At 42.3% G+C, this 143,285-nt stretch overlaps 5 protein-coding genes and 1 pseudogene across 6 annotated transcripts; 1 reads left to right on the top strand and 5 right to left on the bottom strand.

The window, feature by feature from the left end:
* Nucleotides 1–19,557: 19,557 nt before the first annotated feature.
* On the top strand, nt 19,558–20,331 carry LOC123743123 (interferon-inducible GTPase 1-like; annotated as a pseudogene).
* A 736-nt stretch (nt 20,332–21,067) lies between these two features.
* LOC106605169 (sialoadhesin) lies at nt 21,068–33,406 on the bottom strand. The gene is made up of 9 exons (XM_014200547.3): nt 33,331–33,406; nt 32,747–32,898; nt 32,211–32,579; nt 23,738–24,058; nt 23,365–23,628; nt 22,938–23,234; nt 22,638–22,761; nt 22,341–22,422; nt 21,068–22,195 (listed from the first exon to the last, which is right to left on the bottom strand). The coding sequence occupies exons 2-9, from the start codon at nt 32,805–32,807 to the stop codon at nt 21,800–21,802; spliced, it is 1,914 nt and encodes a 637-aa protein (XP_014056022.2). The 5' UTR covers nt 32,808–32,898; nt 33,331–33,406; the 3' UTR covers nt 21,068–21,799.
* A 3,377-nt stretch (nt 33,407–36,783) lies between these two features.
* Nucleotides 36,784–79,610, bottom strand: LOC123743122 (sialic acid-binding Ig-like lectin 5). The gene is made up of 8 exons (XM_082975292.1): nt 78,911–79,610; nt 78,203–78,523; nt 77,832–78,092; nt 77,450–77,731; nt 77,131–77,257; nt 76,850–76,931; nt 76,358–76,721; nt 36,784–37,229 (listed from the first exon to the last, which is right to left on the bottom strand). The coding sequence occupies exons 1-8, from the start codon at nt 79,134–79,136 to the stop codon at nt 37,216–37,218; spliced, it is 1,677 nt and encodes a 558-aa protein (XP_082831418.1). The 5' UTR covers nt 79,137–79,610; the 3' UTR covers nt 36,784–37,215.
* Nucleotides 79,611–87,233: 7,623 nt separating this feature from the next.
* LOC106605239 (sialic acid-binding Ig-like lectin 5) lies at nt 87,234–92,258 on the bottom strand. The gene is made up of 9 exons (XM_014200672.3): nt 92,191–92,258; nt 91,575–91,735; nt 91,032–91,427; nt 90,325–90,645; nt 89,954–90,214; nt 89,572–89,853; nt 89,253–89,379; nt 88,972–89,053; nt 87,234–88,843 (listed from the first exon to the last, which is right to left on the bottom strand). The coding sequence occupies exons 2-9, from the start codon at nt 91,633–91,635 to the stop codon at nt 88,472–88,474; spliced, it is 1,902 nt and encodes a 633-aa protein (XP_014056147.3). The 5' UTR covers nt 91,636–91,735; nt 92,191–92,258; the 3' UTR covers nt 87,234–88,471.
* Nucleotides 92,259–101,517: 9,259 nt separating this feature from the next.
* On the bottom strand, nt 101,518–107,648 carry LOC106605191 (uncharacterized). 2 transcript variants are annotated; one of them, XM_045718396.2, is made up of 9 exons: nt 107,589–107,648; nt 106,973–107,133; nt 104,989–105,387; nt 104,282–104,591; nt 103,911–104,171; nt 103,529–103,810; nt 103,216–103,342; nt 102,935–103,016; nt 101,518–102,806 (listed from the first exon to the last, which is right to left on the bottom strand). In XM_045718396.2, the coding sequence occupies exons 6-9, from the start codon at nt 103,758–103,760 to the stop codon at nt 102,432–102,434; spliced, it is 816 nt and encodes a 271-aa protein (XP_045574352.2). In that variant the 5' UTR covers nt 103,761–103,810; nt 103,911–104,171; nt 104,282–104,591; nt 104,989–105,387; nt 106,973–107,133; nt 107,589–107,648; the 3' UTR covers nt 101,518–102,431. The 2 variants fall into 2 exon arrangements, with proteins under 2 accessions (XP_045574352.2, XP_082831419.1); XM_082975293.1 differs by having other exon boundaries at nt 103,529–104,171; nt 104,989–105,384.
* Nucleotides 107,649–136,002: 28,354 nt separating this feature from the next.
* Nucleotides 136,003–138,456, bottom strand: LOC145879528 (uncharacterized). Its single transcript, XM_082975294.1, has 4 exons — nt 138,262–138,456; nt 138,026–138,152; nt 137,745–137,826; nt 136,003–137,616 (listed from the first exon to the last, which is right to left on the bottom strand). The coding sequence occupies exons 2-4, from the start codon at nt 138,124–138,126 to the stop codon at nt 137,245–137,247; spliced, it is 555 nt and encodes a 184-aa protein (XP_082831420.1). The 5' UTR covers nt 138,127–138,152; nt 138,262–138,456; the 3' UTR covers nt 136,003–137,244.
* Between the last annotated feature and the right edge of the window lie 4,829 nt (nt 138,457–143,285).

A 143,285-nucleotide genomic window follows, 5' to 3' on the forward strand; every position in this document is an offset into this window, starting at 1 on the left:
TCCTTGAATGAATACGCTATTGTCCTGTTTGAATATTATTGCATTTCTACGTAAAAAATACCATAACGATAGATTTTAAACAGCGTTTGACATGCTTCTAAGTACGGTAATGGAACATTTTGACTTTTTGTGTCTCGAATTGTGCTCACGCATCATGCTTTTGGATAGTGACATGAACGCACGAACAAAATGGAGGTATTTGGACATAAATATGGATTATTTCGAACAAAAACAACATTGCTTGTGGAAGTAGCAGTCCTGGGACTGCATTCTGACGAAGATCAGCAAAGGTAAGACAATATTTATATTACTAATTCTGAGTTTAGGTTGCCCCGAACTTGGCGGGTGTCTGTATAGCTCGCTGTGATGGCAAGCTATGTACTCAGAATATTGAAAAATGTGCTTTCTCCGTAAAGCTATTTTAAAATCTGACACAGTGGTTGCATAAAGGAGTACTGTATCTATAATTCTTAAAATAATTGTTATGTATTTTGTCAATGTTTATGATGAGTATTTTTGTAAATTCACCGGAAGTTTTTGGTGGGAAATACATTTTCTGAACATCATGCGCCAATGTAAAATGCTGTTTTTGGATATAAATATGAACTTTATCGAACAAAACATACATGTATTGTGTAACATAATGTCCTAGGATTGTCATCTGATGAAGATCGTCAAAGGTTAGTGCTTCATTTAGCTGTGTTTTGGGTTTTTGTGACATATCTCCTTGCTCGGAAAATGGCTGTGTGGTTATTTTTGTACTCTCCTAACATAATCTAATGTTTTGCTTTCACTGTAAAGCCTTTTTGAAATTGGACAATGTGGTTGGATTAACGAGAAGTTTATCTTTAAAATGGTGTAAAATAGTTGATTGTTTGAGAAAATGTAATTGTGGTTTTTTTGTTGTTTTGTATTTCGCGCCCTGCTATTCCATTGGCTGTTGGCTAGGGGTTCCGCTGGCGGAACGTCTGTCCTCAACAGGTTAAGAGCGTGGGCCAGTAACCGAAAGTTTGCTGGTTAGAATTCCCGAGCCAGCAAAGTGGAAAAAATCTGCGAGATTGGGTTAAATGAGGAAGACACATTTTGGTTGAATGCATTCAGTTGTGCTACTGACTAGGTACTCACTTTATTATCAATATTAGAGGCTACTGGGTTGTATTCAATATATTTTGTGATGGTTTTATACCACAATCTTTAACGTATACAGACATATCAGACCCACTTTGGAAGAGTGATGATTCCTCTTTCACCGTTACATTATGTTGACCTAATAACAAGAAGACATGGTAATAATGCAACTGAGCACAGCCTGAAATGGAAGAAATTGGTGACAACAATGCCTGATACTTTATCAATAATATGTAAACTGTCAGATGAATTTCAGTGTCAGTTTGTGTAATTGTAATGGAAGTGCATCTGGTCATACATCAACATAATTGTACATTTCTCTAAAAACAATATCACTGTAAAAGCCATGATGTCTTCTTCTTCTTCAACTCAGTTTCCCATTCAATTTTTATTGTGTTTATCCAAACCGGTTAGTGCGTGTTCACAGAGTTTGGCCAAAGCTTACAACACTCTTTGGCCCTATTTTAGTTCCTTTTCACACTTTGAGACTGTGCTAAAGTGCAAAGGCCTTGCTATATTTGTTAGGAGGGGTTTTACCTCTCCTAAATACTTACATGTCACTTGGAACACTAGTCACTTTAATAATGCCGCTTGAATAATGTTTACATACTGTATCTTGCATTTCTCATCTCATATGTATATACTGTAATCTATACTATCTACTGTATATCTGTCTATGCCGCACTGACATTGCTCGTCCATATATTTATAAATTCTCAATTCCATTCCTTTACTTAGATTTGTGTGTATTAGGTATTTGTTGTGAATTTGTTAGATATTTCGCTACACCCACAAAAACATCTGCTAAACCCGTGTGACAAATACAATTTCATTTGATTTGAAAGTCCATCATCAGCATGCACCATACTACACACATTCACAAAGTTGGTACCTAAACTAAAAGCCTTCTAGAGTTATTTTAGCCATTGTAAGTCATAGTCAAATTGATTGGAATTGAACTGAGATTGAGGGTAAAACTAAGTGGGTAAACAACTAAGTAAAACATTCTCAACTGTTGTGATAAAACAAGGTTTTTCTGCACAAATATAAGTACATAAGCATTGTGGAAGCCTGCACATTGCTTGGTTAAACTCTTTATTGTATCCCAAAAATATCCGCTATCACAACCATGGTGTCAAATGTGTTGTACATCAGTTGTACAACCTGAGTGTGTACAGGTCCAAAGATATCTGTTGAGTCAGATATGAGTGACTATGAGTAAAGACCCACCAGCACCATAAATGGCTGAATTTATGTATGCTCTACCAATGACTTTTGGTTTGCTTTTTGTTGTTTTTGTAATACTTTGAGATGCACTAAAAACTGAGCTGTTAAAATGGAACGCAAGAACTGACCAATGTGAACCATATCCGCAACTATTTAATCGAAATATGAACTGCCCTCATGCATTAGTGCAAAGACTGAAAAAACAATTATACCAAGGGCCTGAATGTCAATGCAATATTTTAGGTTACTTTATGCTGACTTTAGCATCATCTACAACTGTGGCTAATTGTGCTGATATTAAAACTTGTTAGGGATAGGGTCTAGTTTCCTGAATTTCCGCCTAACTGTCGTGCCCAAAGTAAACTGCCTTTTACTCAGGCCCAGAAGCCAGGATAGGCAAATAATTGGTAGCATTGGATAGAAAACACTTTGAAGTTTCTAGAACTGGTAAAATAATGTCTGAGACTATAACAGAATTGATACAATTCCAACTGGAATTCTTTTTTTTAGGTCCCAAGCTCTTATAATGGAAACCTATTGTTCCGATGTAAATCTGTCTCCCAGATTGCAATTCCAAATGGCTTCCACTAGATGTCAACAGTCTTTATTCAAGGTTTCAGGCTTGTTTTTTGAAAAACAAGCAAGAATTTTGAATTTTGGTTAGGAGAGCACCGGTACAATATCAGTCTTTTGGTGCGCTTTTTGGGATATAAAGAAGGGTTTTTTCTAACAAAACGACCATTCATGTTGTAGCTGGGACCCTTGGGATTGCAAACAGAGGAAGGTCTTCAAAAGTAAGTGATTTATTTAATCGCAATTTGTGACGTTATGAAGCCTGTGCTGGTTGAAATATATGTTGATGTGGGGCCTCATCCTCAGACAATCGCATGGTATGCTTTCGCCGGAAAGCCTATTGTAAATCGGACAACGCAGTTAGATTAACAAGAATTTAAGCTTTTAAATGATACAAGATACTTGTATGTTCATGAATATTTAATATTACGATTATTTATTTGAATTGCACGCCCTCCAATTTCACGGGATGTTGTCGGTTGGTGTCCCGCTAGCGGGACGCCTATTCCTAGTGTTGTACTGTGCAACAGTTTGTTGTCTCACCACAAAATTACGTAGTGAAAAGGGGGAACAAAATACAGATACTGACTCTCAACTCTGGCCTCTACAGATGTTTTTACATTTCTCGCAACCTGTAATGACAGACAGTAATTAGATACTGTATATCTGTGATCTGTAAATGTGCTCACAAGTATCAAAGAAGAATATCTGAACAGAGATACCTAAGTGAGACAGGCAGAGAGCTGGTGCACAGTAGAGAGTGGTAAGTTGATTCATAACAATTTAAACAAGAGTCATTTATCAGCATATTATGAAGTGATTCATTGTTTGTGCATATGGTTAGCTGTTTACGGAAACAAATGGTATATTCTCTATTACAGCATAGATTTGTGTCTCATAAATATTGATTCCTTATGTCCTGTGATAACAGAAGAAGCTGGTTGAGATCTGCACCGTATCTATCTTCTGGGTCATAACAGCAAGCTGTAGTCAGTGCATTGGTACAGTATAATACTGTATGACATGTAACATGTTTTGGAATAAGATTATTCTCTTTGTAAGCTTTGGCTGGTCAAATGTAAATTTATTACAATACATTTTTTTAATAGAGCCTCGTGAGACAGGTACAAACTTCTCCCTTACAGTGACCCAAGATGTTACAGTAGAGCCTGGGCGGTGCATTCCAATATCATGTAAATTCAAGTACCCAGGCAACATTACTGATTACGTACGCAGAGTCTGGTTCAAAGGAGAACCACTTACACCTAAACTCAGCAAAAAAGTAACGTCCCTTTTTTCAGGACCCTGTCTTTTAAAGATATTTTGTAAAAATCCAAATAACTTCCCAGATCTTCATTGTAAAGGGTTTAAACACTGTTTCCCATGCTTGTTCAATGAACCATAAACAATTAACAAACATGCACCTTTGTAACGGTCGTTAAGACACTAACAGCTTACAGACGGTAGGCAATTAAGGTCACAGTTGTGAAAACTTAGGACACGAAAGAGGCCTTTCTACTGACTCTGAAAAACACCAAAAGAAAGATGCCCAGGGTCCCTACTCATCTGCGTGAATGTGCCTTAGACATGCTGCAAGGAGGCATGAGGACTGCAGATGTCGCCAGGGCAATAAATTGCAATGTACTGTGAGACGCCTAAGACAGTGCTACTGGGAGACAGGACGGACAGCTGATCATCCTCGCAGTGGCAGACCACGTGTAGCAACACCTGCACAGGATCGGTACATCCGAACATCACACCTGCGGGACAGGTACAGGATGGCAACAACAACTGCCCGAGTTACACCAGGAACGCACAATCCCTCCATCAGTGCTCAGCCTGTCCGCAATAGGCTGAGAGAGGGTGGACTGAGGGCTTGTAGGCCTGTTGTAAGGCAGGTCCTCACCAGACATCACCGGCAACAATGTCGCCTATGTGCACAAACCCACAGTTGCTGGACCAGACAGGACTAACAAAAAGTGCTCCTCACTGACAAGTTGCGGTTTAGTCTCACCAGGGGTGATGGTCGGATTCGCGTTTATCGTCAAAGGAATGAGCGTTACACCGAGGACTGTACTCTGGAGCTGGATCGATTTGGAGGTGGAGGTGGTTTGGGGAGGTGTTTTGGGGAGGTGTGTCACAGCATCATCGTACTGAGCTTGTTGTCATTGCAGGCAATCTCAACGCTGTGCGTTATAGGGAGGACATCCTCCTCCTTCATGTGGTACCCTTCCTGCAGGCTCATCCTGACATGACCCTGTAGCATGACAATGCCACCAGCCATACTGCTCGTTCTGTGCATGATTTCCTGCAAGACAGTGTTCTGCCATGGCCAGCGAAGAGCCCGGATCTCAATCCCATTGAGCACATCTGGGACCTGTTGGATCGGAGGGTGAGGGCTAGGGCCATTCCCCCCAGAAATGTCCAGGAAGAAGAGAAGGGTAACATCTCACAGCAAGGTCTGGCAAATCTGGTGCAGTCCATGAGGAGGAGATGCACTGCAGTACTTAATGCAGCTGATGGCCACACTAGATACTGACTGTTACTTTTGATTTTGACCCCCCCTTTGTTCAGGGACACATTATTCCATTTCTGTTAGTCATATGTCTGTGGAACTTGTTCAGTTTATGTCTCAGTTGTTGAATCTTATTATGTCCATTCAAATATTTAAGGTCATGAGTTTATCATTCCTTGAATGTAAATACATGCTTCTTTTTAAACCCCTTTTTTTTTCCTTCAAATTGTTTCTGCCCACATTTAAACATATTACAATTACTATTTTTAAATGTATTTTGTTCATAGAAAAAAGTAATTGAGTATTTTCATCTGTGTGTAAACCTACAGCTTGTGACCTAACATCTTGCCTCACACACACACACACCCACAACCTTGGGGAGAGCCTGATATTTCATTAAAGGTAAATTACATTTTCTTATAAAACCCTTTATTTCTTAAAAAACATTTAAACATATTACTATTATTAAAGTTTACTATGCAATATTAAACTATACCTCTGTTTTTTTTACTAAACCTTTATATAAATCCTACATATTTTTATCACACATACTACATTTTAATACCTATTAAATGTTTATATGTATATTTATTTTGTTGTTGGAAAAACTGTTTTTTAAATGTATTTGTTTTCGAAAGAACACCTTGGGGCCTGGCAGACACCCTCATGCACATACACTCAACCTTTGAGGGAAAGACATAGGTCCAGAGGAATGGAGACAAAGAGAGCCTGAGATTTCATTAAAGGTAAATGACATTTTAAATCCCTTTATTTCTTCAAAAGTGTTACTACCAACATTTAAACATATTACTATTATTAAAAATTACTATGCAATATTAAACTATACCTGTTTTATTTTTTTTACTAAACCATATATAATACATATTTTTATCACACATTACTACAAAATATATATTTAAAATGTATAATTATTTGTAATTGTTGGAAAGGCAGTTTATTTTCATTTTTTTATTATTATTTTCTTATAAAACAAGGGTTCTCTCTCTCTCTCTGCTTGTAACCCCACAGCTTGTAACCTGACACCAGGCCTCACACACACACCCCAAGGGGGGCGAGAGACAGAGAGAGAGACAGCGATTTCATGCATTGAAGGTAAATCACAATACACTTAGAATTGGTCTAGGAGACATGTTTTCTGTAGTTGTATGTGGTTTATCTGTGTTAGACTTGTCATAGGCCATGTTCTGTTATAATCTCCACCCGGCACAGCCAGAAGAGGACTGGCCACCCCTCATAGCCTGGTTTCTTCCTAGGTTTGGGCCTTTCTAGGGAGTTTTTCCTAGCCACCGAGCTTCTACACCTGCATTGCTTGCTGTTTGGGGTTTTAGGCTGGGTTTCTGTACAGCACTTTGACATATCAGCTGATGTAAGAAGGGCTATATAAATACATTTGATTTGATTTAGATAAATAAAATAAAAATGTGGCTTTGCAGTTATGTCAAATGGAGTGTCTCCATCTAGTGGTTGTTTGTAGGAATATGATCAAGAAAAGATAGATCTTAATTATGTCAACAGAATAAATTGTTATTGAACTGGATTAGTTCTATAGAAAATATCTACTGTTGTCTACTGTCATACCATCTGTATAATTACTGTCAAATACAATTTGTTTTAATAGACATCCAACTTCTGACACCATGTATTACAGAGGAGGCTGGTAGGAGGAACTATAGGAGGACATGATCATTGTAATGGCTGGAATGCAATTAATGGAACAGAGTCATACACCTGGTTTCCATATGTTTGATACCGTTCCATCCCTTCCTTTCCAGTCATTACAATGAGCCCGTCCTCCTATAGCTCCGCCCACCAGCCTCCTCTGATGTATTAATAAGTAGACTGGACACCATAGTGTTAGCTTTAGGAACGTCTTTACCAAGATAAAACCATATTTTGATACAGAGCATTATGGGTACTGTAGTATATCATGCTACAAGACAGTTAAAACATATTTTATTTTAAACATAATTTATAAATTCTTTGAACAAATTTTAGGTAACAAACAACTAAAATACACACAACCATCAAAAGTAAGGTAGTGCCTCAATATAGGGTTAAGGTTATAATCAAAATGCAAAAACATGAAAGGACAGAGGAGAAAAACGAGAAATGGTTTGACCTTTCTCTCCAAACCACGTCTTTGTCACTTTCCCCATGATAACACAAAAACAGAATAACTTCAAAAGTAATATTACATTAACTTCCATAAACATTTACAAGACAAACAAAAAAAATACTTGTTTCTATGTGCAACTAGCAACAAATCATATTAAACATTTACAACCACCAGGTATCGGGTGACACAGGGCTGGAAAATAAAGCATTACCAAAACTATTACCTACAGTAGTTTCAGTATAACAAAGTCTCTGTATCATCATAAAACATTCAAACTGCAATCAGCTCATGAGCAAACAACACCAACACTATAAACTACAGCAGTTGCATTTGAACAAAAGTCCCAGCATCCTCATAAAATATTCAATTTGGATTAAAAAAAAATGTGAAAACACCACATGGGTGAATAATAGAAGCCATAGTGCTGTGTGCTATCCCCAACTTTTTCTAGCCAAATTGCTCTGTCACTCTCTACCCATAATAGCCTTGACTTTGGAGTAAAGCACTGTATCCTCATCTGTCTCTTGTACTGGCTTACCGTCCTCTTGCTACTCGTTCTTCCTCATCATCTCTTCCCCTTCCTCCCCTTCCACCTCTTCTTCCGCCTCCATCACGCCATTGCCCTCCCCCTCATTCTTCTTCTCTCGTTTGATTTCAGTGTAGTCTGACTCTGTGTTGGTGGTCTTCTCTGCCTCCTCAGGAGTCTTCTTCTTCAGCAGGGAGTAGTTGATGCTGTCGTAGTCCACTTCTTTTGGTTCTTCCCCTGTGGCAGTGTCCCGCAGCACTGGTCTAGGGCCCTCCATTTTCAGCTCCCTCCCTCAGCTCCACATGCAGAGGTGTCTGTTTGCCCCCCACAGCCTGTCCTGCATCTGTCTATGGAGTACATTACAGAAATAATTTTGTTAGGAGTATTTTGTTAGCTTGGTGACCCCAGACCTGTTTGTATTGTCTTGTAAACTCCTATTGGCATGTCAATGCTAACTAAATGTTGGTAAAACTGAATAAAGAAGGAAACTGATACTGCACCTGTTGGTCTTCACATGCCACCATCTCCAGGTTCATTAAAGGGTTTTTGGAGTCTGGGGTCCTCTCTTTGCATCTAAGGAAAATATTACAAATGAAATGACTCAACAACTTTATTTTGGAGGGGTTACTAAGTACATCCATTACAATATGGTGAATTGCATTGGCACTTTTGACAATTAATCTGATGTTCTTGATAGTAAATATAAATATGTCAGTAAGACAATCTGCAATTGATTTTTAAAACAACATACTCAGTTAACACTAACTGTACTTCAGTAACAGAATGCATGTACTTTTTATATTTCCCTGTCAAACACAGGAAGATACAACAGATGGTGGCTGAGAAGGCTGCACCAATCACAAATGCAGTAATCAGTGGTGGGTCCGACAGCAAAGCCAAGATTTCTTTAGATACTTCCTCTATAAAGAGAACACATGTATGATTTCAGAAGTGGCTCACAATACTTAGTATCCTCTGAAGAAAAAAACATTTTCTCAATCAAAGCATGTAAATCCTCTACTGTATGCTGCATTCATATTGGGTGGGGCTGTGGCTCTCTAACTTATATCTTCACATCCTTGCTTTTCTTGTTTATCTTTTTAGGTGACTTGCGGCTTCTCTCTCACTCTGCCACTTCCTTTACGCTGAAGACAACGTGGAGGTCATAAAATGTACAGTAGTTACGTGCGACATTCAATTTCAGTGTCTTCTTGGTTGCGATGATTGCAAAAATCAGAAACTTTCTGTCCAAAAATGATGCAGAAAAATTAATCCATGCTTTTGTTACTTCTAGGCTGGACTACTGCAATGCTCTACTTTCCGGCTACCCGGATAAAGCACTAAACAAACTTCAGTTAGTGCTAAATACGGCTGCTAGAATCCTGACTAGAACCCCCAAATTTGATCATATTACTCCAGTGCTAGCCTCCCTACACTGGCTTCCTGTTAAGGCAAGGGCTGATTTCAAGGTTTTACTGCTAACCTACAAAGCATTACATGGGCTTGCTCCTACCTATCTTTCCGATTTGGTCCTGCCGTACATACCTACACGTACGCTACGGTCACAAGACGCAGGCCTCCTAATTGTCCATAGAATTTCTAAGCAAACGGCTGGAGGTAGGGCTTTCTCCTATAGAGCTCCATTTTTATGAAATGGTCTGCCTACCCATGTGAGAGACGCAGACTCGGTCTCAACCTTTAAGTCTTTACTGAAGACTTATCTCTTCAGTAGGTCCTATGATTAAGTATAGTCTGGCCCAGGAGTGTGAAGGTGAACGGAAAGGCTGGAGCAATGAACCGCCCTTGCTGTCTCTGCCTTGCCGGTTCCCCTCTCTCCACTGGGATTCTCTGCCTCTAACCCTATTACAGGGGCTGAGTCACTGGCTTACTGGTGTTCTTCCATGCCGTCCATGGGAGGGGTGCGTCACTTGAGTGGGTTGAGTCACTGATGTGGTCTTCCTGTCTGGGTTGGCGCGCCCCCCCCCTCTTGGGTTGTGCCGTGGCGGAGATCTTTGTGGGCTATACTCGGCCTTGTCTTAGGACGGTAAGTTGGTGGTTGGAGACATCCCTCTAGTGGTGTGGGGGCTGTGCTTTGGCAAAGTGGGTGGGGTTATATCCTGCCTGTTTGTCCCTGTCCGGGGGTATCATCAGATGGGGCCACAGTGTCTTCTGATCCCTCCTGTCTCAGTAGTTTATGTGTCGGGGGGCTAGGGTCAGTCTGTTACATCTGGAGTATTTCTCTTGTCTTATCCGGTGTCCTGTGTGAATTTAAATATGCTCTCTCTAATTCTCTCTTTCTTTCTTTCTCTCTTTCTTTCTTTCTCTCAGAGGACCTGAGCCCTAGGACCATGCCTCAGGACTACCTGGCATGATGACTCCTTGCTGTCCCCAGTCCACCTGGCCGTGCTGCTGTTCCAGTTTCAACTGTTCTGCCTGCGGCTATGGAACCCTGACCTGTTCACCGGACGTGCTTGTTGCACCCTCGACAACTACTATGATTATTATTATTTGACCATGCTGGTCATTTATGAACATTTTAACATCTTGACCATGTTCTGTTATAATATCCACCCGGCACAGCCAGAAGAGGACTGGCCACCCCTCATAGCCTGGTTCCTAGTTTTTCCTAGCCACCATGCTTCTTTCACATGGATTGCTTGCTGTTTGGGGTTTTAGGCTGGGTTTCTGTACAGCACTTTGAGATATCAGCTGATGTACGAATGGCTATATAAATACATTTGATTTGATTTGATGATGCCATTGAAGGTCACCAGACATGTGACCATGGTGTCGTGGTGCATATGGGGTAAGGGTGAAATTTGAGAAGTGGGTTGTTGTGACGCAAGTCAGTTCCTCTTTCTCCTGTATGGTTGTGTTTTCTCTGAGCTCATCTATGTTGTCTCCTGTCCCTCTCCTTGTCCATGTGATGTGAGGAGGAGTTCCAGAGCAGATCCCTGGGGCGATGCAGGTCAGAGTGGCTGGTTCTCCCTCTGTTAGAGCAGGAGTAAACACGGAGGCCTCTTGTCTGTGTACCAGACATCAGATAAACATAATCAGACGCAGTGTGACATTATACTAACTACGCTACCCCTGTTAAACTTCTCCAAATAAAGCCCACAAAATTCCACCGTTGTTTAGAAAAAAACTTTGGAAAAGGAGACTTGGGGAGGGGAATCTTGAAATGTATGAATTGGAGATATGCATCTGTATGTTGCAGTCAGTGTACAAAATAACTGACAGCAATAGTCACGCTGTACCTGTCGCTGTGATTTTAATTTTCTCTGGGTATGTAAATGGTCCTCCTTTCATTCTGAGTTGATACTCTCCAGTGTCATTCTCTCTGACATCATTGATGATCACACTACAATTCTTCTTTGTCAGGTCTGTCTCCAGTAGAGACACTCTGTTTTTACCCTCCTGAGCTTTAGAGGGATCTTTGGAATGGAAAATGATGTGTTTATCCTTATCACAGTTGCCATTTGTAGGGCATTTGTACCATGTTGCTGCGGTAGGCTTGACACTATCAGGGTGATTGAAAGTACATGAAATAACATTCACTACAGTCACTACAGTTATTTTTTCTGGAATGAAGGTGATTCTGTATGTGTTTGCAGCTGCTGCTGGAGGGGCCTGTCTTGATGGAGGGAAATGAATAGTCATGAGTAATACAGGACACACTTGGATACTACTTCAGTTGTCCGTACCATTTGTGATGATACAGAATCAGTTTAGATTAAAATGAGTCTTACCATTACAACTACCACATCTGGACAAATACTAATGATTTCAATGTTAACAATACTTTAATGATAAAAGGGACCCTACTTTGACATGTTGCTCTCTCTCTCAGAGAGAAGAGTAGAGCTGCCCAGATGAGGACCCATATCCTGCCTCCACTGCCTCATCAATCAACCAAAACACCAGTGTCTGTCCTTTTTCATCTCTTTCCATGGTCACCTTGTCTGTGTCCACAGGTCTGGAGCACAGAAAGAGTATAGAATAACATGACAAACAGTGTTATACAAGCAGTGAACATTTAAAATTCACTCTCACCATGAAACACGTTTTCTGGACATTTGATAAAGAGGGAGGGGGATGGCGTTAGCACGGACCTATACAGGAAGCCGACGGACAGGAATTCACTGTTACACGGAGACAGCTTCCACACTACACCCCTAAAAAAGAGCCTCCCCATCAGCCAATACAGTCGCATACGCAATATTTGTAGTACATAGTAACTACAGTGAGGGAAAAAAGTATTTGATCCCCTGATGATTTTGTACGTTTGCCCACTGACAAAGAAATGATCAGTCTATAATTTTAATGGTAGGTTTATTTCAACAGTGAGAGACAGAATAACAACAAAAAAATCCAGAAAAACGCATGTCAAAAATGTTATAAATTGATTTGCATTTTAATGAGGGAAATAAATATTTGACCCCCTCTCAATCAGAAAGATTTCTGGCTCCCAGGTGTCTTTTATACAGTTAACGAGCTGAGATTAGGAGCACACTCTTAAAGGGAGTGCTCCTAATCTCAGTTTGTTACCTGTATAAAAGACACCTGTCCACAGAAGCAATCAATCAATCAGATTCCAAACTCTACACCATGTCCAAGACCAAAGAGCTTTCCAAGGATGTCATGGACAAGATTGAAGACCTACACAAGGCTGGAATGGGCTACAAGACCATCGCCAAGCAGCTTGGTGAGAAGGTGACAACAGTTGGTGCGATTATTCACAAATGGAAGAAACACAAAAGAACTGTCAATCTCCTTCGGCCTGGGGCTCCATGCAAGATCTCACCTCGTGGAGTTGCAATGATCATGAGAACGGTGAGGAATCAGCCCGGAACTACATGGGAGGATCTTGCCAATGATCTCAAGGCAGCTGGGACCATAGTCACCAAGAAAACAATTGGTAACACACTACGCCGTGAAGGACTGAAATCCTGCAGCGCCCGCAAGGTCCCCCTGCTCAAGAAAGCACATATACATGCCTGTCTGAAGTTTGTAAGTGAACATCTGAATGATTCAGAGGACAACTGGGTGAAAGTGTTGTGGTCAGATGAGACCAAAATGGAGCTCTTTGGCATCAACTCAACTCGCCGTGTTTGGAGGAGGAGGAGGAATGCTGCCTATGACCCCAAGAACACCATCCCCACCGTCAAACATGGAGGTGGAAACATTATGATTTGGGGGGGGTTTCTGCTAAGGGGACAGGACAACTTCACCGTATCAAAGGGACGATGGACGGGTCCATGTACCGTCAAATCTTGGGTGAGAACCTCCTTCCCTCAGCCAGGGCATTGCAAATGGGACGTGGATGGGTATTCCAGCATGACAATGACCCAAAACACACAGCCAAGGCAACAAAGGAGTGGCTCAAGAAGAAGCACATTAAGGTCCTGGAGTGGCCTAGCCAGTCTCCAGACCTTAATCCCACAGAAAATCTGTGGAGGGAACTGAAGGTTCGAGTTGCCAAATGTCAGCCTCGAAACCTTAATGACTTGGAGAAGATCTGCAAAGAGGAGTGGGACAAAATACCTCCTGAGATGTGTGCAAACCTGGTGGCCAACTACAAGAAACGTCTGACCTCTGTGATTGCCAACAAGGGTTTTGCCACCAAGTACTAAGTCATGTTTTGCAGAGGGGTCAAATACTTATTTCCCTCGTTAAAATGCAAATCAATTTATACAATTTTTGACATGCGTTTTTCTGGATTTTTTTGTTGTTATTCTGTCTCTCACTGTTCAAATTAACCTACCATTAAAATTATAGACTGATCATTTCTTTGTAAGTGGGCAAACGTACAAAGTCAGCAGGGGATCAAATACTTTTTCCCTCACTGTATGACAACAAGCCGACTGTCTGGATGAGAGTTTCAGACAGTGGGTTGCAGAGGAAGGGCTGCATGACGCAAGGGATCGTTATAAAAATATGACCAAGGATCATCTACAGATATCAGACCATATCTTACATGAATATGTCACTTTGATTTGGCATGCCTTCCAGGTCTCCTACTTGGTCATTGTGTACATACAGTTGAAGTCGGAAGTTTATATAAACCTTAGCCAAATACATTAAAACTCAGTTTTCATAATTCCTGGCATTTAATCCTAGTAAAAATTCTGTTTTTTGTCAGTTAGGATCACCACTTTATTTTAAGAATGGGAAATGTCAGAATAATAGTAGACAGAATGATTTATTTCTTCACATTCCCAGTGGGTCAGAAGTTTACATACACTCGATTAGTATTTGGTAGCACTGCCTTTAAATTGTTTAACTTGGGTCAAATGTTTTGGGTAGCCTTCCACAAGCTTCCCACAATAAGTTGGGTGAATGTTGGCCCATTCCCCCTGACAGAGCTGGTGTAAATGAGTCAGGTCTGTAGGCCTCCTTGCTCGCACATGCTTTTTCAGGTCTGCCCACAGATTTTCTACAGGATTTAGGTCAGGGCTTTGTGATGGCCACTCCAATACCTTGATTTTGTTGTCCTGAAACCATTTTGCCACAACTTCGGAAGTATAATTGGGGTCATTGTCCATTTGGAAGACCCATTTGCGACCAAGCTTTAACTTCCTGACTGATGTCTTGAGATGTTGCTTAACCTGTTATGGCTGGGGGGCAGTATTTTCACGGCCGGATAAAAAACGTACCCGATTTAATCTGATTATTACTCCTGCCCAGAAACTAGAATATGCATATAATTATTAGCTTTGGATAGAAAACACTCCAAAGTTTCTAAAACTGTTTGAATGGTGTCTGTGAGTATAACAGAACTCATTTGGCAGGCCAAGACCTGAGAAGATTCCATGCAGGAAGTGCCCTGTCTGACAATTTCTTGGCCTTCTTGATTATCTCTATCCATTACAGGGGATCTCTGCTGTTACGTGACACTTCCTACGGCTCCCATGGGCTCTCAGAAGGCGGCAAAAAGCTGAATCGTGGCTTTGCAGGCTCTGGCTGAAAAACATTAGCGCGTTTGGATAGTGGCCAGTCACAGTACTATGAAACTGAGGCGCGTGCATGAATCGACTCCATTGTTTATTTTCTCTCTCTTTGAACAAAAACCACCACTCCCGGTCGGTATATTATCGCTTTTTTACGAGAAAAATGGCATAAAAATTGATTTTAAACAGCGGTTGACATGCTTCGAAGTACGGTAATGGAATATTTAGAATTTTTTTGTCACGAAATGCGTCATGCGCATGACACTTATTTACACTTCGGATAGTGTCTTGAACGCACGAACAAAACGCTGCTATTTGGATATAACTATGGATTATTTTGAACCAAACCAACATTTGTTATTGAAGTAGCAGTCCTGGGAGTGCATTCTGACGAAGAACACCAAAGGTAATCAAACTTTTCTAATAGTAAATCGGAGTTTGGTGAAGGCTAAACTTGCTGGGTGTCTAAATAGCTAGCCCTGTGATGCCGGGCTATGTACTCAGAATATTGCAAAATGTGCTTTCACCGAAAAGCTATTCTAAAATCAGACACCTCGATTGCACAAAGGAGTTCTGTATCTATAAATCTTAAAATAATTGTTATGTTTTTTGTGAACGTTTATCGTGAGTAATTTAGTAAATTCACTGGAAGTGTTTGGTGGGAATGCTAGTTCTGAACGTCACATGCTAATGTGAAAAGCTGGTTTTTGATATAAATATGAACTTGATTGAACAAAACATGCATGTATTGTATAACATAATGTCCTAGGGTTGTGATCTGATGAAGATCATCAAAGGTTAGTGCTGCATTTAGCTGTGGTTTTGTTTTTTGTGACATTATATGCTAGCTTGAAAAATGGGTGTGTGATTATTTCTGGCTGGGTACTCTGCTGACATAATCTAATGTTTTGCTTTCGCTGTAAAGCCTTTTTGAAATCGGACAGTGTGGTTAGATAAAGGAGAGTCTTGTCTTTAAGATGCTGTAAAATAGTCATATGTTTGAAAAATGGAAGTTTTTGTATTTTTGAGGAATTTGTAATTCGCGCCACGCCTATCATTGGATATTGGAGCAGGTGTTCCGCTAGCGGAACATCTAGATGTAAGAGGTTAAACATATCCACACAATTTTCCTTCCTCATGATGCCATCTAGTTTGTGAAGTGCACCAGTCACTCCTGCAGCAAAGCACCCCCACAACATGATGCTGCCACCACCGTGCTTCACGGTTGGGATGGTGTTCTTTCTGCTTGCAAGCCTCCTACTTTTTCATCCAAACATAACCATGGTCATTATTGCCAAACAGTTCTATTTTTGTTTCATCAGACCAGAGGACCTTTCTCCAAAAAGTATGATCTTTGTCCCCATGTGCAGTTGCAAACCGTAGTCTGGCTTTTTTAATGGCGGTTTTGGAGCAGTGGCTTCTTCCTTGCTGAGCGGCCTTTCAGGTTATGTCGATATAGGACTCGTTTTACTGTGGATATAGATACTTTTGTACCTGTTTCTTCCAGAATCTTCACAAGGTCCTTTGATGTTGTTCTGGGATTGATTTGCACTTTTCACACCAAAGTACGTTCATCTCTAGGAGACAGAACGCATCTCTTTCCTGAGCGGTATGACGGTTGGGTGGTCCCATGGTGTTTATACTTGCATACTAATGTTTGTACAGATGGTACGTGGTACCTTCAGGCGTTTGGAAATTGCTCCCAAGGATGAACCAGACTTGTGGAGGTCTACAATTTTTTTTCTTAGGTCTTGGCTGATTTCTTTTGATTTTGCCATGATGTCAAGCAAAGAGGCACTGAGTTTGAAGGTAGGCCTTGAAATACATCCACAGATACACCTCCAATAGGCTAATTGACATAATTTGGTCAATCAGAAGCTTCTAAAGCCATGACATCATTTTCTGGATTTATCCAAGCTGTTTAAAGGCACAATCAACTTAGTGTATGTAAACTTCTGACCCACTGGAATTGTGAAATAGTTAATGATAAGTGAAATAATTTGTCTGTAAACAATTGTTGGAAAAATGACTTGTGTCACGCACAAAGTAGATGTCCTAACCGACTTGCCAAAACTATAGTTAGTTAATAAGACATTTGTGGAGCAGATGAAAAACAAGTTTTAATGACTCCAACCAAAGTGTATGTAAACTTACGACTTCAACTGTATATTATTCCTCAGGTTTGGACTAGAAGAAAATGAAAAACATGTCCCTTTGCCATTGTTTCCATTCAAACAAACTGTCAGTGTGAGCATCATGTGCGTGAGTATGTGCTTATACTGGATTATGGGTGACTACAGGATTAGAATGTTCCACACACACAGTACAGAGCCTGTAAATAGATCTAGCTGACACAGTCAGCACACTTCCCTTGTACTGAGGCTATAAACTCATCAAAAAATAAACAACCTCTCACTGTCAACTGCGTTTATTTTCAGCAGACCATGTGTAAATATTTGTATGAACATAACAAGATTCAACAACTGAGACATAAACTGAACAATTTCCACAGACATGTGACTAACAGAAATGGAATAATGTGTCCCTGAACAAAGGGGGGGGGGGGTCAAAATCAAAAGTAACAGTCAGTATCTGTTGTGGCCATCAGCTGCATTAAGCACTGCAGTGCATCTCCTCCTCATGGACTGCACCAGATATGCCAGTTCTTGCTGTGAGATGTTACCCCACTCTTCCACCAAGGCACCTGCAAGTTCTTGGACATTTCTGGGGGGATTGGCCCTAGCCCTCACCCTCCGATCCAACAGGTCCCAGAAGTGCTCAATGGGATTGAGATCTGGGATCTTCACTGGCCACGGCAGAACACAGGAAACCACGCACAGAACGAACAGTATGGCTGGTGTCATTGTCATGCTACAGGGTCATGTCAGGATGAGCCTGCAGGAAGGGTACCACATGAGGGAGGAGGATGTCTTCCCTGTAATGCACAGCGTCGAGATTGCCTGCAATGACAACAAGCTCAGTCCGATGATGCTGTCACACACCGCCTCAGACCATGATGGACCCTCCACCTCCAAATCAATCCCGCTCCAGAGTACAGGCCTTGGTGTAACGCTCATTTATTCGATGATAAACGTGAATCCGACCATCACCCCTGGTGATACAAAACCGTGACTCGTCAGTGAAGAGCACTTTTTGCCAGTCCTGTCTGGTCCAGCGACGGTGGGTTTGTGCCCATAGGCGACATTGTTGCCGGTGATGTCTGGTGAGGACAACAGGCCTACAAGCCCTCAGTCCAGCCTCTCCCAGCCTATTGCAAACAGTCTAAGCACTGATGGAGGGATTGTGCGTTCCTGGTGTAACTCGGGCAGTTGTTGTTGCCATCCTGTACCTGTCCCGCAGGTGTGATGTTCGGAAGTACCGATCCTGTGTAGGTGTTGTTACACGTGGTCTGCCATTGTGAGGACGATCAGCTGTCCATCCTGTCTCCCTGTAGCGCTGTCTTAGGCGTCTCACAGTACGGACATTGCAATTTATTGCCCTGGCCACATCTGCAGTCCTCATGCCTCCTTGCAGCATGCCTAAGGCACGTTCACGCAGATGAGCAGGGACCCTGGGCATCTTTTTTTTCTTTTTTCAGAGTCAGTAGAAAGGCCTCTTTTTTGTCCTAAGTTTTCATAACTTTGACCTTCATTGCCTACCGTCTGTAAGCTGTTAGTGTCTTAACGACTGTTCCACAGGTGCATGTTCATTAATTGTTTATGGTTCATTGAACAAGCATGGGAAACAGTGTTTAAACCCTTTACAATGAAGATCTGAGAAGTTATTTGGATTTTTACGAATTATCTTTGAAAGGGCTTTTCATCTAGGTCTAAGTTAAAGCATAGGCAGGTAGCCTAGCGGTTATGTGCATTGGGCCAATAACCAAAAGGTTTCTGTTTGAAATCTCGAGCTGCCAAGGTGGAAAAAATCTGCCATTAAACCCCAACAACTGAATGCTGATGATGTAGACGTTGATTAAGACAGTCCCCCCACATCTCTGAATCAGAGGGGTTGGGTTAAATGTGGAAGACACATTTCGGTTGCATGCATTCAATTGTGCAACTAACAAGGTTTGACAAGACAGTTAGTTGGATCTAAGATTGTGTGTTTGTTTACCCAATACTTACCAATTACACAATACATCCTTTGAGCAATTATGTAGTATACATTGTTATTCTGTAAAATGTTATGAATTTTGTTCAAACTGTTTTATTGTGTTCCCACTTATCCCCAAATGATTAAGCAGTAAGGTACATGTTTACCGGTCCACGTGAGCTGTGAATGTCAAAGTTTGTCCTTGCCTTCTAATCAGAGACTGATAAATACCTCTGTACTAATCTGTGTGGACCTAACAGTCAGTCAACTACATACATATATATGCCAATGAATGATCAATTGAATTGATTAATTACATGCCCAAGAAATGTAATCCTTCACGATTAAGAAGTGTGTTCCTATGTGTTGTCCTATTCTAATGACCATCCTCTCCTTTCTCACAGCCATGACGGCAGATATATCTCACAGCCTGAATCCCCTGGAGAACCTCAAAGAGTCCATTGAGAACACCAAGCTGTCGGATGTCAAAGGATGCTGTGGAGGACCTCCTGATAAGCCGGATCAACCTGGCCATGGCGGGGTACCTGGGAGTCAAAGAAGCCTGCCTTCCGTAATGCCATCCGCGGTGTGTGGTCTGAGGATTAAGGGGCCGCCCTCCCCCTCTCCCCCACCCCTCCAGAGGAGCTGGCCATCTACACAACCCCAAACGCCCAGACTTCTGCCTGAGGGACCTGCCACCCACCTCCCCAGCCTTGCCCTTTGACCCGGAAGCTTACATAGGGCGAGTCAAGTTCCTGCGGTACAACGTGGTGGTCATGGTGTTCATTCAGTCTCCAGGACAACAGCGTGGTGATGTTCCTAGAGGCCCTCTCGGTGCAGATGGTCATGGTGTACTTTGCCCTGCTGGCCTCAGAGAAGGACACAGAGAAGAGCCTGGTGGTGTGGAAGGCCCAGGGGGTTGCCCTGTCTAAGGTGTTCTTATAAGGCCCTCCTGTCTGGAGAAACTTGACTTCCCAGGACTCCTGGAGGAGATGGAAAGGGACCTTCCAGAGATCCGGCCCACGCCCTCCTCTAGGCCCTGCCCACTCTCACACCAGCGCAGCTGGTCACCCAGAAGAGGGACTGCTTCAAGGCCCAGGTGTGGGCGGTCACCTTGCTCTTTGCCGTGGTCTCTGAACCCCTTGGCAAAATGTGTAGATTTGCAGCAAACTTGCTTTAAAACTGCAACATTTCTCTAAGTCCCATAGCAAAATGTGTAGAATTGTAGGAAATTAACTCTAAAAACATTTTTTTCTCTGCAGTCAAGAAGTGTCCCTAAAATGTTGTGCTCGTAAGGTGGGGGAAACAACATTTTGCTTAGGGCCCCCAAAAGGCTAGGGCTGGCTCTGACTACATGTGTGGGTAGGCAGACCCGTGAGTTACTGCTGCCCCCCATGATCAGTTTGGACTTTTTGTGGCCCCCACCCCCATCAAAGTTGCCCATCCTTGATTTATACCATCGGTAGCCTATAATTACTGTTGAATGACATTTGTGTACATGGTAGGTTGGAAATAGCCCAAAATACACAATTTAAACATGCTTTGAACAGATTACAGAGAACAAACAACTTAAAATACACAACCATTAAAAGTGAGTTAGTGCCTCAATATAAAACAATGTTGAAATAATGCACACTTAAAATATAAAAATATTCTCATATTCGGGTTAGCTGACAATGTCACGAAAACAATATGCACCGAAGGCCGTGTATTGTCGTGATTCTGGATGGCCAGATATCTAGCAACAACGACACGAAGCTGCCATGTGGGGAATTGTAGGTGGGTCGTTTCAGCTAGTTTTATCCTGTTCTTGATACCACGTCATGTTTTGACTGATGTCACGTCTATGCTAATCTAATATCAAAAAAATGTGTTAGCTAGCAAACCAACAACTGTAACAACTTATTTGAGAGACATTGTGCAAATGTATATGTATTTTCAATAAACATTAGAGACAAGATATAGTTTACATGTTGTAAAAAATCTAAGCCAATCCAGTCTGTTGTACTCCATAGCTGTACACGTGTCTGTTTGGTTGCTAAACAACCAATCCGTCTATAGCACGCCTATAGCACTAAAAGCACAATGTACTTTTTTTCTTGATTCATTTCATTTGAGCTCTCTAGCTAGCCCAAAATGAGAATTCTTTATTACATTTTGTCAACGTTTTCTGCAGTAAATCAGTATCCTATTTACAGAAAGATGTTGGTTACAACCACACATACTACATAATATCCCCACCCACACAAATGAAAGGAAAGGGGAGAAAAACATGAAAGGGTTTGACCTCTCTACTTTTCCAAACCACATCATTGTCAGTCCTTCCTCATGGTGACAAAACAGAATCGTTTCAAAAGTAAAATGACACTTCCTTGAAAAACATTACAAAACATACCCAGAACATTCTTCTATGTACAACTAGAAAATATGATTATTTAAATTGTAGAAGCACCAGGCACATACAGTACTATCTGACACATGGCTGTAAAATAAAGCATTTACCAAAATTATTAACTACAGTAGTTTCAGTTGAACAAAAGTCCCAGTATCATCATAAAACTTTCAATCTGGATTCAGAAAATGATATAAGAATCCATGGCTGTATAATACTGTATGCTATCAGCCACTTTTTCTAGCGAAAATTGCTGTCACTCACCACCACCCATTATAGCCTTTACGTTGGAGTAAAGTGCTGTATCCTCATCTGTCTCTGCTGCCGGCTTACCGTTCTCTTTCTCCTCATCCTTCCCCATCATCATCATTCCACTCCCCTCTCCTCCATCTTCATCCCCTTCTTTCTTCTTCTCTTGTTTGATTTTGGCGTACTCTGACTCTGTTGTGGTGGTCTTCTTCTCTGCCTCCTCAGGAGTCTTCTTCTTCAGCAGGGAGTAGTTGATACTGGCGTAGTCCACTTCATTTGGTTCTTCCCTTGTGGAAGATTTTCCCGCGGCTCCACTGGTCTGGGGCCCTACGTTTTCAGCTCCCTCCCTCAGCACCACCTGCAGAGGGGTCTGTTCACCCCGCACAGCCCGTCCTGCATCCATCTAGTGGAGTAGAAAGCACTGTGTGAGGAGTCTTGTTAGCTTGGTGGTCCCAGATCTGTTTATGCTGTCTTGTAACCTCCTGTTGACATGTCAATGCTAACTGAATGTTGATAAAGCTGAATAAAGAAGGAAACTGGTACTGCACCTGTTGGTCTTCACATGCCACCATCTCCAGGTTTATGAAAGGGCTTTTGGAGTCTGAGTCCTTTGAGATCCTCTGTTTTTGTCTAAGGAAAATATTACAAATGACATTTCTCAATAACTATATTTTGGAGGGGTTAGCAAGCACTTCCATTACAATATGTTGCAAGGCATTGGTACTTTTGACAATGTATCTGATTCTCTTGACAGTAAATCTGAATTTCTAAAGACAATCTGCAATTGATTTTAAAAACAACACTCAGTTAACACTAACTGTACTTCAGTAATAGAATTCATGTACCTTTTACATTTCCCTGTGAAACACAGGAAGATACAACAGATGGTGGCTGAGAGAGCTGCACCAATCACAAATGCAGTAATCTGTTTTAGGTCCGACAGCAAAGCTCTGTCTTCCCCTTCTTTTTCTAAAAAGAGAACAACTCTATGAAATTGGCTCACATTACTTCATATCGTCTCGAAGAAAAAAATATAATTTTCAGAGTCTAAGCCTACATGTACAGAACATGCTCAATATTGCAAACTTTGGGTGGTTTTGGGAAGCGTTGACTCTCTAACCAAGTAACTTGACTTATATCTTTACCTCCTTGCTTTTCTGGGCTCTCTTTTTGCGTGACCTGCAACTTCTCTCTCACTCCTACCAACACATTTCTGCTGACACACTCCACAGTGGTGTTGTTGGTCTGGTTTCTAACAGGCAGGCTGATGGTGCTGTTCACTGAGGACCCGAACACTGATGTAGTGAGGCTGTACTTCTCTGTGTTGAGCTCCAGCAGTGGCCACTCTATTATGGGTAAGGGAACACCCTGAGCAACACACACACAGGTCATGACCTCTGCCTGGACCACACACCCAGAGCCATTGAGCATCACAGGACGATCTGGAAAAACACAGCGAAGAGAAAGGAATCAGTGACAGATTGATATTAACATCATGACAGATAAGAGCGATTCCATGTCATATCAACTTAAATGTTTCAATCAGGTTTGTACAGTGCTGTTTGTACTAACACATCACAGTTACAACAGTGGAAGCTGTCAGAGTCCTGTTGAGGTGTTGAGCTGTACACACATAATCCCCAGCAAGTTCTCTTGTCAAGTTAGAGACAACTAGAGCGGCCAGTCCAGAGTTTTTCTGTTCCAAAGCTGTTGACCCGGTATTACTCCAGTTGATATTTGATGATGATGGTGGGTAGCTGTCAACACTGCAGGTCAGATTCAGGGTGTCACCCTCTCTCACTGTGTTATTACCAGAGATATTGGGTTCCTTCACATCTAGAAAACAAAGTGCATACACAGGTAATCATGTTAATGAAATATAACTATTGAATCACAATGAAAGAATGTGTTGTGAAATTAAGGTCAGATAATGTACAGTTCTTACATGTCACATTCAATGTCAGTGTCTTCTTAGTGGTGACACTGCCATTGAAGGTCACCAGACATGTGACCTTGGTGCTGTGATCGTTAGCTGAGGGGGTAAAGGTCAAAGTTGAGAAGTGGGTTGTTGTGACGCTGGTCAGATCCTCTCTCTTTTGTATAGTGGTGTTGTCTCTGAGCTCAGTGATGTTGTCTCCTGTCCCTCTCCATGTCCATGTGATGTTAGGAGGGGTTCCAGAGCAGATCCCTGGGGCAGTGCAGGTCAGAGTAGCTGGTTCTCCCTCTGTCAGAGGAGGAGTCAACACTGAGGGCTTCTGGGTCAGAGCTGGACACAGGAAATACAAACTCAGAAGTTAAATTAACATCTGTGTACCAGACATCCGAGAAACATAATCAGATGCAGTGTTATATCATACTAACTATGCTAACCCTGTTAAACTGCTCCAAATAATGCCCCAAAAATTCCACCATTGTTTAGAAAAAACAAACTTTGAAAAGGGAGAATTGGCGAGGGGAATCTTGGCATTTGTGAATTGGAGGTACAGTGCCTTGCAAAAGTATTCACCCCCTTGGCATTTTCCTAATGTCAATATGCCTTATCTATTGCTGTTTTGGTTAGGGATTTGTCTTATTTCACTGTAGAGCCTCCAGCCCTGCTCAATATCCCTTAGCTAGCCCTTTTGTTCCACCCCCCCACACATGCGGTGACCGCACTTGGCATAAAGAGACAAAACCTCTCATCGTCATGCATGCCTAGGCTTACCTCCACTGTACTCACATATTACCATACCCTTGTCTGTACATTATGCCTTGAATCTATTCTTCTGCGCCCAAAAACCTGCTCCTACTTTTTCTCCTAGCTTCTACTTTTAAATATCCACCTTTCCAGAAACAAGTCTCTTGCCGTTGCCACTTGTTCTAGACCCCCTTCAGCCCCCAGCTGTGCCCTGGACACCACATGTGAATTGATCGCCCCCCATCTATCTTCAGAGTTCGTACTGTTAGGTGATCTAAACTGGGACATGCAGTTCCCTTTGGGCACGTCAGACAGGCGGAAATTCAAAATACTGTCCCCTAGCCCTAAGTAGTTTTAACACCTCGGCCGTCCTACAATCTAAGCTAGATGCCCTCAATCTCACACAAATTATCAACGAACCTACCAGGTACAACCCCTAAATCCGTAACCCTCTTAGATATCATCCTGACCAACTTGCCCTCTAAATACACCTCTGCTGTCTTCAACCAGGATCTCAGCAATCACTGCCTCATTGCCAGCGTACGTAATGGGTCCACGGTATAACGACCACCCCTCATCACTGTCAAACGCTCCCTAAAACACTTTTAAGTGATCAGGCCTTTCTAATCGACCTGGCCCGGGTATCCTGGAAGGATATTGACCTTATCCCGTCAGTAGAGGATACCTGGTTGCTCTTCAAAAGTGCTTTCCTCTCCATCTTAAATAAGCATACCCCATTCAAAAAAAATGTAAAATTAAGAACAGATATAGCCCTTGATTCACCCCAGACTTGACTGCCCTTGACCAGCACAAAAACATCCTGTGGCATTCTGCATTAGCATCAAATAGCCCCCGTGATATGCAACTTTTCAGGGAAGTCAGGAACCAATAAACTCAGTCAGTTAGGAAAGCTAAGGCTAGTTTTTCAAACCGAAATTTGCTTCCTGTAGCACTAATTCCAAAAAGTTTTTGGACACTGTAAAGTCCATGGAGAATAAGAGCACCTCCTCCCAGCTGCCCACTGAACTGAGGATAGGAAACACCAATAAATCGACAATAATCAATCATTTCAATAAGCATTTTTCCACGGCTGGCCATGCTTTCCACCTGGCTACCTCTACCCCTGCCAACATCTCAGCACCCCCTGTAGCAACTTGACCCCCCCCCCCCCCCCCCAATTCTCCTTCACCCAGCAAAATCTGGATCCCTACAAATCAGCTGGGCTAGACAATCTGGACCCTCTCATTCTAAAATTATCCGCCGCAATTGTTGCAACCCCTATTACAAGCCGTATCTTTCGTATCGTCTGAGATCCCCAAAGATTGGAAAGCTGACGCGGTCATCCACCTCTTCAAAGGGGGAGACACTCTAGACCCAAACTGTTATAGACCTATATCCATCCTGCCCTACCTTTCTAAAATCTTCGAAAGCCAAGTTAACAGATCCCCCGACCATTTCGAATCCCACTGTACCTTCTCCACTATGCAATCTGGTTTCCGAGCAGGTCATGGGTGCACCTCAGCCATTTACATTTACATCATTTAGCAGATGCTCTTATCCAGAGCGACTTACAAATTGATGCATTCACCTTATGATATCCAGTGGAACAACCCCTTTACAATAGTACATCTATATATTTTTGGGGGGGAGGGTAGGGGGGGTTAGAAGGATTACTTAATCCTATCCCAGGTATTCCTTAAAGATGTGGGGTTTCAGGTGTCTCCGGAAGGTGGTGATTGACTCCGCTGTCCTGGCGTTGTGAGGGAGCTTGTTCCACCATTGGGGTGCCAGAGCAGCGAACAGTTTTGACTGGGCTGAGCGGGAACTGTGCTTCCGCAGAGGTAGGGAGGCGAGCAGGCCAGAGGTGGATGAACGCAGTGCACTTCTTTGGGTGTAGGGACTGATCAGAGCCTGAAGGTACGGAGGTGCCATTCCCCTCACAGCTCCGTAGGCAAGCACCATGGTCTTGTAGCAGATGCGAGCTTCAACTGGAAGCCAGTGGAGTGTGCGGAGGAGCGGGGTGACGTGAGAGAACTTGGGAAGGTTGAGCACCATACGGGCTGCCGCGTTCTGGATGAGTTGTAGGGGTTTGATGGCACAGGCAGGGAGCCCAGCCAACAGCGAGTTGCAGTAATCCAGACGGGAGATGACAAGTGCCTGGATTAGGACCTGCGCCGCTTCCTGTGTGAGGCAGGGTCGTACTCTGCGAATGTTGTAGAGCATGAACCTACAGGATCGGGTCACCGCCTTGATGTTAGCGGAGAACAACAGGGTGTTGTCCAGGGTCACGCCAAGGCTCTTAGCACTCTGGGAGGAGGACACAATGGAGTTGTCAACCGTGATGGCGAGATCACGGAACGGGTAGTCCTTCCCCGGGAGGAAGAGCAGCTCCGTCTTGCCAACGTTCAGCTTGAGGTGGTGATCCGTCATCCACACTGATATGTCTGCCAGACATGCAAAGATGCGATTCGCCACCTGGTTATCAGAAGGGGGAAAGGAGAAGATGAATTGTGTGTTGTCTGCGTAGCAATGATAGGAGAGACCATGTGAGGATATGACAGAGCCAAGTGACTTTGTGTATAGCGAGAATAGGAGAGGGCCTAGAACTGAGCCCTAGGGGACACCAGTGGTGAGAGCACGTGGTGCGGAGACGGATTCTCGCCGTGCCACCTGGTAGGAGCGACCTATCAGGTAGGACGCAATCCAAGAGTGAGCCGCGCCGGAGATGCCCAACTCGGAGAGGGTGGAGAGGAGGATCTGATGGTTCACAGTATCAAAGGCAGCAGATAGGTCTAGAAGGATGAGAGCAGAGGAGAGAGAGTTAGCTTTAGCAGTGCGGAGAGCCTCCGTGACACAGAGAAGAGCAGTCTCAGTTGAATGACCAGTCTTGAAACCTGACTGATTTGGATCAAGAAGGTCATTCTGAGAGAGATAGCAAGAGAGCTGGCCAAGGACAACACGCTCAAGAGTTTTGGAGAGGAAAGAAAGAAGGGATACTGGTCTGTAGTTGTTGACATCGGAGGGATCGAGTGTAGGTTTTTTGAGAAGTGGTGCAACTCTCTCTCTCTTGAAGACGGAAGGGACGTAGCCAGCGGTCAAGGATGAGTTGATGAGCGAGGTGAGGTAAGGGAGAAGGTCTCCGGAAATGGTCTGGAGAAGAGAGGAGGGGATAGGGTCAAACGGGCAGGTTGTTGGGCGGCCGACCGTCACAAGTCGCAAGATTTCATCTGGAGAGAGAGGGGAGAAAGAGGTCAAAGCATAGGGTAGGGCAATGTGAGCAGGACCAGCGGTGTCGTTTGACTTAACAAACGAGGATCGGACGTCGTCAACCTTCTTTTCAAAATGGTTGACAAAGTCGTCCGCAGAGAGGGAGGGGGGGAGGAGGATTCAGGAGGGAGGAGAAGGTGGCAAAAAGCTTCCTAGGGTTAGGATAAAGTAATCCTTCTAACCCCCCCCCCCCCTAAAAGATTTAGATGCACTATTGTAAAGTGGTTGTTCCACTGGATATCATAAGGTGAATCCACCAATTTGTAAGTCGCTCTGCTAAATGACTTAAATGTAAATGTAAAAATGTTAGAGGCAGATGCTCAGCCACACTCAAGGTCCTAAACGATATCATAACCGCCATCGATAAGAGATAATACTGTGCAGCCATCTTCATTGACTGGCCAAGGCTTTCGACTCTGTCAATCAACGCATTCTTATTGGCAGACTCAACAGCCTTGGCTTCTCAAATGACTGCCTTGCCTGGTTCACCAACTTCTTCTCAGATATAGTTCAATGTGTCAAATCGGAGGGCCTGTTGTCCGGACCTCTGGAAGTCTCTATGGGGGTGCCACAGGGTTCAATTCTTGGGCACTCTTTTCTCTGTATATATCAATGATGTCGCTCTTGCTGCTGGTGATTCTCTGATCCACCTCTACACAGACAACACCATTCTGTATACATCTGGCCCTTCTTTGGACACTGTGCTAACAAACCTCCAAACGAGCTTCAATGCCATACAACACTCCTTCCGTGGCCTCCAACTGCTTTTAAATTCTAGTAAAAATAAGTGCATGCTCTTCAACCGATTGCAGCCCGCTCCCTCCCGCCCCCGCCAACTAGCATCACTACTCTGGTCGGTTCTGACATAGAATATGTGGACAACTACAAATACCTAGGTGCCTGGTTGGACTGTAAACTCTCCTTCCAGACTCACATTAAGCATCTCCAATCCAAAATTAAATCTAGAATTGGCTTCCTATTTAGCAACAAAGCCTCCTTCACTCATGCTGCCAAACATACCCTCGTAAAACTGACTATCCTACTGACTATCCTACCAATCCTTGACTTTGGCGATGTCCTTTACAAAATAGGCCCCAACACTCTACTAGGCTAACTGGATGTTGTCTATCAGTGTCATCCGTTTTGTCACTAAAGCCCCATATACTACCCACCACTGCGACCTGTATGCTCTCGTTGGCTGGCCCTCACTACACATTCGTCACCACACCCACTGGCTCCAGGTCATCTATAAGTCTTTGCTAGATAAACCCCTGTCTTATCTCAGCTCACTGGTCACGATAGCAACACCCACCCATAGCACGCGCTCCAGCAGGTATTTTGCACTGGTCATCCCCAAAGCCAACACTTCCTTTGGCCGCCTTTCCTTCCAGTTCTCTGCTGCCAATGACTGGAACAAATTACAAAAATCTCTGAAGCTGGAGTCTTATATCTCCCTCTCTAACTTTAAGCGTCAGCTATCAGAGCAGCCTACCGATCACTGTACCTGTACACAACCAATCTGTAAATAGCACACCCAACTACCTCATCCACATATTGTTATTTATCCTCTTGCTCTTTTGCACCCCAGTATCTCTACTTGCACATCATCATCTGCACATCTGTCACTCCAGTGTTAATGCTAAATTGTAATTATTTTACCTCTGTTGTCACATCCTGACCAGTAAAAGGGGTTGTTTGTTATTTTAGTTTGGTCAGGACGTGGCAGGGGGTGTTTGTTTTATGTGTTTCGGGGTTTTTTGGTTTATGTTCTATGTTAGTATATTTCTATGTTCGTTCTAGGTTTTCTATTTCTATGTTTAGTTTATTGGGTTGACCTTCAATTGGAGGCTGCTGTTCCTTGTTGCCTCTAATTGAAGGTCCTAATTAATAGGGGTGTTTTTTCATTGGGATTTGTGGGTAGTTGTTTGTCCGTATAGTCATTTGTCCTCACGGGACTGTTTGTCGTTGTTGTTTTGTTCAAGTGTTTTGTTAAGTTTCTTTAATAAACAAGAAAATGAGCATACACATTCCCGCTGCATTTTGGTCCACTCCATACGACGAACGTGACATCTGTAGCCTATTTATTACCTTACCTCCCTACTCTTCTATATTTGCACACACTATACAAATATTGTTCTATTGTGTTTTTGACTGTACGTCTGTTTATGTGTAACTCTGTTGTTTTTGTCGCACTGCTTTGCTTTATCTTGGCCAGGTCACAGTTGTAAATGAGAACTTGTTCTCAACTGGCCTACCTGGTTAAATAAAGGTGAATAAATAAAAATGCTGTGGGGATGTTTTTCATCGGCTGGGACTGGGAAACTGGTCAGAATTGAAGGAGTGATGAATGGCGCTAAAGACCTGTTTCAGTCATCCAGAGATTTTAGACTGAGACGGAGGTTCACCTTCCAGCAGGACAATGACTCTAAGCATACTGCTAAAGCAACACTCGAGTGGTTTAAGGGGAAACATTTAACTTCTCTAGGGCCGGCGGGACGAAATCGTCCCACCTACGTAACAGCCAGTGGAATCCTGTGGCGCGTTATTCAAATACCTTAGAAATGCTATTACTTCAATTTCTCAAACATATGACTATTTTACACCATTTTAAAGACAAGACTCTCGTTAATCTAACCACACTGTCCGATTTCAAAAAGGCTTTACAACGAAAGCAAAACATTAGATTATGTCAGCAGAGTACCCAGCCAGAAATAATCAGACACCCATTTTTCAAGCTAGCATATAATGTCACAAAAACCCAGAAGACAGCTAAATGCAGCACTAACCTTTGATGATCTTCATCAGATGACACACCTAGGACATTATGTTATACAATACATGCATGTTTTGTTCAATCAAGTTCATATTTATATCAAAAACCAGCATTTTACATTAGCATGTGACGTTCAGAACTAGCATACCCCCCGCAAACTTCCGGTGAATTTACTAAAAATGTACTAAATTACTCACGATAAACGTTCACAAAAATCATAACAATTATTTTAAGAATTATAGATACAGAACTCCTCTATGCACTCGATATGTCCGATTTTAAAATAGCTTTTCGGTGAAAGCACATTTTGCAATATTCTCAGTAGATAGCCCGGCATCACAGGGCTAGCTATTTAGACACCCAGCAAGTTTAGCACTCACCAAAGTCAGATTTACTATAAGAAAAATGTTATTACCTTTGGTGTTCTTCGTCAGAATGCACTCCCAGGACTTCTACTTCAATAACAAATGTTGGTTTGGTTCCAAATAATCCATAGTTATATCCAAACAGCGGCGTTTTGTTCGTGTGTTCAAGACACTATCCGAAAGGGTAAAGAAGGGTGACGAGCACGGCGCATTTCGTGACAAAAAAAATCGAAAAATTCCATTACCGTACTTCGAAGCATGTCAACCGCTGTTTAAAATCAATTTTTATGCCATTTTTTCGTAAAAAAGCGATAATATTCCGACCGGGAATCTGCGTTTAGGTAAAAAGAGGAAAGAAAATAAAGCACGGGGTCGACTCGTGCACGCGCCTAAGCCCATTGTCCTCTGATCGGCCACTTGCCAAAAGCGTAAATGTGTTTCAGCCTGGGGCTGCCTCGATATCATTCAGCTTTTTCCCGGGCTCTGAGAGCCTATGGGAGCCGTAGGAAGTGTCACGTTACAGCAAAGATCCTCAGTCTTCAATAAACAGAGACAAGAAGAACAAGATCTTGTCAGAGAGGCCACTTCCTGTAAGGAATCTTCTCAGGTTTTTGCCTGCCATATGAGTTCTGTTATACTCACAGACACCATTCAAACAGTTTTAGAAACGTTAGGGTGTTTTCTATCCAAAGCCAATTATATGCATATTCTAGTTACTGGGCAGGAGTAGTAACCAGATTAAATCGGATATGTTTTTTTATATGGCCGTGTCTATACTGCCCCCTACCCCCAACAGGTTAAATGTCTTGGAATGGCCTAGTCAAAGCCCAGACCTCAATCCAATTGAGAGTATATGGTATGACTTAACGATTGCTGTACCCCAGCAGGAACCCATCCAACTTGAAGGAGCTGGAGCAGTTTTGCCTTGAATGGGCAAAAATCCCAGTGGCTAGATGTGCCAAGCGTATAGAGACATACCCCAAGAGACTTGCAGCTGTAATTGCTGCAAAAGGTGGCTCTACAAAGTATTGACTTTGGGGGGTGAATAGTTATGGATGCTCAAGTTTTCTTTTTTTCTATCTTATTTCTTGTTTGTTTCACAAGAAAAAATATTTTGCATCTTCAAAGTGGTAGGCATGTTGTGTAAATCAAATGATACAAACCCCCCAAAAATCTATTTTGATTCTTGGTTGTAAGGCAACAAAATAGGAAAAATGCCAATGGGGGTGAATACTTTCGCAAGGCACTCTATGTTCCTGTATGTTAAAGTCAGTGTACATATTTAACAACAGTACTAGTCATGTCAAAGTAACTAACAGTAAGAGTCATGCTGTACCTGTCACTTTGATTTTCATTTTCTGTGGGTATGTATATGGTCCTCCTATCATTCTGTATCGATACTGTCCAGCATCATTCTCTCTGATGTCGTTGATGATCACACTACAGTTCCCCTTTGTCAGGTCTGTCTCTAGTAGAGACACTCTATGTCTATAACCCTCCTGAGCTTCAGAGGGATCTTCGGAGTGGAAAATTATGTTTTTATCCAGATCACATTTTCCATTTTTAGGGCACTTGAACCATATTGCAGTGGTAGGCTCTACGTTATCAGGGTGAGTGAAGGTACATGAAATAACAGCACATAGTCCCTTCTCTACGGTTTTCTCTTCTGGACTGAATGTAATTCTCCAGGGTGATGCTGCCTGTTCTGATGGAGGGAAATTAATACAGACATGAGTGATACAGAAAGCGCTTAACTTGTTCGTAACATTTGTGATGGTACAGAATGAGTTTGGATTAAAATGTGTTACCACATCTATACAGCTACTAAGGATTTCAATATTGACAATACTTTATTGATAAAAGGGACCCTACTTTCAGATGTTGCTCTCTCTGCCAGAGAGAAGAGTAGAGCTGCCCAGATGAGGACCCACATCCTGCCTCCACTGCCTCAATGAATCAACCACAACACCAGGGTCCGTCCACTTTCACCTCTTTCTCTGGTCACCTTGTCTGTTTCCACAGGTCTGGAGCACAGAAAGAGTATAAAATAACATAATAAATAATGTTATGATAATAACTACACATCCCGTTCCCAGCGGTGTAAGGAGACTACGTAGGCATTCATAACATCTGACGTGAATGTTTCTTGAAACGTTTATGATTTTTACAACCTTCTATGCAAATATTTTCAACTTTAATTTCATGCACAGAAAGAAGATGTCCTAGTAATGCTTTATTTTACCATAATTGACTGGAATTTATTTATAACCCAAATTTATTAGGCATGGACATTCATTGTAACAAATATGAGAAAGTACCAATATTTTCTACCAAGGACCAAAGAGTTACTAGTTTTGTTAAATAATTTCAAGTAATGTCCAGAGTTTTTTCTTCTCCCAAGTACTTTAACAGTTGGTTTAGCCATGTGAGAGAATAAGACTGAATCAGCACATTACCTCTCTCTCAGTGTGCTCTCTCCTCCTCCTGTGAGCCCTGTGTGAGACTCTGGTACGTGTGAACTGTCACTTCATGTCCCCAGTCTGTTACTCCTCCCTCTAACCCGGTGCTGCAGTCTAGGAAGTCCCTCTGTATTGCATATCACCCAGCTAATGTTCCCTCATTTTTTTGGGGGGCACTGAGCACATTTTGTCTCTTTTGAGCAGAAACTTGAATGTTTTGAGAATTTTGTACGTTTACAGTGAACGCTGAGGGTGTACCCTTACAGTTTTAGACAGTAGCCAATAGGCTATTGTGGCTATTTAATCATAATGTAGGCCTACCAACAAAACCAATGGAAAGAAATCCCATAACCTTTTCACATGGAAATAGCTTTTGATTTCTTTGATATAGCCTAGAGTAGCCTATATGTGGTGTTCATTGCAGGCCTACATTGCATGATACTTTTATTGTAAAAATTACATTGTGAAGGGCTTGACATGAATGAATGATTTTTTACTTGGTCTGTAACAGCATGGCCCAAATAGTAAATTGCATTGTATTGTGTTGTATGATGCAAGAAACCACTTTAGAAAATAAAATGTATTATTATTATTACCACACAGAGAATTAGACAATATAGGCTACCCCTCTGCCTATTAGCTTATTTGCATATTCAAGCTGCTCTCAAAACACAACACTGCCATTTTAATTAAGACAAGCTTTTTTCCTGACCAGCTTTTGAAAGACAGTTTGAAATGAAGCCTACACGTTTTGTGCTCTTGTAGGAAGCAGTAACTCCCCATTGCTGACCTACACTTATCTATAACTGGGCTGATATCTCGCCAACTAGCAAATAATATCAACAAATGTGCACACATGCGGCTCTGCGTTATCTGAACTGATCTTAAAAGCACATTCACTCGCCAGTGATTGAAAGACCACTCGTGGGCTACCAAGCCAATAGAATTCTACTCCATTGCGCTCTGGCTCTGACTACAACAAAATCACAGACTCAATCTTGCAAAGTTAAATTTGTTTTGGTTTGTCGCATTGAAAAGGGGCTGATATAATTAAGAAATAAGGCCCAAGGAGATGTGGTATATGGCCAATATACTACGGCTAAGGGCTGTACTTAAGCATGATAAATTGCAACGCAGAGTGCCTGGACACAGACCTTTGCCATAGTATACTGGCCATATATCACAAACCCCCGAGGTGCCTTATTGCTATTGTAAACTGGTTACCAACGTAATTAGAGCAGTAAATATAAATGTTTTGTCATACCCGTGGTATACGGTCTGATATACCACAGCTGCCAGCCAATCAGAATTCAGGGCTCGAACTACCCAGTTTATAATGTTGATTTGATCACAGAAAAATGTTTGATCTATATACTGCAAACTAATGGAGCGAACTCAGTGCAGTTCAATCATTTTCAGCCTTACTGTACTGTATATAGACCATAATCAACCCAAACCCATCAACAAACCCATCAACAAACCCATCAATCCAGACCCATCAAAGAACTTTGACTAACACTTCAATCCACATAGCTTTAATATTCAGAGTGAGTTTTATTTCACAGTTTCTATCAGAGAGGCTTCTCTGTTAAAACTTCTTAAGGTGTAGGGGGCAGTATTTTCACGGCCGGATGAAAAACGTACCCAAATTATACTGGTTACTACTCTGGCCCAGAAACTAGAATATGCATATTATTAGTAGATTTGGATAGAAAACAATCTGAAGTTTCTAAAACTGTTTGAATGATGTCTGTGAGTATAACAGAACTCATATTGCAGGCAAAAACCTGAGAAAAATCCAACCAGGAAGTGGGAGATCTGAGAATTGTAGTTCTTCTTTTGAATCCCTATCGAAACTACAGTGTCTGCGGGGTCACGTTGCACTTCCTAAGGCTTCCATTGGCTGTCAAAAGCCTTCAGAAAGTTTTTTCATCATTCTCCTGTAACCGAGCAGAGAATAGGAGCTCAGTCAATGAGTGGACTGCCTATGGACAAAGGACTTGGTGATGCGCGAGCCCGATAGCATGCCCCTCCTTCTTTTTCTTCTGGAATGAATTGTCCTGTTTGAATATTATCGCATTTTTATGTTAAAAATACCATAAAGATTGATTGTAAACAACGTTTGACATGCTTCTACTAACGGTAATGGAACATTTTGACTTTTTGTGTCTCGAATTGCGCTCACGCATCATGCTTTTGGATAGTGACATGAACGCACGAACAAAATGGAGGTATTTGGACATAAATATGGATTATTTCGAACAAAAACAACATTTCCTGTGGAAGTAGCAGTCCTGGGAGTGAATTCTGACAAAGATCAGCAAAGGTAAGAGAATATTTATATTACTAATTCTGAGTTTAGCTGACCCCAGAACTTGGCGGGTGTCTGTATAGCTTGCTTGATGGCGAGCTATGTACTCAGAATATTGAAAAATGTGCTTTCGCCGAAAAGCAATTTTCAAATCTGACACAGCGGTTGCATCAAGGAGTACTGTATCTATAATTCTTAAAATAATTGATATGTATTTTGTCAATGTTTATGATGAGTATTTTTGTAAATTGATGTGCTTATTCACCGGAAGTTTTTGGTGGGAATACATTTTCTGAACATCACGCGCCAATGTAAAATGCTGTTTTTGGATATAAATATGAACTTTATCGAACAAAACATACATGTATTGTGTAACATGATGTCCTAGGATTGTCATCTGATGAAGATCGTCAAAGGTTAGTGCTTCATTTAGCTGTGTTTTGGGTTTTTGTGACATATCTCCTTGCTTGGAAAATGGCTGTGTGGTTATTTTTGTCTATGTACTCTTCTAACATAATCTAATGTTTTGCTTTCGCTGTAAAGCCTTTTTGAAATCGGACAATGTGGTTACATTAAGGAGAAGTGTATCTTTAAAATGGTGTAAAATAGTCATATGTTTGAGAAATTGAAATTATGATATTTCTGCTGTTTTGTATTTCGCGCCATGCTATTTCACTGGCTGTTGAATAGTGTGGGACGGTCACGTCCCACTTAGCCCAGAGAAGTTAATACTCAGAAACATTATACTCATAAGACTTATTATAAGTCTTATTGTAACATTACACTAAATGTGAATAATATGGAGAATGCCTCGCATTGGATAGAGATATAGAGTGCATTCGGAAAGTATTCAGACCCCTTGACTTTCTCCACATTTTGTTACGTTACAGCCTTATTCTAAAATGGATTACATACATTTTTTCCCCTCATCAATCTACACACAATACTCCTATACTGGACACGCTAAATGTACAGTAGCCCTTATCCAGCTATCCAGTTAGCTAAACACTTATTCAAATAACTCTGTGAGAAGCAGGGTGCCGTTTTGGAAGTTTACTTGAATCACAGTGTGAAACTGCAACAAACATAAAAGTACATGTTTTCAGTTACAGTAGTATAGAGCAAATCAAATCAAATCAAATTTATTTATATAGCCCTTCGTACATCAGCTTATATCTCAAAGTGCTGTACAAAAACCCAGCCTAAAACCCCAAACAGCAAGCAAAGCATGTGAAAGAAGCACGGTGGCTAGGAAAAACTCCCTAGAAAGGCCAAAAACCTAGGAAGAAACCTAGAGAGGAACCAGGCTATGTGGGGTGACCAGTCCTCTTCTGGCTGTGCAGGGTGGATATTATAACAGAACATGGTCAAGATGTTAAAATGTTCATAAATGACCAGCATGGTCAAATAATAATAATCATAGTAGTTGTCGAGGGTGCAACAAGCACGTCCGGTGAACAGGTCAGGGTTCCATAGCCGCAGGCAGAACAGTTGAAACTGGAGCAGCAGCACGGCCAGGTGGACTGGGGACAGCAAGGAGTCATCATACCAGGTAATCCTGAGGCATGGTCCTAGGGCTCAGGTCCTCCGAGAGAAAGACAGAAAGAGAGAATTAGAGAGAGCATATTTAAATTCACACTGGACACCGGATAAGACAAGAGAAATACTCCAGATGTAACAGACTGACCCTAGCCCCCCGACACATAAACTACTGCAGCATAAATACTGGAGGCTGAGACAGGAGGGATCAGAAGACACTGTGGCCCCATCCGATGATACCCCCAGACAGGGCCAAACAGGCAGGATATAACCCCACCCACTTTGCCAAAGCACAGCCCCCACACCACTAGAGGGATGTCTCCAACCACCAACTTACCGTCCTAAGACATGGCCGAGTATAGCCCACAACGATCTCCGCCATGGCACAACCCAAGGGGGGGCGCCAACCCAGACAGGAAGACCACGTCAGTGACTCAACCCACCCCCTCCCATGGACGGCATGGAAGAACACCAGTAAGCCAGTGACTCAGCCCCTGTAAAAGGGTTAGAGGCAGAGAATCCCAGTGGAAAGAGGGGAACCGGCAAGGCAGAGACAGCAAGGGCGGTTCGTTGCTCCAGCCTTTCCGTTCACCTTCACACTCCTGGGCCAGACTATACTTAATCATAGGACCTACTGAAGAGATAAGTCTTCAGTAAAGACTTAAAGGTTTAGACTGAGTCTGCGTCTCTCACATTGGTAGGCAGACCATTCCATAGAAATGGAGCTCTATAGGAGAAAGCCCTACCTCCAGCCGTTTGCTTAGAAATTCTAGGGACAATTAGGAGGCCTGCGTCTTGTGACCGTAGCGTACGTGTAGGTATGTACGGCAGGACCAAATCGGAAAGATAGGTAGGAGCAAGCCAATGTAATGCTTTGTAGGTTAGCAGTAAAACCTTGAAATCAGCCCTTGCCTTAACAGGAAGCCAGTGTAGGGCTAGCACTGGAGTAATATGAGCAAATTTTTTGGTTCTAGTCAGGATTCTAGCAGCCGTATTTAGCACTAACTGAAGTTTGTTTAGTGCTTTATCCGGGTAGCCGGAAAGTAGAGCATTGCAGTAGTCCAGCCTAGAAGTAACATAAGCATGGATTAATTTTTCTGCGTCATTTTTGGACAGAAAGTTTCTGATTTTTGCAATGTTACGTAGATGGAAAAAAGCTGTCCTTGAAACAGTCTTGATATGTTCTTCAAAAGAGAGATCAGGGTCCAGAGTAACGCCGAGGTCCTTCACAGTTTTATTTGAGACGACTGTACAACCATCCAGATTAATTGTCAGATTCAACAGAAGATCTCTTTGTTTCTTGGGACCTAGAACAAGCATCTCTGTTTTGTCCGAGTTTAAAAGTAGAAAGTTTGCAGCCATCCACTTCTTTATGTCTGAAACACAGGCTTCTAGCGAGGGCAATTTTGGGGCTTCACCATGTTTCATTGAAATGTACAGCTGTGTGTCGTCCGCATAGCAGTGAAATTTAACATTATGTTTTCGAATGACATCCCCAAGAGGTAAAATATATTGTGAAAACAATAGTGGTCCTAAAACGGAACCTTGAGGAACACCGAAATTTACAATTGATTTGTCAGAGGACAAACCATTCACAGAGACAAACTGATATCTTTCCGACAGATAAGATCTAAACCAGGCCAGAACTTGTCCATGTAGACCAATTTGGGTTTCCAATCTCTCCAAAAGAATGTGGTGATCGATGGTATCAAAAGCAGCACTAAGATCTAGGAGCACGAGGACAGACGCAGAACCTCGGTCTGACGTCATTAAAAGGTCATTTACCACCTTCACAAGTGCAGTCTCAGTGCTATGATGGGGTCTAAAACCAGACTGAAGCGTTTTGTGTACATTGTTTGTCTTCAGGAAGGCAGTGAGTTGCTGCGCAACAGCTTTTTCTAAAAATTTTGAGAGGAATGGAAGATTCGATATAGGCCAATAGTTTTTTATAATTTCTGGGTCAAGATGTGGCTTTTTCACGAGAGGCTTTATTACTGCCACTTTTAGTGAGTTTGGTACACATCCGGTGGATAGAGAGCCGTTTATTATGTTCAACATAGGAGGGCCAAGCACAGAAAGCAGCTCTTTCAGTAGTTTAGTTGGAATAGGGTCCAGTATGCAGCTTGAGGGTTTGGAGGCCATGATTATTTTCATCATTGTGTCAAGAGATATAGTACTAAAACACTTTAGTATCTTCCTTGATCCTAGGTCCTGGCAGAGTTGTGTAGACTCAGGACAATGGAGCTTTGGAGGAATACCCAGATTTAAAGAGGAGTCTGTAATTTGCTTTCTAATGATCATGATCTTTTCCTCAAAGAAGTTCATAAATGTATTACTGCTGAAGTGAAAGCCATCCTCCATTTGCGAAGGCTGCTTTTTAGTTAGCTTTGCGACAGTATCAAAAAGAAATTTCGGATTGTTCTTATTTTCCTCAATTAAGTTGGAAAAATAGGATGATCGAGCAGCAGTGAGGGCTCTTCGATACTGCACGGTACTGTCTTTCCAAGCTAGTCGGAAGACTTCCAGTTTGGTGTGGCGCCATTTCCATTCCAATTTTCTGGAAGCTTGCTTCAGAGCTCGTGTGTTTTCTGTATACCAGGGAGCTAGTTTCTTATGACAGATGTTTTTAGTTTTTAGGGGTGCAACTGCATCTAGGGTATTGCGCAAGGTTAAATTGAGTTCCTTGGTTAGGTGGTTAACTGATTTTTGTCCTCTGACGTCCTTGGGTAGGCAGAGGCAGTCTGGAAGGGCATCAAGGAATCTTTGGGTTGTCTGAGAATTTATAGCACGACTTTTAATGCTCCTTGGTTGGGGTCTGAGCAGATTATTTGTTGCGATTGCAAACGTAATAAAATGGTGGTCCGATAGTCCAGGATTCTGAGGAAAAACATTAAGATCCACAACATTTATTCCATGGGACAAAACTAGGTCCAGAGTATGACTGTGGTAGTGAGTAGGTCCAGAGACATGTTGGACAAAACCCACTGAGTCGATGATGGCTCCGAAAGCCTTTTGGAGTGGGTCTGTGGACTTTTCCATGTGAATGTTAAAGTCACCAAGAATTTCAATATTATCTGCTATGACTACAAGATCCGATAGGAATTCAGGGAACTCAGTGAGGAACACTGCATATGGCCCAGGAGGCCTGTAAACAGTAGCTATAAAAAGTGAGTGAGTAGGCTGCATAGATTTCATGACTAGAAGCTCAAAAGACGAAAACGTCATATTTTTTTTTTTTGTAAATTGAAATTTGCTATCGTAAATGTTAGCAACACCTCCGCCTTTGCCGGATGCACGGGGGGTATGGTCACTAGTGTAACCAGGGGGTGAGGCCTCATTTAACACAGTAAATTCATCAGGCTTAAGCCATGTTTCAGTCAGGCCAATCACATCAAGATTATGATCAGTGATTAGTTCATTGACTATAACTGCCTTGGAAGTGAGGGATCTAACATTAATTAACCCAATTTTGAGATGTGAGGTATCACAATCTCTTTCAATAATGGCAGGAATGGAGGAGGTCTTTATACTAGTGAGATTGTTAAAGCGAACACCGCCATTTTTTATTTTGCCCAACCTAGATCGAGGCACAGACACGGTCTCAATGGGGAAAGCTGAGCTGACTACGCTGACTGTGCTAGTGGCAGACTCCACTAAGCTGGCAGGCTGGCTAACAGCCTGCTGCCTGGCCTGCACCCTATTTCATTGTGGAGCTAGAGGAGTTAGAGCCCTGTCTATGTTCGTAGATAAGATGAGAGCACCCCTCCAGCTAGGATGGAGTCCGTCACTCCTCAACAGGCCAGGCTTGGTCCTGTTTGTGGGTGAGTCCCAGAAAGAGGGCCAATTATCTACAAATTCTATCTTGTGGGAGGGGCAGAAAACAGTTTTCAACCAGCGATTGAGTTGTGAGACTCTGCTGTAGAGCTCATCACTCCCCCTAACTGGGAGGGGGCCAGAGACAATTAATCGATGCCGACACATCTTTCTAGCTGATTTACACGCTGAAGCTATGTTGCGCTTGGTGACCTCTGACTGTTTCATCCTAACATCGTTGGTGCCGACGTGGATAACAATATCTCTATACTCTCTACACTCGCCAGTTTTAGCTTTAGCCAGCACCGTCTTTAGATTAGCCTTAACGTCGGTAGCCCTGCCCCCTGGTAAACAGTGTATGATCGCTGGATGATTAGTTTTAAGTCTAATACTGCGGGGAATGGAGTCGCCAATGACTAGGGTTTTCAATTTGTCAGAGCTAATGGTGGGAGCCGTCGGCGTCTCAGACCCCACAACGGGAGGAGTAGAGACCAGAGAAGTCTCGGCCTCCGACTCCGACTCGCTTAATGGGGAGTACCGGTTGAAAGTTTCTGTCGGCTGAATAAGCGACACCGGTTGAGCATTCCTACAGCGTTTCCCTCCAGAAGCCATGAGAAAGTTGTCCGGCTGCGGGGACCGTGCGAGGGGGTTTATACTAACGTTACTATCTGTACTTACTGGTGGCACAGACGCTGTTTCATCCTTTCCTACACTGAAATTACCCTTGCCTAACGATTGCTTCTGAAGCTGGGCTTGCAGCACAGCTATCCTTGCCGTAAGGCGATCGTTCTCCTGTATATTATTAGTACAACGACTGCAATTAGAAGGCATCATGTTAATGTTACTTAGCTTCGGCTGTTTGAAGTCCTGACGAACCATGTCCAGATAAAACCTCCGGGGTGAAAAAGTTGAATGAAAAAAGTTGAGTGAGGGAAAAAGTAAAAATATACGGTAATGAAAAAGTAAAAAACCGTCAGGTAGCAAAGTAAGATCGGCAACAAAAGAGCACAGAATGTCTTCCACAATAACGGCACTAAATGTATGATATACGGAACAAGAATACTCAATCAAGAGCCAAATATAAAATAAAGTTACTATAATGCAAATGTATGCTTGATATTTCTCAGCTAGGTGTCCCTAGGGAGAAATAGCATTGAAGCTAATGCAGTAGCTAACTGTAGCTAACAGCTTACTCAATTATTCATCTTTTACAGAAACATGAAAATGATATGTGATAAACATTTATCTTGTGTAAATAAACAAATGTTCTTACAGACATTGCATCATACAGAGTTTATAAAGAAGGATGCTGAAGGATTGTAACTACTCTGTCACACTTGCACATCTTACACATTGCTTCACTTCTGAAACTGCTTCTTGTCACATGACACAAACAGGTAGATTCTAGACTGCTGCACTTAAACACAAACGTGTTAGATGGGGTTGAGGTCAGTGTTCTGTGCAGGCCAGACAAGTTCTTCCACACCGATCTCGACAAACCATTTCTGTATGGACCTCGCTTTGTGTACGGGGGCACACAGTCCGGGGATAGTGAGTTTCATGCTGAAACAGGAAAGGGCCTTCTCCAAACTGTTGCCACAGATTTGGAAGCACAAAATCGTCTAGAATGTCATTGTATGTTGTAGCATTAATATAGCCCAAACCATGAAATACAGCCACAGTCCATTATTCCTCCTCAACCAAACTTTATAGTTGGCACTATGCATTCGGGCAGGTAGCGTTCTCCTGGCATCAGCCAAACACAGATTTGTCCATAGGACTGCCAGCTGGTGAAGGGTGATTTATCAGTTCAGAGAACGAGTTTCCACTGCTTCAGAGTCCAATGGCGGCAAGCTTTGCACCACTCCAGCGTTGCGCATGGGGATCTTAGAATTGTGTGCAGCTGCTCGACTATGGAAACACATTTCATGAAGCTCATGACGAACAGTTCTTGTGCTGACGTTGCTTCCAGAGGCCGTTTGGAACTCGGTAGTGAGTGTTGGAACCGAGGACAGACGGTTTTTACAAGCTACGCGCTTCAGCACTCTGCGGTCCCTTCTCTGAGCTTGTGTGGCCTACTGTACTACTTCGTCTGTGAGCTTGTGTGGTCAACCACTTCAGTGCTGAGCCATTGTTGCTCCTAGAAGTTTCCGCTTCACAATAACAGCACTTACATTTGACCGGGGCAGCTCTAACAGGGCAGAAATTTGACAAACTGACTTGTTGGAAAGGTGTCATCCTATGATGGTAACACGATGAAAGTCACTGAGCTCTTCAGTATGGGCCATTCTACTGGCAGTGTTTGTCTATGGAGATTGCATGGATTTGTCCTCGATTTTATACACCTTTCAGCAATGGGTGTGGCTGAAATAGCCACTAATTTGAATTGGTGTCCACATACTTTTGTATATATAGTGTATCACTTTTCTCAAATGATAGTGTTCACGTTTGTATGCCTAGGCATTACTAATCCAGCTCCGCACAAGCAGATATCAATGGCGGATAGAGATGATCATATTATCACATTCACACGAAATATTAGAATATGAATTATGATTCTGTAATAATATCAGTGATGTAGTGGTAAAAATAAGGTGGATAATGGGTTAACTATAAACTCCATTGGGCAATCGAGATAAGATCCCTTTACTTTCATATCACATCTAAATAATTTCACAAATGCAAAATACACACTGGTTTTAACAGGTTTTTACACAATTGCAGTCGATAGTATTTTTCAGTGACAACACGTACACACAGGTATTCGGAGACACATAGATAATTAGCACAGATAGTCCACTCTGTCTTCCGTCTGATTTCTGTAAACAAGCGCTGTAACATGGAAATATGGCCGTGTGGGAACCCTAACCCTATAAATTTAACCTTTTGTTTTCCCACTGATAAACAAAAAGGTATGACATTTTAGAACTGCATGGTTAGCATTTTGATTGCATTTTAATGTAGGCCTTGGCCTATAGGGATGATAGGCCATGTGGAGATGTTAATATTGAAATATGATGAGATTAGTACAGATTTTCTCAGGGAATACCACAAGGCATTTCACTAACATTTGTCTCTGGTTGCTTCTTCTCTCTCTCTCGGTCTCCTCTGCTTCCTCCTGCATGCATTGCAGCCTGCCACAACCTCACCACTGAGCACCACATCACTGTCTGTCTCAGTAGCCTACTCTCTGTAAAGCAACGTTATTATGAGAATTTACTGTTAGCTTCTTACTTAATCCTTCTAGCTGGCCAAGCAATTCAAGCAAGAGAGCCCTTCAGCATTATTGCAATAGAAGTCCCTGCCGGCAGCTAGCCACCTGACTGATTGTAGGCCTATAAGCGACTATTTACCAGTTCTCAGAGAGTCGTTTTTTGTTTGTATGGGGTGTGATGAACATTTTTATGTTTTCTAATAACCAATTTCTGTGTTCATGCAAATGACTGATTGAACGCCTGGGAGAAATCCAGTATTATCTGCAATTTTGCAGTACTCCAAGGCATTTGTTTTGAGAACGATGTCTCAGTTTCAAGGTCTGATCTTGGAGAGAAGAAGCCTCGTACCCCAGGGGTACGCGCAATGTCGTCGGGGGTACGCCAAATAAAAATGTGATTCACATTTAAAAAAATATATATAATAATAATAATTATAATTTCTTCACATTTTCAAACAGTCCATTTATATTTTCCAACGGGGCTATACATTTGGGTGAGGTTTTTTTCTTGCCTGAGTAGCCTCGTTTCACTGGCAAAAGTAAAATTAAACCATCTAGTGTCCAGCGAAATAACAACGCAATGTCAAATACAGGTAGCCTAGTCAAATAATTTACATCCAATCACATTAACCGTTACTCTTGTGGGAATTCCATTAATGGTCGGAATGTAGCCAAACGTAGCTGCTGCTCATTCCGTTTGCTCTAAAATTGATAAATGGTTAAAAAAAAGTAAGGCCCGCGTCCATAGAGACACATACCAGCTCTACTGGTAGTACTGCTACTACCAGCAATACTACACCTGCACCTGTCGACAACACAAGTTGTTCTGCTTCCACGAGCACATGAAGTGCTAGCATCAGTAATTCTACATTTGTTGTTATCCCAGATATCATGGACACTGACAGTTGTGAATCTGATGCAGCCGAAGAGCTACTGCCCCCTTACCCGGGAAAGCACCGAACAACAGACAGGGATGTTGGACCATCAGAGAGGTGCAAATATGATGAGAACTACATTGATTTGGGGTTCACTTATATTGGGAGTAGTGCCTTTCCTCAGCCACGGTGTGTTATATGTGCAAAAGTACAAAAATCTCACAACTCGATGAAACCTTCACTCTTGCGCAGACATTTAGAAACATAACATGCCAATTTGAAAAATATGCCACGGGAGTTTTTTGAGCGAGAATTAAGACAACTTTCATAGTAAGACATGTATAAAAGCAACAGATAGCATTAATAAGAAGGGGCTAGAAGAGTCTTATATGGTGAGCTACCGAGTGGCTAGGACAGGCAAGCCCCATACTATTGTGGAGGACTTAATGCTTCCTGCTGCTGCAGATATGGCTGGGACAATGCTGGGGAAAAGGCCCAAAAAACTATACAGACAATCACTTCATCAAACAACGCATCAGTGACAGGGCTGGAGATGTTTTGAAACAATTACTGCTTCGCATACAAGCCAGTGAATTCTATGCGTTACAGCTGGATGAGTCAACAGACGTGTCGGGCCTGGCACAGCTCCTGTTATATGTCCGTTACGTTTATGGGGGGTCAATTAAGGAAGACATCCTCTTCTGCAAACCACTGGAAACCAGGAAAACAGGAGAGGATATTTATTTAAAGTACTGGACAGCTTTGTGACATCAAATGGACTTTGGTAGTCGAGATGTATTGGTTTCTGCACTGATGGCACAAAAGCCATGACAGGGAGACATAGTGGAGTGGTAACACGCGTGCAAGCAGTTGCTGACAGCTTGAAAGACGTTTTGGACACTACAGTGAAAATGGTTAACTTTGTTAATGATGAATTAATTATGAATGATGAATAAGCTAAATCATGCAGTTATGACTTGTCTGTAGTATATAAGAGAACAAACGGGACTGCCCAGGAGTAGCTCCTGATCGACATGTGTACTTGGTGCATTGAGTTGATTGGAACCTCTCCATCGCGCTGATAATAAAGGATGATTTGTTTAATATTGACTTCAGGTGTCCCTGGTGATAATTTCTACGACATGGTGTTGAATTTCCATGACAGGGGGATGTCTGTAGACAAGGCAGGAGTCGCGGGATGGTTTTAAAATGGCCTTTTTTCCATCATCTCCCAAACACACTGTCAGCAGCTTCTCCAGTTGCCTACTTGAGCCGACGCTGAGCTGGGGTTGTTCGTTTCACATCTCAGGCCCTCAGCCTATGCTGCAAGAGGGCGGATTTAGCCATTTGAGAGAGTGGTGAATGTGCTGCTAAAAATGCAAACCTGGGAGGCAAATCCGGGGAATGTAAGCAAACATATAGAACAAACCACTGTTGCTGATTCCACTCATTCTCAAAGAGGCAGGCGCAATTAGATCCCAGTCAGATATAGAATATTATACCACAGCATTGTTGAATATTAATTTCTTATTGGGTAGAAGGACGTTCTAGAATGGACATTAAAACCATATAACGGGACAGTTGGAAAAGATATCGGGACAGTTGGAAAATATATTGGGACACTGCAATCATGACGCAATATGCGCCTACACATGCAGACCGTACTTGCTACCAAGTTACAGAAAGCTAAACCAACAACCACACAAAATGAAATTGGATACATTGTAAACGCAGGTCCAATGAGGAAAAAATTATTGATTTGTTTTTGCAGATACTTATTTTTATTGGGAGCATCTAATTATCTAAAGTGGTGCGTGATGAACATTAATTTCTCTGGTCCCTATGTTGCAGTCAAGATGCAAGTGGCGCTATACTGTCAAATCCTCCCAAATGTCCGGACCTAGGTCTCCTCATATGTAGTTATGGCCCTGAATGTGTCACACCCTGATCTATTTCACCTGTCTTTGTGCTTGTCTCCACCCCCCTCCAGGTGTTGCCCATTATCCCCAGTGTACTTATACCTGTGTTCTCTGTTTGTCTGTTGCCAGTTCGTTTTGGTTCGTCAAGCCTACAAGCGTTTTTCACCGTGCTCCTGTCTGGCTCTAGTTCCTGTTTTCTAGCTTTCCCGGTTTTTGACCATTCTGCCTGCTCTGACCCCAAGCCTGCCTGTCGTTCTGTACCTTATCATACCACCCTGGAATACTGACCTCTGCCTGCCCGGAGCATGCCTGCCGTTCTGTACCTTATCATACCACCCTGGAATACTGACCTCTGCCTGCCCGGAGCATGCCTGCCATTCTGTACCTTTCAGACTCTGCTCTGGACTACTGACCTCTGCCTGTCCTTGACATGTCGTTTGCCTGCCCCCCTGTTTTTATAATAAACTTTTGTTACTTCGAAACTGTCTGCATCTGGGTCTTCTCCTGAGTCTTGACAGAATGCACCTATTATCAATGTCAGAGCTTACTGGACTGTATTCAATGTGTTTAATGATTCATTTGTACCTTATTCAAAACAAGTAACATATTTCACTCCTGAGTGGCGCAGCGGTTAAAAGCACTGCATCTCAGTGCTAGAGGTGTCACTACAGACCCTGGTTCGATTCCAGGCTGTATCACAACCGGCTGTGATTGGGAGTCCAATCGGGTGGCGCACAATTGTCCCAGCGTCGTTCGGCCGTCATTGTAAATAAGAACTTGTTCTTAATTGACTTGCCTAGTTAAATAAAGGTTCAAACATACATATCAGACCCACTTTTGAAGAGTGATGATTACTCTTTCACTGTTACATTACTGACTTGATCAAGAGAAGTCATGATAATTACACAACTGATCACAGCCGGAAGAGGAAGAAATTGCTAGCAACAATTCCTGATAAAGAATCGGTAGTGTTGCAATTTTGTCAAATGCATTTCAGTGTCATTTTGTGTAGTTGTAAAGAAAATGTGCATTTAATCATAAATCAACATATTGACAACTACTGTACATGCAGAGATTCTACAGCAGGAAAATAATCCTGCAGCAACAGCAAATGTGAATTATTGAGTGAATTGTAATTAATTGATATTTTTGTAGGGTTTGATACATTTTTCATAAGGCAAATTTGAAAGTGGAAATCGAAAATTTCAGAAGCCTTTTTAAACCTCAAATATACTACAAGTTCTACATTTCCTGCATTGCAAGTTCTATAACAGGGTGATGATGGAATTAATATCCTACATCAGTACTTACATTTAAAATCTACCCCATCTTCCCTCTAATATATGTGTTGCTGCTGAAAAGTGGTGTTAGTTTCAGGTCGAAAGAGTAGGCCTTGTGCTGCAGCAGGGACAGTATAGTGAGCTATTTTTACAATACCCATTATTATAATAGTTTCTGGATATGCCTTCCTTTTGGCTGAATTGTTGGTGGCATGAGCCACAACCTGCTGGCTACTCCTGCAAATGCCTTCCAAAGTCCCTCATCAGTACGCACAAAACTACAGATACTCACACAGTTGGTACCTAAACAAAAATGTATTTCAGCTTTTATTTCTTTCATCACATTCCCAGTGGGTCAGAAGTTTACATCCACTCAATTAGTATTTGGTAGCATTGCCTTAAAATTGTTTAACTTGGGTTAAACGTTTCGGGTAGGCTTCCGCAAGCTTCCCACAATAAGTTGGGTGACTTTTGGCCCATTCCTCCTGACAGAGCTGGTGTAACTGAGTCAGGTTTGTAGGCCTCCTTGCTTGCATACGCTTTTTCAGTTCTGCCCACACATTTTCTATAGGATTGAGGTCAGGGCTTTGTGATGGCCACTCCAATACCTTGACTTTGTTGTCCTTAAGCCATTTTGCCACAACCTTGGAAGTATGTTTGAGGTCATTGTCCATTTGGAAGATCCATTTGCGAACAAGCTTTAACTTCCTGACTGATGTCTTGAGATGTTGCTTCAATATATCCACATAATTTTCCTGCCTCATGATGCCATCTATTTTGTGAAGTGCACCAGTCCCTCCTGCAGCAAAGCACCCCCACAACATGATGCTGCCACCCCCGTGCTTCACGGTTGGGATGGTGTTCTTTGGCTTGCAAGCCTCCCCCTTTTTCCTCCAAACATAACGATGGTCATTATGGCCAAACAGTTCTATTTTTGTTTCATCAGACCAGAGGGCATTTCTTCAAAAAGTACAATCTTTTTTATGGCGGTTTTGGAGCAGTGGATTCTTCCTTGCTGAGCGGCCTTTCAGGTTATGTTGATATAGGACTCGTTTTACTGTGGATATAGATACTTTTGTACCTGTTTCCTCCAGCATCTACACAAGGTCCTCTGCTGTTGTTGTGGGATTGATTTGCACTTTTCGCACCAAAGTACGTTCATCTCTAGGAGACAGAACGCATCTCCTTCCTGAGCGGTATGACGGCTGCGTGGTCTCATGGTGTTTATACTTGCGTACTATTGTTTGTACAGATGAACGTGGTACCTTCAGGTGTTTGGAAATTGCTTCCAAGGATGAACCAGACTTGTTGAGGTCTACAATGTTTTTTCTGAGGACTTGGCTGATTTCTTTTGATTTTCCCATGATGTCAAGCAAAGAAGCACTGAGTTTGAAGGTAGGGCTTGAAATACATCCACAGGTATAACTCCAATTGACTCAAGTGATGTCAATTAGCCTATCAGTAGCTTCTAAAGCCAGGACATCATTTTCTGGAATTTTCCAAGCTGTTTTAAGGCACAGTCAACTTAGTGTATGTAAACTTCTGACCCACTGGAATTGTGATACAGTGAATTATAAGTGAAATAATTTGTCTGTAAACAATTGTTAGAAAAATGACTTGTGTCATGTACAAAGTAGATGTCCTTACCGACTTGCCAAAACTATAGTTTGTTAACAAGAAATCTGTGGAGTGGTTGAAAAACGAGTTTTAATGACTCCAACCTAAGTGTATGTAAACTTCAGACTTCAACTAACTATGTCAAATACTTTAAATCACGCTGCAGATTATAATGAGTATTACAGTATTTTTGAACAGGTCTTTTCTTGATGACAATGTTACCATATGTGTCCAAGTGAGAATAAATGTAGCCTACACCTTCTGAATTCTAATAATGTTGAATTGCAACATATTTTGTCACTGTTTCAGAACCACCAAACCATGATAATCATGTTTGTCACGTCACAACATAATCTGCATGAAAATGCTTGAAAAATGAATTGTCAATGTGATCAAACAAATTCTATTTAATTCTAACCCAGAATAAGCCTACTGTGGAGATACCCCCTCTCACAGAGAGAGGGTGGGCCACACTGACCTGCAAAGTATATGCAGTCAAACTAAATGAGCTCTGCCCGCAAAGATAAGAATATGATTTTGTTGGCATGGAGTGGAGAGGGACAGAGAGCCTAGGCATGAATTCGAGGATAATGGAGCCATCAACAGCAGAGAATGGATTCAGTGTGGCTACATTGTCTTTCACTCCTAAATCTGAACATCACAACATCAACCTCACATGTATGTGCTTCTACAGGAAGGCTAACGTTACAGTGGAGAAAACAGTGACTTTAACAGTAAAATGTACATTCACTTTTCAGAGCATTCCCTCATTATCAAAATACAGTACACTACTTATTCTTCAAGAGTCTCAGGTAAAAAAAAAGCCATATCTCATGATGTTGAGTGTAAAAAGTATTTATTTGTCTTCCCTAGACCGTCCCAAGTTCCTGAATGGCTCTGTGTGTGTGGTCCAAGCAGAGGTCCTGACCTGTGTCTGTGTCAGTCAGGGGGTTCCCTTACCATGTGATTGCTTGGCCAATGTTATGGGTCAATATTAGCTACAGTGTCATCATCTCCAGTACTGCCCAAACCGTGAACACCATGTCTGCCTCAGAATACAAGAACAGCAGCGTGGAGTGTGTCAGCAGAAATGTAGTTGGCCAGACCGAGATGGAGTTCCCCATACTACACCAAGCTCAAGGGAGCCTGACACGTAAGCACTTCAATGTGACATCCTGTGTACCTATGGGACTAGTGTTCCATTTTACAATTTGAGTGAAGAAGAATCACCAATTAATTTCTGCTCAAATTCATCTCAAATCACACAGACAATGAGGATGACATTTTCATAGAGCAAAGGTTGTGTCAAGTGCAAAATTCACCATTAATCTGGAAGTGTGATCTAATTTATTAAGAGGAAACTACTTATTATATGTTGTCTATACTCAGTTCATGCACAGTTTACTAAACTATAGTTTCATGATCACCTCTTTATAAAGCACATTGTTTAATGGTTCAGGCTAGGCCCCTTAGTTCCAGTGAAGGGAAATCTTAACGCTACAGCATCCAATGACATTCTAGACGATTCTGTCCATCCATCTTTGTGGCAACAGTTTGGGGAAGGCCCTATCCTGTTTCAGCATGTCAATGCCCCTGTGCACAAAGCGAGGTCCATACAGAAATGATTTGTGGAGATTGGTGTGGAAGAACTTGACTAGCCTGCACAGAGCCCTGACCTCAACCCCATTGAACACCTTTGGGATGAATTGGACAGTCGACTGAGAGCCAGGCCTAATCGCCCCACATCAGTGCCCGACCTCACTAATTTTCTTGTGGCTGAATAGAAGCAAGTTCCTGCAGCAATGTTCTTACATCTAGTGGAAAGCCTTCCCAGAAGAGTGGAGGCTGTTATAGCAGCAAATGGGGGACCAACTCATTATTAATGCCCATGATTTTGGTATTAGATTTTCGACGAGCAGGTGTCCACTTAGTTTTGGTCATGCAGTGTATGTCAGTTACCACATTTCCATCCACAATGTTTATGCTGGTAAAGTCATACTGTATAAAAAGAAGAACATGACATCTGTGATGGAAACAGGAAGTTCCGATACAATTTTCTAAATGCAAACAGATCATTTGCTCGTTCGACATGGTGGGATATTTTTGTGTCGGTAAAATTAATTGGAAACGCCTTTTATGTTCAAATAACCACCATCATATCGAAGTATAAACTTGGAGTCAAGCAATGATATGGTGTGTGATCCTCCACTACAACTCTGGAAACCGTGCAGTTTATTAGGCTACAAATTAAATAAATTCTGAACTTCACAGGGTAGTGAAAGTGCACGGTTATCTTGATGCTTCTTTGAAATAAATATCAAGGGTCCTATTCTGGTGAAATGATCGATGCTTGACTGCCGTTTGACAAATACAAATATTCTCGCTCTTATCCATAATAATGTCATCATGTAGACTAGTCTACCAGCACAGCCTACCCTACCAGCACAGCCTACCCTACCAGCACATCCTACCCTACCAGCACAGCCTACCCTACCAGCACAGCCTACCCGCACTGTATCTGCAAGCTGTTGGCTAGAGCGCACGTGCCAAGATCAGAGTAGGCACATTTGCTATTTAACGCAACAGTTTTTGTGACAAAACTATTGCTAGAGTTATTTGGTACATGACAACTGAAGTGAAAAAGTACATTTTGTGTGCACTACGTCATCACACACTGATTATATCTGCAGCAAGTCAGTTTGGTGGAAACGCGCACATTTTATTCCCCATGAAAATCTGTCGCCAATTGGATGGAAACCTAGCTAGTGGGGGAAAGAGTAGAGCTAAAGTTGAAGAGTGTTGGGTAAATTAAACAAAGTGTTATCATACCAATGAATCTGTATCACTTCTCATAGATATCCCAGAGTCAGAGAAGAGGGATGTTGCAGTCTTTCCCTGGATAATCGTTGGCCTGCCCCTCAGCCTTAATATGTCCCTCCTTGTCTATCTGACCAGTGCTTGGAAATGGTAAAACAACATTACAATCCCACAGTTTTATACATGGGGACATATGGCATAAGGTCCGGTGGCATGAAATGCTTGTCATTGTTATCGTTAAGCTTTTTCTATTCTGGTGGTCATAAGTTATGCAAGATAGGACTGCCTGTGCATGGTAAATTATTATCAAGGGGGAAAAAAATTGCTCCGCTTGGCTAACTGAAAGCTGCAACCAGAGACCGTAGCCTAGCAGTTAGAGAGGAGAACCAGCAACCACAGGCTTGCCATGTCCGAATTCCAGGTCCGATGGGAAAAGTCTGGTGGTGCCCTTGAGCAACCCCCCACAACAGTTGCAGGTTAGTGTTTTTGGACAAGAATCTCATTCTGGAGGCAGCTCTGCAGAGTGGTCACTAGCTGACATACCCAAAAGTCATCCAATTTAATTTTAAACCGACTTAACACTAACCTTAACCACACAGCTAACCCTAATGCTTAACCTAACCTTAAATTAAGACTATACATCTTTGCAGCTGACCAATCTAGCGAAATTCGCTCCGTTCTGCCTCCAGGGCAAGATTCATGACAATAAACATCAACCTACCGCCCAGTGTGGCAGTCCCCCCTCACCTCTCCAAAATGTTTATGTATGTATGTGTGTCTTTCGGAGGGGTGGGGTTAAAAGAGGAAGTCACATTTCGTTTGGACCTTGTGTGCAACTGACCAATAAAGTGATCTTATCTTAAAAAACAGGTTGCAACATACTGTACAGTAGCTGCTTCCTTTATGCTACTACTTTCAGTACTGCACAAATTGGCTCTAAAATCATGTCAGATAACAATGTTAGCAAAAAGGGTGAAAAGAAGTGAGCTAAAGTAGAAGATAGTTCCTACATCTCATTGGACAAGGCAGACGTGTCTCCTGAAAATGACATCATCACCCTGAATCCCCAATGACCCTCTGCTTGTGATTAAATTCTATTTTATGTTAGCGTTTGGTTCAGAGGCTTGATTTTGCTATTTTATTTCTATTGCTATACGTTTTTTGTTTTCCCCCAGAATTAATTTTGCTTTCAAACTCTTTTTCTGAATAATGTCTCAGGATTTATTCACATAAAAAAACTCAATTTGTCACATCCTGGCCAGTATATAAGGTTAATTGTTTTGTAGTTGGTCAGGGCGTGGCAGGGGGTATTTGTTTTATGTGGTTCGGGGTGGTGTGTTTGTGTAAAGGGTGTTTGATTTAGTATTTCCGGGTTTTGGTTTATGTTTAGTTAATTCTATGGTTAGTCTAGTGTGTGTGTTTCTATGTTTGGTTGATTGGGGTTGGGACTCTCAGTTGAAGGCAGGTGTTGTCTATCTGCCTTTGATTGAGAGTCCCATATATTAGGGTGTGTTTGTATGTGTTATTTGTGGGTGATTGTTCTGTGCTTAGCCGTGTGCCTAGTCAGACTGTTATTGTCGTTCGTTCGTTTTTCGTGTTTGTTATTTTGTATGTTCATTTCGAGAGTAATTAAAAATCAAGATGAGCATTCACGTACATGCTGCGTTTTGGTCCTCATTCACCGACGTCAACCGTGACACAATTATAACTGAATTATGTAGTATATTAAGTAAAAGCACATAAGGAAGCTACACGTTTTTGCTATCTTCTTCATGTTCATCTATGTTAATCAACATGTTATGTAGATAATCAATGTACCACAGTTGCAAATATTATCAAGTGAAATGGTTAAAAAAAAAGAAGCTTTGTGTGATGTAGATACTGCAAACAATGAGGGTTAGTGTGGGGGGAATAACTGTTACATACTGTGTCAATAAAGTAAAACATGGAGATACAGAATGATTTTGGGGTGTATTTTCCTTCCTGTTATGGGTATGAGAGTACAGATAACACACTATATAGATAAATTGAGCTGGTCACATTCTCTGTATACTTTATGTATTTGTTGTTAGGAACCAAAGAAAGATGGCTTTGCTTGAGGCGGGACAGACTTGTAAAATAAAGAGAATGATCAAACGTCATCATAGAGCTCTTATTGTCATTAAGTAATAACAGTGCTAATTTGCAGAAGGATTGCAGAATTCTGATCAGAATTATTGTGTCAAAGATATTTAAAAAAATCACAATAATAATAATGAATACCACAAAGTAAAGAAAGTACAAATCTGCTTTACAACACACTATGTGACAAACAAATTAGATAAGACATGAACAACGCTTCTCCATTTTGTTCCCAGGTTCAGAAAGAAATAAACCCCCCATGAGGCGTGCAAGAGAACTGACGACAGTAAGTGTTACTAACCGGATGTACATATTGCCATGTCTCAATGTTGGGTAACACATCTTGAACGCTCTGCCATTAGGTCTAGTGACTTAACCATGTCAGAACAATTACATAAAATATGTTATTAACAGTCATGACAGCTGACAAAAGCTTAACACTGTCATGGCACAAATCTTTGCTTCAGTCAGCTTATTGGCTTAGCATACAGCTAGCCAACTAATAATCATTTGTGTCATGACAGTGTAAAGGGTTGTCGGTATTTTGACATCAGTCTTCTTGACCGTTAACGATGTGTTATGTTATGACAGCGTTATGTCACCCTTATGACAGAGAAGTCAATTAAAGTGTTTTAACGCGGGTCGTCTAAACGGGACCAAGGCGCAGCGTGTAGGGTGCTCATATTAACTTGAATGAAAACACTTAAACGAAAGCAACAAAACGACAGCCAACAGTTCCGTCAGGTGAACTCACAAAACGGAAAACTACCCACAAAAACCCAGGAAGAAAAACCCCTACTTAAATATGATCTCCAATCAGAGGCAACGAGGATCAGCTGCCTCCAATTGGAGATCAACCCAAACAACCCCAACATAAAAAACTAGAACTTAAACATAGAAATAGAAAACATAGAAAACCCCAAAACACCCCCTGTCACTCCCTGACCTACTCTACTATAGAAAATGACATGGGTCAGGACGTGACAAGTGTTACCGAACCTGTATCCGACTTGCCTGTGTAAACCATTGTTGTAATAGTGAGCATGTACATACCTTAGTGTATTTACACATATGGCTGACAGCATAATAGTCATGCAGGGTATTTATTTACATAATGTATACTGGTATCCTTTTACCCATCCATATGCAGCGTATTAATATTGTATTAACAGTCATTGTTATCTAGTGTTGCCATTAGTAAGCTTACATTACATGAGTTGATAAAGTATATTTAAATAGCACAACCAACTGGTATAACAACTTCATTGTTGTGCCACTCAAATGCCTCATCTGATACAACCCTATAGGATTAGGCATCGATGTGGGAAGCGGTCTCAGGTAAAAAGTGATCTTTTGAAACAGCCACAGTGATCAGTGTTCACTGATCTTTCAGCACTGTTTACATACACACAGTCTCAACGAGATACATTTTGGCCTGCTGTGCGAGTGTTACAGTGGAGTCATGTATGCCAGATTGATCCAAAAATTGATTCTAACCTATTGGTTCCCATTTAAGGATAAGTTAACACTTCCCCCTTAGCAAAACAGAGAAATCTTCCAAAAATACTAGTAATTAAATCATTGGCAACGGCATAAATAGAACATTCTGTGTTACCCCGGCATATTTCCTCAAGAGCAAAACACAATGCAATCAGTGCTTATAATGCATAAAAACAAAACAAAAAAAAAAAATCAGGCCACTTCTTGCACAAACAGAACCTTGTGTTCGAGGCTCGACAAACCTCTGAGAGCATCCATCTTCTCTCTTTATATTAAATCTAAGAAAAAGTCATTTCTCATCAAAAGCCACTAAGTCACCGTACACATCACTATTGAACTATATGTGGGAACAGAATATGTGAGATGAAGATGACTGGCTTCAATTGGATGGGTATCAGGCCTGACGTTTGTTGAACACTGGTCAGTGTTGACAACCACTGGATCAGGAAGAGAGAAGAGATCCCTCATTTCCTCCAGATCCAGGGTCAGAAATAGAGGTATTTAAAAGTACAAAACACACCTCTTTCCCTGACACTTCGACTGGCAGCGGACACAGTGGAGAAGAACTATAATGGACAGATCTAGAACAGGAGCAGATACAAGTTAGCCTGGTATCCAAACTGAATGCGCTGCGTTACACAGGAAAATAGTGGTGAGCGCAGCGTTCAATCTGGTTTAACCAGGCTAGCTATGAGTATGATATAGGGTGACATGCAGAAGGGGAGCCCCAGAAAATGTGTTACTGTGTCCCAAGCATGATAGCAGTGCCAACAATTAATGGTGTAGAGATGGAAATAGCAACATTGAATCTAGATGATACAGTACAATACAGTAACAAACCCATTGCACCTGTTGTGATGGAATTGTTTGACTATGAACAATAGAGTAAGAGCCTGGAGACTGACAGCTGCTGATAAGAGCTTTTTACATTGTCCAATGGCCTGTGTTCCGACCCTGAAAGTAGCTACCAGCAGTCCTGGGTGGCGAGATGTGACTGGGGCTCCCCCTGGAGGCCGGGGGGTTGACTAACGGAGACGTCATTTGAGATGAGCCAGGGACGGGGGGTGATCAAATCAAATTGTATTAGACACATGTGCCGAATACAACATGTGTTGACCTTGCAGTGAAATGCTTACTTACGAGCCCCCAACCAACAATGCAGTTTAAATAAATATGGATGACGTCAGCAACTGCCCCGAGATCAATTCCAAATGAATCGCGATTCTTCCCTGCCGTCATCCCCCCCTCCCTGAGGACCCCCCATCCCTGGAGCACCCCCCTGAAACTCCAGGGCAGGGTAGTTCAGCTCTTGCCTCTCCAGGTCTGCCAAAGAGCCCACAGGTTGATAATCCCCATCTTCTCCCTGTTGAAGGTATGGAAAGAGAGAAGGCCCATTCAGAATCACAGGCTATAACAGCACAGGGCCACCAATGCCATTGACACGTCAGAACATTCAGAGTATAAAGGGATAACATGACAGACATTGAGAGAGGAGAAAGGAGGGTTAGTAGTTATTGGTGAGCAGAGGCGTAAAACAAGGAGATTGAGGCGGTTTAGCATATCCTGTTAGTATTGAGGCATCCGTGCAAGAGTAGTCGTGGAAATCAAAGGCAATAAAGCACATGGAAGACAGCAGACGACTGTGGGCCAGATCTGGTTGTTTTGTGACACATATGTGGCTCAGTTATTGCACCACAATGTGTCATATGGCCCAGATCTGGTTCGAATGTTGGAGATGCGAACTGGGGGAGGGTTGGCACTTTGCTTATGGGCCATCTCTGGCTTGAGTTGTGTGGCCCTAACAACTTCCCATAGTTATTGGGCTACTTTTGGTCTGAATGTGGGCCACATCCACCTTGCCAGGCAAGCTCTGGACATTTCATGCTATAGATCCACTTCAGGATCATAACACCAAATGGTTAACTGGTCAAAATGGTACATCGTTATATTGTAGATTAGGGCCGAATTTGGGCCATCGTAAAATGTTGCTGTCTGGGATGTGTGAGGGATGCTGTCTACCACTGAGACTTGTTGGGATTGGGGCTGGGTTGTTTAGGAACCTTACCTTGCTCTCCTCTAGAATGGAGTTAAACTTTGAGCCCAGAAGCTCTGTCTTAAGCTGTGCAAGAGTAAGGGAAGAGAAAACAGAGACAGAAGAAGGCAGAGAAGCGATGAAGCAGAAAACAGTGGTCTGGAAAGGCTATGGTGGCAGCTACTCCAGTGGTACTGGGACTCTCAAGCTAGGCCAGTAGTTGGCTGAGGAAATTTACATTTTCTCTAACATAAGAGGTTATATAGGTTAATCTCCACGGAACATACCTTAATCTACATCAAAATAGGTACATGAATTGAACGGGTGTTACGAATCCCTTTTCGCCCTGCAGTCTAGGGGGGGACGGATACGAGACCCGTAACATAAATCATGCAAATTATAATAGTGACAAGTAACAGTGAGAACAAAAAACCACAGACAACTGAAATCTACCGTCAAACACTACAGGTTTATTTTTAAACACACGGTAATGGGGGTGTGAGAAAAGGGGCTGAGCTGGACCCAAGCAAAGAAACAATAATCCAAAACACCCCTAAACTAGACTAGCCTACTTCAACAACAGCTAGCTAACTAACCAAAAATACAGTGGGTGGTCCGCCCAGTTCTAACTAGGGTACTTAGACAAAGTATTCCTACGGGTAATGTAGGCCCATGGGCATCTTGTCTTGGTACCCCCTTTTCTCACCAAACATACAAACAGTCAACACTTTAACATAAACAATACTCACAGGTGGGATGGACAAAGTGACATGTAGTTGAGAGAGAATGAGAGAAAGACAGACAGAGAGAGAGAATGAACACAAAGATTGATCTGGGAAGAGGAGCAGGTGTCTTCTGTTTGGGGACTGATTGATGACTGATTGGGGAGTGATGATTGTCACCTGTGAGGGGAGAAGGAGAGAAAAGAAATACAAATACAGGATACACACTACCTGTATCCGTAACAACGGGTATAGTATCAGCAACGGGTAAATTATTATTATCATGTTCATTATCATCATCAACATGTCTCACCACTTTCTTCCTCAGACATTGTTTGTCCTTCTTGACTGTGCTGTAGTACAACGCTGGGTTCTCCAGTTTAGAGACCAGGTCCTGCCCAGGGTTGCCATTTTCTCCGTGGGGTGGAGTTACAAGATCAGACTCGGTCTCATGGCCAATAACTCAGGGCGACACTCCAAGCCTGGGCATCCATTTTAAAACAAGGGCCTGTTTCCCAACGTAGTTAATAATCTAACATTTTATGGTTGATGGTTGTGGTCGACGTTCATGGTTGTGGTTATTGTTTCATGGGTTTAGTTGTGGTTGAGCTGGCACATTGTCTTGGAGCGACTTTCTGTAAAAGCTTTTGTCGGAAAGCTTTTGTCGGAAATTTCAATCAAATGTATTTATAAATCCCTTTTTACACCAGCCGATGTCACAATGTGCTATACAGAAACCCAGCCTAAAACCCCAAACAGCAAGCAATGCATATGTAGAAGCACGGTGGCTAGGAAAAATTCCCTAGAAAGGTGGATACCTAAGGAGAAACCTAGAGAGGAACCAGGCTCTGAGGGGTGGCCAGTCCTCTTCTGGCTGTGCCGGGTTGAGATTATAACAGTACATGCCAAGATGTTCAAACGTTCATTGATGACCAGCAGGGTCAAATAATAGTAATAATCACAGTGTTTGTAGAGGGTGCAACAGGTCAGCACCTCAGGAGTAAATGTCAGTTGGCTTTTCATAGCCGAGCATTCAGAGTTAGAGACAGCAGGTCCGGTAGAGAGACAGAGTTGAAAACAGCAGGTCCGGGACAAGGTATCACGTCCGGTGAACAGGTCAGGGTTCCATAGCCGCAGGCAGAACAGTTGCAACTGGAGCTGCAGCACGGCCAGGTGGACTGGGAACAGCAAGGAGTCAACAGGCCAAGTAGTCCTGAGGCATGCTTTAATAAACTATTGCAGCATAAATACTGTGATATATTGCTATAATTCTGAAGCATCTTAGTTAAGTTATTTTTAGCATAGCAGGCTAAGGATACAAAGCAGTATCAAAGCAGGGAAAAGAACCTGCAAACTTTCGGCTATGGTTAGACTGGCTTGCTAACCCAATCCACCAGGCAGCCATTTTGGATCTCCATCTCAGAGAATTTCAGAAATGGGACTAGGGATGGCAAATTAATTGAACTCGCTCTGGCGTTAGCATAACTTATGACTATGATTATCACGTTGTCCATCGTTCAATCATTTCCGCTAATGAATACACAGAGGTGTTTTAAAATGGATGGCTGGCTGAAGGGTTTCCTTATCGTCAATTCAAACAGGAAATTACTACCAGTAACTCGCATTGACCCCTGTCACAGTTAGTGAAGGGTGGATACTCACTTCTTGCTGTTATGGCCCACATATCTCACTGCTGCGATGATGAAGGCGATGACAGCCACTCCAACGATGGTGCCAACGATCCCTGCCATCATGTACTTCTCTAACATCGGACATGCACATCATATTGAAGACAGTGTAGAAACAGAAGATACCTTTTAGCTAGGTACTATAACGTATTTACATTCAAGATAATGCCATTGCCATATCAAGCCAATGGGGTAGCCAGTTGGTGCTCTTACTTATACAGTCAACCTAGATATCATATAAAGGTACTACACTTCCGATTTCAGTTCTATCTCTCATGCATGCTTGGCTATACAATGTTTTGCATTTTAATTGTATGCGTTTGTTTCTGTGTTTAACGATGAACCTGAACTTGTGTACTCACTCTCCTGCTGTAACTCCAGATATAAGCTCTCTGACCCGTACATGTTGCTGACGCTGCAGTGCCCAGGTTGCTCACCCTTCTCCCGTAGTTTTATCATGCCCGTGGACATGTGGCCATCCGTGTGCATGTAGTAGTTGTAGAGGCCGTCTGTGTCGTTGATGTTCTTGTCGGGGAGGTAGAACTCAATGATGGGCTCAGGGTTACCCGTAGCCAAGAAAACACACTGGACTACTTCCCTCACCACTGTGCACATGGACTCTTCCAGAAGGTCAGTTGCATCTGAAGAGAGGTATGACTGATATGTAGAGTTGGGATGGTGTAGTGTGGTGTAATATAGTGTGGTACATTACTATTAGATTTTTACCTTGTCAGCTCGGGGATTTGATCTAGCAACCTTTCGGTTACTGGCCCAACACTTTAACCACTAGGCTACCTTCCACCCCAGTGCTGCTGGCTCGTCCATCTTTGTTCTCTGCCAGGCAGCAGTACTGTCTGTCTCCCATTGTGCATGGGCTTGGTGGTGAAGGTGAGCGTGCTTGACAGTGCGGCTGTGTTGCTCTCTTCCACGTAGTCTAAGGTATAGTGGGGTTCAGGCATGTAATCTGTGTACATCCATTGGATCTCTGGGCTATTCTCTGGACAGTTGTCTGGAGGATGCTGTAGCACGCCAACGTCATCAGCAACTATCTCCACAGGGATGTCAATGTGGGCTGGTATGGGGGACAGAGAGGACATAAGTGAATGACTTAAAATAAACAAATTCACAACATTTACCTATTCTCATTCAAATTAAAATAATTATAATCACAGCTAGGGCAATCCTTTGCTGGTCCCATATCTTTTTGTGCTTGCCAACTCCTACTGTCATTGTTATGCCAAGTCAATCCAAACAGTGGCCACAGTAGTTGGCAAGACAGCACAAACAGATATGATACCAGGCGAGGGCAATCCAGACCATAAAACATACTGTTAAAAAAAGCCTCTCAGGGTCTCTCAGCGGGCTTACCCAGCACCTTGAGCTCAGAGAACTCTGGGTAGGTGTAGATGTTGGCACCGTCCAGGTCGGCACGGAAGTAGTACGTCAGGGAGTGCTCTGTACCTATATTACTGATGAGCAGGGTGCAGTTCCTTTGGTGCAGGTCCCCAATGAGCTTGGTACGCCCTTTGTAACTTTCCCGCGCAATGTCTTGAACACCACAGGTGGGAAGAGCTGGGGGTAAGGCTTGCCAAAGTACCAGACGTCGTGGATGCCGCGGTGTGGCCGCATACATGAACGTGAAGTAGATGACCACGCAGGAGTTGGTCATGGCCGAGACGTCCCTTGGAACCCAAACATTCCACTGGCCACTGACATCTGAGAGAGGGAATGAGGGAGATTGCAAATTGGAATATTGAGAGCGAAACTGTATATCAATGAACAATCTACAATACATATACAGTTTCAAACGGAATCACTGAGAAAAGATGATCAGAAAGAACAAAGAGAGAGAGAACAGAGGATGATATCATGAGGATCTCCCTGGGTGAGATGGTAAGAGCAGAGACCCTATGTGGAGGAAGCATATGTCTCACTCTCACCACTGGCAACACTTTAAGTGAGAGGGACAAGGTTGATCCAAGATGGACGCCAGCCATCCCTCAGCACTGGAACATTAGTCTGATTCCCTGCTGCCATGTGTGACAGTTGGAACCTGTGTCTACTCTGTACCCTTTTGTTTTAGTGTTGTTTGCTATAAGTTTGACACACTCAAAGTCAACTGGGTCAATGCAGTAAAACCACCAAATCAGTTTTACAGTGCAATTGCATATCTAGATTACTGCTTTTCTAGTATTACATATGTAGTCTTAATTCATTTCCGCAGTCTGAGTTATTGTGGTGTAATTGAGTAGTTATTCACACTGACAAGAGGGAATGAGAAACATAAGAGTTTTACCTTTGATGTTCAGCAACAGGGGCAGAAGCAGCTCCAAACACCAACCACATGGTGTTTGTTGAATCCTCCACCAGAGACCTCTGCAACAGACATCGGACCTCAATTACACATCAACTACTTCACACTTGACTGTTCTGTTTTGGACCAATGGAGCCCCATGCTATGTGATATATGGCAATATAATGTTATATTCAATATATAAGTAATATGTTACCTGTGGTCAACTAATGTCAGTAGCTGTGACATATAACTGAAATGGTTAATATCACTATTTTGTACATATTCTAATGAGCCTGTGTTGCTTTTATCTCAGGTAAGAATGACATATGTCAAGATGATTGTGTGTAAAAAGACAATAGACGTATCTGAGGATCACCTTGAATTGCTGAACATGGGAAAAGTAGCCAAGACAGAAAATGTCTGATTCTTCAGCTTGGTGGTGGTAGTAGTAGTAATAATGTTCACTAGAGGGCGCCCAATAAACTCCCAGACAGCTCTACAGTCCTTTGCCTCAAAAATGATTTCTTTACCCTTATCGCATTTGCCGTTCATAGGGCATTTGTACCATATTGCTGTTCTAAACTTGACGTGATCAGGGTGAGTGAAAGTACATGAAATAACAGCACATAGGCCAGTCTGTGCTGTTATTTTTTCTGGACTGAAGGTTTGCTGTATTTGTTTGCAGCTGCTGGAGCTGCTGCTGGAGGTGCCTGTCCTGATGGAGGGAATTTAATAGAGTCATGAGTAATACTTCACTTGTCTGTGTAACGATCGTCGTAAGGAGTGGACCAAAATGCAGCGAGTATATTGACCATCTTCTTATGTATTGAAGGAAAAAACACAAACAAAACAAACGACGAAAACAGTCCCGTAAGGTGCACAGACTATACAGGAAACATCCACCCACAAAACACAAGAGAAAACTAACCCAACTAAATATGGCCTCCAATTAGAGGCAACGACAACCTGCTACCTCTAATTGGAGGTCCTATCAAAACCCCAGCAGACCCCGAATGCACCTAAACAAAAACCCCTCAAAAAATAACCCCAAACTCCCGTGCTACACCCCCCACCCCCACCCCCCACCTCAATCCTCCAACTACGGAGGTGGCTCTGGCTCCGGCCTTAGTCCCCATTCTAACCTGCCCACCCCCGCTGAAGGCTCAGGGCTGTAGACCACTGCTGAAGGCTCTGGGCTTAGGTGCGTCGCTGGAGACTCAGGGCTGAGGAGCGTCGCTGGAGACTCAGGGCTGAGGAGCGTCGCTGGAGACTCAGGGCTGAGGAGCGTCGCTGGAGACTCAGGGCTGAGGAGCGTCGCTGCACAGTGACTGTACGTACAAACCCCAACCAGAAGCCATGGATTACAGGCAACATTCGCACCGAGCTAAAGGGCAGAGCTGCTGCTTTCAAGGAGCGGGACTCTAACCCGGAAGTTTATAAGAAATCCCGCCTTCCGACGAACAATCAAACAGACAAAGCTGAATACAGGACTAAGATCGAATCGTACTACTCCGGCTCTGGCACTCGTCGGATGTGGCAGGGTTTGCAAACTTTTACAGACTACAAAGGAAAGCGCAAGTGTCTTCACTGACATTTTCAACCTCTCCCTGCCTGAGTCTGTAATACCAACATGTTTCAAGCAGACTACCATAGTCCCTGTGCCCAAGAACACTAAGGTAAACTGCCTACATGACTACCAACCCGTAGCACTCACGTCTTTAGCCATGAAATGCTTTGAAAGGCTGGTCAGGGCTTACATCAACACCATTATCCCAGAAACCATAGACCCACTCCAAATTGCATACCGCACCAACAGATCCACAGATGATGCAATCTCTATTACACTACACACTGCTCTTTTCCACCTGGACAAAAGGAACACCTATGTGAGAATGCTACTCATTAACTACAGCTCAGCGTTCAACACCATAGTGCCCTCAAAGCTCATCACTAAGCTATCGATCCTGGGATTAAACACCTCCCTCTGCAACTGGATCCTGGACGTCCTGACGGGCCACCCCCAGGTGGTAAGGGTAGGTAACAACACATTCGCCATGCTTATCCTCAACACGGGGGCCCCTCAGGGGTGCGTGCTCAGTCCCCTCCTGTACTCTCTGTTCACTCATGACTTCATGGCCAGGCACAAATCCAACGCCATCATTAAGTTTGCTGATGACACAACAGTGGTAGGCCTAATCACAGACAACGATGAGACAGCCCTCCAGGACACCTACATCACCCGATGTCACAGGAGGCCAAAAAGATCATCAAGGACAACAATCACCCGAGCCACTGCCTGTTCACCACGCTAACATCCAGAAGGCGAGGTCAGTACAGGTGCATCAAAGCGGGGACTGAGAGACTGAAAAACAGCTTCTATCTCAAGGCCATCAGACTGTTAAACAGCCATCACTAACATTGAGTGGCTGCTGCCAATATACTGACTCAACTCTAGCCACTTTAATAATGGAAAAATGTATGTAATAAATGTATCACTAGCCACTTTAAACAATGCCACTTTATATAATGTTTACATACCCTACATTACTTATCTCATATGTATATACTGTACTCTATACCATCTACTGCATCTTGCCATCTTGATGTAATAAATGTATCACTAGCCACTTTAAACAATGCCACTTTATATAATGTTTACATACCCTACATTACTCATCTCATAAGTATATACTGTACTCTATACCATCTACTTCATCTTGCCTATGCCGTTCGGCCATCACTCATTCATATATTTTTATATACATATTCTTATTCATTCCTTTACACTTGTGTGTGTATAAGGTAGTTGTTGTGAAATTGTTAGGTTAGATTACTTGTTATATATTACCGCATGGTCGGAAGTAGAAGCACAAGCATTTCGCTACACTCGCATTAACATCTGCTAACCATGTGTATGTGACAAATAAAATTTGATTTGATTTTTTAGGAGGAGGTCAGAGATCTGACCGTGTGGTGCAAGGACAACAACCTCTCCCTCAACATGATCAAGACAAAAGAGATGATTTTGGACTACAGGAAAAGGAGGACCGAGCACACCCCCATTCTCATCGACGGGGCTGTAGTGGAGCAGGTTGAGAGCTTCAAGTTCCTTGGCGTCCACATCACCAACAAACTAACATGGTCCAAGTACATCAAGACAGTCGTGAATGGGGCACAACAAAACGTATTCCCCCTCAGGAGACTGAAAAGATTTGGCATGGGTCCTCAGATCCTCAAAAGGTTTTACAGCTGCACCATCAATAGAATCCTGACAGGTTGCATCACTGCCTAGTATGGCAACTGCTCGGCCTCCGACCGCAAGACTAAACACTCATCTTCGCAAAATAATAAATGCGGACCAAACTGGATTTTTTTGAGGCAGGTACTCTTCTGATAACATTTGCCGTCTTTTTGATATTATTGATCAAGTAAAGGCACAGAAGACCCCTGTCCTGCTGGCTTCACTGGATGCTGAGAAGCCGTTCGACAGGATGGAGTGGAGCTTTCTGTTTTCAGTCTTAGAAAAGTTCAATATGGGCCCAAACTTTATTAAATGGATTAAGTCCCTATACTCTCATCCAAATGCCATGGTGACTACTAATGGTCTGAATTTTTGGGGACGTGGCAAAAGACACGGATGCTCGCTGCCCCCCTCTCTACTTGTTGGGGGCGGAGCCTTTGGCAGAGTTGATAAGGAGAAATCCAAGTATTATGGGTGCTTCTGCAGGCGCCCTGCAGCACAAGATTTCGCTCTATGCGTATGATGTCTTGCGCTACATATCCAACCCTGATAAATCCCTTCCTCCATTTTAGACACAATTGCTCAGTATGGCAAGTTTTCAGGATATAAGATACATTTTAAGTAATCCACTGTTTGCCCTCTCAATCTTACACTGAACAGCTCTATGAAGACACTCTGTCTGTTCTAATGGAAGACACAGGGGTTTCAATACCTTGGGATCTTTGTAACACCAGATCTGAATTGCCTTTTCAAGGAAAATTATCTCCCACTCCTGGATCGAATCAAGAACAATCTCCAAACCTGGATCTCCCTCCCAATTAGCTTAGTCGGAAGAATCAGTGTTATCCGTATGAACATTCTCCTTAGATTGAACTATTTATTTCAGATGCTCCCATGCTAGTGTAACCGATGTGAAATGGCTAGTTAGTTAGTGGTGGTGCGCGCTAATAGCATTTCAATCAGTGACGTCACTCGCTCTGAGACTTGAAGTAGGGTTTCGCCTTGAGTTGCAAGGGCTGCGGCTTTTGTGGCGCGATGGGTAACGTTGCTTCGTGGGGTGTCAGTTGTTGATGTGTGCAAGGGTCCCTGGTTCGAGCCCGGGTTGGGGCGAAGAGAGGGACGGAACCTACACTGTTACACTATCTCCCAGTTTCCTTTTTCAAAACAACTAACCAAAGCATCACCAAATTTATATGGGGCAATAGACAAAGGGTGTTCTTGCCCTTCACTGCCTTCAATTGTACTACTGGTCTGTCCAAATTCACAACATGGTAAAATGGATCACAAACAGACAAGACTCAATATGGATTCAGATAGAAGCCCAATCCTGTGGTTCATTGCCCCTAATCTCAATTATATTTATTAATACATTTAGTGAAGTGGGCAACATAGCCTCAACCTTTCTGATTTACAGCACCCTACTAGCATGGAGGGACTGTAAGAAATACATTGGCATTTTCTCCCAAATATGCTCTCACTCACCTATAGTATGCAACCCAGACTTGCCAACTTTAATCTTTGGCATACTCTAGGGATCAGGACATTTTCAGACCTGTTTCATCAGAAAAACTCTACACTGACATCCTTTCAAGAGCTCTGCAGTGAATTCAATGTGCCAATATTAAATATCTTCAAGTTAGACACATCATTTCATCATTTACTTCCAAGGGGAGGTTTAGAGCTCAGCTGAATGAAGTTGAGACCATTCTTGCTACAGCACAATCCATCAAAGGCAAAATCTCCTACATCTATAGACTCATTTCTGAGAAAGGAGGCTCCTCCTTTACTCCTCTGAAAATAATCTTGGAAAAGGACCTTTGTCTGACTATTAGCGATGAGTTATGGGCAGATGTTTGCAACAGGGTATACTGCTCCTCTACTAATGTAAAAATGAAAGAATCTAATTATACGTTTTTGTATACATTTTATTACACCCCAGTGAGACTCCATAGAATGAATACAGACATTTATCCTGATTGTAAAAGATGTACCTCTGAAAGTGGAACCTATATGCATGTATTTTGGAGTTGTAGAGAGATTACCAGATTTTGGCAATCTATACATACTGCTGCACAGAAAATACTAGACGTACAGTTTGATATGACCCCATTTAATGCCCAGCAGGACTTTGTTCTTGATCCTGACAGAGAAAATGTGTTTATGACTATCACATACTTTGCTAAGAAATGTGTTCTCCTATTGTAGGCTTCTAATACTTCTTCTACATTTCAAATGGGGATTGACCAGATTGTTGACTTTCTTCCTCTTGAAAAGCTCACTTATGACTTGCGCAAGAGACAGCCCAGGTTTGATAGACTCTGTTTTATTATCCAGAGACTGAACATTTGCGAGAAATATACTCGGAAGCGGTGGGTGATGTGCGCGCCTCCTGAGTCAGACTAAAAGACCACTCCGAGTACCTCTCCTCCGCCGGCGTTGTTTTGGGTCGGCTTCTGGAATCAGTTCAATTGCCCTGGGGGGTTCGAACAAAGGATCCACTTCGGGAAAGTCGTATTCCTGGTCATAATTCTGGTAGTGCTGGTGAGTTACCACTGCTCTGATATCCAATAGTTCTTCCCGGCTGTATGTAATAACACAAAACAAAATCTGGGCTAACAATGTAATAAATAATACATAAAAAAACTAAATACTGCAAAGTTTCCTAAGAGCGAGAAGCGAGGTAGCCCTCTCTGTCGGCGTCATTGTATTTACTATAGATTGTGTGTTAGATATTACTTGTTAGATATTACTGCACTGTTGGAGCTAGAAACACAAGCATTTTGCTACACCCGCCATAACGTCAGCTAAACACGTGTATGTGACAAATACAATTTGATTTGACTGCCTATCTTGATATGGTCATGATTCTGCATCAAAACTCAGCATGGCAGATAATGTCTTCTCCGTTTCCCCCCCGGATCTACGTCTCATCAAGGGGAGGTGTCACAAATCAAATCAAATCAAAGTTTATTTGTCACGTGCGCCGAATACAACAGGTGTAGACCTAACAGTGAACTGCTTACTTACAGGCACAGTGCAAAAAACCAACAGTGCAAAAAAGGTATTAGGTGAATAATTGGTAAGTAAAGAAATAAAAACAACAGTAAAAAGACAGTGAAAAATAACAGTAGCGAGGCTATATACAGTAGCGAGGCTATATACAGTAGCGAGGCTATATACAGTAGCGAGGCTATAACAGTAGCGAGGCAACATACAGGCACCGGTTAGTCGGGCTGATTGAGGTAGTATGCACATGTAGATATGGTTAAAGTGACTATGAATATATGATGAACAGAGAGTAGCAGTAGCGTAAAAGAGGGGTTGGCGGGTGGTGGGTGGCGGGACACAATGCAGATAGCCTGGACAGCCAATGTGCGGGGGCACTGGTTGGTCAGGCCAATTGAGGTAGTATGTACATGAAAGTATAGTTAAAGTGACTAGGCATATATGATAAACAGAGAGTAGCAGCAGCGTAAAGAGCGGTTGCAGACACTGGGAATCTTCCATTTCAACTGCTCCTCCTCAACACTTAATGCCACCCCCATTGTGAAGTAGCGGTGTGTGGGTGAAATCACTGGGGAAGCCAAACCACCCTCAAAAAAGCCATATTACAATCTGTGTGTTGTGATAATTGAGTTGCTTGCTCTATACCCTGTTAATTCATATGCCTTGCAACTGTGACATGTAGGCCTAAAGGCCGAGACCATAAGAAGAAACAGTGGAAAATTCAACCATACCTTTGTTTTATCGGAAAACCGGAAAGCAACCTCTGTCCAGTGAAGTCCACAAAGCATATTGCATGTACTATCGTGAAAAATTACAGATTTTGTTGTGCACATGTGCTTTTTGAGCAAAATGATAGGCCTACACATGCTAACAGTTTCTGATCAGTGATAGATGAGCAAACAAATAGATGAGCAATACCACCTCCCTTATTTGCCCAGCCAGAAACCAATTAATCAAATAGCCTATAGGCCTGGAGATGGAGATTCAGCGAAACAAAATCACAAAGATTGACTCAAGTCAGTGAAGTCACAGGCTTTTGGTCGGGAGTAGGCCTAGGCTACTAAGATACTGCAAGAGAAGAGCAAAATAATCCACTTGTAAACTACATATCATGCTGGCAAAATGTTCTACTCAGTGCTAATAAATAATCCAACTGGAAAAGATGATCATGGGCATCAATGACCTTAGTTTAGCTAACATTTTCCCCAGCCTAATTGCAGCATAACCAATAGCCTATCCAAACGGAGATTCAGTGAAAACATATATATCTGATAATGATTGATGTATTAAGACTAGTCCCCACTCAGCAGCACGAAATGAACGTGGGTAGGCTATTGCTTCAAATGTAGGCTATTATAAAAATGTGATGACTTTGGAAGTTTCAGTAAGCAACAATTTGATGCCTTCAATTGCATTATCCTACTTTATAACAATATTTTCATCATTCAGTGATATCTATTCCCACAGTAAGATGGGAATGCCACCTCAGCATTACGGCTACAATTCAACCGTGTCTGAAAGTTTGAAGTGGCCGTACAGCATTTATTGTCATGCAGCCTCCACAGACTTCAGAGCTTTCATACCTCTTGTGCTTAGCAGAGCAGAGCTATTGTGAAAGAAGTTGTCAAGTGAGTTTGTGTTTCTAGAGGGTGTACCGCCTCCACCTACCGTCAACCAATCATGTCAATACGGGGCTATACAGAGCCTTCCACAAACGGTGCCCACAAACTGTTAGGGTCTACATAAACCTGTCTCAACAGCAGAGCTTTCTTTTCAGCACCATGGAGTGAATCCTTACCACCTCTACACCTGGCTATCAGCGGAGTCGTGTCTGGCAGCGAAACAGTTCATTCAGCCTCATTTACTGTTTTTTTAACATAGCTGTCACGATGTGCGCAACTGGTTGAAGGTAAGTCAGGTGCAGGAGAGCAGAGATGGGTGACAACAGGCGCACTTTATTCATGCCCAAGGAAAACAACGATAACGCCCAAAGTACACTAACGGTCCAATAAACAAAACACACGGGTCAAACACATACCCGGCGCAAACCAGCCTGATGCGAACCACACACAGTAACAAACAAACAATTCCACACAAACTTGGGGAGAACAGAGGGTAATACACATTTAGTCAGATGAGGGAATGTGAACCAGGTGTGCGGAAAACCAAGACAAAACAAATGGAAAATGAAAGGTGGAGCGGCGATGGCTAGAAGACCGGTGACGTCAACCGCCGAACGCCGCCCGAAAAAGGAGAGGGACCGACTTCGGCGGAAGTCGTGACAATAGCTGATATGGCTGACTTGCTTAAACAAATGTGGTTTCTACTGATGTACAAACTATGGCATAAGGGAACGATGAGCGGATAAGAGGAAATCTGTTATTTCAATTAAGACATTAATGAGCGAGCTAAGACCGACGTACTGAATATAACTATGTGTTCAGCACTTTTGAAATGTACAGCGACATAATTCAGAACATGGGCTGTTCTTACAGTATTCTCCCTGTACACCAAGTCAGAACTGTAGGATAAATAAAAGGGGCATAGAAGCAGACAATGAAAGCTCTTACAATATTCGATAATGACATTTCTCTAAAACAGGCTACATGTGCACCACCAAGTCAGAACAGTAGGCTAAGTAATGAGGGGAAAGGGACCAAATTATTAGTGTGAGGCACATGGGCTACTAACAGCTTACTACACAACATACACTTAGTATTACTTTCTTGGATACAGTATAGATATCTCCCTGGCATTTTACATTATTTATGCAGCAGCATACAATACATTTTTGGACTCACCCGTTTGTGCTGTGCTCACTTGAACAGGAAGGTGGCACGGTGGTCCTTGTTGGAAAATGTTGTCATCAAACTTTGTCACCAAAGTCTGGCATTCTCTGGATTTATGGGGCTTTTCAAGACAACTGGGAACTCTGAAAAAACAAAGTCGAATCATGATGTCAGTGATCTTCAAGTCGGAGCGCTAGAAAGAGGCCCGAGTTCCCGACTTGGAATATCAAGTTGGATGACCGTTCAAAATGTATTTTCCCAGTCAGAGTTTTTTCAGAGTTCCCAGTTGTCTTGAACTCACTGAAGTCTGAGATTTCCCAGTTCCGTGTTTCCAGTTGTTTTGAATGCGGCAGAAGTCATGCTGGATTGACAGCATGGCCAATGTATTCAACCTATTCTGGCCCATGGTTTTGCATGTGAATGTTTATCCTTTTAAGCTTGGAAAAAAAGATCCTCAAACCCACACTTGGACCACACACCCTCTCCACTGAATAGCAGGCTAGTGTTTGCTTTGCAAGTTAGCCACTGATTCCTTCCAAACCACTCACTGTTGAATTTGCAATTTCCAACTTGTTGTGTAACTCTTATGTCCAATGGTCGATGAGTACCGAAATGTTTTATGTATAATTTCTCTTCATATGACAAGGATTGAAAAGGATTTGCAAGTAGATTGTCAACTAGATTCATGATGATGACTGCTTGTCTGGCTTGCTAGCTAAGATTTTGAAAGTATGATGTCGACATGATGTGTCCAATCAATGCTGATTTGACATCATTTTATCTGTAGACCTTGAGCCTTCTTGGATGGGCACTTCTAATGTAAATCTATGGCACCACCCAAGAGGCTTGAATTTTCGAGCTCTACCCATAGGTTTTGCGGTGCCGTAGTGTCGCCATGTGTGACCGAACACTGAGCCAATTGTGGCACAACTAGAGAACATTACCAAACCCTACGCTCCATATTTTCTGCTGGCTGCCCCACCACCAGAGAAAGGACTGAGCTAGGCTGAAACACCTGCATTTTGGAGATGCCTTCCTCAAGAAAGCAAAAAAGATACCATGTTTATCAACTCAATTATATATATTTTTTACATTGTTGGCGTACTGATAGGTGACACATATTAATGCCAAAATAACATCCAAAACAGGCAACAGCATAAAATGTCTATATATAGTTTTTTGCTAAACAGGAAAGGCTCTGCCCCACCTGCCCTGAAAGACGGGTCGCCATTTGATAGAGGACTCTAGAGCCCAAAGGTCGATTGTAGCACAGGCAGAGCCATTGAGGACTTAAACTATTTTGAAGTAGTCAACTGGGTGGGACTTCCTGTGGGTTAAAAACGTCTTCAGGATTGGTGGGTCCTCTGCGGGACAGTTGAGCTAGCATAGGCTAATGCGATTAGCATGAGGTTGTATGTAACCAGAACATTTCCCAGGACATAGACATATCTGATATTGGCAGAAAGCTTAAATTCTTGTTAACCTAACTGCACTGTCCAATTTACAGTAGCTATTACAGTGAAATAATACCATGATATTGCTTGAGGAGAGTGCACAGTTTTGAACATGAAAAGTTGTTAATAAACAAATTAGGTACATTTGGACTGTCTTGATACAAAATATTGAACATAAATGCAATGGTTCATTGGATCAGACTAAAACTTTGCGCATACACTGCTGCCATCTATTGGCCAATATCTAAATTGCACCCGGGCTGGAATAATCCATTATGACCTTTCTCTTGCATGTCAAAGATGATCGTTCAAAAACAAACAAAAAAACTGTTTTTTTTTTCTTTGTATTATCTTTTACCAGATCTAATGTGTTATATTCTCCTACATACCTTTCATATTTCCACAAACCTCAAAGTGTTTCCTTTCAAATGGTACCAAGAAAATGCATATCCTTACTTCAGCTTTATACCTGTCCAGATAACACACTCTAGGTGGCAGTATGCACCATTTCAGTTTGTTTGCCCACTCAGAAGTTGGAAGAAGAAAATTCACTACTTCAAAATGGAGATGGCCTCAGATACAATGTCGAACTGAATCTATGTGTCGAATGGATACGTGTTCCAAAGTCAACATAGAATAAATGGTGAATGAACTGAAATAGTTCTATCAAAAAAAATATTAATTTTGGAGAATAAAAAAATATTCAGATTAACATTTATACCAGGGATTCCAATTGGTGGAGGCCCCCCTTTTGTAGGGCCATGGATCAATTTCCAAAGAAAAAAAAATATATAATAATATTTTTGGGGAGGGAGGGGAACACAGTCAGAGTCTCAGCTTACTGTTGAGAGTTAGAATAGTATAATACACAAGGTGTAATTTCGAAATTTGGTTTTGCATCAGCAGTTTCTCTCTTGTTATGTCAGTCACTGATAGTTACTCAATTAGCCCATGTCAGCAAAAAAAAAGATTGGTATGTTAGTCTAGCAGCCAGCTATCTAAACTTGTAGTTACCATGGTTGAGTTATCGACTGAGGGGGCCCCATTGATTTTGCTAGTCACTCTCACTCAGATATCATATTAAAAGCTGCAAACATTTCTCTCCACCCTATGGCAAAATGTGTATAATTGCAGGAGGCTAACTATAAAACTGCACATTTTTCTCTCCGCCCCATGGGAAAATGTGTGGATTTGTAGCAAACTTGCTTTCAAACTGCAACCTTTTCTTTACACCCCATTGCAAAATTTGTAGAATTACAGTAAATTAACTCCAAAACCTCATTTTTTCTCTCCGCCCTCAAGAGGGGAGACCTAAAATGTTGTGCTCACAAGGTGGTAGAAACAACATTTAACTTAGGGCCCCCAAAAGGATACGGCCGGCTCTGACTTCATGTGTGGGTATGGATGTGGGTATGCAGACCTCTGAGCCACTGAGGCCCCCTGTGATGATTTTTTTTCTTGTGGGCTCCACCCCCATCAAAGTTGCCCATTCCTGATTTATTCAATTGGTAGCCTATAATTACTGTTGAATGAAAAATGGTAAGTTGGAAAATATACTATTTATACATTCTTTTAACAGATTTCAGAGAACAAACAAATGAATATACAAAAAAAGATTGAGGTAGTGCCTCAATGTAAAACAATACTGCAATAATGCACACTTATGAATAGAAAAATATTCTCATAAACGGGTTAGCTGACAATGTCATGAAAACGATACGCACCCTTCAATGGGGCAGAAGACTGTGTGTTGTCGTGATTCTGGATGGCCAGATATCTAGCAACAATGACACAATGCTGCCATGTGGGGAATTGTAGGTGGCTTGTTTCATCAAGTTGTATGTTGTTCTTGAAATGTCATTTTTTTGTGTGTTATTTGCTAATATGGCACAAAAAAATGCTACATAGCTAACCAACAACTAACAATGTATTTGAGAAACAACGTGCTCATTGTACAAATGTATTTATATTTTCAAACATTGGAGACTAAATAAGGTTTACATGTTGTCAACAATCTAAGCCAACCCGTCTGTTTTACCCCATAGTTGTGCACGCATCTGTTTTGTTGCTAAACAACCAACCTGTCTATAGCACACAACCTTTAAAAGCATGATGTACTTTTTTTCTTGATTCATTTCATTTGAGCTCTCTTGCTAGCCCAAAATGAGAATTCTTAATAACATTTTGCCAACATTTTCGCCAGTGTATAAGAATAGTATTTACAGAAATATATTGATTACATCCACACATACTACCTAATATCCCCACCCACTTGTCAAATCAAAATGCTAAAATGAAAGGAAAGAGGAGAAAAAAAAGAAATGGTTTGACCTCTCTACTTTTCCAAACCACATCTTTGTCAGTCCTTCCACCTGGTGACAATACACAATCATTACAAAAGTAAAATGACACATCCTTGAAAAACTTTACAAAAACATTACCAAAACTTGCTTCTATGTACAACTAGAAAATATTCTTATTGAAAATATAAAACCACCAGATACAAACAGTAACATCTGACACAGGGCTGTAAAATAAATCATTTACCAAAACTATTAACTACAGTTGTTTCAGTTATTATACAATGTCTCTGTATTATCATAAAACATTCCAACTTGATTCAGCACATGAGGAAACAACACCAAAACTACAGTAGTTTCAGTTGAACAAAAGTCCCATTATCAACATAAAACTTTCAATCTGGATTGAGGAAATGATATAAGAACACATGGCTATATAATGCTGCATGCTATCCCCCACGTTTCTAGCGAAAATTGCTTTGTCACTCACCACCCATAATAGCCTTGACATTGGAGTAAAGCGCTGTATTCTCATCTGTCTCTGCTGCTGGCTCGTTCTCCTCCGCGTCCATCACTCCACTCCCTTCTCCTCCATCTTCATCCCCTTCTTTCTTATTCTCTCGTTTGATTTTGGCGTACTCTGACTCTGTTGTGGTGGTCTTCTTTTCTGCCTCCTCAGAAGTCTTCTTCAGTTGGGAGTAGTTGATAGCGGCGTAGTGCACATCTTTTGGTTCTTCCCCTTTGGCAGAGTTTCCTGCAGCTCCACTGGTCTGGGGTCCTGTGTTTTCAGCTCCCTTCATCAGCACCACCTGTAGAGGGGTCTGTTTGCCCCGCACAGCCCGTCCTGCATCCGTCTATGGAGTAGATTACAGAAAGCACTGTGTTAGGAATCTTGTTAGCTTGGTGGTCCAAGATCTGTTTATGCTGTCAATGCTAACTGAATGTTGATAAAGCTGAATAAAGAAGGAAACTGGTACTGCACCTGTTGGTCTTCACATGCCACCATCTCCAGGTTCGTTAAAGGGCTTTTGGAGTCTGAGTCCTTTGGGATCCTCTCTTTGCATCTAGGGAAAATATTATAAAAAAAATGTCTCAATAACTATATGTTAGAGGGATTAGCAAGCACCTCCATTACAACATGGTGCAAGGCATTGCAACTTTTGACAATATATCTGATACTCTTGATAGGAAATATGAATTTCTGAAGACAATCACAAACACTCATATAACACTAACTGTACTTCAGTAACAGAATGCATGTACCTTTTACATTTCCCTGTCAAACACAGGAAGATACAACAGATGGTGGCTGAGAAGGCTGCACCAATCGCAAATGCAGCAATCAGTGGTTTGTTCAACAGCATAGCTAAGATGTCTTTAGATACTTCCTCTATGAAGAGAACAAAGCATGTATGTTTTCAGGAGCGGCTCACAATACTTTGTATCCTCTTATTTTCTTTTTAAATGAAATAATAACATTATATTTTCTCACTCAAAGCATATAAATCCTCTATGCTGCATACATATTGGGTGGGATTGGGAAGCTCTTGCTCTCTAACAAAGTAACAACTTATATCTGTACCTCCTTGCTTTCCTTGGCTCTCTTTTTGGGTGACTTGCAGCTTCTCTCTCACTCTGCCCACTTCATTTATGCTGACACACTCCACAGTAGTGTTGGTGTTGTTTCCGACATGCATCCTGATGGTGGTGTTCACTGAGGACCTCAACACTGATTTAGTGAGGGAGTACTCCTCAGTGTTAAGCCAGCCTATGACAGGTAAGGGAACCCCCTGACTGACACACACACAGGTCATGACCTTTGCCTGGATGACACACCCAGAAGCATTGAGAATCACTGGATGGTCTAATGAGAGACAGAGGGGGAAGATATGTCATGGACAATTTAAAGTAAACATGTTGCAAGCTATTTTCAGTCAGGTTTGTACAGTGTTGTTTGTACTCACAGATCACAGTGACAACAATGGAAGCTGTCAAAGTCCTGTTGAGGTGTTGAGCTTTACACACATACTCCCCAGGATGTTCTCTTGTCATGTTAGAGATGGTGAGAGCGCCCAGTCCAGAGTTATTCTGTTCCAAAGCTGTTGTCCCATTCTTACTCCAGGTGATAGATGGTGGTGGTGGGTAGCTGTCAACAAAGCAAGTCAGATTCAGGGTATCACCCTCTCTCACTGTGTTACTACCAGAGGTCTTGGGTTCCTTCACATCTTGAAAATAAAGTATATAATCAGTTAATCATGATCATGAAATATAACTGTTGAAGCACAACAAGATGTTGGGTTGTGCAAAGTAAGGTGAGATGATGTAGGCTACTTACGAGTCACATTCAAAGTCACTGTCTCCTCAGTGGTGATGTTCCCTTTGAATGTCACTTGGCACGTGACCTTGGTGGTGTGGTGCTCAACTGAAGGTGTAAAGGTCAAAGTTGAGAAGTGGGTTGTAGTGACGCTGGTCAGATCCTCTCTCTTTTGTGTAGTGGTGTTGTCTCTGAGCTCAGTGGTGTTGTCTCCTGTCCCTCTCCATGTCCATGTGATGTTAGGAGGAGTTCCAGAGCAGATCCCTGGGGCAGTGCAGGTCAGAGTAGCTGGTTCTCCCTCTGTCAGAGGAGGAGTCAACACTGAGGGCTTCTGGGTCAGAGCTGGAGACAGGAAATAGAAACACAGACTGAGGCCTAAATTCAATCAGGATCGTTGAAGATTCGTACAACAGTGTGATTTACATTTAGAGACAATGTTCCCGTATTCATGGTAAATGCACATGTCGGCTCAATAGGAATTTACCTTTACATTTAAGTCACGCTATAACATGGATTTTGTATCCATGTAGAAAACAGCAGAAATGTATACTCATATAAAGTATGAAATCATAGTGCAGGTTTAGAAATATAAACACTTTGAAATGGGAGACTTGCGGAAATCTTGGGCTTTGTAAATTGGATCTACGTATGTTGCAGTAAGTGTACATAATTAATTACACTAAAGTAATACTCATGTCACTGTACCTAACAGTAATAGTAATGCTGTACCTTTCACTGCAATTTTCATTTTCTCTCGGGATGTAGATTTACTTCTATTTCCACTGTTCAATGTTCCGGACAGTCTTAGTTTATAGTCTCCAGCATCAGTCTTAGTGATGTCGTTGATGATCATACTGCAGTTCTTCTTTGTCAGGTCTGTCTCCAGTAGGGACACTCGCCTTCTGTAACCCTCCTGAGCTACAGAGGAATTTTTTGAGTGGAAAATAGAGTCCATTTCGACTTTAATAGAACATTGTGCATCAGGGCATTTAAACCATATTGCTATGCGAGGAATGAAGTCATCAGGGTGAGTGAACGAACATGGAATAACAGCACATAGTCCAGTCTGTGGTGTTATCTCTGCTGGACTGAAGGTGATGTTGTATGCTGCTGCAGGGGCCTCATTTGATGAAGGGAAATTAATACAGTCATGAGTAATACAAGAAGCGCTGATACTACTTCACTTGTTTGTAAAAAATTGTTATGAGATAGTATCTGTTGGGATGTATGCCAGGTGTGTATTAACAATAGTAGTGATAAAAGGGACCTTACTTTTGCACGTGGCTCTCTCTGTCAGAGAGAGAAGTAGAGCTGCCCAGATGAGGACCCACATCCTTCCTCTACTGCCTCGATGAGTCAATCACAGCACCGGGGTCTCTCTCCTCTTTCTCCTCTTTCTCTAATGGTCACTATCTCTGTCTGTGTCTACTGGTCTGGAGCACAAGACGAGTGTGAAATAGAATATGAAATGGTGTTGTGATAATATCAACATATAGCAATACACATATTAATTTTTCATTACACCTTTATGAGTGCTACAGTGGCATTCATAAGAACCTTCTTAGCACTTTTATTCAACTAAGATATATTTTGCTGTAATGCCTAGAGAGAAAGTCAAAGAAACATTTATGGTCAAGGTTTATATGAATGCCTTCTTCACAATTGCTCATAAATATATTTAACTGCATTCATAAATATGTATTCCTATGCTTTTTAAAGCCTTTTGAAGCAATGTGTTGTAATTCCATAAATGAATAATATTACCATTATATTACATAGCCATAATCAAGTTTTAACAGTCCTTCAATGTAACGAGTCAAAAATATTTAATGGTTTAATAGCTTGTCTGTTGATCCATGCAGAAAATAAGACTGAATCAGCACATTACCTCTCTCTGTGTGCTCTCTCTTCCTGTTGACTGTGAGCCCTGTGTGAGTCTCTGATGGGTGCGAACTGTCACTTCATGTCCCCAGTCTGATAATCCTCCCTCTAATCTGGTGCTGCATCCAGGAAGTCCCTCTGTACTGTTTACCGCCCAGCCATACTGTACTGTATGTAGACCATAATCAACCCAAACACATCAACCAACCCATCAAACCCCACCAATCCACACCTATCAACCAATCTTGATTAACATTGAAATCCTCTTGCCTTGTATACTCAGATGAAGCTTTATTTCACTATAAGAAAATTTCTATAAGATTTCTATAAGAAAATTTGTACATATTTCAAGATTGGCTGTTTGTAACATGTGCATGTGCATTATATGGAGAATGCCTTGCATTGGATAGAGATAAGCTGGCAATAGTCTCACTGTTTTTGATGCCCTCTGTGGTCTGAGAAATGAAGCCCTGTACCCAATATGAAAGATCTGCTGCAGAAGGGTACTGCCATATTCTGTAGTAACTGACATAGTAACTATAGTAAGTATAGTGTGCTAAATTCACTTATTATGGGCGACAGGAAGCTTAGCAGTTAAGAGTGTTGGGCCAGTAACCGAAAGTTTACTGGTTTGAATCTAAGGGGCCGGCAAAGGGTAAGAATATGAAAGGTAGGGTTAAATGCAGAAGGCACATTTCGGTTGAATGCGTTCAAGAAATTGGTGACAACAATGCCTGATACCTTATCAATAATATGTAAACTGTCAGATGAATTTCAGTATCAATTTGTGTAGATGTAATGGAAGTGCATGTAGTCATAAATAGTTTGGTTCCTCTACACACTTTGAGACTTTGATATTTATTATATTATTTAGGCCGGGTGTTACTTCCCCGAAATACTTACATTTAAACTCTACACCATGTTCCTTGAAATATACAGTGCCTTCGGAAAGTATTCAGACCCCTTAGCTTTTTTCACATTTTGTTACGTTACAGCCTTATTCTAAAAAGGTTTAAATAAATAAAAAATCTCATACATCTGCACACAATACCCCACAATGACAAAGGCAAAAAAAAAGGTTTTATCAATGTTTGCAAATGTATTAAAACAGAAAACAGAAAACAGAAATACCATATTTCATTAAGTATTCAGACCCTTTGCTATGAGACTCGAAATTGAGCTCAGGTGTATCCTGTTTCCATTGATCATCCTTGAGATTTTTTTCCAACTTGATTGGAGTGTGGTAAATTCAATTGATTGGACATGATTTGGAAAGGCACACACCTGTCTATGTAAGGTCCCACAGTTGATGGCGCATGTCAGAGCAAAAACTAAGCCATGAGGTCGAAGGAATTGATGGTAGAGCTCCGAGACAGGATTGTTTCAAGGCACAGATCTGGAGAAGGGTACCAAAAAATGTATGCAGCATTGAAGGTCCCAAAGAACACAGTGGCCTACATCAGTCTTAATTGGAAGAAGTTTGGAAACACCATGACTACCTAGAGCTGGCCACCCGGTCAAACTGAACAATCTCGGGAGAAGGGCAAGATTCTCTAGTCTGATCAAATCAAGATTTAACGTCTGGAGGAAAGCATGGTGGTAAGTGCATCATGCTGTGGTAATGTTTTTTTGCGGCAGGAACTGTGAGAATAGTCAGGATCAAGGGAAAAATGAACGGATCAAACTACAGAGAGATCCTTGATGAAAACCTACTTCAGAGCGCTCAGGACGTCAGACTGGGGGGAAGGTTCACCTTCCAACAGTACAATGACACTGAGCACACAGCCAAGAGTACGCACGAGTGACTTCGTGATAAGTCTCTGAATATCCCTGAGTGACCCAGCCAGAGCCCTGACTTGAACCTCATCTAAAATCTCTGGAGAGACCCTAAAATAGCTGTGCAGCGATGCTCCCCATCCAACCTGACAGAGCTTGTGAGGCTCTGCAGAGAAGAATGGGAGAAACTCCCCATTTACAGATGTGTCATCCTTGTAGCTTCATACCCAAGAAGACTCTATGCTGTCATCGCTGTAAAAGGTGCATAGATGACATTGTCCCCACAGGACTAAGATCGAATCGTACTACACCGGTTCCAACGCTCGTCGGATGTGGCAGGACTTGCAAACTATTACAGACTACAAAGGGAAGCACAGCCGCGAGCTGCCCAGTGACACAATCCTACCAAATGAGCTAAATTACTTCTATGCTCGCTTCAAGGCAGTAACACTGAAACATGCATGAGAGCATCAGATGTTCCTGACGACTGTGTGATCATGCTCTCCCTAGCCGATGTGAGTAGGACCTTTAAACAGGTCAACATTCACAAGGCCGCAGGGCCAGACGGATTACCAGGACGTGTTGTCCGAGCACGCGCTGACCAACTGACAAGTGTCTTTACTGACATTTTCAACCTCTCCTTGTCTGAGTCTGTAATACCAACATGTTTCAAGCAGACCACCATAGTCCCTGTGCCCAAGAGCACTAAGGTAACCTGCCTAAATGACTACCGACCCGTAGCACTCACGTCTGTAGCCATGAAGTGCTGTGAAAGGCTGGTCATGGCTCACATCAACACCATTATCCCAGAAACCCTAGACCCACTCTAATTTGCATACCGCCCCAACAGATCCACAGATGATGCAATCTCTATTGCACTCCACACTGCCCTTTCACACAGACAAAAGGAACACCTATGTGAGAATGCTATTCATTGACTACATCTCAGCGTTCAACACCATAGTTCCCTCAAAGCTCATCACTAAGCTAAGGACCCTGGGACTAAACACCTCCCTCTGCAACTGGATCCTGGACTTCCTGACGGGCTGCCTCCAGGTGGTAAGGGTAGGTAACAACACATCCGCCATGCTGATCCTTGACACGGGGGCCCCTCAGGGGTGCGTGCTCAGTCCCCTCCTGTACTCCATGTCCACTCATATCTGCATGGCCAGGGACGACTCCAACACCATCATTAAGTTTGCTGATGACACAACAGTGGCAGGCCTCATCACAGACAACGATGTGACAGCCTAGAGGGAGGAGGTCAGAGACCTGGCCAATGTGGTGCCAGGACAACAACCTCTCCCTCAACGTGATCAAGACAAAGGAGATGATTATGGACTACAGGAAAAGGAGGACCGAGCACACACCCCTTATTATCGACGGGGCAGTAGTGGAGCAGGTATTAATCTTCAAGTTCCTTGGTGTCCACATTACCAACAAACTAACATGGTCCAAGCACACCAAGTAAGTCGTGAAGAGGGCACGACAAAACCTATTTCCCCTCAGGAGACTGAAAAGATTTGGCATGGGTCCTCAGATCCTCAAAAAGTTATACAGCGGCACCATCAAGAGCATCTTAACTGGTTGCATCACTGCCTGGTAGGGCAACTGCTTGGCCTCCGACCGCAAGGCACTACGGAGGGTAGTGCGTACGGCCAAGTACATCATTGGGGCAAAGCATCCTGCCATCCAGGACCTCTATACCAGGCAGTATCAGAGGAAGGCCCTAAAAATTGTCACCCTAGTCATAGACTGTTCTCTCTGCTACCGCATGGCAAGCGGTACCGGAGTGCCAAGTCTAGGTCTAAGAGGCTTTTAAAAAGCTACTACTCTCTGCTTATTATCTATGCATAGTCACTTTAATAACTCTACCTACATGTACATATTACCTCGACTAACCAGTGCCCCCGCACATTGACTCTGTACTGGTACCCCCTGTATATTGCCTCGCTATTATTATTTTACTGCTGCTCTTTAATTAGTTGTTACATTTATTTCTTATTTTTGTAGGTATTTTTCTTAAAACTGCGCTTTTGGTTAAACCTGTTGGGGATAGGGGGCAGTATATGCACGGCCGGATAAAAAACGTACCCGATTCAATCTGGTTACTACTCCTGCCCAGTAACTAGAATATGCATATAATTAGTAGATTTGGATAGAAAACACTCTAAAGTTTCTAAAACTGTTTGAATGGTGTCTGTGAGTATAACAGAACTCATATGGATACAGTATAGATATTTCCCTGGCATTTTACATTTACATTATATTTAAGTCATTTAGCAGGCGCTCTTATACAGAGCGACTTACAAATTGGTGCATTCACCTTATGATATCCAGTGGAACAACCACTTTACAATTATTTATGCAGCAGCATACAATATATTTTTGGACTCACATTGTTGTGCTGTGCTCACTTGAACAGGAAGGTGGCACGGTGGTCCTTCTTGTTGGAAAATGTTGTCATCAAACTTTGTCACCAAAGTCTGGCATTCTCTGGATTTATGGGGCTTTTCAAAACAACTGGGAACTCTGAAAAAACAAAGTCGAATCATGATGTCAGTGATCTTCAAGTCAGAGGACTAGAAAGAGGCCCGAGTTCCCGACTTGGAGTTTCGAGTTGGATGACCGTTCAAAATGTATTTTCCCAGTCAGAGTTTTTTCAGAGTTCCCAGTTGTCTTGAACTCACTGAAGTCTGAGATTTCCCAGTTCCGTGTTTCCAGTTGTTTTGAATGAGGCAGAAGTCAAGCTGGATTGACAGCATGGCCAATGTATTCAACCTATTCTGGCCCATGGTTTTGCATGTGAATGTTTATCCTTTTAAGCTTGGAAAAAAAGATCCTCAAACCCACACTTGGACCACACACCCTCTCCACTGAATAGCAGGCTAGTGTTTGCTTTGCAAGTTAGCCACTGATTCCTTCCAAACCACTCACTGTTGAATTTGCAATTTCCAACTTGTTGTGTAACTCTTATGTCCAATGGTCGATGAGTACCGAAATGTTTTATGTATAATTTCTCTTCATATGACAAGGATTGAAAAGGATTTGCAAGTAGATTGTCAACTAGATTCATGATGATGACTGCTTGTCTGGCTTGCTAGCTAAGATTTTGAAAGTATGATGTCGACATGATGTGTCCAATCAATGCTGATTTGACATCATTTTATCTGTAGACCTTGAGCCTTCTTGGATGGGCACATCTAATGTAAATCTATGGCAGCACCCAAGGGGCTTGAATTTTCGAGCTCTACCCATAGATTTTGCGGTGCCGTAGTGTCCCCATGTGTGACCGAACACTGAGCCAATTGTGGCACAACTAGAGAACATTACCAAACCCTACGCTCCATATTTTCTGCTGGCTGCCCCACCACCAGAGAAAGGACTGAGCTAGCCTGAAACACCTGCATTTTGGAGATGCCTTACTCAAGAAAGCAAAAAAGATACCATGTTTATTAACTCAATTATCTTCTTTTTTTTACATTGTTTGCATACTGATAGGTGACACGTATTAATGCCAAAATAACATCCAAAACAGGCAACAGCATAAAATGTTTGCTAAAATGTTTGCTATTTTTTGCTAAACTGGTAAGGCTCTGCCCCACCTGCCTTGAAAGACGGGTCGCCACTTGATAGAGGACTCTAGAGCCCAAAGGCCGATTGTAGCACAGGCAGAGCCATTGAGGACTTAAACTATTTTGAAGTAGTCAACTGGGTGGGACTTCCTGTGGGTTAAAAACGTCTTCAGGATTGGTGGGTCCTCTGCGGAACAGTTGAGCTAACATAGGCTAATGCGATTAGCATGAGGTTGTATGTAACAAGAACATTTCCCAGGACATAGACATATCTGATATTGGCAGAAAGCTTAAATTCTTGTTAATCTAACTGCACTGTCCAATTTACAGTAGCTATTACAGTGAAATAATACCATGCTATTGCTTGAGGAGAGTGCACAGTTTTGAACATGAAAAGTTGTTAATAAACAAATTAGGTACATTTGGACTATCTTCATACAACATTTTGAACATAAATGCAATGGTTCATTGGATCAGACTAAAACTTTGCGCATACACTGCTGCCATCTAGTGGCCAATATCTAAATTGCACCCGGGCTGGAATAATACATTATGACCTTTCTCTTGCATTTCAAAGATGATGGTACAAAAACAAACAAAAAAACTGTTTTTTTTTTCTTTGTATTATCTTTTACCAGATCTAACGTGTTATATTCTCCTACATACCTTTCATATTTCCACAAACCTCAAAGTGTTTCCTTTCAAATGGTACCAAGAAAATGCATATCCTTGCTTAAGATTTATACCTGTCCAGATAACACACTCTAGGTGGCAGTATGCACCATTTCAGTTTGTTTGCCCACTCAGAAGTTGGAAGAAGGAAATTCACTACTTCAAAATGGAGATGGCCTCTGATACAATGTCGAACTGAATCTATGTGTCGAATGGATACGTGTTCCAAAGTCAACATAGAATAAATGGTGAATGAACTGAAATAGTTCTATAAAAAAATATATTAATTTTGGAGAATAAAAAAATATTCAGATTAACATTTATACCAGGGATGCCAATTGGTGGAGGCCCCCCTTTTGTAGGGCCACGGAACAATTTCCAAAGAAAAAAAAATATATAATAATATTTTTGGGGAGGGAGGGGAACTCAGTCAGGGTCTCAGCTTACTGTTGAGAGTTAGAATAGTATAATACACAAGGTGTAATTTCGAAATGTGGTTTTGCATCAGCAGTTTCTCTTTTGTTATGTCAGTCACTGATAGTTACTCAATTAGCCCATGTCAGCAAAAGAAAAGATTGGTAAGTTAGTCTAGAGGCCAGCTATCTAAACTTGTAGTTATCATGGTTGAGTTATCGACCGAGGGGGCCCCATTGATTTTGCTAGTCACTCTCACTCAGATATCATATTAAAAGCTGCAAACATTTCTCTCCACCCTATGGCAAAATGTGTATAATTGCAGGAGGCTAACTATAAAACTGCAAATTTTTCTCTCCGCCCCATGGGAAAATGTGTGGATTTGAAGCAAACTTGCTTTAAAACTGCAACCTTTTCTTTACACCCCATTGCAAAATTTGTAGAATTACAGTAAATTAACTCTAAAACTTCATTTTTTCTCTCCGCCCTCAAGAGGGGAGACGTAAAATGTTGTGCTCGCAAGGTGGTGGAAACAACATTTAACTTAGGGCCTCCAAAAGGATACGGCCGGCTCTGACTTCATGTGTGGGTATGGATGTGGGTATGCAGACCTCTGAGCCACTGAAGCCCCCTGTGATGATTTTTTTCTTGTGGCCTCCAACCCCATCAAAGTTGCCCATTCCTGATTTATTCAATTGGTAGCCTATAATTACTGTTGAATGAAAAATGGTAAGTAGGAAAATATACTATTTATACATTATTTTAACAGATTTCAGAGAACAAACAAATGAATATACAAAAAAAGATTAAGTGAGGTAGTGCCTCAATGTAAAACAATACTGCAATAATGCACACTTATGAATAGAAAAATATTCTCATAAACGGGTTAGCTGACAATGTCATGAAAACGATACGCACCCTTCAATGGGGCAGAAGACTGTGTGTTGTCGTGATTCTGGATGGCCAGATATCTAGCAACAATGACACAATGCTGCCATGTGGGGAATTGTAGGTGGCTTGTTTCATCAAGTTGTATGTTGTTCTTGAAATGTCTTTTTTTGTGTGTGTTATTTGCTGATATGGCACAAAAAAATGCAACATAGCTAACCAACAACTAACAATGTATTTGAGAAACAACGTGCTCATTGTACAAATGTATTTATATTTTCAAACATTGGAGACTAAATATAGTTTACATGTTGTCAACAATCTAAGCCAACCCGTCTGTTTTACCCCATAGTTGTGCACGCATCTGTTTTGTTGCTAATCAACCAACCTGTCTATAGCACACAACCTTTAAAAGCATGATGTACTTTTTTTCTTGATTCATTTCATTTGAGCTCTCTTGCTAGCCCAAAATGAGAATTCTTAATAACATTTTGCCAACATTTTCGCCAGTGTATAAGAATAGTATTTACAGAAATATATTGATTACATCCACACATACTAACTAATATCCCCACCCACTTGTCAAATCAAAATGCTAAAATGAAAGGAAAGAGGAGAAAAAAAAAATGGTTTGACTCTACTTTTCCAAACCACATCTTTGTCAGTCCTTCCACCTGGTGACAAAACACAATCATTACAAAAGTAAAATGACACATCCTTGAAAAACTTTACAAAAACATTACCAAAACTTGCTTCTATGTACAACTAGAAAATATTCTTATTGAAAATATAAAACCACCAGATACATACAGTACCATCTGACACAGGGCTGTAAAATAAATCATTTACCAAAAAAATTAACTACAGTAGTTTCAGTTATTATACAATGTCTCTGTATTATCATAAAACATTCCAACTTGATTCAGCAGATGAGCAAACAACACCAAAACTACAGTAGTTTCAGTTGAACAAAAGTCCAATTATCAACATAAAACTTTCAATCTGGATTGAGGAAATGATATAAGAACACATGGCTATATAATGCTGCATGCTATCCACCACGTTTCTAGCGAAAATTGCTTTGTCACTCACCACCCATAATAGCCTTGACATTGGAGTAAAGCGCTGTATTCTCATCTGTCTCTGCTGCTGGCTCGTTCTCCTCCTCGTCCATCACTCCACTCCCTTCTCCTCCATCTTCATCCCCTTCTTTCTTATTCTCTCGTTTGATTTTGGCGTACTCTGACTCTGTTGTGGTGGTCTTCTTTTCTGCCTCCTCGGAAGTCTTCTTCAGTTGGGAGTAGTTGATAGCGGCGTAGTGCACATCTTTTGGTTCTTCCCCTTTGGCAGAGTTTCCTGCAGCTCCACTGGTCTGGGGTCCTGTGTTTTCAGCTCCCTTCATCAGCACCACCTGTAGAGGGGTCTGTTTGCCCCGCACAGCCCGTCCTGCATCCGTCTATGGAGTAGATTACAGAAAGCACTGTGTTAGGAATCTTGTTAGCTTGGTGGTCCAAGATCTGTTTATGCTGTCAATGCTAACTGAATGTTGATAAAGCTGAATAAAGAAGGAAACTGGTACTGCACCTGTTGGTCTTCACATGCCACCATCTCCAGGTTCGTTAAAGGGCTTTTGGAGTCTGAGTCCTTTGGGATCCTCTCTTTGCATCTAGGGAAAATATTATAAAAAAAATGTCTCAATAACTATATGTTAGAGGGATTAGCAAGCACCTCCATTACAACATGGTGCAAGGCATTGCAACTTTTGACAATATATCTGATACTCTTGATAGGAAATATGAATTTCTGAAGACAATCACAAACACTCATATAACACTAACTGTACTTCAGTAACAGAATTCATGTACCTTTTACATTTCCCTGTCAAACACAGGAAGATACAACAGATGGTGGCTGAGAAGGCTGCACCAATCGCAGATGCAGCAATCAGTGGTGGGTTCAACAGCATAGCCAAGATGTCTTTAGATACTTCCTCTATGAAGAGAACAAAGCATGTATGTTTTCAGGAGCGGCTCACAATACTTTGTATCCTCTTATTTTCTTTTTAAATGAAATAATAACATTATATTTTCTCACTCAAAGCATATAAATCCTCTATGCTGCATACATATTGGGTGGGATTGGGAAGCTGTTGCTCTCTAACAAAGTAACAACTTATATCTTTACCTCCTTGCTTTCCTTGGCTCTCTTTTTGGGTGACTTGCAGCTTCTCTCTCACTCTGCCCACTTCATTTATGCTGACACACTCCACAGTAGTGTTGGTGTGGTTTCCGACATGCATCCTGATGGTGGTGTTCACTGAGGACCTCAACACTGATTTAGTGAGGGAGTACTCCTCAGTGTTAAGCCAGCCTATGACAGGTAAGGGAACCCCCTGACTGACACACACACAGGTCATGACCTTTGCCTGGATCACACATCCAGAAGCATTGAGAATCACAGGATGGTCTAACGAGAGACAGAGGGGGAAGATATGTCATGGACAATTTAAAGTAAACATGTTGCAAGCTATTTTCAGTCAGGTTTGTACAGTGTTGTTTGTACTCACAGATCACAGTGACAACAATGGAAGCTGTCAAAGTCCTGTTGAGGTGTTGAGCTTTACACACATACTCCCCAGGATGTTCTCTTGTCATGTTAGAGATGGTGAGAGCGCCCAGTCCAGAGTTATTCTGTTCCAAAGCTGTTGTCCCATTCTTACTCCAGGTGATAAATGGTGGTGGTGGGTAGCTGTCAACAAAGCAAGTCAGATTCAGGGTATCACCCTCTCTCACTGTGTTACTACCAGAGGTCTTGGGTTCCTTCACATCTTGAAAATAAAGTATATAATCAGTTAATCATGATCATGAAATATAACTGTTGAAGCACAACAAGATGTTGGGTTGCGCAAAGTAAGGTGAGATGATGTAGGCTACTTACGAGTCACATTCAAAGTCACTGTCTCCTCAGTGGTGATGTTCCCTTTGAATGTCACTTGGCACGTGACCTTGGTGGTGTGGTGCTCAGCTGAAGGTGTAAAGGTCAAAGTTGAGAAGTGGGTTGTTGTGACGCTGGTCGGATCCTCTCTCTTTTGTATAGTGGTGTTGTCACTGAGCTCAGTGATGTTGTCTCCTGTCCCTCTCCATGTCCATGTGATGTTAGGAGGAGTTCCAGAGCAGATCCCTGGGGCAGTGCAGGTCAGAGTAACTGGTTCTCCCTCTGTCAGAGGAGGAGTCAACACTGAGGGCTTCTGGGTCAGAGCTGGAGACAGGAAATAGAAACACAGACTGAGGCCTAAATTCAATCAGGATCGTGGAAGATCAGCACAATAGCGTGATTTACATTTAGAGACAATGTTCCCGTATTCATGGTAAATGCACATGTCGGCTCAATAGGAATTTACCTTTACATTTAAGTCACACTATAACATGGATTTTGTATCCATGTCGAAACTTGCAGAAACATATACTCATATAAAGTATGAAATCATAGAGCCGATTTAGAAAAAGAAACACTTTGAAATGGGAGACTTGTGAAATCTTGGGCTTTGAAAATTGGATCTACGTATGTTGCAGTCAGTGTACATGATTAATTACACTAAAGTAATACTCATGTCACTGTAACTAACAGTAATAGTCATGCTGTACCTTTCACTGCAATTTTCATTTTCTCTCGGAATGTAGATTTATTTCCATTTCCACTGTTCAATTTTTCGGACAGACTAAATTGATAGTCTCCATCATCAGTCTTAGTGATGTCGTTGATGATCATACTGCAGTTCTTCTTTGTCAGGTCTGTCTCCAGTAGGGACACTCGCCTTCTGTAACCCTCCTGAGCTATAGAGGAATTTTCTGAGTGGAAAATTGTGTCCATTTCGACTTTAATAGAACATTGTGCATCAGGGCATTTAAACCATATTGCTATGCGAGGAATGAAGTCATCAGGGTGAGTGAACGAACATGGAATAACAGCACATAGTCCAGTCTGTGGTGTTATCTCTGCTGGACTGAAGGAGATGTTGTATGCTGCTGCAGGGGCCTCATCTGATGAAGGGAAATGAATACAGACATGAGTAATACAAGAAGCACTGATCCTACTTCACATGTTTGTAAATAATTGTTATGAGATAGTATCTGTTGGGATGTATGCCAGGTGTGTATTAACAATAGTAGTGATAAAAGGGACCTTACTTTTGCACGTGGCTCTCTCTGTCAGAGAGAGAAGTAGAGCTGCCCAGATGAGGACCCACATCCTGCCTCTACTGCCTCGATGAGTCAATCACAGCACCGGGGTCTCTCTCCTCTTTCTCCTCTTTCTCTAAGGGTCACTATCTCTGTCTGTGTCTACTGGTCTGGAGCACAAGACGAGTGTGAAATAGAATATGAAATGGTGTTGTGATATTAACAACATATAGCAATACACATATTAATATTTCATTACACCTTTATGAGTGCTACAGTGGCATTCATAACAACCTCCTTAGCAGTTTTATTCAACTAAGATGTATTTTGCTGTAATGCCTAGAGACAAAGTCAAAGAAACATTTATGGTCAAGGTTTATATGAATGCCTTCTTCACAATTGCTCATAAATATATTTAACTGCATTCATAAATATGTATTCCTATGCTATTTAAAGCCTTATGAAGCAATGTGTTGTAATTCCATAAATGAATAATATTACCATTATATTACATAGCCATAATCAAGTTTTAACAGTCCTTCAATGTAACGAGACAAAAATATTTAATGGTTTAATAGCTTGTCTGTTGATCCATGCAGAGAATAAGACTGAATCAGCACATTACCTCTCTCTGTGTGCTCTCTCTTCCTGTTGACTGTGAGCCCTTTGTGAGACTCTTATGGGTGTGAACTGTCACTTCATGTCCCCAGTCTGATACTCCTCCCTCTAACCTGGTGCTTCATCCAGGAAGTCCCTCTGTACTGTTTACCGCAGAGCCATACTGTACTGTATGTAGACCATAATCAACCCAAACACATCAACCAACCCATCAAACCCCACCAATCCACACCTATCAACCAATCTTGATCAACACTGCAATCCCCTTGCCTTGTATACTCAGACAGAGCTTTATTTCACTATATGTTAGTTTCTATAAGATTTCTATAAGAAAATGTGTACATATTTCAAGATTGGCTGTTTGTAACATGTGCATGTGAATAATATGGATAATGCCTTGCATTGGATAGAGATAAGCTGGCAAGAGCCTCACTGTTTTTGATGCCCTCTGTGGTCTGAGAAATTAAACCCTGTCCCCAAAATGAAACATCTGCTGCAAAAAGGGTACTGCCATATTCTATAGTAACGGCCATATCTATAGTAACTGACATATTCTATAGTAACTGACATAGTAACTATGGTAAGTATGGTGTTCTGAATGCACTTTTTTTGCATTCAGCTGTGCAACTGACTAGGTATTTCCTTTATTATCAACGTTAGAGGCTACTGGGTTGTATTCAATATATTTTGTGATGGTTTTATACCACAATCTTTCACGTATACAGACATATCAGACCCACTTTGGAAGAGTGATGATTCCTCTTTCACCGTTACATTATGTTGACCTAATAACAAGAAGACATGGTAATAATGCAACTGATCACAGCCTGAAATGGAAGAAATTGGTGACAACAACGCCTGATACTATATCAATAATATGTAAACTGTCAGATGAATTTCAGTGTCAATTTGTGTAGTTGTAACGGAAGTGCATGTAGTCATAAATAGTTGAGTTCCTCTTCACACTTTGAGACTGATATTTGCTGTATTTGTTATGTAGGGTTTTACTTCCCCGAAATACTTACATTTAAACTCTACACCATGTTCCTTGAAGTATTCAGACCCCTTAGTTTACAGCATTATTCTAAAAAGGATTAAATAAATAAAACATCTGTCCTAGTCCGTGTATGTAGGTGGCAGGGAAGTCAGGCGCAGGAGAAAACAGAGTGGTTAAAAATTGAGTATTTATTTCCAAAATCAACGTAGAAAAATAATCTGGGTAAAACAATAACCCGTCGCACACCGATACAGAAACAACACGTACATAACAAACAAACAATCACCGACAGAGAAATGAGGGGAAGCAGAGGGTTAAATAGACAACATATAATTACTGGGATATGAAACAGGTGTGTAAAGAGACCAGACAAAACCAATGGAAAATGAAAAACTGATCAATGGTGGCTAGAAGGCCGGTGACGTCGATCGCCGAACACCACCCGAACAAGGAGGGGCATCAACTTCGGTAGAAGTCGTGACAACATCTCATACATCTACACACAATACCCCACAATGACAAAGGCAAAAAAACAGTTTTTTATCAATGTTTGCAAATGTATTAAAAACAGAAATACCTTATTTACATAAGTATTCAGACCCTTTGCTATGAGACTCGAAAATTATGTTCAGGTGCATCCTGTTTCCATTGATCATCCTTGAGATGTTTCTACAACTTGATTGGAGTCCACCTGTGGTAAATGAAATTGATTGGACATGATTTGGAAAGGCACACAACTGTCTACATAAGGTCACACAGTTGACCGCGCATGTCAGAGCAAAATATAAGCCATGAGGTCGAAGGAATTGTTCGTAGAGCTCCGAGACAGGATTGTGCCAAGGCACAGATCTGGGGAAGGGTACCAAAAGATGTCTGCAGCGTTGAAGGTCCCAAAGAACACAGTGGCCTACATCATTCTTAAATGGAAGAAGTTTGGGAACACCAAGACTCTTCCTAGAGCTGGCCGCCCAGCCAAACTGAGCAATCGGGGAAGAAGGGCCTTGGTCAGGGAGGTGACCAAGAACCCGATGATCACTCTGACAGAACACCAGGTTTCCTCTGTGGAGATGGGAGAACCTTCCAGAAGGACAACCATCTCTGCAGCACTCCACCAATCAGACCTTTATGGTAGGTTGGCCAGATGGAAGCCACTTCTCAGTTAAAGGCACATGATAGCCCACTTGGACTTTGCCAAAATGCACCTAAAGGCTCTCAGACAATGAGAAAAAAGATTCACTAGTCTGATGAAACCAAGATTTAACTCTTTGGCCTGAATGCCAAGTGTCAGGTCTGGTGGAAACCTGGTACCATCCCTACAGTGAAGCATGGTGGTGGCAGCATCATGCTGTGGGGATGTTTTTCAGCGGCAGGGACTGGGGGTCTAGTCAAGATCGAGGAAAAGATGAACGGAGCAAAGTACAGAGAGATCCTTGTTGAAACCTGCTCCAGAGCGCTTAGGACCTCAGACTGGTGCGAAGGTTCACCTTCCAACAGGACAACGACCCTAAGCACACACTCAAGATAACGCAGGAGTGGCTTCGGGACAAGTCTCTGAATGAGTAGCCCAATCAGAACCCAGACTTGAACCTGAACAAACATCTCTGGAAAGACCTGAAAATAGCTGTGCAGTGACGCTCCCCATCCAAACTGACAGACCTTGAGAGGATCTGCAGAGAGGAATGGGAGAAACTCCCCAAATTCAAGTGTGCCAAGCTTCTAGCGTCATACCCAAGAAGACTTGAGGCTGTAATTGCTGCCAAAGGAGCTTCAACAAAGTATTGAGTAAATGGTCTGAATACTTATGTAATGTGATATTTCAGTTTTTTATTTGTAATAATTTTGCTAAAATTTCTATAAACCTGTTTTATCTTTCTCATTCTGGGGTAGTGTGTGTTGATTGATCTGGGGGGAAACAATTTAATTAACTTTAGAATAAGGCTGTAATGTAACAAAATGTGGAAAAAGTCAAGGGGTCTGAATACTTTTCGAATGCAGTGTATGTGTTGCTGCTGTTGAACAAGTGGTGTTAAGTACAGGTCTCTTGAGCAGGCCTCATTCTGTAGAAGGGACTGTAGAGCAAACAGTTTGTAGTAATCATGGTCGAATTACCGACCGAGGGGGCCCCATTGATTTTGTTAGTCCCTCTCACTCAGATATCATATTAAAAACTGCAAACATTTCTCTCCACCCTATGGCAAAGTGTGTAGAATTGCAGGAAACTAGCTATAAAACTGCAAATTTTTCTCTCCACCCACGGGAAAAATGTGTGGATTTGAAGCAAACTTTCTTTAAACTGCAACCTTGTCTCTACGCCCCATGGCAAAATGTGTAGAGTTGCAGGAAATTACCTCCAAAACCTACATTTTTTCTCTCCACTGTCAAGAGGGGAGACCTAAAATGTTGTGCTCGCAAGGTGGGGGAAACAATGTATAGCTTAGGGCCCCCAAAAGGATAGGGCCGGCTCTGACTACATGTGTGGGTATGGATGTGGGTATGCAGACCTCTGAGCCACTGAGGCACCCTGTGATGATTTTTTTCTTGTGGCCTCCACCCCCATCAAAGTTGCCAATTCCTGATTTATACAATTGGTAGCCTATGGTAGCCTATAATTACTGTTGAACGAAATTTGTGGAGATGGTAGGTTGGAAAATATACCATTTATGCATTCTTTACACACTTCAATGGGGCAGAAGGCCATGTGTTGTCATGATTCTGGATGGCCAGGTAGCTACAGTAGCAACAATGACACGAAGCTGTTGTGTGGGGAATCGTAGGTGGATCATTTAAGCAAGTTTTATGGACTTGATTTTGTGTATTTTTTGTTGGTGTTATTTGCTAATATGCCCCCAAATAATTGCTACCCAGCTAACCAACAACTGTAACAATGTATTTGAGAGACAACAAGAGAATCCCAGTGGAAAGAGGGGAAACCGGCCAGGCAGAGACAGCAAGGGCGGTTTGTTGCTCCTGCCTTTCCGTTCACCTTCACACCCCTGGGCCAGACTACACTTAATCATAGGACCTACTGAAGAGATATGTCTTCAGTAAAGACTTAAAGGTTGAGACTGAGTCTGCGTCTGCGTCTCTCACATGGGTAGGCAGACTATTCCATAAAAATGGAGCTCTATAGGAGAAAGCCCTGCCTCCAGCTGTTTGCTTAGAAATTCTAGGAACAATTAGGAGGCCCGCGTCTTTTGACCGTAGCGTACGTGTAGGTATGTACGGCAGGACCAAATCGGAAAGATAGGTAGGAGCAAGCCCATGTAATGCTTTGTAGGTTAGCAGTAAAACCTTGAAATCAGCCCTTGCCTTAACAGGAAGCCAGTGTAGGTAGGCTAGCATTGGAGTAATATGATCAAATGTTTTGGTTAACCTGTTAGGGCTAGGGGGCAGTATTGACACGGCTGGATAAAAAACGTACCCGATTTCATCTGGTTACTACTCCTGCCCAATAACTAGAATATGCATATAATTATTGGCTTTGGATAGAAAACACCCTAAAGTTTCTAAAACTGTTTGAATGGTGTCTGTGAGTATAACAGAACTCCTATGGCAGGCCAAAACCTGAGAAGATTTCAAGCAGGAAGTGGCCTGTCTGAGAAGTAGTGTTTCATCTTGGCTCTTTTTATTGAAGACTCAGGATCTGTGCAATAACGTGACACTTCCTACGGCTTCCATAGGGTCTCAGAGCCCAGGAAAAAGTTGAACGATATCGAGGCAGACTCTGGCTGAAACACTTTATCGCTTTTGGCAAGTGGCCACTCAGAGTACTATGGGCTTAGGCGCGTGCCCGCTTCGACCGAATGCTTTCTTTTCCTTTGTCTGTTTATCTAAACGCAGATTCCCGGTCGGAATATTATCGCTTTTTTATGAGAAAAATGGCATAAAAATTGATTTTAAACAGCAGTTGACATGCTTCGAAGTACGGTAATGGAATATTTAGAATTCTTTTGTCACAAATTGCGCAATGCTCGCCACCCTTATTTACCCTTTAGGATAGTGTCTAGAACGCACGAACAAAACGCCGCTGTTTGGATATAACGATGGATTATTTTGGACCAAACCAACATTTGTTATTGAAGTAGAAGTCCTGGGAGTGCATTCTGACGAAGACAACAAAGGTAATAACATTTTTCTTATAGTAAATCTGACTTTGATGAGTGCTAAACTTGCTGGGTGTCTAAATAGCTAGCCCTGTGATGCCGGGCTATCTACTGAGAATATTGCAAAATGTGCTTTCACCGAAAAGCTATTTTAAAATCGGACATATCGAGTGCATAGAGGAGTTCTGTATCTATAATTCTTAAAATAATTGTTATGCTTTTTGTGAACGTTTATCGTGAGTAATTTAGTAAATTCACCGGCAGTGTTCGGTGGGAATGCTAGTCACATGCTAGTCACATGCTAATGTAAAAAGCTGTTTTTTGATATATTATGTCTCAGACACAGGCTTCTAGCGAGGGCAATTTTGGGGCTTCACCATGTTTCATTGAAATGTACAGCTGTGTGTCATCCGCATAGCAGTGAAATTTAACATTATGTTTTCGAATGACATCCCCAAGAGGTAAAATATATAGTGAAAACAATAGTGGTCCTAAAACGGAACCTTGAGGAACACCGAAATTTACAGTTGATTTGTCAGAGGACAAACCATTCACAGAGACAAACTGATATCTTTCCGACAGATAAGACCTAAACCAGGCCAGAACTTGTCCATGTAGACCAATTTGGGTTTCCAATCTCTCCAAAAGAATGTGGTGATCGATGGTATCAAAAGCAGCACTAAGATCTAGGAGCACGAGGACAGACGCAGAAGCTCGGTCTGACGTCATTAAAAGGTCATTTACCACCTTCACAAGTGCAGTCTCAGTGCTATGATGGGGTCTAAAACCAGACTGAAGCGTTTTGTGTACATTGTTTGTCTTCAGGAAGGCAGTGAGTTGCTGCGCAACAGCTTTTTCTAAAAATGTTGAGAGGAATGGAAGATTCGATATAGGCCGATAGTTTTTTATAATTTCTGGGTCAAGATTTGGCTTTTTCACGAGAGGCTTTATTACTGCCACTTTTAGTGAGTTTGGTACACATCCGGTGGATAGAGAGCCGTTTATTATGTTCAACATAGGAGGGCCAAGCACAGAAAGCAGCTCTTTCAGTAGTTTAGTTGGAATAGGGTCCAGTATGCAGCTTGAAGGTTTAGAGGCCATGATTATTTTCATCATTGTGTCAAGAGATATAGTACTAAAACACTTTAGTGTCTCCCTTGATCCTAGGTCCTGGCAGGGTTGTGCAGACTCAGGACAACGGAGCTTTGGAGGAATACGCAGATTTAAAGAGGAGTCCGTAATTTGCTTTCTAATGATCATGATCTTTTCCTCAAAGAAGTTCATGAATTCATCACTGCTGAAGTGAGAGCCATCCTCTCCTGGGGAATGCTGCTTTTTAGTTAACTTTGCGACAGTATCAAAATGACATTTCGGATTGTTCTTATTTTCCTCAATTAAGTTGGAAAAATAGGATGATCGAGCAGCAGTGAGGGCTCTTCGATACTGCACGGTACTGTCTTTCCAAGCTAGTCGGAAGACTTCCAGTTTGGTGTGGCGCCATTTCCGTTCCAATTTTCTGGAAGCTTGCTTCAGAGCTCGTGTGTTTTCTGTATACCAGGGAGCTAGTTTCTTATGACAAATGTTTTTAGGTTTTAGGGGTGCAACTGCATCTAGGGTATTGCGCAAGGTTAAATTGAGTTCCTCGGTTAGGTGGTTAACTGATTTTTGTCCTCTGACGTCCTTGGGTAGGCAGAGGGAGTCTGGAAGGGCATCAAGGAATCTTTGGGTTGTCTGAGAATTTATAGCACGACTTTCAATGCTTCTTGGTTCGGATCTGAGCAGATTATTTGCGAATGTAATAAAATGGTGGTCCGATAGTCCAGGATTCTGAGGAAAAACATTAAGATCCACAACATTTATTCCATGGGACAAAACTAGGTCCAGAGTATGACTGTGGCAGTGAGTAGGTCCAGAGACATGTTGGACAAAACCCACTGAGTCGATGATGGCTCCGAAAGCCTTTTGGAGTGGGTCTGTGGACTTTTCCATGTGAATATTAAAGTCACCAAAAATTTGAATATTATCTGCGATGACTACAAGGTCCGATAGGAATTCAGGGAACTCAGTGAGGAACGCTGCATATGGCCCAGGAGGCCTGTAAACAGTAGCTATAAAAAGTGATTGAGTAGGCTGCATAGATTTCATGACTAGAAGCTCAAAAGACGAAAACGTCGTTGTTGGTTTTTTTGGGGTAAATTTAAATTTGCTATCATAAATGTTAGCAACACCTCCGCCTTTGCGGGATGCGCGGGGGATATGGTCACTAGTGTAACCAGGGGGTGAGGCCTCATTTAACACAGTAAATTCATCAGGCTTAAGCCATGTTTCAGTCAGGCCAATCACATCAAGATTATGATCAGTGATTAGTTCATTGACTATAACTGCCTTTGAAGTGAGGGATCTAACATTAAGTAGTCCTATTTTGAGATGTGAGGTATCACAATCTCTTTCAATAATGGCAGGAATGGAGGAGGTCTTTATACTAGTGAGATTGCTAAAGCGAACACCGCCATTTTTAATTTTGCCCAACCTAGATCGAGGCACAGACACGGTCTCAATGGGGATAGCTGAGCTGACTACACTGACTGTGCTAGTGGCAGACTCCACTAAGCTGGCAGGCTGGCTAACAGCCTGCTGCCTGGCCTGCACCCTATTTCATTGTGGAGTTAGAGGAGTTAGAGCCCTGTCTATGTTCGTAGATAAGATGAGAGCACCCCTCCAGCTAGGATGGAGTCCGTCACTCCTCACAGGCCAGGCTTGGTCCTGTTTGTGGGTGAGTCCCAGAAAAAGGGCCAATTATCTACAAATTCTATCTTTTGGGAGGGGCAGAAAACAGTTTTCAACCAGCGATTGAGTTGTGATACTCTGCTGTACAGCTCATTACTCCCCCTAACTGGGAGGGGGCCAGAGACAATTACTCGATGCCGACACATCTTTCTAGCTGATTTACACGCTGAAGCTATGTTGCGCTTGGCGACCTCTGACTGTTTCATCCTAACATCGTTGGTGCTGACGTGGATAACAATATCTCTATACTCTCTACACTCGCCAGCTTTAGCTTTAGCCAGCACCGTCTTTAGATTAGCCTTAACGTCGGTGGGATTCTCTGCCTCTACCCCTATTACGGGGGCTGAGTCACTGGCTTACTGGTGTTCTTCCATGCCGTCCCTGGGAGGGGTGCGTCACTTGAGTGGGTTGAGTCACTGACGTGGTCTTCCTGTCTGGGTTGGCGCCCCCCCTTGGGCTGTGCCGTGGCGGAGATCTTTGTGGGCTATACTCGGCCTTGTCCCGGGATGGTATGTTGGTGGTTGGAGATATCCCTCCAGTGTTGTGGAGGCTGTGCTTTGGCAAAGTGGGTGGGGTTATATCCTACCTGTTTGGCCCTGTCCGGGGGTTTCATCGGATGGGGCCACAGTGTCTCCTGACCCCTCCTGTCTCAGCATCCACTATTTATGCTGCAGTAGTTTATGTGTCTGGGGGCTAGGGTCAGTCTGTCACATCTGGAGTATTTCTCTTGTCTTTTCCGGTGTCCTGTGTGAATTTAAATATGCTCTCTCTAATTCTCTCTTTCTCTTTCTTTCTTTCTCTCTCTCGGAGGACCTGAGCCCTAGGACCATGCCTCAGGACTACCTGGCTTGATGACTCCTTGCTGTCCCCAGTTCACCTGGCCGTGCTGCTGCTCCAGTTCCAACTGTTCTGCCTGCAGCTATGGAACCCTGACCTGTTCACCGGACGTGCTACCTGTCCCAGACCTGTTGTCCCAGACCTGCTGGAACTCTGACCTATTCACCGGATGTGCTACCTGTCCCAGACCTGCTGTTTTCAACTCTCGAGAGACAGCAGGAGCGGTAGAGATACTCTCAAAGATCGGCTATGAAAAAGCCAACTGACACTTACTCTTGTGTTACTGACTTGTTGCACCCTCGACAACTACTATGATTATTATTATTTGACAATGCTGGTCATTTATGAACATTTGAACATGTAGGCCATGTGCTGTTATAATCTCCACCCGGCACAGCCAGAAGATGACTGGCCACCCCTCATAGCCTGGTTCCTCTCTAGGTTTCTTCCTAGGTTTTGGCCTTTCTAGGGAGTTTTTCCTAACCACCGTGCTTCTACACCTGCATTGCTTGCTGTTTGGGGTTTTAGGCTGGGTTTCTGTACAGCACTTTGTGATATCACCTGATGTAAGAAGGGCTATATAAATCAATTTGATTTGATTTGATTTCACAACAAGTGCTCAATGAGCAAATTTATTTATATTTTCAAACATTGGAGACTAAATATAGTTTACATGTTGTCAACAATCTAAGCCACCCCTGTTTGTTTTGCACCATAGCTGTACACGCATCTGTTTTGTTGCTAAACAACCAACCACTCTATAGCACACAACTTTTAAAAGCATGATGTACTTTTTTTCTTGATTCATTTCATTTGAGCTCTCTGGCTACCCCAAAATGAGAATTCTTAATTACATTTTGCCAACATTTTCTGCAGTGTATCAGTATTCTATTTACAGAAATATATTGGTTACAATCACACATACTACTAATATCCCCACCCACTTGTCAAATCAAAATGCAAAACTGAAAGGAAAGAGAAAGAAAAATAAATGTTTTGACCCCTCTACTTTTCAAAATCTTTGTCAGTCCTTTCCCATGGTGACAAAACAATCAATAAAAAAGTAAAATGACACATCCTTGAAAAACATTACCAAAGCTTGCTTCTATGTACAACTACAACATTTTCTTATTGAAGATATAAAACCACCAGATACATACAGTACCATCTGACACAGGGCTGTAAAATAAAGTATTTTCCAAAACTATTAAGTACAGAAGTTTGTTATTAAACAACATCTCTGTATTATCATAAAACATTCAAACTGGATTCAGCACGAGGAAACACCAAAATGATTAACTACAGTAGTTTCAGTTGAACAAAAGTCCCAGTATCAACATAAAACATTCAATCTGGATTCTGAAAATTATATAAGAATACATGGCTATATAGTACTGTATGCTATCCCCCACGTTTCTAGCGAAAATTTCTTTGTCACTCACCACCACCCATAATAGCCTTGACGTTAGAGTAAAGTGCAGTATCCGCATCTGTCTCTTCTGCTGGTTTACCGTTCTCTTTCTCCTAATCCTTCCCCATCATCACTACACCCCTCTCCTCCATCCTCTTTCTTTCTTTCTTTCTTTCTTTCTTTCTTTCTTTCTTTCTTTCTTTCTTTCTTACTTTCTTTCTTTCTTTCTTTCTTTCTTTCTTTCTTTCTTTCTTCTTCTCTCGTTTGATTTTGGCGTACTCTGTGGTGATGGTCTTCTTCTCTGCCTCCTCAGGAGTCTTCTTCAGTTGGGAGTAGTTGATAGCGGCGTAGTGCACATCTTTTGGTTCTTCCCCTTTGGCAGAGTTTCCTGCAGCTCCACTGGTCTGGGGTCCTGTGTTTTCAGCTCCCTCCATCAGCACCACCTGTAGAGGGGTCTGTTTGCCCCGCACAGCCCGTCCTGCATCCGTCTATGGAGTAGATTACAGAAAGCACTGTGTTAGGAATCTTGTTAGCTTGGTGGTCCAAGATCTGTTTATGCTGTCAATGCTAACTGAATGTTGATAAAGCTGAATAAAGAAGGAAACTGGTACTGCACCTGTTGGTCTTCACATGCCACCATCTCCAGGTTCGTTAAAGGGCTTTTGGAGTCTGAGTCCTTTGGGATCCTCTCTTTGCATCTAGGGAAAATATTATAAATAGAATGTCTCAATAACTATATGTTAGAGGGATTAGCAAGCACCTCCATTACAACATGGTGCAAGGCATTGTAACTTTTGACAATATATCTGATACTCTTGATAGGAAATATGAATTTCTGAAGACAATCACCAACACTCATATAACACTAACTGTACTTCAGTAACAGAATGCATGTACCTTTTACATTTCCCTGTCAAACACAGGAAGATACAACAGATGGTGGCTGAGAAGGCTGCACCAATCGCAAATGCAGCAATCAGTGGTGGGTTCAACAGCATAGCCAAGATGTCTTTAGATACCTCCTCTATGAAGAGGACAAAGCATGTATGTTTTCAGAAGTGGCTCACAATACTTTGTATCCTTGGATTAAAAAAATAATATATATAACATATTTTCTCGCTCTAAGCATATAAATCCTCTATGCTGGATACACAATGGGTGGGATTGGGAAGCTGTTGCTCTCTAACAAAGTAACAACTTATATCTGTACCTCCTTGCTTTCCTTGGCTCTCTTTATGGGTGACTTGCAGCTTATCTCTCACTCTGCCCACTTCATTTATGCTGACACACTCCACAGTAGTGTTGGTGTGGTTTCTGACATGCATCCTGACGGTGGTGTTCACTGAGGACCTCAACACTGATTTAGTGAGGCAGTACTCCTCAGTGTTAAGCCAGCCTATGAGAGGTAAGGGAACCCCCTGACTGACACACACACAGGTCATGACCTTTGCCTGGATGACACACCCAGAAGCATTGAGAATCACAGGATGTTCTAACGAGAGACAGAGGGGGAAGATATGTCATGGACAATTTAAAGTAAACATGTTTCAAGCTATTTTCAGTCAGGTTTGTACAGTATTGTTTGTACTCACACATCACAGTGACAACAATGGAAGCTGTCAAAGTCCTGTTGAGGTGTTGAGCTTTACACACATACTCCCCAGCTTGTTCTCTTGTCATGTTAGAGATGGTGAGAGCGCCCAGTCCAGAGCTATTCTGTTCCAAAGCTGTTGTCCCATTCTTAATCCAGGTGATAGATCGTGGTGGTGCGTAGCTGTCAACAAAGCAAGTCAGATTCAGGGTATCACCCTCTCTCACTGTGTTACTACCAGAGATCTTGGGTTCCTTCACATCTTGAAAATAAAGTATATAATCAGTTAATCATGATCATGAAATATAACTGTTGAAGCACAACAAGATGTTGGGTTGTGCAAAGTAAGGTCAGATGATGTAGGCTACTTACGAGTCACATTCAAAGTCACTGTATCTTCAGTTGTGATGTTCCCTTTGAATGTCACTTGGCACGTGACCTTGGTGGTGTGGTGCTCAACTGAAGGTGTAAAGGTGAAAGTTGAGAAGTGGGTTGTTGTGACGCTGGTGAGATCCTCTTTCTTTTGTATAGTGGTGTTGTCTCTGAGCTCAGTGATGTTGTCTCCTGTCCCTCTCCATGTCCATGTGATGTTAGGAGGAGTTCCAGAGCAGATCCCTGGGGCAGTGCAGGTCAGAGTAGCTGGTTCTCCCTCTGTCAGAGGAGGAGTCAACACTGAGGGCTTCTGGGTCAGAGCAGGAGACAGGAAATAGAAACACAGTCTGAGGCCTAAATTCAATCAGGATCGTGGAAGATCAGCACAACAGCGTGATTTACATTTAGAGACAATGTTCCCGTATTCATGGTAAATGCACATGTCGGCTCAATAGGAATTTACCTTTACATTTAAGTCACGCAATAACATGGATTTTGTATCCATGTCGAAACCTGCAGAAACATATACTCATATAAAGTATGAAATCAAAGAGCCGGTTTAGAAAAAGAAACCCTTTGAAATGGGAGACTTGGGAAATCTTGGGCTTTGTAAATTGGATCTACGTATGTTGCAGTCAGTGTACATGATTAATTACACTAAAGTAATACTCATGTCACTGTAACTAACAGTAATAGTAATGCTGTACCTTTCACTGCAATTTTCATTTTCTCTCGGGATGTACATTTATTTCTATTTCCAGTGTTCAATGTTCCGGACAGACTTAGTTTATAGTCTCCAGCATCAGTCTTAGTGATGTCGTTGATGATCATACTGCAGTTCTTCTTTGTCAGGTCTGTCTCCAGTAGGGACACTCGCCTTCTATAACCCTCCTGAGCTTTACATGCATTTTTTGAGTGGAAAATTGTGTCCATTTCGACTTTAATAGAACATTGTGCATCAGGGCATTTAAACCATATTGCTATGCGAGGAATGAAGTCATCAGGGTGAGTGAACGAACATGGAATAACAGCACATAGTCCAGTCTGTGGTGTTATCTCTGCTGGACTGAAGGCAATGTTGTATGCTGCTGCAGGGGCCTCATCTGCTGAAGGGAAATGAATACAGTCATGAGTAATACAAGAAGTGCTGATACTACTTCACTTCTTCGTAAAAAATTCTTACGAGATAGTATCTGTTGGGATGTATTCCATGTGTGTATTAAAACCTCTTACATCTAGATGTTCCGCTAGCGGAACGCCGCTCCAATATCCAATGATAGGTCGTGACGCGAATTACAAACTCCTCAAAAATCCTAAAACTTCCATTTTTCAAACATATGACTATTTTACACCATTTTAAAGACAAGACTCTCCTTTATCTAACCACATTGTCCGATTTCATAAAGGCTTTACAACGAAAGCAAAACATTAGATTATGTCAGGAGAGTACCCAGCCAGAAGTAATCACACACCCATTTTTCAAGCTAGCATATAATGTCACAAAAACCAAAACCACAGCTAAATGCAGCACTAACCTTTGATGATCTTCATCAGATGACACTCCTAGGACATTATGTTATACAATACATGCATGTTTTGTTCAATAGAGTTCATATTTATATCAAAAACCAGCTTTTTACATTAGCATGTGACGTTCAGAACTAGCATACCCACCGAAACTTCCAGTGAATTTACTAAATTACGTACGATAAACGTTCACAAAAAACATAACAATTATTTTAAGAATTATAGATACAGAACTCCTTTATGCAATCGCTATGTCAGATTTTAAAATAGCTTTTCGGTGAAAGCACATTTTGCAATATTCTGAGTAGATAGCCCGGCCATCATGGCTAGCTATTTTGACACCCACCAAGTTTGGCACTCACCAAACTCAGATTTACTATAAGAAAAATTTGATTACCTTTGCTGTTCTTCGTCAGAATGCACTCCCAGGACATCTACTTCAACACCCAATGTTGTTTTGGTTCCAAATAATCCATAGTTATATCCAAATAGCTGCGTTTGTTCTTGCGTTCAAGACACTATCCGAAGGGTGACGTGCCGGCGAGTATCGTGACAAAAGAATTCAAAATATTCCATTACCGTACTTCGAAGCATGTCAAACGCTGTTTAAAATCAATTTTTATGCGATTTTTCGCGTAAAATAGCGATAATATTCCGACCGGAGACGTTGTTTTCGTTCAAACACTGAAAATGTAAAATGGACTCTTCACATGCACGCACAAGCCCATGTCATTGTTTTCAGATCGACCACTTTCCAAATGCGCTACTGTTTTTCGCTCAGGGACTGCAGAGTCATCATTCCCCATTCTGACGCCTTCTGAGAGCCTATGGAAGCCTTAGAAAATGTCACGTTACAGCAGAGATCCTCTATTTTCCATAAAGAGGCTATAGAAGGACAAGAAACGGTCAGAGAGGGCACTTCCTGTATGGAATCTTCTCAGGTTTTGGCCTGCCATATGAGTTCTGTTATACTCACAGACACCATTCAAACAGTTTTAGAAACTTTAGGGTGTTTTCTATCCACATCTACTAATTATATGCATATTCTAGTTTCTGGGCAGGAGTAATAACCAGATTAAATAGGGTACGTTTTTTATCCGGCAGTGAAAATACTGCCCCCTATCCTAAACAGGTTAACAATAGTAGTGATAAAAGGGACCTTACTTTTGCACGTGGCTCACTCTGTCAGAGAGAGAAGTAGAGCTGCTCAGATGAGGACCCACATCCTTCCTCTACTGCCTTGATGAGTCAATCACAGCACCGGGGTCTCTCTCCTCTTTCTCCTCTTTCTCTAATGGTCACTATCTCTGTCTGTGTCTACTGGTCTGGAGCACAAGACAAATGTGAAATAGAATATGTAATGGTGTTGTATTAATAACAACATATAGCAATACACATATTAATATTTCATTACACCTTTATGAGTGCTACAGTGGCATTCATAACAACCTTCTTAGCACTTTTATTCAATTAAGATGTATTTTGCTGTAATGCCTAGAGAGAAAGTCAAAGAAACATTTATGGTAACAGTTCATATGAATGCCTTTTTCTCAATTGCTCATGAATATATTTAACTGCATTCATAAATATGTATTCCTATGCTATTTAAAGCCTTATGAAGCAATGTGTTGTAATTCCATAAATGAATAATATTACCATTATATTACATAGCCATAATCAAGTTTTAACAGTCCTTCAATGTAACGAGTCAAAAATATTTAATGGTTTAATAGCTTGTCTGTTGATCCATGCAGAGAATAAGACTGAATCAGCACATTACCTCTCTCTGTGTGCTCTCTCTTCCTGTTGACTGTGAGCCCTGTGTGAGTGTCTGATGGGTGTGAACTGTCACTTCATGTCCCCTGTCTGTTACTCCACCCTCTAACCTGGTGCTGCATCCAGGACGTCCCTCTGTACTGTATAGCACCCAGCCATACTGTACTGTATGTAGACCATAATCAACCCAAACACATCAACCAACCCATCAAACCCCACCAATCCACACCTATCAACCAACCTTGATCAACATTGCAATCCTCTTGCCTTGTATATTCAGATGAAGCTTTATTTCACTATAAGAACATTTCTTGAAGATTTCTATTAGAAAATGTGTACATATTTCAAGATTGGCTGTTTGTAACATGTGCATGTGAATTATATGGAGCATGCCTTGCATTGGATAGAGATACGCTGGCAATAGTCTCACTGTTTTTGATGCCCTCTGTGGTCTGAGAAATGAAGCCCTGTACCCAATATGAAAGATCTGCTGTAAAAAGGGTACTGCCATATTCTGTAGTAACTCACATAGTAACTATAGTAAGTATAGTGTGCTAAATGCACTTATTATGGGCGACAGGTAGCTTAGCAGTTAAGAGTGTTGGGCCAGTAACCGAAAGTTTACTGGTTTGAATCTAAGGGGCCGGCAAAGGGTAAGAATATGCAGGGTAGGGTTAAATGCATAAGGCACATTTCGGTTGAATGCGTTCAGCTGTGCAACTGACTAGGTAATCCCTTTATTATCAACATTAGAGGCTAATGGGTTGTATTCAATATATTTTTGTGATGGTTTTATACCACAATCTTTCACGTAAAAATACATATCAGACCCACTTTGGAAGAGTGATGATTCCTCTTTCACCGTTACATTATGTTGACCTAATAACAAGAAGACATGGTATTAATGCAACTGATCACAGCCTGAAATGGAAGAAATTGGTGACAACAATGCCTGATACTTTATCAATAATATGTAAACTGTCAGATGAATTTCAGTGTCAATTTGTGTAGATGTAATGGAAGTGCATGTAGTCATAAATAGTTTAGTTCCTCTTCACACTTTGTTACTTCCCCAAAATACTTACATTTAAACTCTACACCATGTTCCTTGAAATATACAGTGCCTTCGGAAAGTATTCAGACCCCTTAGCTTTTTTCACATTTTGTTACGTTACAGCCTTATTCTAAAAAGGTTTAAATAAATAAAACATCTCATACATCTTCACACAATACCCCACAATGACAAAGGCAAAAACATTTTTTTTATCAATGTTTGCAAATGTATTAAAACAGAAAACAGAAAACAGAAATACCTTATTTCAATAAGTATTCAGACCCTTTGCTATGAGACTCGAAATTGAGCTCAGGTGTATCCTGTTTCCATTGATCATCCTTGAGATGTTTTTCCAACTTGATTGGAGTGTGGTAAATTCAATTGATTGGACATGATTTGGAAAGGCACACACCTGTCTATGTAAGGTCCCACAGTTGATGGCGCATGTCAGAGCAAAAACTAAGCCATGAGGTCGAAGGAATTGATGGTAGAGCTCCGAGACAGGATTGTTTCAAGGCACAGATCTGGGGAAGGGTACCAAAAGATGTATGCAGCATTGAAGGTCCCAAAGAACACAGTGGCCTACATAAGTCTTAATTGGAAGAAGTTTGGAAACACCATGACTAGCTAGAGCTGGCCACCAGGTCAAACTGAACAATCTGGGGAGAAGGGCAAGATTCTCTAGTCTGATCAAATCAAGATTTAACGTCTGGAGGAAAGCATGGTGGTAAGTGCATCATGCTGTAGTGATGTTTTTAGCGGCAGGGACTGTGAGAATAGTCAGGATCGAGGGAAAAATGAACGGATCAAACTACAGAGAGATCCTTGATGAAAACCTACTTCAGAGCGCTCAGGACGTCAGACTGGGGGTAAGGTTCACTACAATGACACTGAGCACACAGCCAAGAGAACGCACGAGTGGCTTCGGGATAAGTCTCTGAATATCCCTGAGTGACCCAGCCAGAGCCCTGACTTGAACCTCATCTAACATCTCTGGAGAGACCCTAAAATAGCTGTGCAGCGATGCTCCCCATCCAACCTGACAGAGCTTGTGAGGCTCTGCAGAGAAGAATGGGAGAAACTCCCCATTTACAGATGTGTCAACCTTGTAGCTTCATACCCAAGAAGACTCTAGGCTGTCATCGCTGTAAAAGGTGCTAATCAGATGGCGCCGGAGGGGATGGCTGCCGTTTTATGGGCTCTTAACCTGTTGGGGCTAGGGGGCAGTATTTGCACGGCCGGATAAAAAACATACCCGATTTAATCTGGTTACTACTCCTGCCCAGTAACTAGAATATGCATATAATTAGTAGATTTGGATAGAAAACACCCTAAAGTTTCTAAAACTGTTTGAATGGTGTCTGTGAGTATAACAGAACTCATTTGGCAGGCCAAAACCTGACAAGATTCCAAACAGGAAGCGCTCTCTCTGACCATTTCATGGCCTTCTTGATCATCTCTAACCAAAACAGGGGATCTCTGGCATAACGTGACATTTTCTAACGCTCCCATAGGCTCTCAGAAGGCGCCAGAACGATGAATGGTGGCTTTGCAGGCCATGGCTGAAAAACATTAGCGCATTTGGTAAGTGGTCGATCTGAGGACAATGAGACTGGAGGCGCGTGCACGAGCCGACACCATGTTTACTTTCTCTCTCTTTGAACGAAAACAACCACTCCCGGTCGGAATATTATTGCTTTTTTACGAGAAAAATAGCATAAAAATTGATTTTAAACAGCGTTTGACATGCTTCGAAGTACGGTAATGGAATATTTTTTATTTTTTTGTCACGAAACGCTTCGGGCGCATCACCCTTCTTTACCCTTCGGATAGTGTCTTGAACGCACAAACAAAACGCCGCTATTTGGATATAACTATGGATTATTTGGAACCAAACCAATATTTGTTATTGAAGTAGAAGTCCTGGGAGTGCATTCTGACGAAGAACAGCAAAGGTAATCAAACTTTTCTAATAGTAAATCGGAGTTTGGTGAGTACCACACTTGGTGGGTGTCAAAATAGCTAGCCTATGATGGCCGGGCTATCTACTCAGAATATTGCAAAATGTGGTTTCACCGAAAAGCTATTTTAAAATCGGACATAGCGAGTGCATAAAGGAGTTCTGTATCTATAATTCTTAAAATAATTGTTATGTTTTTTGTGAACGTTTATCGTGAGTAATTTAGTAAATTCACCGGAAGTGTTCGGTGGGAATGCTAGTCACATGCTAGTCACATGCTAATGTAAAAAGCTGGTTTTTGATATAAATATGAACTTGATTGAACAAAACATGCATGTATTGTATAACATAATGTCCTAGGATTGTCATCTGATGAAGATCATCAAAGGTTAGCTTAACCAACCATGCTTTTATGTTTGTTTTTTCGCATTGTTTGTAACTTATTTTGTACATAATGTTGCTGCTACCATCTCTTATGGCCGAAAAGAGCTACTGGACATCAGAACAGTGATTACTCACCTTGAACTGGACAAATAATTTATCTTTAATGAGTCGGACGAGATGGATTTACTCCAGACACCCGACAAGGCCCTCATCCCATCATTCGCAGGAGAAAGAGACGGAGATATCGCAGATGGAGGTCAGGGTGCCTTGCAAGGTTCCGGCGATAAGTGGCTAATCTGCCTTTACCATCGGTACTATTGGCCAACGTACAATTATTGGATAATAAAGTGGATAAACCACAAGCACATGAATAACATACAGCTGGCGGGTTATACACTGTATCGGCAGGAAAGAACAGCAGCCTCTGGTAAGACAAGGAGTGTGGGTATATGTATATTTGTAAACAACAGCTGGTGCACAATATCTAAGGAAGTTTCAAGGCTTTACTCGCCTGAGACCACCTTTACGCTGTAGACACACAGAGACGCGAACAAAGCTCTCCCTCGCTCTCCATTTGGCAAATCTGACAGTAATTCTTTCTTCCTGATTCCTGCTTACAAGTAAAAATTAAAGCAGCAAGCACCAGTGACTCAGTCAATAAAAAAGTGGTTAGATAAAGCAGATGCTAAGCTACAGGACTGTTTTGCTAGCACAGACTGGAATATGTTCCGGGATTCTTCCAATGGCATTGAGGTGTACCCCACATCAGTCACTTGCTTCATCAATAAGTGCATAGATGACATCGTCCCCACAGGACTAAGATCGAATCGTACTACACCGGCTCCAACGCTCGTCAGATGTGGCAGGGCTTGCAAACTATTACAGACTACAAAGGGAAGCACAGCCGCGAGCTGCCCAGTGACACAAGCCTACCAGATGAGCTAAATTACTTCTATGCTCGCTTCAAGGCAAGTAACACTGAAACATGCATGAGAGCATCAGCTGTTCCGGACGACTGTGTGATCATGCTCTCCCTAGCCGATGTGAGTAGGACCTTTAAACAGGTCAACATTCACAAGGCCGCAGGGCCAGACGGATTACCAGGACGTGTTGTCCGAGCACGCGCTGACCAACTGGCAAGTGTCTTCACTGACATTTTCAACCTCTCCCTGTCTGAGTCTGTAATACCAACATGTTTCAAGCAGACCACCATAGTCCCTGTGCCCAAGAACACTAAGGTAACCTGACTAAATGACTTCCGACCCGTAGCACTCACATCTGTAGCCATGAAGTGCTGTGAAAGGCTGGTCATGGCTCACATCAACACCATTATCCCAGAAACCCTAGACCCACTCTAATTTGCATACCGCCCCAACAGATCCACAGATGATGCAATCTCTATTGCACTCCACACTGCCCTTTCACACATAGACAAAAGGAACACCTATGTGAGAATGCTATTCATTGACAACATCTCAGCGTTCAACACCATAGTTCCCTCAAAGCTCATCACTAAGCTAAGGACCCTGGGACTAAACACCTCCCTCTGCATCTGGATCCTGGACTTCCTGATGGGCTGCCTCCAGGTGGTACGGGTAGGTAACAACACATCCGCCATGCTGATCCTCAACACGGGGGCCCCTCAGGGGTGTGTGTTCAGTCCCCTCCTGTACTCCATGTCCACTCATAACTGCATGGCCAGGGACGACTCCAACACCATCACTAAGTTTGCTGATGACACAACAGCGGCAGGCCTCATCACAGACAATGATGTGACAGCCTATAGGGAGGAGGTCAGAGACCTGGCCATGTGGTGCCAGGACAACAACCTCTCCCTCAACGTGATCAAGACAAAGGAGATGATTATGGACTACAGGAAAAGGAGGACCGAGCACACACCCCTTATTATCGACGGGGCAGTAGTGGAGCAGGTTTAAATCTTCAAGTTCCTTGGTGTCCACATTACCAACAAACTAACATGGTCCAAGCACACCAAGTCAGTCGTGAAGAGGGCACGACAAAACCTATTTCCCCTCAGGAGACTGAAAAGATTTGGCATGGGTCCTCAGATCCTCAAAAAGTTATACAGCTGCACCATCAAGAGCATCTTAACTGGTTGTATCACTGCCTGCTAGGGCAACTGCTTGGCCTCCGACCGCAAGGCACGACAGAGGGTAGTGCGAACGGCCAAGTACATCATTGGGGCAAAGCATCCTGCCATCCAGGACCTCTATACCAGGCAGTATCAGAAGAAGGCCCTAAAAATGTACACCCTAGTCATAGACTGTTCTCTCTGCTACCGCACGGCAAGCGGTACCGGAGTGCCAAGTCTAGGTCTGTAACGGCTGTCTTCTGTAAAAATGGACCAAGGCGCAGCAGGTATGTGAATACTCATCTTTAATAAAAATAAAGGAGTAGAGCATCCACTTCACAATTCAAACAATATATAAGACAGGAACAGTTTTGCAGGCACACAATACGCAGTGCAAAAACAACTACCCACAAAACCAAGTGACAAACATACTCCTACATATATGACTCCCAATCAGGAACAACGATCCCCAGCTGTTCCTGATCAGGAGTCACAAGACCAACACAGAACAATCACACACACAAGACTGCCACGTTCTGACCCCAAAACTACAACAACAGCTCCATCTGCTGGTCAGGACGTGACAAGGTCCAAGAGGCTTTTAAAAAGCTACTACTCTCTGCTTATTATCTATGCATAGTCACTTTAATAACTCTACCTACATGTACATATTACCTCTACTAACCAGTGCCCCCGCACATTGACTCTGTACTGGTACCCCCTGCATATAGCCTCGCTATTGTTATTTTACTGCTGCTCTTTAATTAGTTGTTACATTTATTTCTTATTTTTGTAGGTATTTTTCTTAAAACTGCGCTTTTGGTTAAGGGCTTGTAAGCATTTCACTGTAAGGTCGCATGTGACAACTGATGATTGATTTGATTTGAACAAAGTACTGAGTAAAGGGTCTGAATGTACATCAAATATTTGTTTTCTTATTTTTATACATGTCCCAAAATTTCTAAAAACCTGTTTTTGTTTTGTCAGTATGGGGTATAGTGTGTAGACTGATAAAAAATATTATTTTATACATTTTAGAATAAGGCTGTAATGTACAAAATGTGGAAAAAGTCAAGGGGTCTGAATACTTTCCAAATGCACTGTATAGGTTGTTTATACTCAGTTTATGCAGAGTTTAATAAACTATAGTTTTATAAAAACACCTATTTATAAAACACATTGTTTCATGATTCGGACGAGGCCCCTTAGTTCCAGTTAAGGGAAATCTTGAGGCTACAGCATACAATGACATTCTAGACAATTCTGTGCTTCCTTCTTTGTGGCAACAGTTTGTGGAAGGCCCTTTCCTGTTTCAGCATGACAATGCCCCCGTGCACAAAGTGAGGTCCATACAGAAATGATTTGTCGAGATCGGTGTGGATGAACTTTACTGGCCAGCACAGAGCCCTGACCCTCAACCTCATCGAACACTTTTGGGATGAATTGGAACGCCGACTGTGAAACAGGCCGAATTACCCAACATCAGTGCCCGTGGCTGAATGGAAGCAATCCCCGCAACAATATGCCAACATCTAGTAAAAAGCCTTCCCAGAAGTGGAGGTTGTTGTGGAGGCTGTTACAGCAGAAAAAGGGGGACCAACTCCATACTAATGCCCATCATTTTGGAATGAGACGTTCGATGAGCAGGTGTCCACTTACACTACATGACCAAGAGAGTAAGTCAGTTACCACATTTCCATCCACAATGTTTATGCTGGTAAAGTCAACCTCTTTTTCAGAATAATGTCTCAGGATTTATGCACAAAAAAAAAATCTATTATAACCGAATTGTGTAGTATTTTATGTAAAAGCACAAGTTACAAGTTTTTATCTTCAACTATGTTGCAAATATTATCAAGTGAAATGGTTTAAAATAAAGCTTTGTGAGATGTAGCAACTGCAAACAATGAGGGGTGGTGTGGGGGGAATAACTGTTTTATACTGTATCAATAAAGTAATACTAATGCATGGAGATACAGAATGTATTCAGGGTGTATTTTCCATACTGTTTTGGGTACGACAGAACAGATAAACTATATAGATAAACTGAACTAGTCACATTCTCTGTTTACTTTATTTATTTGTTGTTTGGAACCAAAGAAAGATGGCTTTGTTTGAGGCGGGACAGACTCGTAAAATAAAGAGAATGATCAAACGTCATCATAGAGCTCTTATTGTCATTAAGTAATAACAGTGCTAATTTGCAGAAGGATTGCAGAATTCTGATCGGAATTATTGTGTCAAAGATATAAAAAAAATCATCACAATAATAATAATGAATACCACAAAGTAAAGAAAGTACAAATCTGCTTTACAACACACTATGTGACAAACAAATTAGATAAGACATGAACAACGCTTCTCCATTTTGTTCCCAGGTTCAGAAAGAAATAAACCCCCCATGAGGCGTTCAAGAGAACTGACGACAGTAAGTGTTACTAACCGGATGTCCGTATTGGCATGTCTCAATGTTGGGTAACACATCTTGAACGCTCTGCCATTAGGGCTAGTGACTTAACATATTTTATGTAACTGTTCTGACATGGTTATTAACAGTCATGACAGCTGACATAAGCTTGACACTCATGGCACAAATATTTGCTTCCGTCAGCTTATTGGCTTAGCATACCGCTAGCCAACTAATTTACATAAATACCAATGTGTCATGACAGTGTAAAGGGTTGTCAGTATTTTGACATCAGTTTTCATGACCGAAAATGACATGTGTTATGTTATGACAGCGTTATGTCACCCTTATGACAGAGAAGTCAATTAAAGTGTTACCGAACATGTATCCAACTTGCCTGTGTAAACCATTGTTGTAATAGTGAGCATGTACATACCGTAGTGTATTTACACATATGGCTGAGAGCATAATAGTCATGCAGGGTATTTATTTACATAATGTATACTGGTATCCTTTTACCCATCCATATGCAGCGTATTAATATTGTATTAACAGTCATTGTTATCTAGTGTTGCCATTAGTGAGCTTACATTACATGAGTTGATAAATGATGTTTGAATAGCACAACCAACTGGTAAAACAACTTCATTGTTGTGCCACTCAAATGCCTCATCTGATACAACCCTATAGGATTAGGCATCGATTTCACAACCATTGAAGACATTTTGTGAGAGGCGGTCTAAGGTAAAAAGTGATCTTTTGAAACAGCCACAGTGATCAGTGTTCACTGATCTTTCAGCACTGTTTACATACAGACTCAACGAGATACATTTTGGCCTGCTGTGCGACTGTTACAGTTAAGTCTTGTATGCCAGATTGATCCAAAAATGTATTCTAACCTATTGGTTCCCATTTAAGGATAAATTAACACTTCCCCTTAGCAAAACAGAGAAATCGTCCAAAAATACTAGTAATTAAATCATTGGCAACGGCATAAATAGAACATTCTGTGTTACCCCGGCATATTTCCTCAAGAGCAAAACACAATACAATCAGTGCATAAAACATTTTTTTTTTCTTATTGCACAAACAGAACCTTGTGTTCGAGGCTCGACAAACCTCTGAGAGTATCCATCTTCTCTCTTTATATAAAAATCTAAGAAAAAGTCATTTCTCATCATAAAAAGCCACTGTGTCACAGTACACATCACTTTTGAACTATATGTGGGAACAGAATATGTGAGATGAAGATGACTGGCTTCAATTGGATGTGTACCAGGCCTGACGTTTGTTGAACACTGGTCAGTGTTGACAACCACTGGATCAGGAAGAGAGAATCGATCCCTCATTTCCTCCAGATCCAGGGTCAGAAATAGAGGTATTTAAAAGTACAAAACACACCCCTTACCCTGACACTTCGACTGGCAGCGGACACAGTGGAGAAGAACTATAACGAACAGATCTAGAACAGGTACAAGTTAGCCTGGTATCCAAACTGAATGCGCTGCGTAACACAGGAAAATAGTGGTGAGCGCAGCATTCAATCTGGTTTAACCAGGCTAGCTATGAGTATGATATAGGGTGACATGCAGAAGGGGAGCCCCAGCAAATGTGTTACTGTGTCCCAAGCATGATAGCAGTGCCAACAATTAATGGTGTAGAGATGGAAATAGCAACATTGAATCTAGATGATACAGTACAATACAGTAACAAACCCATTGCACCTGTTGTGAGGGAATTGTTTGACTATGAACAGTAGAGTAAGAGCTGGGAGACCGACAGCTGCTGATAAGAGCTTTTTACATTGTCCAATGGCCTGTGTTCCGACCCTGAAAGTAGCTACCAGCAGTCCTTGGTGGCGAGATGTGACTGGGGCTCCCCCTGGAGGCCGGGGGGTTGACTAACGGAGACGTCATTTGAGATGAAGCAGGGAGAGGTCAAATCAAATTGAATTAGACACATGCGCCGAATACAACATGTGTTGACCTTGCAGTGAAATGCTTACTTACGAGCCCCTAACCAACAATGCAGTTTAAATAAATATGGATGACGGCAGCAACTACCGAGATCAATTCCAAATGAATCGCGATTCTTCCCTGCTGTCATCCCCCCTCCCTGAGGACCCCCCATCCCTGGAGCAGTCCCCTGAAACTCCAGGGCAGGGTAGTTCAGCTCTTGCCTCTCCAGGTCTGCCAAAGAGCCCACAGGTTGATAATCCCCATCTTCTCCCTGTTGAAGGCATGGAAAGAGAGAAGGCCCATTCAGAATCACAGGCTATAACAGCACAGGGCCACCAATGCCATTGACACCTCAGAACATTGAGTATAAAGGGATAACATGACAGACATTGAGAGAGGAGAAAGGAGGGTTAGTAGTTATTGGTGAGCAGAGGCGTAAAACAAGGAGATTGAGGCGGTTTAGCATATCCTGCTAGTATCGAGGCAGCCGTGCAAGAGTAGTCGTGGATATCAAAGGCAATAAAGCACATGGAAGACAGCAGACGACTGTGGGCCAGATCTGGTTGTTTGGTGACACATATGTGGCTCAGTTCTGGCACCACCATGTGTCATATGGCCCAGATCTGGTTCGAATGTTGGAGATGCTGTCACGGTTGTCGTCGGTAATGGAGGACCAAAACGCAGCAGGTATGTGTATGCTCATCGTGTGTATTTATTTACTAACTAAATGAACACCAAAACGAACTCACGAACAACAAAACAGTCTGGCAAGGCACAAGGCTAAACTCAGAACAATCTCCCACAATTAAACAGACAAACCCACCCAACTAATATAGGACTTCCAATCAAAGGCAACACCACACAGCTGCCTTCAATTGGAAGTCCACCCCAATTAACCAAACATAGACATACAACTAACTAGATCAACATAGAAATACGTGAATCTCAAACAGTGCCCAAAAACCCCAGAATACTAAATCAAATGCCCTTACTACAAAAACACCACCCTGAACCACATAAAACAAATACCCTCTGCCACATCCTGACCAAACTACAATACCAATTAACCCTTATACTGGCCAGGACGTGACAGATGCGAACTGGGGGAGGGTTTGCACTTTGCTTATGGGCCATCTCTGGCTTGAGTTGTGTGGCCCTAACAACTTCCCATAGTTATTGGGCTACTTTTGGTCTGAATGTGGGCCACATCCACCTTGCCAGGCAAGCTCTGGACATGTCATGCTATAGATCCACTTCAGGATCATAACACGAAGTGGTTAACTGGGCAAAATGGTACATCGTTATATTGTAGATTAGGGCCGAATTTGGGCCATCGTAAAATGTTGCTGTCTGGGATGTGTGAGGGATGCTGTCTACCACTGAGACTTATTGGGATTGGGGCTGGGTTGTTTAGGAACCTTACCTTGCTCTCCTCTAGAATGGAGTTAAACTTTGAGCCCAGAAGCTCTGTCTTAAACTGTGCAAGAGTAAGGGAAGAGAAAACAGAGACAGAAGAAGGCAGAGAAGCGATGAAGCAGAAAACAGTGGTCTGGAAAGGCTATGGTGGCAGCTACTCCAGTGGTACTGGGACTCTCAAGGTAGGCCAGTAGTTGGCTGAGGAAATTTACATTTTCTCTAACATAAGAGGTTATATAGGTTAATCTCCACGGAACATACCTTAATCTACATCAAAATAGGTACATGAATTGAACGGGTGTTACAAATCCCTTTTGGCCCTGCAGTCTAGGGGGGGGGGGGGGGGGATGGATACGAGACCCATAACATAAAATCAAGCAAATTATAGTGACAAGTAACGGTGAGAACAAAAAAAAGAGACAACTGAAATCTACTGTCAAACACTACAGGTTTATTTTTAAACACACGGTAATGGAGGTGTGAGAAAAGGGGCTGAGCTGGACCCAAGCAAAGAAACAATAATCCAAAACACACCTAAGCTAGACGAGCCTACTTCAACAGCAGCTAGCTAACTAACCAAAAATACAGTGGGTGGTCCGCCGAGTTCTAACTAGAGTACTTAGACAAAGTATTCCTACGGGTAATGTAGGCCCATGGGCATCTTGTCTTGGTACCCCCTTTTCTCACCAAACATACAAACAGTCAACACTTTAACATAAACAATACTCACAGGTGGGATGGACAAAGTGACATGTAGTTGCAAAAACAAAAGCGAGAGATAATGAACACAAAGATTGATCTGGGGAGAAAACAACTGACTGGGTTTTTAAACCAAGGGAAAGGGATGTGATTGGGTGAGGGAAGAGGAGCGGGTGTCTTCTGTTTGGGGACTGATTGATGACTGATTGGGGAGTGATGATTGTCACCTGTGAGGGGAGAAGGAGAGAAAAGAAATACAAATACAGGATACACACTACCTGTATCCGTAACAACGGGTATAGTATCAGCAACGGGTAAATTATTATTATCATGTTCATTATCATCATCAACATGTCTCACCACTTTCTTCCTCAGACATTGTTTGTCCTTCTTGACTGTGCTGTAGTACAACGCTGGGTTCTCCATTTTAGAGACCAGGTCCTGCCCAGGGTTGCCATTTTCTCCGTGGGGTGGAGTTACACGATCAGACTCGGTCTCATGGCCAATAACTCAGGGCGACACTCCAAGCCTGGGCATCCATTTTAAAACAAGTGCCTGTTTCCCAACATAGTTAATAATCTTGCATTTTATGGTTGATGGTTGTGGTCGACGTTCATGGTTGTGGTTATTGTTTCATAGGTTTAGTTGTGGTTGAGCTGGCACATTGTCTTGGAGCGACTTTCTGTAAAAGCTTTTGTCGGAAAGCTTTTGTCGGAAATTTCAATCAAATGTATTTATAAATCCCTTTTTACACCAGCCGATGTCACAATGTGCTATACAGAAACCCAGCCTAAAACCCCAAACAGCAAGCAATGCAGATGTAGAAGCACGGTGGCTAGGAAAAATTCCCTAGAAAGGTGGATACCTAAGGAGAAACCTAGAGAGGAACCAGGCTCTGAGGGGTTGCCAGTCCTCTTCTGGCTGTGCCGGGTTGAGATTATAACAGTACATGCCAAGATGTTCAAACGTTCATTGATGACCAGCAGGGTCAAATAATAGTAATAATCACAGTGTTTGTAGAGGGTGCAACAGGTCAGCACCTCAGGAGTAAATGTCAGTTGGCTTTTCATAGCCGAGCATTCAGAGTTTGAGACAGCAGGTCCGGTAGAGAGAGAGAGTTGAAAACAGCAGGTCCGGGACAAGGTATCACGTCCGGTGAACAGGTCAGGGTTCCATAGCCGCAGGCAGAACAGTTGCAACTGGAGCTGCAGCACGGCCAGGTGGACTGGGAACAGCAAGGAGTCAACAGGCCAAGTAGTCCTGAGGCATGGTTTAATAAACTATTGCAGCATAAATACTGTGATATATTGCTATAATTCTGAAGCATCTTAGTTAAGTTATTTTTAGCATAGCAGGCTAAGGATACAAAGCAGTATCAAAGCAGGGAAAAGAACCTGCAAACTTTCGGCTATGGTTAGACTGGCTTGCTAACCCAATCCACCAGGCAGCCATTTTGGATCTCCATCTCAGAGAATTTCAGAAATGGGACTAGGGATGGCAAATTAATTGAACTCGCTCTGGCGTTAGCATAACTTATGACTATGATTATCACGTTGTCCATCGTTCAATCATTTCCGCTAATGAATACACAGAGGTGTTTTAAAATGGATGGCTGGCTGAAGGGTTTCCTTATCGTCAATTCAAACAGGAAATTACTACCGGTAACTCGCATTGACCCCTGTCACAGTTAGTGAAGGGTGGATACTCACTTCTTGCTGTTATGGCCCACATATCTCACTGCTGCGATGATGAAGGCGATGACAGCCACTCCAACGATGGTGCCAACGATCCCTGCCATCATGTACTTCTCTAACATCGGACATGCACATCATATTGAAGACAGTGTAGAAACAGAAGATACCTTTTAGCTAGGTACTATAACGTATTTACATTCAAGATAATGCCATTGCCATATCAAGCCAATGGGGTAGCCAGTTGGTGCTCTTACTTATACAGTCAACCTAGATATCATATAAAGGTACTACACTTCCGATTTCAGTTCTATCTCTCATGCATGCTTGGCTATACAATGTTTTGCATTTTAATTGTATGCGTTTGTTTCTGTGTTTAACGATGAACCTGAACTTGTGTACTCACTCTCCTGCTGTAACTCCAGATATAAGCTCTCTGACCCGTACATGTTGCTGACGCTGCAGTGCCCAGGTTGCTCACCCTTCTCCCGTAGTTTTATCATGCCCGTGGACATGTGGCCATCCGTGTGCATGTAGTAGTTGTAGAGGCCGTCTGTGTCGTTGATGTTCTTGTCGGGGAGGTAGAACTCAATGATGGGCTCAGGGTTACCCGTAGCCAAGAAAACACACTGGACTACTTCCCTCACCACTGTGCACATGGACTCTTCCAGAAGGTCAGTTGCATCTGAAGAGAGGTATGACTGATATGTAGAGTTGGGATGGTGTAGTGTGGTGTAATATAGTGTGGTACATTACTATTAGATTTTTACCTTGTCAGCTAAGGGATTTGATCTAGCAACCTTTCGGTTACTGGCCCAACACTTTAACCACTAGGCTACCTTCCACCCCAGTGCTGCTGGCTCGTCCATCTTTGTTCTCTGCCAGGCAGCAGTACTGTCTGTCTCCCATTGTGCATGGGCTTGGTGGTGAAGGTGAGCGTGCTTGACAGTGCGGCTGTGTTGCTCTCTTCCACGTAGTCTAAGGTATAGTGGGGTTCAGGCATGTAATCTGTGTACATCCATTGGATCTCTGGGCTATTCTCTGGACAGTTGTCTGGAGGATGCTGTAGCACGCCAACGTCATCAGCAACTATCTCCACAGGGATGTCAATGTGGGCTGGTATGGGGGACAGAGAGGACATAAGTGAATGACTTAAAATAAACAAATTCACAACATTTACCTATTCTCATTCAAATTAAAATAATTATAATCACAGCTAGGGCAATCCTTTGCTGGTCCCATATCTTTTTGTGCTTGCCAACTCCTACTGTCATTGTTATGCCAAGTCAATCCAAACAGTGGCCACAGTAGTTGGCAAGACAGCACAAACAGATATGATACCAGGCGAGGGCAATCCAGACCATAAAACATACTGTTAAAAAAAGCCTCTCAGGGTCTCTCAGCGGGCTTACCCAGCACCTTGAGCTCAGAGAACTCTGGGTAGGTGTAGATGTTGGCACCGTCCAGGTCGGCACGGAAGTAGTACGTCAGGGAGTGCTCTGTACCTATATTACTGATGAGCAGGGTGCAGTTCCTTTGGTGCAGGTCCCCAATGAGCTTGGTACGCCCTTTGTAACTTTCCCGCGCAATGTCTTGAACACCACAGGTGGGAAGAGCTGGGGGTAAGGCTTGCCAAAGTACCAGACGTCGTGGATGCCGCGGTGTGGCCGCATACATGAACGTGAAGTAGATGACCACGCAGGAGTTGGTCATGGCCGAGACGTCCCTTGGAACCCAAACATTCCACTGGCCACTGACATCTGAGAGAGGGAATGAGGGAGATTGCAAATTGAAATATTGAGAGCGAAACTGTATATCAATGAACAATCTACAATACATATACAGTTTCAAATGGAATCACTGAGAAAAGATGATCAGAAAGAACAAAGAGAGAGAGAACAGAGGATGATATCATGAGGATCTCCCTGGGTGAGATGGTAAGAGCAGAGACCCTATGTGGAGGAAGCATATGTCTCACTCTCACCACTGGCAACACTTTAAGTGAGAGGGACAAGGTTGATCCAAGATGGACGCCAGCCATCCCTCAGCACTGGAACATTAGTCTGATTCCCTGCTGCCATGTGTGACAGTTGGAACCTGTGTCTACTCTGTACCCTTTTGTTTTAGTGTTGTTTGCTATAAGTTTGACACACTCAAAGTCAACTGGGTCAATGCAGTAAAACCACCAAATCAGTTTTACAGTGCAATTGCATATCTAGATTACTGCTTTTCTAGTATTACATATGTAGTCTTAATTCATTTCCGCAGTCTGAGTTATTGTGGTGTAATTGAGTAGTTATTCACACTGACAAGAGGGAATGAGAAACATAAGAGTTTTACCTTTGATGTTCAGCAATAGGGGCAGAAGCAGCTCCAAGCACCAACCACATGGTGTTTGTTGAATCCTCCACCAGAGACCTCTGCAACAGACATCGGACCTCAATTACACATCAACTACTTCACACTTGACTGTTCTGTTTTGGACCAATGGAGCCCCATGCTATGTGATATATGGCAATATAATGTTATATTCAATATATAAGTAATATGTTACCTGTGGTCAACTAATGTCAGTAGCTGTGACATATAACTGAAATGGTTAATATCACTATTTTGTACATATTCTAATGAGCCTGTGTTGCTTTTATCTCAGGTAAGAATGACATATGTCAAGATGATTGTGTGTAAAAAGACAATAGACGTATCTGAGGATCACCTTGAATTGCTGAACATGGGAAAAGTAGCCAAGACAGAAAATGTCTGATTCTTCAGCTTGGTGGTGGTAGTAGTAGTAATAATGTTCACTAGAGGGCGCCCAATAAACTCCCAGACAGCTCTACAGTCCTTTGCCTCAAAAATGATTTCTTTACCCTTATCGCATTTGCCGTTCATAGGGCATTTGTACCATATTGCTGTTCTAAACTTGACGTGATCAGGGTGAGTGAAAGTACATGAAATAACAGCACATAGGCCAGTCTGTGCTGTTATTTTTTCTGGACTGAAGGTTTGCTGTATTTGTTTGCAGCTGCTGGAGCTGCTGCTGGAGGTGCCTGTCCTGATGGAGGGAATTTAATAGAGTCATGAGTAATACTTCACTTGTCTGTGTAACGATCGTCGTAAGGAGTGGACCAAAATGCAGCGAGTATATTGACCATCTTCTTATGTATTGAAGGAAAAAACACAAACAAAACAAACGACGAAAACAGTCCCGTAAGGTGCACAGACTATACAGGAAACATCCACCCACAAAACACAAGAGAAAACTAACCCAACTAAATATGGCCTCCAATTAGAGGCAACGACAACCAGCTGTCTCTAATTGGAGGTCCTATCAAAACCCCAACATAGAAATAGAAAAACTAGATAAACACATAGAAATAGAAAATGTAGAACATAAACCAAAAAACCCGAACCACACAAAACAAACACCCCCTGCCACGCCCTGACCAAACTACAATAACAAATAACCCCTTTTACTGGTCAGGACGTGACATTACCCCCCCCCCCCCCCCCAAAGGTGCAGACCCCGAATGCACCTAAACAAAAACCCCGCAAAAAATAACCCCAACCTCCCGTGCTACACCCCCCCCCCACCTCAATCCTCCAACTACGGAGGTGGCTCTGGCTCCGGCCTTAGTCCCCATTCTAACCTGCCCACCCCCGCTGAAGGCTCAGGGCTGTAGACCACTGCTGAAGGCTCTGGGCTTAGGTGCGTCGCTGGAGACTCAGGGCTGAGGAGCGTCGCTGGAGACTCAGGACTGAGGAGCGTCGCTGGAGACTCAGGGCTGAGGAGCGTCGCTGGAGACTCAGGGCTGAGGAGCGTCGCTGCACAGTGACTGTACGTACAAACCCCAACCAGAAGCCATGGATTACAGGCAACATTCGCACCGAGCTAAAGGGCAGAGCTGCTGCTTTCAAGGAGCGGGACTCTAACCCGGAAGCTTATAAGAAATCCCGCCTTCCGACGAACAATCATACAGACAAAGCTGGATACAGGACTAAGATCGAATCGTACTACTCCGGCTCTGGCACTCGTCGGATGTGGCAGGGTTTGCAAACTTTTACAGACTACAAAGGAAAGCACAACCGAGAGCTGCCCAGTGACACGAGCCTAAATAACTTCTATGCTCGCTTTGAGGAAAGTAACACTGAAACATGCATGAGAGCATCAGCTGTTCCGGATGACTGTGTGATCACGCTTTCCGCAGCCGATTGAGTAAGAACTTAAAACAGGTCAACATTCACAAGGCCGCTGGGCCAGACGGATTACCAGGACGTGTTGTCCGAGCATGCTCTGACCAACTGGCAAGTGTCTTCACTGACATTTTCAACCTCTCCCTGCCTGAGTCTATAATACCAACATGTTTCAAGCAGACTACCATAGTCCCTGTGCCCAAGAACACTAAGGTAAACTGCCTACATGACTACCAACCCGTAGCACTCACGTCTTTAGCCATGAAATGCTTTGAAAGGCTGGTCAGGGCTTACATCAACACCATTATCCCAGAAACCATAGACCCACTCCAAATTGCATACCGCACCAACAGATCCACAGATGATGCAATCTCTATTACACTACACACTGCTCTTTTCCACCTGGACAAAAGGAACACCTATGTGAGAATGCTACTCATTAACTACAGCTCAGCGTTCAACACCATAGTGCCCTCAAAGCTCATCACTAAGCTATCGATCCTGGGATTAAACACCTCCCTCTGCAACTGGATCCTGGACGTCCTGACGGGCCACCCCCAGGTGGTAAGGGTAGGTAACAACACATTCGCCATGCTTATCCTCAACACGGGGGCCCCTCAGGGGTGCGTGCTCAGTCCCCTCCTGTACTCTCTGTTCACTCATGACTTCATGGCCAGGCACAAATCCAACGCCATCATTAAGTTTGCTGATGACACAACAGTGGTAGGCCTAATCACAGACAACGATGAGACAGCCCTCCAGGACACCTACATCACCCGATGTCACAGGAGGCCAAAAAGATCATCAAGGACAACAATCACCCGAGCCACTGCCTGTCCACCACGCTAACATCCAGAAGGCGAGGTCAGTACAGGTGCATCAAAGCGGGGACTGAGAGACTGAAAAACAGCTTCTATCTCAAGGCCATCAGACTGTTAAACAGCCATCACTAACATTGAGTGGCTGCTGCCAATATACTGACTCAACTCTAGCCACTTTAATAATGGAAAAATTGATGTAATAAATGTATCACTAGCCACTTTAAACAATGCCACTTTATATAATGTTTACATACCCTACATTACTTATCTCATATGTATATACTGTACTCTATACCATCTACTGCATCTTGCCATCTTGATGTAATAAATGTATCACTAGCCACTTTAAACAATGCCACTTTATATAATGTTTACATACCCTACATTACTCATCTCATAAGTATATACTGTACTCTATACCATCTACTTCATCTTGCCTATGCCGTTCGGCCATCACTCATTCATATATTTTTATATACATATTCTTATTCATTCCTTTACACTTGTGTGTGTATAAGGTAGTTGTTGTGAAATTGTTAGGTTAGATTACTTGTTATATATTACCGCATGGTCGGAAGTAGAAGCACAAGCATTTCGCTACACTCGCATTAACATCTGCTAACCATGTGTATGTGACAAATAAAATTTGATTTGATTTTTTAGGAGGAGGTCAGAGATCTGACCATGTGGTGCAAGGACAACAACCTCTCCCTCAACATGATCAAGACAAAAGAGATGATTTTGGACTACAGGAAAAGGAGGACCGAGCACACCCCCATTCTCATCGACGGGGCTGTAGTGGAGCAGGTTGAGAGCTTCAAGTTCCTTGGCGTCCACATCACCAACAAACTAACATGGTCCAAGTACATCAAGACAGTCGTGAATGGGGCACAACAAAACGTATTCCCCCTCAGGAGACTGAAAAGATTTGGCATGGGTCCTCAGATCCTCAAAAGGTTTTACAGCTGCACCATCAATAGAATCCTGACAGGTTGCATCACTGCCTAGTATGGCAACTGCTCGGCCTCCGACCGCAAGACTAAACACTCATCTTCGCAAAATAATAAATGCGGACCAAACTGGATTTTTTTGAGGCAGGTACTCTTCTGATAACATTTGCCGTCTTTTTGATATTATTGATCAAGTAAAGGCACAGAAGACCCCTGTCCTGCTGGCTTCACTGGATGCTGAGAAGCCGTTCGACAGGATGGAGTGGAGCTTTCTGTTTTCAGTCTTAGAAAAGTTCAATATGGGCCCAAACTTTATTAAATGGATTAAGTCCCTATACTCTCATCCAAATGCCATGGTGACTAATAATGGTCTGAATTTTTGGGGACGTGGCAAAAGACACGGATGCTCGCTGCCCCCCTCTCTACTTGTTGGGGGCGGAGCCTTTGGCAGAGTTGATAAGGAGAAATCCAAGTATTATGGGTGCTTCTGCATGCGCCCTGCAGCACAAGATTTCGCTCTATGCGTATGATGTCTTGCGCTACATATCCAACCCTGATAAATCCCTTCCTCCATTTTAGACACAATTGCTCAGTATGGCAAGTTTTCAGGATATAAGATACATTTTAAGTAATCCACTGTTTGCCCTCTCAATCTTACACTGAACAGCTCTATGAAGACACTCTGTCTGTTCTAATGGAAGACACAGGGGTTTCAATACCTTGGGATCTTTGTAACACCAGATCTGAATTGCCTTTTCAAGGAAAATTATCTCCCAATCCTGGATCGAATCAAGAACAATCTCCAAACCTGGATCTCCCTCCCAATTAGCTTAGTCGGAAGAATCAGTGTTATCCGTATGAACATTCTCCTTAGATTGAACTATTTATTTCAGATGCTCCCATGCTAGTGTAACCGATGTGAAATGGCTAGTTAGTTAGTGGTGGTGCGCGCTAATAGCATTTCAATCAGTGACGTCACTCGCTCTGAGACTTGAAGTAGGGTTTCGCCTTGAGTTGCAAGGGCTGCGGCTTTTGTGGCGCGATGGGTAACGTTGCTTCGTGGGGTGTCAGTTGTTGATGTGTGCAAGGGTCCCTGGTTCGAGCCAGGGTTGGGGCGAAGAGAGGGACGGAACCTACACTGTTACACTATCTCCCAGTTTCCTTTTTCAAAACAACTAACCAAAGCATCACCAAATTTATATGGGGCAATAGACAAAGGGTGTTCTTGCCCTTCACTGCCTTCAATTGTACTACTGTTCTGTCCAAATTCACAACATGGTAAAATGGATCACAAACAGACAAGACTCAATATGGATTCAGATAGAAGCCCAATCCTGTGGTTCATTGCCCCTAATCTCAATTATATTTATTAATACATTTAGTGAAGTGGGCAACATAGCCTCAACCTTTCTGATTTACAGCACCCTACTAGCATGGAGGGACTGTAAGAAATACATTGGCATTTTCTCCCAAATATGCTCTCACTCACCTATAGTATGCAACCCAGACTTGCCAACTTTAATCTTTGGCATACTCTAGGGATCAGGACATTTTCAGACCTGTTTCATCAGAAAAACTCTACACTGACATCCTTTCAAGAGCTCTGCAGTGAATTCAATGTGCCAATATTAAATATCTTCAAGTTAGACACATCATTTCATCATTTACTTCCAAGGGGAGGTTTAGAGCTCAGCTGAATGAAGTTGAGACCATTCTTGCTACAGCACAATCCATCAAAGGCTAAATCTCCTACATCTATAGACTCATTTCTGAGAAAGGAGGCTCCTCCTTTACTCCTCTGAAAATAATCTTGGAAAAGGACCTTTGTCTGACTATTAGCGATGAGTTATGGGCAGATGTTTGCAACAGGGTATACTGCTCCTCTACTAATGTAAAAATGAAAGAATCTAATTATACGTTTTTGTATACATTTTATTACACCCCAGTGAGACTCCATAGAATGAATACAGACATTTATCCTGATTGTAAAAGATGTACCTCTGAAAGTGGAACCTATATGCATGTATTTTGGAGTTGTAGAGAGATTACCAGATTTTGGCAATCTATACATACTGCTGCACAGAAAATACTAGACGTACAGTTTGATATGACCCCATTTAATGCCCAGCAGGACTTTGTTCTTGATCCTGACAGAGAAAATGTGTTTATGACTATCACATACTTTGCTAAGAAATGTGTTCTCCTATTGTGGGCTTCTAATACTTCTTCTACATTTCAAATGGGGATTGACCAGATTGTTGACTTTCTTCCTCTTGAAAAGCTCACTTATGACTTGCGCAAGAGACAGCCCAGGTTTGATAGACTCTGTTTTATTATCCAGAGACTGAACATTTGCGAGAAATATACTCGGAAGCGGTGGGTGATGTGCGCGCCTCCTGAGTCAGACTAAAAGACCACTCCGAGTACCTCTCCTCCGCCGGCGTTGTTTTGGGTCGGCTTCTGGAATCAGTTCAATTGCCCTAGGTGGTTCGAACAAAGGATCCACTTCGGGAAAGTCGTATTCCTGGTCATAATTCTGGTAGTGCTGGTGAGTTACCACTGCTCTGATATCCAATAGTTCTTCCCGGCTGTATGTAATAACACAAAACAAAATCTGGGCTAACAATGTAAGAAATAATACATAAAAAAACTAAATACTGCAAAGTTTCCTAAGAGCGAGAAGCGAGGTAGCCCTCTCTGTCGGCGTCATTGTATTTACTATAGATTGTGTGTTAGATATTACTTGTTAGATATTACTGCACTGTTGGAGCTAGAAACACAAGCATTTTGCTACACCCGCCATAACGTCAGCTAAACACGTGTATGTGACAAATACAATTTGATTTGACTGCCTATCTTGATATGGTCATGATTCTGCATCAAAACTCAGCATGGCAGATAATGTCTTCTCCGTTTCCCCACCGGATCTACGTCTCATCAAGGGGAGGTGTCACAAATCAAATCAAATCAAAGTTTATTTGTCACGTGCGCCGAATACAACAGGTGTAGACCTAACAGTGAACTGCTTACTTACAGGCACAGTGCAAAAAACCAACAGTGCAAAAAAGGTATTAGGTGAATAATTGGTAAGTAAAGAAATAAAAACAACAGTAAAAAGACAGTGAAAAATAACAGTAGCGAGGCTATATACAGTAGCGAGGCTATATACAGTAGCGAGGCTATATACAGTAGCGAGGCTATAACAGTAGCGAGGCAACATACAGGCACCGGTTAGTCGGGCTGATTGAGGTAGTATGCACATGTAGATATGGTTAAAGTGACTATGAATATATGATGAACAGAGAGTAGCAGTAGCGTAAAAGAGGGGTTGGCGGGTGGTGGGTGGCGGGACACAATGCAGATAGCCTGGACAGCCAATGTGCGGGGGCACTGGTTGGTCAGGCCAATTGAGGTAGTATGTACATGAAAGTATAGTTAAAGTGACTAGGCATATATGATAAACAGAGAGTAGCAGCAGCGTAAAGAGCGGTTGCAGACACTGGGAATCTTCCATTTCAACTGCTCCTCCTCAACACTTAATGCCACCCCCATTGTGAAGTAGCGGTGTGTGGGTGAAATCACTGGGGAAGCCAAACCACCCTCAAAAAAGCCATATTACAATCTGTGTGTTGTGATAATTGAGTTGCTTGCTCTATACCCTGTTAATTCATATGCCTTGCAACTGTGACATGTAGGCCTAAAGGCCGAGACCATAAGAAGAAACAGTGGAAAATTCAACCATACCTTTGTTTTATCGGAAAACCGGATAGCAACCTCTGTCCAGTGAAGTCCACAAAGCATATTGCATGTACTATCGTGAAAAATTACAGATTTTCTTGTGCACATGTGCTTTTTGAGCAAAATGATAGGCCTACACATGCTAACGGTTTCTGATCAGTGATAGATGAGCAAACAAATAGATGAGCAATACCACCTCCCTTATTTGCCCAGCCAGAAACCAATTAATCAAATAGCCTATAGGCCTGGAGATGGAGATTCAGCGAAACAAAATCACAAAGATTGACTCAAGTCAGTGTCACAGGCTTTTGGTCGGGAGTAGGCCTAGGCTACTAAGATACTGCAAGAGAAGAGCAAAATAATCCACTTGTAAACTACATATCATGCTGGCAAAATGTTCTACTCAGTGCTAATAAATAATCCAACTGGAAAAGATGATCATGGGCATCAATGACCTTAGTTTAGCTAACATTTTCCCCAGCCTAATTGCAGCATAACCAATAGCCTATCCAAACGGAGATTCAGTGAAAACATATATATCTGATAATGATTGATGTATTAAGACTAGTCCCCACTCAGCAGCACGAAATGAACGTGGGTAGGCTATTGCTTCAAATGTAGGCTATTATAAAAATGTGATGACTTTGGAAGTTTCAGTAAGCAACAATTTGATGCCTTCAATTGCATTATCCTACTTTATAACAATATTTTCATCATTCAGTGATATCTATTCCCACAGTAAGATGGGAATGCCACCTCAGCATTACGGCTACAATTCAACCGTGTCTGAAAGTTTGAAGTGGCCGTACAGCATTTATTGTCATGCAGCCTCCACAGACTTCAGAGCTTTCATACCTCTTGTGCTTAGCAGAGCAGAGCTATTGTGAAAGAAGTTGTCAAGTGAGTTTGTGTTTCTAGAGGGTGTACCGCCTCCACCTACCGTCAACCAATCATGTCAATACGGGGCTATACAGAGCCTTCCACAAACGGTGCCCACAAACTGTTAGGGTCTACATAAACCTGTCTCAACAGCAGAGCTTTCTTTTCAGCACCATGGAGTGAATCCTTACCACCTCTACACCTGGCTATCAGCGGAGTCGTGTCTGGCAGCGAAACAGTTCATTCAGCCTCATTTACTGTTTTTTTAACATAGCTGTCACGATGTGCGCAACTGGTTGAAGGTAAGTCAGGTGCAGGAGAGCAGAGATGGGTGACAACAGGCGCACTTTATTCATGCCCAAGGAAAACAACGATAACGCCCAAAGTACACTAACGGTCCAATAAACAAAACACACGGGTCAAACACATACCCGGCGCAAACCAGCCTGATGCGAACCACACACAGTAACAAACAAACAATTCCACACAAACTTGGGGAGAACCGAGGGTAATACACATTTAGTCAGATGAGGGAATGTGAACCAGGTGTGCGGAAAACCAAGACAAAACAAATGGAAAATGAAAGGTGGAGCGGCGATGGCTAGAAGACCGGTGACGTCAACCGCCGAACGCCGCCCGAAAAAGGAGAGGGACCGACTTCGGCGGAAGTCGTGACAATAGCTGATATGGCTGACTTGCTTAAACAAATGTGGTTTCTACTGATGTACAAACTATGGCATAAGGGAACGATGAGCGGATAAGAGGAAATCTGTTATTTCAATTAAGACATTAATGAGCGAGCTAAGACCGACGTACTGAATATAACTATGTGTTCAGCACTTTTGAAATGTACAGCGACATAATTCAGAACATGGGCTGTTCTTACAGTATTCTCCCTGTACACCAAGTCAGAACTGTAGGATAAATAAAAGGGGCATAGAAGCAGACAATGAAAGCTCTTACAATATTCGATAATGACATTTCTCTAAAACAGGCTACATGTGCACCACCAAGTCAGAACAGTAGGCTAAGTAATGAGGGGAAAGGGACCAAATTATTAGTGTGAGGCACATGGGCTACTAACAGCTTACTACACAACATACACTTAGTATTACTTTCTTGGATACAGTATAGATATCTCCCTGGCATTTTACATTATTTATGCAGCAGCATACAATACATTTTTGGACTCACCCGTTTGTGCTGTGCTCACTTGAACAGGAAGGTGGCACGGTGGTCCTTGTTGGAAAATGTTGTCATCAAACTTTGTCACCAAAGTCTGGCATTCTCTGGATTTATGGGGCTTTTCAAGACAACTGGGAACTCTGAAAAAACAAAGTCGAATCATGATGTCAGTGATCTTTAAGTCGGAGCGCTAGAAAGAGGCCCGAGTTCCCGACTTGGAATATCAAGTTGGATGACCGTTCAAAATGTATTTTCCCAGTCAGAGTTTTTTCAGAGTTCCCAGTTGTCTTGAACTCACTGAAGTCTGAGATTTCCCAGTTCCGTGTTTCCAGTTGTTTTGAATGCGGCAGAAGTCATGCTGGATTGACAGCATGGCCAATGTATTCAACCTATTCTGGCCCATGGTTTTGCATGTGAATGTTTATCCTTTTAAGCTTGGAAAAAAAGATCCTCAAACCCACACTTGGACCACACACCCTCTCCACTGAATAGCAGGCTAGTGTTTGCTTTGCAAGTTAGCCACTGATTCCTTCCAAACCATTCACTGTTGAATTTGCAATTTCCAACTTGTTGTGTAACTCTTATGTCCAATGGTCGATGAGTACCGAAATGTTTTATGTATAATTTCTCTTCATATGACAAGGATTGAAAAGGATTTGCAAGTAGATTGTCAACTAGATTCATGATGATGACTGCTTGTCTGGCTTGCTAGCTAAGATTTTGAAAGTATGATGTCGACATGATGTGTCCAATCAATGCTGATTTGACATCATTTTATCTGTAGACCTTGAGCCTTCTTGGATGGGCACTTCTAATGTAAATCTATGGCACCACCCAAGAGGCTTGAATTTTCGAGCTCTACCCATAGGTTTTGCGGTGCCGTAGTGTCGCCATGTGTGACCGAACACTGAGCCAATTGTGGCACAACTAGAGAACATTACCAAACCCTACGCTCCATATTTTCTGCTGGCTGCCCCACCACCAGAGAAAGGACTGAGCTAGGCTGAAACACCTGCATTTTGGAGATGCCTTCCTCAAGAAAGCAAAAAAGATACCATGTTTATCAACTCAATTATATATATTTTTTACATTGTTGGCGTACTGATAGGTGACACATATTAATGCCAAAATAACATCCAAAACAGGCAACAGCATAAAATGTCTATATATAGTTTTTTGCTAAACAGGAAAGGCTCTGCCCCACCTGCCCTGAAAGACGGGTCGCCACTTGATAGAGGACTCTAGAGCCCAAAGGTCGATTGTAGCACAGGCAGAGCCATTGAGGACTTAAACTATTTTGAAGTAGTCAACTGGGTGGGACTTCCTGTGCGTTAAAAACGTCTTCAGGATTGGTGGGTCCTCTGCGGGACAGTTGAGCTAGCATAGGCTAATGCGATTAGCATGAGGCTGTATGTAACAAGAACATTTCCCAGGACATAGACATATCTGATATTGGCAGAAAGCTTAAATTCTTGTTAACCTAACTGCACTGTCCAATTTACAGTAGCTATTACAGTGAAATAATACCATGATATTGCTTGAGGAGAGTGCACAGTTTTGAACATGAAAAGTTGTTAATAAACAAATTAGGTACATTTGGACTGTCTTGATACAAAATATTGAACATAAATGCAATGGTTCATTGGATCAGACTAAAACTTTGCGCATACACTGCTGCCATCTATTGGCCAATATCTAAATTGCACCCGGGCTGGAATAATCCATTATGACCTTTCTCTTGCATTTCAAAGATGATCGTTCAAAAACAAACAAAAAAACTGTTTTTTTTTCTTTGTATTATCTTTTACCAGATCTAATGTGTTATATTCTCCTACATACCTTTCATATTTCCACAAACCTCAAAGTGTTTCCTTTCAAATGGTACCAAGAAAATGCATATCCTTACTTCAGCTTTATACCTGTCCAGATAACACACTCTAGGTGGCAGTATGCACCATTTCAGTTTGTTTGCCCACTCAGAAGTTGGAAGAAGAAAATTCACTACTTCAAAATGGAGATGGCCTCAGATACAATGTCGAACTGAATCTATGTGTCGAATGGATACGTGTTCCAAAGTCAACATAGAATAAATGGTGAATGAACTGAAATAGTTCTATCAAAAAAAATATTAATTTTGGAGAATAAAAAAATATTCAGATTAACATTTATACCAGGGATTCCAATTGGTGGAGGCCCCCCTTTTGTAGGGCCATGGATCAATTTCCAAAGAAAAAAAAATATATAATAATATTTTTGGGGAGGGAGGGGAACTCAGTCAGGGTCTCAGCTTACTGTTGAGAGTTAGAATAGTATAATACACAAGGTGTAATTTCGAAATGTGGTTTTGCATCAGCAGTTTCTCTCTTGTTATGTCAGTCACTGATAGTTACTCAATTAGCCCATGTCAGCAAAAAAAAAGATTGGTATGTTAGTCTAGCAGCCAGCTATCTAAACTTGTAGTTACCATGGTTGAGTTATCGACTGAGGGGGCCCCATTGATTTTGCTAGTCACTCTCACTCAGATATCATATTAAAAGCTGCAAACATTTCTCTCCACCCTATGGCAAAATGTGTATAATTGCAGGAGGCTAACTATAAAACTGCACATTTTTCTCTCCGCCCCATGGGAAAATGTGTGGATTTGTAGCAAACTTGCTTTCAAACTGCAACCTTTTCTTTACACCCCATTGCAAAATTTGTAGAATTACAGTAAATTAACTCCAAAACCTCATTTTTTCTCTCCGCCCTCAAGAGGGGAGACCTAAAATGTTGTGCTCGCAAGGTGGTAGAAACAACATTTAACTTAGGGCCCCCAAAAGGATACGGCCGGCTCTGACTTCATGTGTGGGTATGGATGTGGGTATGCAGACCTCTGAGCCACTGAGGCCCCCTGTGATGATTTTTTTTCTTGTGGGCTCCACCCCCATCAAAGTTGCCCATTCCTGATTTATTCAATTGGTAGCCTATAATTACTGTTGAATGAAAAATGGTAAGTTGGAAAATATACTATTTATACATTCTTTTAACAGATTTCAGAGAACAAACAAATGAATATACAAAAAAAGATTGAGGTAGTGCCTCAATGTAAAACAATACTGCAATAATGCACACTTATGAATAGAAAAATATTCTCATAAACGGGTTAGCTGACAATGTCATGAAAACGATACGCACCCTTCAATGGGGCAGAAGACTGTGTGTTGTCGTGATTCTGGATGGCCAGATATCTAGCAACAATGACACAATGCTGCCATGTGGGGAATTGTAGGTGGCTTGTTTCATCAAGTTGTATGTTGTTCTTGAAATGTCATTTTTTTGTGTGTTATTTGCTAATATGGCACAAAAAAATGCTACATAGCTAACCAACAACTAACAATGTATTTGAGAAACAACGTGCTCATTGTACAAATGTATTTATATTTTCAAACATTGGAGACTAAATAAGGTTTACATGTTGTCAACAATCCAAGCCAACCCGTCTGTTTTACCCCATAGTTGTGCACGCATCTGTTTTGTTGCTAAACAACCAACCTGTCTATAGCACACAACCTTTAAAAGCATGATGTACTTTTTTTCTTGATTCATTTCATTTGAGCTCTCTTGCTAGCCCAAAATGAGAATTCTTAATAACATTTTGCCAACATTTTCGCCAGTGTATAAGAATAGTATTTACAGAAATATATTGATTACATCCACACATACTACCTAATATCCCCACCCACTTGTCAAATCAAAATGCTAAAATGAAAGGAAAGAGGAGAAAAAAAAGAAATGGTTTGACCTCTCTACTTTTCCAAACCACATCTTTGTCAGTCCTTCCACCTGGTGACAATACACAATCATTACAAAAGTAAAATGACACATCCTTGAAAAACTTTACAAAAACATTACCAAAACTTGCTTCTATGTACAACTAGAAAATATTCTTATTGAAAATATAAAACCACCAGATACAAACAGTAACATCTGACACAGGGCTGTAAAATAAATCATTTACCAAAACTATTAACTACAGTTGTTTCAGTTATTATACAATGTCTCTGTATTATCATAAAACATTCCAACTTGATTCAGCACATGAGGAAACAACACCAAAACTACAGTAGTTTCAGTTGAACAAAAGTCCCATTATCAACATAAAACTTTCAATCTGGATTGAGGAAATGATATAAGAACACATGGCTATATAATGCTGCATGCTATCCCCCACGTTTCTAGCGAAAATTGCTTTGTCACTCACCACCCATAATAGCCTTGACATTGGAGTAAAGCGCTGTATTCTCATCTGTCTCTGCTGCTGGCTCGTTCTCCTCCGCGTCCATCACTCCACTCCCCTCTCCTCCATCTTCATCCCCTTCTTTCTTATTCTCTCGTTTGATTTTGGCGTACTCTGACTCTGTTGTGGTGGTCTTCTTTTCTGCCTCCTCAGGAGTCTTCTTCAGTTGGGAGTAGTTGATAGCGGCGTAGTGCACATCTTTTGGTTCTTCCCCTTTGGCAGAGTTTCCTGCAGCTCCACTGGTCTGGGGTCTTGTGTTTTCAGCTCCCTCCATCAGCACCACCTGTAGAGGGGTCTGTTTGCCCCGCACAGCCCGTCCTGCATCCGTCTATGGAGTAGATTACAGAAAGCACTGTGTTAGGAATCTTGTTAGCTTGGTGGTCCAATATCTGTTTATGCTGTCAATGCTAACTGAATGTTGATAAAGCTGAATAAAGAAGGAAACTGGTACTGCACCTGTTGGTCTTCACATGCCACCATCTCCAGGTTCGTTAAAGGGCTTTTGGAGTTTGAGTCCTTTGGGATCCTCTCTTTGCATCTAGGGAAAATATTATAAATAAAATGTCTCAATAACTATATGTTAGAGGGATTAGCAAGCACCTCCATTACAACATGGTGCAAGGCATTGCAACTTTTGACAATATATCTGATACTCTTGATAGGAAATATGAATTTCTGAAGACAATCACCAACACTCATATAACACTAACTGTACTTCAGTAACAGAATTCATGTACCTTTTACATTTCCCTGTCAAACACAGGAAGATACAACAGATGGTGGCTGAGAAGGCTGCACCAATCGCAAATGCAGCAATCAGTGGTGGGTTCAACAGCATAGCTAAGATGTCTTTAGATACTTCCTCTATGAAGAGAACAAAGCATGTATGTATATATAACTGCAAATATAACTGTTGAAGCACAACAAGATGTTGGGTTGTGCAAAGTAAGGTCAGATGATGTAGGCTACTTACGAGTCACATTCAAAGTCACTGTCTTCTCAGTGGTGATGTTCCCTTTGAATGTCACTTGGCACGTGACCTTGGTGGTGTGGTGCTCAGCTGAAGGTGTGAAGGTCAAAGTTGAGAAGTGGGTTGTAGTGACGCTGGTCAGATCCTCTCTCTTTTGTATTTTGGTGTTATCTCTGAGCTCAGTGATGTTGTCTCCTGTCCCTCTTCATGTCCATGTGATGTTAGGAGGAGTTCCAGAGCAGATCCCTGGGGCAGTGCAGGTCAGAGTAACTGGTTCTCCCTCTGTCAGAGGAGGAGTCAACACTGAGGGCTTCTGGGTCAGAGCTGGAGACAGGAAATAAAAACACAGACTGAGGCCTAAATTCAATCAGGATCGTGGAAGATCAGCACAACAGCATGATTTACATTTAGAGACAATGTTCCCGTATTCATGGTAAATGCACGTCGGCTCAATAGGAATTTACCTTTACATTTAAGTCACGCTATAACATGGATTTTGTATCCATGTAGAAACCTGCAGAAACATATACTCATATAAAGTATGAAATCATAGAGCCGATTTAGAAATATAAACACTTTGAAATGGGAGACTTGTGAAATCTTGGGCTTTGAAAATTGGATCTACGTATGTTGCAGTATGTGTACATAATTAATTACACTAAAGTAATACTCATGTCACTGTAACTAACAGTAATAGTCATGCTGTACCTTTCACTGCAATTTTCATTTTCTCCTGGTATGTAAATTTACTTATATTTCCACTGTTCAATTTTCCGGACAGTCTTAGTTGATAGTCTCCATCATCAGTCTTAGTGATGTCGTTGATGATCATACTGCAGTTCTTCTTTGTCAGGTCTGTCTCCAGTGGGGACACTCGCCTTCTATAACCCTCCTGAGCTATAGAGGAATTTTCTGAGTGGAAAATTGTGTCCCTTTTGACTTTAATAGAACGTTGTGCATCAGGGCATTTAAGCCATATTGCTATGTGAGGAATGAAGTCATCAGGGTGAGTGAACGAACATGGAATAACAGCACATAGTCCAGTCTGTGGTGTTATCTCTGCTGGACTGAAGGTGATGTTGTATGCTGCTGCAGGGGCCTCATCTGATGAAGCGAAATTAATACAGTCATGAGTAATACAAGAAGCACTGATACTACTTCACTTGTTTGTAAAAAATTGTTATGAGATAGTATCTGTTGGGATGTATGCCATGTGTATATTAACAATAGTAGTGATATAAGGGACCTTACTTTTGCACGTGGCTCTCTCTGTCAGAGAGTGAAGTAGAGCTGCCCAGATGAGGACCCACATCCTTCCTCTACTGCATCGATGAGTCAATCACAGCATGTGCATTATATGGAGAATGCCTTGCATTGGATAGAGATAAGCTGGCAATAGTCTCACTGTTTTTGATGCCCTCTGTGGTCTGAGAAATGAAGCCCTGTACCCAATATGAAAGATCTGCTGCAGAAGGGTACTGCCATATTCTGTAGTAACTGACATAGTAACTATAGTGTGCTAAATGCACTTATTATGGGCGACAGGTAGCTTAGCAGTTAAGAGTGTTGGGCCAGTAACCGAAAGTTTACTGGTTTGAATCTAAGGGGCCGGCAAAGGGTAAGAATATGAAAGGTAGGGTTAAATGCAGAAGGCACATTTCGGTTGAATGCGTTCAGCTGTGCAACTGACTAGGTAATCCCTTTATTATCAACATTAGAGACTACTGGGTTGTATTCAATATATTTTGTGATGGTTTTATACCACAATCTTTCACGTAAAAAGACATATCAGACCCACTTTAGAAGAGTGATGATTCCTCTTTCACCGTTACATTATGTTGACCTAATAACTAGAAGACATGGTAATAATGCAACTGATCACAGCCTGAAATGGAAGAAATTGGTGACAACAACGCCTGATACTTTATCAATAATATGTAAACTGTCAGATGAATTTCAGTGTCAATTTGTGTAGATGTAACGGAAGTGCATGTAGTCATAAATAGTTTAGTTCCTCTTCACACTTTGAGGCTGTGATATTTGCTATATTATTTAGGTCGGGTGTTACTTCCCCTAAATACTTACATTTAAACTCTACACCATGTTCCTTGAAATATACAGTGCCTTCGGAAAGTATTCAGACCCCTTAGCTTTTTCCACATTTTGTTACGTTACAGCCTTATTCTAAAAAGGTTTAAATAAATAAAACATCTCATACATCTGCACACAATACCCCACAATGACAAAGGCAAAAACATTTTTTTTATCAATGTTTGCAAATGTATTAAAACAGAAAACAGAAAACAGAAATACCTTATTTCAATAAGTATTCAGACCCTTTGCTATGAGACTCGAAATAGAGCTCAGGTGTATCCTATTTCCATTGATCATCCTTGAGATTTTTTTCCAACATGATTTGGAAAGGCACACACCTGTCTATGTAAGGTCCCACAGTTGATGGCGCATGTCAGAGCAAAAACTAAGCCATGAGGTCGAAGGAATTGATGGTAGAGCTCCGAGACAGGATTGTTTCAAGGCACAGATCTGGGGAAGGGTACCAAAAGATGTATGCAGCATTGAAGGTCCCAAAGAACACAGGGGCCTACATCAGTCTTAATTGGAAGAAGTTTGGAAACACCATGACTACCTAGAGCTGGCCACCAGGTCAAACTGAACAATCTCGGGAGAAGGGCAAGATTCTCTAGTCTGATCAAATCAAGATTTAACGTCTGGAGGAAAGCATGGTGGTAAGTGCATCATGCTGTGGTGATGTTTTTTAGCGGCAGGGACTGTGAGAATAGTCAGGATCGAGGGAAAAATGAACGGATCAAACTACAGAAAGATCCTTGATGAAAACCTACTTCAGAGCGCTCAGGACGTCAGACTGGGGGGAAGGTTCACCTTCCAACAGTACAATGACACTGAGCACACAGCCAAGAGAACGCACAAGTGGCTTCGGGATAAGTCTCTGAATATCGCTGAGTGACCCAGCCAGAGCCCTGACTTGAACCTCATCTAACATCTCTGGAGAGACCCTAAAATAGCTGTGCAGCAATGCTCCCCATCCAACCTGACAGAGCTTGTGAGGCTCTGCAGAGAAGAATGGGAGAAACTCCCCATTTACAGATGTGTCAACCTTGTAGCTTCATACCCAAGAAGACTCTAGGCTATCATCGCTGTAAAAGGTGCTAATCAGATGGCGCCGGAGGGGATGGCTGCCGTTTTATGGGCTCTTAACCAACCATGCTTTTATGTTTGTTTTTTCGCAGATGGAGGTCAGGGTGCCTTGTAAGGTTGCGGCGATGAGTGGCTAATCTGCCTTTACCATCGGTACTATTGGCCAACGTACAATTGTTGGATAATAAAGTGGACAAACTACAAGCACATGAATAACATAGAGCTGGCGGGTTATACACTGTATCTGCAGGAAAGAACAGCAGCCTCTGGTAAGACAAGGGGTGTGGGTCTATGTATATTTGTAAACAACAGCTGGTGCACAATATCTAAGAAGTTTCAAGGCTTTACTCGCCTGAGACCACCTTTACGCTGTAGACACACAGAGACGCGAACAAAGCTCTCCCACGCCCTCCATTTGGCAAATCTGACAGTAATTCTTTCTTCCTGATTCCTGCTTACAAGTAAAAACTAAAGCAGGAAGCACCAGTGACTCGGTCAATAAAAAAGTGGTTAGATAAAGCAGATGCTACGCTACAGGACTGTTTTGCTAGCACAGACGGGAATATGTTCCGGGATTCTTCCAATGGCATTGAGGTGTACCCCACATCAGTCACTTGCTTCATCAATAAGTGCATAGATGACATTGTCCCCACAGGACTAAGATCGAATCGTACTACACCGGCTCCAACGCTCGTCGGATGTGGCAGGACTTGCAAACTATTACAGACTACAAAGGGAAGCACAGCCGCGAGCTGCCCAGTGACACAAGCCTACCAGATGAGCTAAATTACTTCTATGCTCGCTTCAAGGCAAGTAACACTGAAACATGCATGAGAGCATCAGCTGTTCCGGACGACTGTGTGATCATGCTCTCCCTAGCCGATGTGAGTAGGACCTTTAAACAGGTCAACATTCACAAGGCCGCAGGGCCAGACAGATTACCAGGACGTGTTGTCCGAGCACGCGCTGACCAACTGGCAAGTGTCTTCACTGACATTTTCAACCTCTCCTTGTCTGAGTCTGTAATACCAACATGTTTCAAGCAGACCACCATAGTCCCTGTGCCAAAGAACACTAAGGTAACCTGCCTAAATGACTACCGACCCGTAGCACTCTCGTCTGTAGCCATGAAGTGCTGTGAAAGGCTGGTCATGGCTCACATCAACACCATTATCCCAGAAACCCTAGACCCACTCTAATTTGCATACCGCCCCAACAGATCCACAGATGATGCAATCTCTATTGCACTCCACACTGCCCTTTCACACATAGACAAAAGGAACACCTATGTGAGAATGCTATTCATTGACTACATCTCAGCGTTCAACACCATAGTTCCCTCAAAGCTCATCACTAAGCTAAGGACGCTGGGACTAAACACCTCCCTCTGCAACTGGATCCTGGACTTCCTGACGGGCTGCCTCCAGGTGGTAAGGGTAGGTAACAACACATCTGCCATGCTGATCCTCAACACGGGGGCCCCTCAGGGGTGCGTGCTCAGTCCCCTCCTGTACTCCATGTCCACTCATATCTGCATGGCCAGGGACGACTCCAACACCATCATTAAGTTTGCTGATGACACAACAGTGGCAGGCCTCATCACAGACAACGATGTGACAGCCTATAGGGAGGAGTTCAGAAACCTGGCCATGTGGTGCCAGGACAACAACCTCTCCCTCAAAGTGATCAAGACAAAGGAGATGATTATGGACTACAGGAAAAGGAGGACCGAGCACACACCCCTTATTATCGACGGGGCAGTAGTGGAGCAGGTTTAAATCTTCAAGTTCCTTCCTTCCATTACCAACAAACTAACATGGTCCAAGCACACCAAGTAAGTCATGAAGAGG

This window comes from Salmo salar, chromosome 05, assembly GCF_965601325.2.
Source record: "Salmo salar chromosome 05, fSalSal1, whole genome shotgun sequence".
Taxonomy (NCBI): Eukaryota; Metazoa; Chordata; class Actinopteri; order Salmoniformes; family Salmonidae; genus Salmo; species Salmo salar.

What these genes read in the sequence shown, in the direction of transcription:
- LOC106605169 (XM_014200547.3), bottom strand. Translation starts at nt 32,807, where the DNA reads ATGTGGGTCCTCATCTGGGCAGCTCTACTCTTCTCTCTGGCAGAGAGA. An exon ending in GAGCCCAGAAAAGCAAGGAG is followed by an intron (nt 22,762 to 22,937) that starts GTAAAGATATAA and finishes TTCTCTTTTTAG; the next exon opens with AAAAAGAAGGGGAAGACAGA. An exon ending in TGGCATGTGAAGACCAACAG is followed by an intron (nt 22,196 to 22,340) that starts GTGCAGTACCAG and finishes CTACTCCACTAG; the next exon opens with ATGGATGCAGGACGGGCTGT.
- LOC123743122 (XM_082975292.1), bottom strand. Translation starts at nt 79,136, where the DNA reads ATGGACTCTATTTTCCACTCAAAAAATTCCTCTGTAGCTCAGGAGGGT. An exon ending in GAGCCAAGGAAAGCAAGGAG is followed by an intron (nt 77,258 to 77,449) that starts GTACAGATATAA and finishes TTCTCTTCATAG; the next exon opens with AGGAAGTATCTAAAGACATC. An exon ending in TTGACAGGGAAATGTAAAAG is followed by an intron (nt 76,932 to 77,130) that starts GTACATGCATTC and finishes TATTTTCCCTAG; the next exon opens with ATGCAAAGAGAGGATCCCAA.
- LOC106605239 (XM_014200672.3), bottom strand. Translation starts at nt 91,635, where the DNA reads ATGTGGGTCCTCATCTGGGCAGCTCTACTTCTCTCTCTGACAGAGAGA. An exon ending in AATGAAAATTGCAGTGAAAG is followed by an intron (nt 90,646 to 91,031) that starts GTACAGCATGAC and finishes TCCTGTCTCCAG; the next exon opens with CTCTGACCCAGAAGCCCTCA. An exon ending in GAGCCAAGGAAAGCAAGGAG is followed by an intron (nt 89,380 to 89,571) that starts GTAAAGATATAA and finishes TTCTCTTCATAG; the next exon opens with AGGAAGTATCTAAAGACATC.
- LOC106605191 (XM_082975293.1), bottom strand. Translation starts at nt 103,760, where the DNA reads ATGACCTGTGTGTGTGTCAGTCAGGGGGTTCCCTTACCTCTCATAGGC. An exon ending in GAGCCAAGGAAAGCAAGGAG is followed by an intron (nt 103,343 to 103,528) that starts GTACAGATATAA and finishes TCCTCTTCATAG; the next exon opens with AGGAGGTATCTAAAGACATC. An exon ending in TTGACAGGGAAATGTAAAAG is followed by an intron (nt 103,017 to 103,215) that starts GTACATGCATTC and finishes TATTTTCCCTAG; the next exon opens with ATGCAAAGAGAGGATCCCAA.
- LOC145879528 (XM_082975294.1), bottom strand. Translation starts at nt 138,126, where the DNA reads ATGCTGTTGAACCCACCACTGATTGCTGCATTTGCGATTGGTGCAGCC. An exon ending in TTGACAGGGAAATGTAAAAG is followed by an intron (nt 137,827 to 138,025) that starts GTACATGAATTC and finishes TATTTTCCCTAG; the next exon opens with ATGCAAAGAGAGGATCCCAA. An exon ending in TGGCATGTGAAGACCAACAG is followed by an intron (nt 137,617 to 137,744) that starts GTGCAGTACCAG and finishes TCTACTCCATAG; the next exon opens with ACGGATGCAGGACGGGCTGT.